This window comes from Cricetulus griseus, chromosome 2 (genome assembly GCF_003668045.3).
Source record: "Cricetulus griseus strain 17A/GY chromosome 2, alternate assembly CriGri-PICRH-1.0, whole genome shotgun sequence".
NCBI lineage: Eukaryota > Metazoa > Chordata > Mammalia > Rodentia > Cricetidae > Cricetulus > Cricetulus griseus.
This window is the reverse complement of record NC_048595.1, coordinates 294,574,592-294,718,770: the sequence shown is the minus strand read 5'-3', so window position 1 is coordinate 294,718,770 and position 144,179 is coordinate 294,574,592. Positions and strand designations below refer to the sequence as shown.

Here is a 144,179-nt window from a genome sequence, read left to right as displayed (position 1 = left end):
CTAAAATGCCATGAGAAACAGCATCAAGAAAAAAAAAAAAAAAAAAAAAAAAAGGCCAAGACTCAGGTAAATGTTAGAAAGGAAAAAATTTTTGTTGTTTTTGTTGTTGTTTTGTTTCTTTAGGATAGGCTCTCTTTATGGGCTACATAATTTGCCACACAAGTACTGGGATTATAAGCCTATGCCATCACAACTGGGTCCAGAAGGGTGAATTTTAAAAACTGAGTCCAGCAATCCTTTGCCATGATTTCACCTGCTCATACTCCATTATACTGACCAGCTACCAAAGCCATAACTAGAAATCCTTCTCATAGGTTTTGCAGATATTGTGAGCACACATACATTCTGATTATTTGCTTGTTACCCTTTAGAGCAACTCTAGAGGACAATTAGAATTCTGGCAGCTGAGAGAGAATATGACTATGGTAATTTGAACAGAATTGGCCCCCATGAGCTCATAGGGAATGGCACTATTAGGAGGTGTGGCTTTGTTGGAGTGGGTATGGCCTTGTTAGAGAAATGTGTCACTCTGGGAGTAGGATTTAAGGTTTCTTATGCCCAGTGTCTCAGTAGATTTCCTGTAGCCTGAAAAGATGTAGTACTCTTAGCTATTACTCCAGCGTCACATTTGCCTGCATACTGCCATGCTTCCCACCATGATGGTAATGGACTGAACCTCTGAAACTGCAAGTGAGCCACCCCAATTAAACGTTTTTATTTACAGGGGTTGCCATGGTCATGGTGTCTCTTCACAGCAATAGAAACCCTAACTGAAACAATGACCAAAGTCAATTGCTACCTAAATAACCTTAATTGGAAATTACTGCCAGGAATTATTATTAAAGCCATTGTTACTAATAAAGTACAACTTCTTTCATGTCTCAGATCCTGGAAATAAAGCAATTAAAATTAAATTATTTGTTAGGTGTGTTCCAGCACTTCAGAGTCTAAATCGTGAGGAATGTCAGAAGTTCAAGGCCAGCCTGGCTTACTGTTAATCCCAAAGACGGAAGGAGAAAGACCACTGACCTAAATCACTATGGCCAAATTAATTAAAGCAAGCTTTTTTATTCGTGTACACCAGCTGCCTTCCCCTAAGGTAGGGTTTTAGAGTTCAACATTGGATGTGAAGAAGACAGGCTTTTATAGCTCAGCAGCAGGGGGTTTCCAAGTGGGGGATTTGGTGGGCAAGATAGGCGGAGTTACAAAAACAGAACATAAGCATAACAAGTTCCGTCTCAGCAACCTCCTGAAACAAAGACAAGATTGCAAGGTAGCAATAGCTAGTCATGACAAGGTAGCTGTAACAACATTTTTGAAAGAAAGGTAGGGTTGTAAGGTGGTTATTTACTTTTTGAAACAAGTATCAGATCCTTTCTTTCACAGGGAGCAAGTAGGAAGAATGTGAAAGTCCTTTCCAGGAAAGTTATGGTTCCTCCTCCCTCCAGCCAGTCCCACTCCTTAAGGGTCCTAAAGAAAGGAAAATCTGTTTCAAGTAGAAGCCCTCACCAATCATACATTCCTCACATTCTTCAGTGATGGACAGTTCCAGCTGTGACAGCTGAAGAGCACTTTAACAACTCAATAACAAGAGCCCAGATCTCTGACAAGCCCTTTCTGCTCCCAAGCCATATCATCTTTTGAACCAAGCTCTACTCCTACATTCAGGCGGATTTCTTTGTAAATGTCTTATTAGAACACACTATTTTCACTATGTTCATTATCAGTTTGGTTCTGGCACTAAATACTACCTGAAAGGATGAAATAAAAGAAAAAGGAGAACACTTAATATTTTATATATGTAATAATTTAAACACCGATTTTTTTCTGTATTTAATATAATTTATCAAGTTGGACTTAAAATATACTTGCAATTTTTCTAGTAATGGTGTAAGTACACTCCATCTGTATATTAAAATATACTCAATACTTTTCCTAATTTAAACTCTTAATGGGTATAATAGTCTCTTGGAATAAAAGGTATCTAATTTCCATTTCACATAGATTTCATGTACTTTAAAGACTGATTGTAGCAGAAAAAATGCAATGTGTGAATGCCTTTGGGACACATTTTCCCCTAGACTTATAAGATCTAAAAATATTCTGATTGTTCAAGTCTAATTAAAGTCTGCAATTGTATTCTGCAAATACAATTGAAACAGCTTCTAATTTTTCTCTTCTACTATTTTCCAATGAGCTGGATGGCTAAACAACACATCAAGTTTTTCTAATAGTAAAAGAACCCCAAACATATTTTCTCCCGATACTTCAAAAAAAATAGCCAATTTTCTCTTTATTCACATATTCCCTCATGAATAATGACTTTATTAGTTTAATATGCATCCACTGACTTGTTTCACCATGTACCTCTGTAGGAATATATTAGCAAGGCAGGATTTCCCTTGAAAATCAGAAAAGGAGAAGATTATAATACTAATAGAATTTTATTATTTATTTGCTTATTACTTTATTTTTTCTGCTGGGGAAATCAAACCTGGGGCCTCATGCATACTAGGCAAGTCCATTCCCACAAAGCTGCCCTCCACATGCCTTTCCTTTGCTCGTTATCTCTGTGACTAGAAGTTCCACATTTCACATTTACAATTTTCCAGAACTCCATACTTCAACCATAATAAAAGGTGACTCAAGAAAGCTGTTTCAGCTCCTTGTACAGTAAAAGGCAACGTAAATTTTTGCCATCTTAAATTTAAAGGAAGGTCTACCTTGCTCATTCAGCTTGAACAGTGAGCTAATAAAACAAAACTATTATAAACTTCAATAAGATGTAATAAAACATTTATTAAATCATGCTTCAAGTAGAATTTTATCCATTTACTAACAAATATTATATGCCTTACTAATCATATTATTAGAACTGCTACTATTTGGCATAGCATAATTTTTTAGCAGTAACAATTCTCAAACATTTTGAGTAAACAGCTGAATTTCTGAACCAGGCATCAATCTGAAAATGGTTCAAAGATCTTCAACAAAACAGACAAGCAAAGAAAAACAAGATAGGTAGCTAGAGAAACTGTTTAGAAGGTAAAGTGCTGGCTCTGTAAGTATGAGGACCTGAATTAAATCCCCACAATACACACACTTAAAAGGTTAAGCATGGTGTTGCCCACTGGTCACCACAGAGCTCCATAGGAAGACACACAGATGCCTAGAACTCACTAGCCAGCTAGATTATGTAGCCTAATTGTTAAATTCCTCAACAAGTATGAGAGCCTGTCTCAAAAAAAAAGAAAAGAAAAGAAAAAGAAAGTAGATGAAGAAAAATGAAGCAGTGAAGAAGCAGACAAACTTGTCTTCAACAGACTGGGACTTCTTTATTGGAACAGTGAGGGGCTCCACAGGATAAAGACTGAGCCCATTTACAGGGGCTGGGGGATACATAGGGAGCTACCAGGAAGTGACAGCTACTTTTTTGTGGTTTGACTAGGAGCAAGGTGGGTTGTTTTCCATACCAGGGCACACTTTTTCTGCAGGTAGAACAGATGGGTCAGGCTGGGGCCAAGCATTTCTTCATGTCAAGGGGCCATTGCCCATTACAGCCTGAAATTCCTCATGACCTGAGGCTATTCCCCAACAGATGACACCTGAGGAGCAACATCTGAGTTTGACCTCTGGCCTCCACACACAGGTACGTACATGTGCAAGTGCACAAATATACAGACAACATATATATGAAAAGAAAAGCAAGAAAAACAAAAAGGCCTATCTTTTCTTTTTTATATGTATGCCACAAAGGCCAGAAAAGGGTATCAGATCCCCAGGAGGCAGGAGGCTGTGAGCCACCTGACATGGGTGCTGGGAACAGAAGTTGGGCCCTCTGGAGGAGCAAAAAATAATTTGAACTATTGATCCATCTCTCCAGCTCCTCGTGTTTTTTGATAATAGAAAAGAGGTCCACATTTATGAAAGGGAAATTGAAAAAATCAAAAATAAATAAGCTATGGCAATAAATAAACATGACATGGCATTTATAACAGGAGAACTGGATGCATTGTCTGGGTTTATTAAAATTGCAACTTCTGTCATCTTTAGATGGATATGCCTAAAATGGTATCAGTAAAAAGTTTCTTAATAATCACTAGAGAACCAATAAATGAATTTTACAGGAAAAAAATGACTCTTATTCTGTGTGTGTGTGTGTGTGTGTGTGTGTGTGTGTGTGTGTGTGTGTGTATTCTGAGTATCCAACTCAGGTCCTTATGCTTAGGAAGCAAACATCGATGTGAATGTGTTATCATCCTTATTCCTTTCTACTCCTATCTTCAATTTATTTGAGTTGGTTCAAGGGAGTGGGAGGAGTCAGAATGAGTTATGAGTGTAAGGACTGTATAACTTTAAGCAAGATAAAGAATTTTGTGGAAGAAAAACACAAGGCATATCCTTGTATTAATAGAACAGCCGAGGTCTAATAAAACATTTAAATATTTTAGTCTATGTGAATGAAACAGTGGCAGTGTTGAAGTTGATACTGTTATACAATATAATTGACTATAGCTAATTATAACCTGAAGGAAGTCTTAAAAATCCCTGAGAATAGATGAGTGTTCTCACTCCCTCCCAAAAAAAAAAAATCCCCTAAGCATCTCAGGTATATATTAATTTAGGCATTCTATGATGTGTACCTATTTCAAAGCACTGTGTTGTTGTGATAAATAGATGTAATTGTAATTTGTAAGAACATTTTTACATAATAGCAACAGAATTATAAAAGTTCACAACAGTTCTCATTACAAGTATTCAAGAAAATTTTTATTTTCTAACAAAAAGAGTTCTTAAACACGAAGTAATGATAAGATGGAAACATTAATTACCCTGATTTCATCAGTACATGTTGCATTCCTGTACTGAAATATCATGCTTTAATCCATAAATATGTACAAATATTCATGTTAACCAAAGATACTTGTTAGGGGAGAGATGGAAAGTCAACTATCCTGATTTAAACATTAAACACTGTATATGTGTATCAGGCTTTATGTCTCTTCCCCAGAGATTTGAACAACTAAAATAAATTCTCTATAATAGCTATCTTTTATTTTTTTAAAACCATAAGCTGTTTATTTTAGAAATATAACAGAGGTGATGGACACAGGGAGCAATTTATTGTAAAATACAAAGCAGCAATGACTTCCACAAGTGAGCTTCCACAAATGACTGGACATCTTCCTAAGCGCCAAGCTATGAACAAAAGGACAACCATGAAGACAGTGCCCATTAAAATCTCTCTTTCTCTTGATAATTTCTGGTTTCCAGCTGACTGGGTGAGTTTCTTCTGTAGAGGTCTCATCCTCTCTGTAAACTTTAATGGTTTTATCAGCTTCAGCTGTTAGTAACCGACTGATCGAAAGCACAAGCAAATATTCCTGATTCACTATCCAATGACCCAGGTTGCACAGCTGCATGTACTCGTTGAAAGTTGTAGCCAGTTCTCCAGTCCCAACGGTGCATAGTGCCATTGTCAGCTCCAGATAGAAGTACTCCATCAGCATTGACCGACAGCATGTTAATAATTGTATTATGACCAGAGAGATTTTGAATAAAGCCTCCATCAGGGAATTTCCACTGCTTTATGTTATCTGGAGACCCAGATGCAAATATGTAATGTTGTGGATGTAAGACCACAGCCCTGACTGACTTCTTATGATTCGTCAATGTCACTCTTGTCTTTCCAGCCACCAGATCCCATAATCATATTGTGGTATCATGACTTCCAGTAATAATCTGTGGTTCTGCAGCTTGGCATTCTACGGTAGCAACTGCATTTGTGTGTCCAGACAACGTGTGTATACTGGCTTTAGTTCTCACATCCCAGATCCGGGCAGTTGAATCTCGACTACAAGTCACCAGGACACCAATTGTTGGATGCAAATCCAGACCATACACTGCACTTAGATGGCCATGATAGTGCCGTATAACCTTGTTATACTCAAGATCCCAGCACTTCACTTGTTTGTCTTCTCCACCAGAGAACAAGTAAGGACTCCTCGTGCTTACGATCACACCCTGCACTGTGCTGATGCGGCCTGTCAATGACAGTTTTTAATTTTCCACTAGCCAAGTCCCAAATCTTAATAGTTCTGTCAGCAGATCCACTGATTTCGGGGTTCCACAGCAATTCATCGGACCCAGCCAAGATGCCCACTGATAACACTGTAGAGTTTCCATGCCCTGGGGTTTGGGCATCATAGGGGCTTTTTTAGCCATTAATGCAGAGTTCTTGGTATTGCCAGCCTCCATAATAATGCAATTCATCGCTGTGGGCTGGGAGTGGTCAGAAGCCCCTGGATGTGGTACTCACTTCCAGCAGGAGCAGTACGATTTGCATCAACTCTGGCTTGATTCGGCAACGACACAGCTAAGGACTGTGCAACTGATTCTGTTGGCATTCTTTGGATCCTAGCATCAGCAGTCAGGGCAACACCAGGTCCTGGTGGATACGGATGTGTACCTGTCACCAAGTATTCAACATCTTGTCCTTGATTGGTAGGATACTGTTTATGAGGATATGAATCTGAGGCGTTCTGAGGTCCCTTCTCCTTAAAGTTCTCTTTTGAAGTACGCATATGCAATACAGGACCATACTCATTACGAAGCTTGATTGCCATTTTCTGCTTGTGACTCTCTTCATCCAAAGGCACAGGTTTTCCATTATCAGATACAAACTTGTCATGGGTCCTCTTCAATGACCTGAACACCAGTGTGTGTACAGAATGCTTCTGTACCTCCTCCACCATGTCGCCCCGGGTTAGCTCACTCCTCCAGCAGGCAAGAAACTCAAATGATCGATGCAGAAATCGTCGCCACTATGTACAGCTCCTTCAGAGATTGGGGTCTGTCGGCAGACGTGATTGGCCACCCTCGAGGGGAGAAAGGAGAGGGACACGGTCTAGAGGTCAAGGGCGGTACTTGACGGAGTTGAACCAATAGCTGTCTTTTAAAAGTAAGTACTGCAGTGGGAGTGTGCATTCTTTGGGTATATGCCCAAAAGTGGTATTGCTGGGTCTTGCGGTAAGCTCACTAATAATTTTCTGAGAGACTGCCATACAAAGACATTTGCTCAACTATGTCTATAGCAGCATTATTCATAATAGCTAGAATCTGGAAACAACTTAGATGCCCCTCAACTGAAGAATGGATAAGAAAAATGTGGTACATTTATGCAAAGGAGTACTACTCAGCGGAGGGGGAAAAAAAAACTAATGACATGGACAGAACTAGGAAAAGCTATCCTGAGTGAGGTAACTCAGATCCAGAAAGACAAATATGTACTCACTCATTAGTGGATATTAGACATAAAGCAAAGGATGCCCAGCCTAAAGGCCCCAATCATAGAGAACCTAGGTAACTAAAAGGGCCCTAAGAGAGACATACATGGATCCTCCCAGCAAAGGGAAAAAGACAAGATCTCCTGAATAAATTGGGAGCATGGAGAGCGGGAGGGAGAATGGGAAGGGAGAGCAGAGGGGGGAAGGGGAGTGAGTAAAAATAATATAACCCAATAAAAAGAAATATAAAATTTTTTTAAAGTGTTGCTAGTAAAAATAGGCAAAATCTTAAGTTTTGTTGTTAAAATAGAAGATAAGACATGTAGCCTCAAAGTAGCACTTCATAATGAAATGTCTGTCTGCCTTTGGGGCATTAATTTAAAAAATTCCACCAAGAAACAAGACACCCTTGACCACAGAGGGAACTAAAGCTCAAAGTTCCAAAGTGGGACTGAAAACTATCACAGGACTAAGGAAAAGTTAAATGTGTGATTTAAATAAATGTATGATGGAGTAGTCCACATAACGATTGGCACCCAGTTTGCATTGACCAGTATTTGTGGAGAAGGGGGTTGTGATGGCCTGTGCCCGTGTTTATGTGCAGTCCAAAGGTAGTTAGCTGTGCAGAGGACCTAAGGACTAGGGTGCCCTGGAAAATGTCTTGTGTACTGGCCCCCTGGACTTCCTTTGAACTCTTTTTCATAGTTACTTTATGCAACAGCTTGTCTTTGCATTGGTAGAAGGGAAAGGAAAAACTCAGGAAACTAGCCTTTTGTTTCTCAATTAGAGCTCTGCTATGCTGATTGCTCAAGTGGCTTTTCAGAGGCAGAACAAGTGGGAACATGAAAATTTCTTGTTTCTATACACCACAAACTGGGCCCACCACCTTTTTTTTTTAATTCTCTGTAGTAAATAGAATAGGTTTCAGTTAGTGTATCTTACAGATAATAAATAAATGGTTCTCAGCCTGTGGGCCAAGACCCCTCTGGGTCAAATGACCATTTTGGAGGGGTCGCCTAAGACAATCAGAAAACTCAGGTATTTACATTATGATTCATAATGGTAGCAAAATTACAGTTATGAAGTAGCAACAAAAATAATTGTATGGTTGGGGGACCAACACAACACAAGGAACTGTATTAAAGGGTGGCAGCATTAGGAAGGTTGAGAACCACTGCCTGGAATGGACTCAGGGTTTGGTTTGGTTTGGTTTGTTGTTTTCCAGTTTCATTGGCATTTGGAGAAGATAGCAAAAGATGAAAGGCAAAAATACACGCAAAGGGTGCAATGAGGGGTCTGTTGTCAAAGGATTTCTGAACCTGGAGGAGTTGATTCCTCAACCTCCCACATTTTTCTTTTACAGGGAAGACAAGGTTCAGATGATAAACCCCTTGAAGTCCCGCCCTTTTTACACAGCCCTATACTGCCTCTACTGTTAGGTGCGGAAACTGCAGGTAAAGGATAGCGGAGAGAAGGCGATGGTCTGAGGAGGGGAAGGTCGTGGTTAACTGAGTACAGCTGCTTGAAATCTTGTTTTAACTAAAAAGAAAAAAAAAATCAGCACTCTTGCTCTAAAATGAACGAGCTAAATAGCTGCCGCTGAGTATATGTGAAGCTCAAGAACCACTCTCAAGAACATAGCTAGACATCCCCTCCCCGCATCTCACTCCACCGGAGGGAAGGGACTGCCGCCTCGAAACATTTCCCGAGCTAGTTCTTTTACAACACAGCGTTCTCACCTGGGTCTTAGGGGTTTCTTTCTACCCTTTCTCCCGTCGTGAGGCCAAGTCACACTGGCATCTCAGGTGGACGTGAACGCTAACACTTACGCTCGCACACGTCCAGGGGACCGTCCTTGCCACCCCCTTCATAGCTACACACAGCAGGAAGACCCTGGAGGAATAGTTGCGGGGACATGCCTTTGAGGGCGCTGGTGGACAGCTATAGAAGCGGAGCAGGAAATCGACAGGAGAGTGTCTGCTGCCCTTGTGGCGGCGCGAGTGCGAACATCGCGCACATCTGCCTCTGCCCTGGTCCTGGCGGGCGACAACTGGCAGGGTCCCCACCCAGCCGGTGATGCTGCGGGTGGGTAAAGGCAGCGCTGCCGGCCTGGAGGGCGGCGCAGAGGGCGGCGCTGGCGGCGTGAAAGGCGCCTTTGTGCAAGCCCGGGTGTAAGACCCAGGGAGAGGAGAGAGCTGACCGAGACTTGGAATCGGGGTCAGAGGCGTCCCGCACTCCCAGCCGTCGGGTCTCCAGCAGCACAGCCGAGTCGCGCGGTGCAGCGCGGACCGGCCCTGCAGAGATTGTCCGAGGTGGTGGCCGGGGCCAGGAGTGGGAAGAGAGCAGTTTCGAGGAAGTTGGGGAGAGGGACTTGTCTCCCCGCCCTCTCCCCCTAGGTGGCAGAGGCCCCGCTGGCTGGCAGGGTACAACCACTGCCCCGGAGCTCACTCCGGAACCGGCATCTGGAGAGCGGCCCCCGGGTGGAGCCGCCCGCCTACCGCCCACCTTGGGCAGAGTGGCGGGCGAGCGGGCGCGGCGAGGCCTCCCTTCGCCCCGGCCGCGTGGCTTGCGGCTTATTTTCCCAGCTGGCAAGCGTCGCGCTGCAGACAAGGGAATGCCTGTGGTGAGTTGTTTATTTTGTTGAAGTTTGCGGTGGACCGGGAGGACGTGGGGGGCGAGCGGCAGGCAGCGACCGGGGCTGTTTTGTTTAGGTCTCCGTCCACCTGTGTGGTATAAATCTGCCAGGCGCAGGGCGGTGGGGCCAGGGTGAGAAAGCCCTGGTGTTCCGAGGGCTCCTGGCCACGTTTAATTCCCAATGCCTGGAACCGACTAGAGTCTAACGAAGGCTGTTCCCCACCCCCAGCGCTTCCCAAGGGTCAGTCCTTGCCCATGACCTGGGGACAGCTGGCCACTCAAGTTTCCCCAGCCTCCCCTTCCCCATTCCTTGAGGGCAATGGAGCTGAGGGTTTGATGTGAACGGATCCCAAGAAGAAGAGAGGAAATTTGTCCTGGGTTGTTTTTTTGTTTGGTTGGTTGTTTGGTTGGTTGGTTTTGGGGGGTTTTTGGTGTGAAGTTCGTTCAGGGGTGTCGGATCGGCCTGCTTCTACAAACTGGGTTCCTGGGTTGGCCAATTTCCCAGATTAGACCAGTGAAAGGCTAGCGGCTGGCTCCTCGGGGAGCCCATAAGAACCCCTGGGGCTGATGTTAGTCACAGCCTCGGCTTCCTTTGCCTGGAAGAAAAGCCTAAATACATTAGTGAGAGGGTAAAGCTTTTAAGGCCTTCTTGGGAGTGAGTGGCTGGCTAATGAGAGGTTAATTTTGTTTCGAAGGGAAGGCAGCGCTGGTTTCCTGAGATAAATGGACAGGAAGCGCATTACCTCCAAGCACTGGCAAGCGGTTCCCAAATGCTTTTTGCACCTGCTGCTTCTAGCCTTGCGAGCCAGAGGCGAGCCGCACTGGAGTCTGTAGGGATCAAGGGGCCCGACTATAAGCGCGGGTTATGAACCCCCTGCGCTCTCCGCGGTCTCTCTCTCCTGGGGCTCAGCGCTCACACCGAACCCTGGGGCTCTTCTCTTGCACCTAGGTCCTGCGTGTTCCGGAGCTCGGGGGCATCCTGATCCCGCTGAGCCCCTTCCAGGTGCGGAAGGGTTAAAAATGATGTAAGTACAAGCCAGGAGCTACACGCCTCTGGGCTCCTGGACTCTGGGCTTTCCAGCCCCTGATTTTCAAACACTGCGAAGCAACGAGCGGCAAGGGAGCCCTTACTCCAGAATGGGTTGCACAAATCTCTTACTGCAGGCTTCTCCGGTCCTGGGTGAGCTGTTAAGCAGAGATCCTCATGTTAGGTTTCTGGATATGGAGATACAGTGCCTGGGGAACACTTAAGATACTATGTGAGGGTTCAGGAAATGAAGCTGCATCATGTTTCTGGCATCCGTTTTAATTTTACCCATTTGCATGTCCATGGATGGCATGGTATGCTCTGCTGGGTCTTCTGGATGTACTGTTCTGGTCTCCATCATTCCTTCTTGAAAACAAAGAGAAAGAATGCAAGTGGCAAGATACGGTGGATTTTTGGGTTGCTCAAGTTGCCAATCACCTCATTTTTCCCCTAATTAAAATGTAAAACTTTTATAATCACCAATTTTGTTCTAGCTTCCTCCCTGGGTTTTTCTTTGTTCAGTCCCGAATTCTGCTTAAACTTGCTGCACACGAGCTTAGAAAGTGGCTGCCTTGTAAACGATCATTCAACATACCCTTGATTTCCAAGCTGATTTCAAATCTTGCTAACAGTCCAGATTCACCCCACAGTGTATCAAGGGACCTAATGTCATAAAAATAGTAACCACCTTGTGGTTTAATTGTTTAAAAAAATAGCATTTTCCTCCAGCAGCTGAACACTTACGCAGTAATAAAAAGTGAATTGTTAGTAGTCATACATGTCTTAGGCTTGTCAAATTTTACAACAGAGGAGCAATAAAACACCTTAGAGATGAATTTGTTCCCCCCTGTGAGCAGTTTTTTTTTTTTTTTTTTTTTTGACATCAGGATTCTCAGCAACTCGAGGGTGCCCTCTACTGATAAGAATATCTAAAGCCCCGTGTATTTAAAAAAAAAAAAAAAGGATAGTGCAGAGAGAGGAAAGTCAGCAGCAGGAAAACCCAAACCAAATCGAATGTACTGATCTTTAACTTTTTGGTTATACCAAGTGTGATAATAACGTAAGTTACCTTTGTGGGATATAATTAAATATTGAAGCAAGAAAACTCTACATTTCAACGTTAGTCAGCTAGGTAAAAGCACTTAAAAATCTTTGTGTAAGAACGTTTAGCCTGCATGTATGTCTCTGTTCACCATGTGTATGTCTGATGCCTCTGAAGGTGAAGGGAATTCAGATCCCCTGGCACTGAAGTTACAGACTGTTGTGAGCTGCGAGTGGGCACTAGGAAGTATATGCAGGTGCTCTGGAAGAGCTGCCAGGGCTCTTAACTACTGAACCATCTCTCCAACCCCAAGCTAAAAGGACTTTAACAATAGGGCACTTTTAATATCACTCATTAAAAGATATTTATTAGTATTTTCTGAACTGTATTTCATGGATTACATGCAGTAACTGCAAGATGGTAATTTTTTTTTTTTTTTTTTGCTCTGGTAGCATTTTGTTATACACCACTATGTAAAATTGTCAGATAAATTCCAGGCCTCACCCCCCCCCCATGAAAAGTCATTTCTCCAGGCAACTCTAAAGCTATTATTAAGCACATTAAAGATAGACGTAAGGCTTGGATTGTATCTTGGGTAGCAAAAGGTGTGTTTACTACTTGAGTCATCACGGCATGTAATAAGTAATGAAAAATTACAGTAAGAAACAGATAGCTCTCCTTCATTAGGGACCTAGTGGTTTGAAGAATTCACAATGTATCTAATGAGTGAGATGGTGAGACCTAAGGCTTGCCCCCCAATTATCCTGGCCCATTGATTAGCACATTGTAACGTGGAATATTAATGTGCCTGTGGTTGATAGGAGATTCCTAATTAGAGATTCTGAGTAATGTAGCAGGTAAAGTTGCAAACTGTAATTTGGATTGCAGTCAGTGCATTTTAAATGGCAATCCTCAACAGTTTGGGGAACGGCAGAGGCAGGGGGGGGAGTAAAAAGTGGCTAGCACTGACGCTGTACCACCTCACACTAGCTGATAACAAATTGGAGCCTACCCTCAACTCCACAAGTGCTTTACTAACCACTTGGCGATTGTTTGTGGGGTTCTATCCATGGTTTGGGAGGACAGCTCAAACAGAGCTACCATTTGATTAAATTTTTGTTTGTTTTTCGAGACGGTTTCTCTGTGGCTTTGGAGGCTGTCCTGGAACTAGCTCTTGTAGACCAGGCTGGTCTCGAACTCACAGAGATCCACCTGCCTCTGCCTCCCGAGTGCTGGGATTGGAGGCTGTCCTGGAACTAGCTCTTGTAGACCAGGCTGGTCTCGAACTCACAGAGATCCACCTGCCTCTGCCTCCCGAGTGCTGGGATTAAAGGCGTGCGCCACCGCCGCCGCCCGGCTCCATTGGATTAATAGAGTGGATATTTGTGGAAAGGGCACTGAGCAACAAAAAATCGTGGCAGTAATTGCACTGCATAAAAACTCACCACTCTCATTAATCTAATTACCTTGTAACCGAACACGTTGAAGTTCGCCCAATCTCTAACCCCCGCTCTCAGCTTTGAAGCAGGGAAAATGTCAAAGGAACCCAAACACCCGCGCCTCTCGCAGCTGCCAGCGAATTCCGCCGGGAGCTCGCAAAAGTACCCTCTCATTCCATCCATCTGCTACGGACCTCGGGCATTTGAGTATCTAGGGCGGCTCAGCTGGACTCTGGTTTTACCCAGAGACCCCGACAAGTTTACTGAGAGGTCCAGCAGATGTGATTGGCTGGGGGGTGGGGGGAGAACCTGCTCAGGGAAAGTGCTGGCTTCCTGCAAGCCGGGACGAGGAGGAGGGGTGGGTGGAGGTCATTTAAAAAAACCAACAACGAACAAAAAAAATAAATAAATAAATAAAAGGAAGCAGAACCTGAGCTCATTAATTCAAGGAGAGGTTAAAGGCCAGCTCTCCTGGAACGCGGGCCAAGCGAAAGTCGCTTTCGCCCTTTTCTATTGGGTACCAGAAAAGCGGCGATCGCAGAAAGGGGTGGAGGAGGGGGGGTTAAAAAAGCACAAGGAAGCCGGCAGGAGGCTGGGCCCTTAGAAGTGAGGCTGCCCCACCCGCAGGCGGCGGACGCGGAACTCGAGTGAGACGCAGAAGGGAGGCCCGAGGGCGGGGAGGCGCGCTTGCAGCCAATGGGAAGGGGAGGAGGAGCGCGGTCTGGGGGAGGAGCCTCCGCGGATTGGTGGGAGCCCCGGGGGCGGGGCGAGAGTGCGGGACTGAGATTGATTGACCGCGCAGGCCACGGGTGCGGAGCTCTCCGGCCCGCTGCGAGCCACTGCTGGGGAGGTCCACGCGTGCCGAGCCCACTCCAGCTGTGGGTACCCGCTCGCTCGCCCCGCTCGCCCGCCCGCGGCTGCTTGCTCTCGGCGCTCGCCCGCTCGCTCGCTCACGGTCTTTGTATCTCTTCCTCCTCCCGCCCCTCCTCTGCCCGCCGCCTCCGGCCGCCGCGATGTCTCTGCGCCCCGCCGCCACCTCCCTCCGCCCGCGACGCCCCGGTCACTGCGGCGGTGGCGGCCGCACTCGGACGCTGGCCTGAAAGGAAGAAGAGGAGGAAGCGAGGCGCGCCCCCCGGCCCATGCCGCAGCCAGAGGCCCGGCCCAGCCGCCGCGCCCGCGCCCTCGCCGGAGCGCACGAGACCTGCATGGACGGGCATGGGCGTGAGAGCAGCACCTTCCTGCGCCGCCGCCCCCGCCGCCGGGGCTGAGCAGGGCCGCCGCCCCTGGCTCTGGCCGCCGTCGCCCCCGCCGCCGCTGCTGCTGCTGCTGTTGCTCAGCCTGGGGCTGCTCCACGCAGGTAGGCGCAGGCCGGGTGGGGAGCGGGCCGCGCGGGCTTTGTTCTGGGTCCCGGGCGGGCGAGCGGTCGGGCAGGCGAGCACGGTGCTCCCTGTCGCGGGTTCACGGCTCTGCCTGGCGCCCCGCCGCCCCTCCGGGTCTCGTCTGCCGCCGCGTGCGGGACAAACGCTCCTGGACTTTATTGCTCTCCGCAGGGGTATTGACTGGAGCCCGCTACGGATCGGGTTTCCGCCGCCTGCGAGCCGAGACTGGAGCCCTGTGCTGCTGCTCCTCTACAGCTGGGGGTGGCGGTCAGGCCGGGAATCGCACCCGGTGCAAAAAGAAAAAAAAAAAAACTCAGGCTTTTTTTTCCCTCTCCCGAGTTTGGGTCGAATTCCTAAGGAACTTAAGTTAATCGGGATTTCTTCCGGTTTTGTCCAAGCTGCTTTCTTTGGGCTCAGAGTTTGGCCGGTTGAAGACGTGCTTTGAGGCTAGCCTCGTGTTGTCGGTTCCTAGCGGGGCTTGACAGATACGGAGATCGGGGCAGCGCTGAGGAGCGAGTGTGCCTTCGGATAATAAACCCTGGGCCCTAAACCTGGTGGCATGAAATGCCTATGTTTGTTTTCTTTACAAATCAGTGCCGTTTCTTTTTTAAGACTTTGCCTGGACCTTGAGTTTCCCTCTAATACAAAAATCAAAAGAATCATTGTCTCTCTGCTTGAAGAACAGAGCATTTAATAGATTTCCCTGGAGACCTTTTTCCTTCCCCCCTGTGTTTATGATGACACTCACAACATCTGGAGAATTCTAGTTTAATGTCACTCAGCTGTGCTGAGAACTTTTTACTTGTTAAGGCATACCAACCGTGCTAAAATAGCCAGGAGGTCTTTTAAGGAATGGAGTAAAATGACATTGAAGAGACAACTCTTGGAGGTGGTATAACGGCTGCATTTTAACACTGTCGCTTGGGGAAATAGACTGGTCGTACTAAAAGTGTAATAGCCAGTTGTGGAATAATTAAGGCTTTAAATTAGTAGCTTTAGAACCTTAGGAAAAAAATGTCTGCATGTGGTTGTGGTTTCATGGAAACTTTTTGTTAATGTGCCAGTATTCAGGAGTGTTGGGGTGAAAAATATGTATCCATTGTGTCAAACGGCATCTCATGAAAGGGAAGTTGAAATGGTAGGTTGAGCCCTTTGCAGCTTGGATAGTGGTTGCTCTAGGGTCCTGACAGGATTGGAGAGTAGTTCCTGAAGATTTTCCTCCTGCCTTATGAAAGGCATAAGAAACTGGATTAAAGGTTTCCAAAATTAAGATGCTTTCATTAAAGAATTTGGAACACGAGGTTCCTTTCAGAAACTCAATGTATGCTCACACTTAGGTTGCGCCCAAAGGGCTTGTTGGAGTTCCTTTTGAGAGATCTCTTTGAAGACTGGTGCTGTTGAAATGCAGGGGTTCTTTTCCAGACCAGGGAACCTAGCAAGTGCTACTTGCAGATGGACTACCATATGTTTTATGTCTGGGTCCATATCGTTTGCCTCAGTGCCCCATATGGCTCTATAGTTCACTCAATTCAGCTTCATATCTCATTTCCTTTATTATAAACGGGTGACTGTGCTGCAGATTCACAGCCCTGACATGAAGGAAGCTGTGTTGCTTGGTGAGTCTTCTATGTCCAATTCATTAAAACATGAAAGATTCAGACCAGGAATCCTTTGGCCCTTATAGTAAGTGGCATGAAAATACACATCATGCCAATTGTGGATGATCTGACCCCCAAAATAGAAATTTTTTCTATGTGAGTGCATCTTTTGAATTCTGCCCTTTGGAAATGGCATTTGTTAGTTCTCATGTGTGTTTTATTTTGTCTTATTTTAAGACCTTTGCAGTTCCTGAGTGGATATCAAATATGGGAGTTTCTTGCTTACTCATACACTTCATGGCCTCCTTGGCCACATCCTGGAGTGTGTTTCTCTTCAGCATTGTCTTGGCATTTTGACAGGAGGCTTACTTTACCGCTTCTAACAGGCAAAGTGTGCATTGTCATTATAAATTCATGAAGCCTGGATATTTCTGGGTGTATGCTGCAAATTAGTCATTATACAGGAGCCTGCAATGGAGCTGAAAGTGCTAACCTCAAAGCATTTTCTCTTCGGTTAGGCCCCCTTTCCACCCCCCATCATATCTACAGCCAAGGGTTGTTAGAGCCCTTCTCTAAAGCCAAAGAGTTGCTTTGTATGGCACTTCTCAGGGCAGTCAGAACCTACTTACCATAAAGAAGGGAGCCCTCAAGAGTGGGGGGCTGGGGGATGAAAGAGCCCATTGGGAAGAAGTGCTGTATCTTCACACACACACACACACACACACACACACACACACACACACACACACACAAACACTTGCATTCTGCATCTCCACGCTTTTCTTACTTTTGATATTTTATGACTATTTGAAATAATTATAAGTAACTGTATGCGCAGATAGATTTTATAGACCATAAAAAAGAACAAATAGGTCCCACAAGTTTAGCGGAAAGTTCTAGTGCTGTTGTTATTTGTAGTCCAAGAGCTCTTTATTAATGAGTGATCTTGGCCTTGCTTTTACTTCTTGCTTTCTGCTTGCTGTGTATCTGATTTTTAAAAGAATAGTAGTGTAATTGTCACCCCACTATTTGTTTGCTTGTTTTCAGCTATCAGTGAGTGACCTTAACACTATAGTCAGTTGTGTACAATCCCCCCAGAACAAGGCAAAGCCTTGAGTAAGTCTTTCCCTTGATAAATGGCTTGAAGGATTCTGGGAGAGTGAATTTGTTGTGTTGTTTTGTTTTGTCTTGTTGTTCAGCAAATGTAGTTGAAAGTAAATAAATCTGTTTGGAAAAAGGGGATCCTGTAAATTGAATTTCCCTGGTCAGTGTTGCACTGAACAAACTTTAAAGATGATTTCTTTGATTTTTTTTTTCTAAGTGGTCTGGTGGTTGCTATAAGTTCAATAGCTCCAAAATAGTAAAATTTTAATCTCCTTTATTCTGTTAAAAGTGAAAATGAAGGCCCAGCCGACTCTTCTCCTTCTCCAGGACTTTGAAATTTCGCAATGATTATAGATTGCTATCTCCCACGCTTCTTTCCGACTGCAGCCAAAAAGTTTACCATTTCATTAAAGATTTAAAATACTCATTCTAAATACCTTTTAAATCAATATAGGGATTACTTCATGATGTCTTTTATCAGATGATGTTTTAAGTGTCAATATCCTGAAGTTTACTGTATCCACATATTGAAATAATTACATATTTAAAAATAACCCACTGATTTTAATTAGGGATGGTGGCATACACCTGTACTCCAACATTCTGGAAGCTGTTGCAGAAGGATTAGAAATTCAAGGTCAGCCTGGGCTACAATTCAATGAACCTGCCTTGTCTTGGGGGGGGGGTGCAGGCAGGGAGTAGGGGCTGGAGAGATGGCTCATCAGTTAAGAGCACTGGTTGCTCTTCCAGAGGATCCAATCCAGTTTGATTCCCAGCAGCCATGATGGCTCAGTCATCTGTAACTCTAGTTCCAGGAGATCCAGCACCATCATGTGACCTCTGAGGGCCCCAGGTGTACCTGTGCACAGACATGCATGCAAGCAAAACACTCATACACATAATAGATATACACACACACACACCATAAGCATTGAATGATCCAGGGATGTGGATTTCTTTCCGCCCCTAGATTACAAAATGTGAGATATTTTATGCCTGGAAAAGACCACAAAATTGTTGTAACAACTTCCTTATTTTTTTTTAAGATTTTATTTATTATGTATACAAAATATCTGCCCACCAGAAGAGGGCACCAGATCTCATAACGGATGGTTGTGAGCCACCATGTGGTTGCTGGGAATTGGACTCAGGACCTCTGGAAGAGCAGCCAGTGCTCTTAACCTCTCAGCCATCTCTCCAGCCCACAACTTCCTTATTTTTCAGAAGAGGAAGCTGCTAAAATGGAGAGAATCAGTAAGATTTCTTCCATGGGTTACACACCTATAAGGAATTTCAGGTAACAAATACATGCCATGGCTCATTTTATACAACTTGAGATACATGAGCAGTGCTTCTTCCAGTAAACCTGACCTCACTCTTTGAAACAATATAAAATCAATTGGTGCACATGGCTGACCTTGTCTTTGTTTTTTTGTTTGTTTTGTCCTTTTCTCTTGTGCTTTGAGAAGTTTCATGAATGTATGAGAGACAAATGACAAAGATAATTTGGAACTTTCTTTAATTCAAGACATTCATCCTCGGGTTTTCATTTTACCTTTTTCTTCAAACTGTTAGTTAACTAGTTGTTAATGAAGAGGGAAAGTGAAGTGTTCACACACACACTAGGAATTCTTGGCTTTACAGTTCTCTGATTCATGTTTTGAAATAAAATTTTGATGTTGCATACTTTCTTAGGTTTGTGTGTGTGCGCGCGCATGCGCGCGCGCGATCTGTGTGTCAGACATGTTAAAAGAAGTAAAATTGGATCTTGGTCAAGTGAATCACTTTTTTTAGGAGAGTACCTGTGTTTTATAGACGCTAGGGCTTTGTGACTGTGGATATAGTTTGTTAGTAATATACCTCAGAGGAAAGATAGAATAGCTTACTACTTGGATTTTCATGCCGGTGGTTTTCATACCCTGTAGCCATACAAAAATCAGGTAAAGATACTTTAAGCATACTATAATTTAGAATTTTAGCTCTTCTTTGGGTGTGTAAGCTTTAATCATAGCTATGTGCATAGTACATCTCTGCCCAGTGCTTTCCAAAGCAAATTACTCATACAGCTTTAAAAATCAAAACAGTCCATGTCTTTGGCTTTGCTTTAGAGCAGAGTAGTCTTTGTCAAAATCTGTAAATAGCAAACAAGAAACAGTATTTCATTTGCAGTTTTAACCTGGAGACATTTCCTAGACTAGACTCACATTCAGTCACCAAAGCTTCAAAGTTTCAGGTAACTGTATCCAGTTTTTCTCCTAGTGGCTTAATTTGAGAGATGTGATAACTCAGTACAACCTCAAATAGGAGTGTGAGATACAATAGACAGTTACCAGGGAAGACTAGCATCTTCTCACAATGCCCAGAAGTGATGAAGCATTTACATGCTTGGCCCTGTCTTTCTCCTAGGTGACTGCCAACAGCCAGCTCAATGCCGAATCCAGAAATGTACCACAGATTTCGTGTCCCTCACTTCACATCTGAACTCTGCCACTGATGGCTTTGACTCTGACTTTTGCAAGGCACTCCGAGCCTATGCCGGCTGCACCCAGCGAACTTCAAAAGCCTGCCGTGGCAACCTGGTGTACCATTCTGCCGTGTTAGGTATCAGTGACCTCATGAGCCAGAGGAACTGCTCCAAGGATGGACCCACATCCTCTACCAACCCAGAAGTGACCCATGACCCTTGTAACTACCACAGCCACGGAGGAGTCAGAGAACACAGGGGAGGGGACCAGAGCCCTCCCAATTACCTTTTCTGCGGCTTGTTTGGAGACCCTCACCTTAGAACTTTCAAGGATCACTTCCAGACGTGCAAAGTGGAAGGGGCCTGGCCTCTGATAGACAATAATTATCTTTCGGTTCAAGTGACGAATGTGCCTGTGGTCCCTGGATCCAGTGCCACTGCTACTAACAAGGCAAGTATACCTTTTTGTCCCTCTTTCTACTCAAGACTTTCAGATGCTTGGTCCTTCAGACAGTTTCTGGAGTGTGTTATAAAGGGCCTCCTTTAGAGGGGCCATTTGTATATCTTCTTGGAAAGTTATTAACAGGGTTGGTAAACGTTTGAGATTGTTTAATAAAGGAGTTTTTGGTTGTTTTTTGTTTGTTTGTTTTTCTGGCATGCAAAATGTGGGTCTAAAGTTGAATAGGCAATGATATGAAGAATAAAATGTCAACAGTGAAATCAGGTTTTCCAGGGAGAAAAGGCAGCCTGTTTAATGAGAGAAGCGTGTGCCTTCTCTAGTTCGTGCTGTCTTGTGTGGCTCTTCTTGAGGAAATCCACGGTCAGATTTATCAAATGCGTAAAGGGGGTGTTCTGAATAAAGAAAGCTGTGAAGCCTGGGGCAGTGGCCCATCAGGAAACATACTTTAGTGGAGGTTTAGAAACTATAGTAAATGTAATGGCTGTAAGCCAGGCTTCCCAGCAGCAAACCCACAATGGTGCTTTAGTTAGCAACCTTTGGTAACCAAGGAAGTTAAAGATTGGCTATTGCAGAACAGTGCTGTATAACCTCCGTGTAATCTCACACCTGCATGTTAACAGTTTAAGCCAGAAGCTAAGAGGAAAATTGGCAAAAATTAAGTTACTCTTACCCTGGTCCAGTGTCTGAACTCCTATGTTTGTTTATTTCGAAGAAACTGATCATATATAGAGACCTTGACGCCAGCTGCAAGGCACTGGTGTCTTAGTACAAGGTAGGAGAGTGTCCAGTGAGTTTCCATTTACCAGTCAATGAGTGCCAGAGTTTCTCCTAGTGTCCCAACTAAACCACCCCCTTTCCTGTCTTCCCCAGCCACAAACCCCACAGATAGACTGTCTCATCTTGCTTTAATTTCCTGTATTTATTAATCTGTTCCTTAGTTGTCACAGACTAAATATAATTGACAAGGATCAAGTTTTTGAAATCTTGTGACTGTTTATTTGATTCCCTCCCTTGCCTCCAAATGTGGGGCATATTTTTAAGAGAGTTTAAATTATTTGACTTGGCATTTTGTGAAGGGAACTTTACAACACCTCAGGAGATATCTGGAGACACCCAGGAGTGTCACAAATCTAAAAATAGAAGTTATTGCTCTTGAACAAAGAAGACTGTTACACTGAAGCAGACATTTTGAGGGGATCTCCGAAATGTTTATACTTCCACCCAGTAAAACTTCACTCAGGCGCACCTTTTGCCTTGGCAAACTCTACATCTTGAAATACACTTTTCTTTCTCTGGCTATTATATGTTTATAAATACCTTTTCTTATGTGGATCTCAGGATGTGTATTTGGTAAAAGTTAGGTTATAAAGATACATATTATGGGACTAGTAGGATGGCTCAGCAGTTAAGAGCACCTACTGCTCTAGTAGAGGATCTGGGTTTGGTTCCCAGCACCAAATTGGCAGCTCACAACCACACACACACACACACACACACACACACACACACACACACACACACACACGAGTTTTATATATACAATATATTACATATATTATGTATATTAAGATAAATGATTATGAAGTTGTAAGGTAGACCATTGCCAAAAATTCAGGATTACAACAGTCATCAGACACCTCAAACGTTGGGAATGGTTACCAGATAACTGAAGGTTCCATGGAAATTTGATGAGGCTTTACTTTGGGAATGGGAAAGTTACCCATTGTTCAGATAGTTGAGGATTTGGAAGATTCTTGGTCAAATTAAAGTATTAATAGCATAGATAGATAGATAGATAGATAGTGTATGTAATTATATATATGGAACAACTTACAGTTCACTTAAGATTAGAAAATTAAAAAAAAAAAAAACCCACAGGTCTGTTTTCTCCATCTGGCATGAGCCAAAAGTTTTGTTCTTTCAAATGGAGAAAGTAGTGGTTCTCTGACAGGAATTCAAGAGGACCGCAGGAGTTTGTGGTTGCTCAGTTGCACATTAGTCTTTTGCTTCATCTGGTGGCCATGCCACTCAGCAAGTTACTCTAGGGTCCTGCATCTACAGTAGTTACTGTGCTCCTGTATTTTTTTGTTTGTATTCTCCCGGGTGCCTGGGACTCTGAAAAGCTGTTTTTGATGCCCTATCTTGAGACCTATAAGACATGTGTTGCTGAAATCGGCAAAGGCCTAACATTGTTACACCATCTTACCTTTAAGGACTTGAAGCATTAAAGAAAAGGTGCTAATAAACATAAAAACCTTTAATCCCAACACTCAGCAGTCGGAGGCAGGTTGATCTCTGTGAGTTCGAGGACAGTTAGGGCTGTTACACAGAGTAACCCTGTCTTGAAAAACCAGAAATAAAAACAGTGAGGCATACTGTCCTTACAAAATTCATTCTAAGTAAAATCTGAATCTTTTCTAATTCTGTTTTATGATTTTTTTATTTTGTTGTTGTTTTTTTTTTTTGGAAAGATTTTCTTGATGTGAATCTCACCCCATGTTAATCAGCTATCTCACCTTTATCTCTGGGACAAATACCTGAGGAGAAAAGGTTGAAAGGAGGAAAAGTTTATTTGGGTTTCAGTCCTAGCTTGACAGGATTCATTGCTTTGAGCCTCAGGCAAGACAGGATCCCAGGATGGTGGGAGCATATGAAAGAGGGTACTTAACCTCAGGTTGGCCAGAAAAGGCAAAGAAAAGGAAATGCAGGAAGGGAAACTAGAGACAAGGTGTAACTTTCTGGGGAGGTGACCTGCTCCCTCCAGTTAGGTTGCACCTGCTTTACACTCCTCCCAAATGCTGTCCTGTTATGAATCCATCAAGTCTTTTTTTGGGGGGGGGGGTGCGCTTCATTTTCTTACCAAGAATTTCTGGATATACCTAAACCTGTGTTGAGTAACTCAGCACCATACTTTGATGATATTGAACCTTGCTTGGTTGGTCAGGCATTTCAAAAGACCTGTGTGTGCTGTGCCACTGCACATAAACACTAACTGATATGCAAGGCCAGCTGTGATACAGAAACTCCCATGCGTTTCACGGCCTTCACTTCTGAAGAGAAATGCTAGATTCTTGAGTATTTTACTCAGTGTGGTCACTAAGACAACTGGGTTCTGGGAGCCTGGCTTCCTGAGCCAGCCTCCTGCAAGCTTAACTTATTGAGATCTCCCTTCCAAAAATAGTCCCCACCTGTCACCAAAGGATACCTAAACAGAATAAAATAGGATGAAGTCCCTGTACTCAAGGGGCATTTATTAACTAAACTTTTTTTTCCACATATGAACAGTGAGTAAGGACAAATAGACCTGGTAGTGTGATTTATCTCCTTATCCAGTGTTCGATCCACACACTGGTCCTTCCCTCCACATGGGAAAGGACTGGCTTTCCCACATGGTCACTGTGTGCACAAGTATGCCTTCTTGGGGCCCTCCACCTGCCTTTCTCTTCCTCTCTGGAAGAAAGAAACTGTACTAGTAGGCCAGCTTGCTGGGTAGATGTGTTTACTGAAGGGGAGAAGCCAGGGCAAGTTTTTCATCTCTCCACCCTGGGGCTGCAAGAGTTTCTGGCACACCTACACACTTCACCTCATCTCAGATACAATCTTCCCCACCTTTGGCTGTGAGAGGCAGATGCAGGCATGCAGACACAGAGAAAGTGAAATGCTGCAGGGACAGCATTAGAAGTGGCAGTGTTAGGGGGGAAACACAGAGGAAAGGCATGGTGGCAGTGGCCATCCTGTACTGCAAAGGAGCCAGGTTACCTGTCTGTGAGGATAGCTGGCTTAGTGCCTTTAGGTCCACATTTCCTTTGTCACTTTCAGACTCAACTCGTTCATTTTATGGGCTGTGTTTGTTTTTAAATAATGGACCTGAGAGGATATTTAAATGCATGATCACAAAAGGTAGATAAAGCGTAAAGTTCTTGTTCCTCTGATATGTTCCCAGTAGCAGGTATTAAAGTTTCTGAGACGGTAGGATAGATTAGATTCATGGTAGAGGGCTTGCCTAACGTGGGTAAAGTAACTCTTGAGTAACCTCCACAGACCTACAAAACAATGAAAATGAAAGCAAGCAGTTTTTAAATCTTCGATCTCCAGCTAGCTGGTAGAGCACCAGAAGCCAGGCCTTACCACCTGTGGGTGAGTTCCTGGAACTCATGTGGTAGGAGAGAATTGACTCCACAAACTGTGCTCTGACCCCCACAGAGCTCTCACACATACAAACACACAATACACAGATAAAATGTAATCTAAAAAAAAAAAAATTAAAAACCAGTCTCAAGTACGTTCTTAATAACTTTTCAAAATACTTTCAGCTTAAAAACTTGCATGTTACCTACCTAACAATGGCTGTGTTTTTAATCATTCTTTACAAGTATTCTTTTGCTCTATGTTCCCTTAAATTTTTACGGAAAAAAAAATCATATTTTTTTCTCACTACTTTGGCTTTCCCATACAATACTTGAGTCTCATGAAAACAAAACAGAAGTAGGGAAAATTGGGAAACCTACATCCCTGTCTCTCCTTGAGTGAGAAAAAGGATTTGCTGTAAAGCAACTTGCCTGAACCAGATGTCTTGTATGGCCTGGTGAGAGTGGCCACCAGCTCCTATTACCCTAAGGGCAGCACCTACAAGTGTAACAGGATACCCAGCCCATCGGGGTTGTTTGTGTATATCATTTTATATTCCATAGTATCACTACATTTCAAATTCAGTAACTGCTTTCTTGGAGTTTCTGAGAGGTTCCACCAGATCTGGAGACAGATTGGTTTTCTCTCTTTTTGGTTAATGTCTTCATTGAGCTGTGCATTCTGATAAAGTCTGCCAGTCCTTCCTGGTGAACACTAAAGCATGTTGTGGTCCCTTTTTTTTGATAGACCTTAGACACTTGCACAGCAGCCATGAACATGTAAGTCATTGTGGGTCATTATCTGTTGCTTACAGAGTTGGAGCTAGACATGTCTGCCTTGCAGAGACTTTCAGTTGTTATTTTAAGTGCATCTCTGGATTGCAGTTTGGAAACCTGTCCTCTCTTGACCTCATGCCTAGTACTTTTTTTTTTCTTGCAGCCAAGTTTTTACAGCGCTTTTTTTTTAGCAACTGTGGATACCTGTGAGCCACACAGTAGCAATCTTTTATTTTTATCAGTGGAGATATTTTTCCTCCCTTTGGTTGAACTGTGTTTAGATGTATGGACCCTGTTCCTGCATGTAGTGGTAGTCATGGTGGCAAGGGGTATATTTTTTCTACAGAAGCATCTGATCCTTAATCTGAGATTTGCTTTTGTTGGGAGTGTGTGTGTGTGTGTGTCATAGATAATTCCAGCCATTTCTTTGAGATGTGTTCCTTACGATCCATCTTAACTGCAGAGACATTACAAAGGTCTAAGGCTGGTCGGTATTGGGTCATACTGGGAACATATAGGAAAGAAGTCCATAGTTGTAGCTCCCTTGGTGTAATAATTTCTGATTAAATGTCATTATTTTGGTGCTGCTGCATTTAAAAAAAAAAAAAAAAAAAACTTACTACATGTCAGAGGTGGATGTAGCCTCTGCTTTCAGCTGGGCACATACCTGAAATGAACAGTGGGAGAGCATGGGATTTGTATGTGGACCCAACATCCTAAGAGCTTCTTGGTAGACTATATTGATTCCCAAAGACAGTGTTAGCTGGATGGCACAGGTGTCAGGAAGCAATACAGAGAGAACAGCTGCTGTGATAGCCTCCTGCCTTGCTTGCTCTTGGGATCGGGCTTCTCACCTCCCACAGTCAGTGTGCCCCTCACCTACATCTGTATTTCCACAGCCACCAGGCTTAATTTTTTCAGGGTCCCATCTCATTTTTAAAGCCCTCATTAAGTCATGTGTTAGACATTTTTTTGTCATTCATAAATTTATTTCAGAAATAGCACTGAAAAAAAATTTTTAAAGGGTTTTAGTGAATTCAGCTCTGCTCCTGGGTGGGACCGAGTGTGTTGTCTTTTTCAATTTCCTGTGAGGCTGTTTGTACTGGATTATGAAGTGTTAGGCCCAGGAACTGCTGTTTGGTATATCTTCAGTACATTGCCGGGAGGTAGAAAGATATCCAAGTGCTTGTTAGGGGAGAAAAGGGACTCTTCACTGGATGATTGATGTGTGCCGTAAAAGAGCATTTTGTAACATGGACAGGCTCCTTGGTTGTTCTTTATGCTGTGCTTTTCAAACACACTACCCCTTTGTCTTTTTCATGTGTGTTAAAACACTCTGGGTAAAAAATTCTTTACCACTTTCTAATCTTCCTGACACTGCCTACTCCCCAAATCCCAGCTGTCCTTGGAAGGAGACCTTCCAAAATCCCCCTTGGTAAATGAAATTAGCCAGGGGCTTGTCCAAGCCAGGCAGGATTCCTTGGGTGATGTAGGCCTCTGCTGCTTCATAACAAACCCACACTCCTCCGTAGTTTAAGGCAGTGAGCGGCAGGAAGCCAAGAGTCAGATACACAGCTGAGAGTCAGAACTTGTTTCTCTGTCACGTTTCCAAATATCTCCCTCTGCCCTGTTGGGTTTTCTTTTGAGGGAAAGGGGTGAAAAGAGAACGTTGGGTGGTGCTCTTCTTGTTGTTGTTGTTGGCTTCAATTAATGCTAGCCAAACACTTTTCTGCCTCTGTGGAATGTGGCCTGAGAGAGTCACCTACAGGGTGCAACAATGAAAAATGCTCCCTTTCCCATTTTGTCTTTGTTTGTTTTGACTGCAGTAAAACTTGCTCTTCCAGTGTTTGGATTTTGTGTTCTTGTGGGTGGAGTAATGTAACAAAGTGCTCAGCCTGTCTGTGAGTGGTAAGGAACAAGAGCTAACACACCAAGAGGGATTTTATTTTAGCTAGACAGCCTTGGAGTGAATCTGTGGTACTGTTGGATCCTAGATAGAACTCAGGTGAAAGCTGTTGGCTAAATGATGAGAGCCTTTCTGCTCCACTTAGCTGATTATTTCAGTACAGGGGACAGGAGGGTTTCGGCTAATTCTGGGAGGGTTTGTTCATGTTAGCACATAGTATCTGCACTGTGAACAGAATTGATACCACAGCATTTAAACATGAATTTTCCATCTCCTCTGCAAATGCTCCTGAAATGGATTCAGGGTTCAATCTGGACCTACAGACACTTAGCAGGTACACTGATGTCTTCACATTTTCCTGCCTAGGTAGAAGGATATTCTTGGCAGGTTACTGGCTTTTTAAAACATCTCGATCCTTTTCTTGTGTCTTTGGGGTCTTGAAATTGAACCTAGAGCTGGCAAGATCTGTGCGTACTGTGAAGAAGTTGAAGCTTTTTCTTTCCTTCCTAATGCTAAGAAATAACCAGAGAGGCTATGGGCAGTGGGGCCTGTACCATAGCCTTGAGCACTTGAAGGGTCTGTAGCCCTGCCCAATACTTTATCCTGAGGGGATGCCCCTGGGAATCAGGACTTGCTGTGGCAGATTCTGCCTAGCTCAGGGCCCCTGCCTCCAGCATAGCTCGCAGCTTCTGACATATTATCAGCCTCAGATCGGCAAAAAGGCAGCTTAAGTCTGTAACACTTTGGCATCTAACTTCTCATCTAAAAGCATGGTGATACTGGCCTCCCTCACAGTACAAAATCTGAACCCAAACTCAGAGTTTTTGAAGTTGCTGAGGTCTACAGGCCTGGAGGGCTTGCCTCCTCATGCTCAGCATGGAGTTACACTGGTGTGTAGAAGGAAGTTGGCTAACTTCCCCGTCTCTGTGCCTATTTATGCTTCCCGCCTTCCTTTTTTTTAATTATATAGAAACTGGTTTATGAAAGTTGGCATTTCTGTGCCTGTCCCTTTCGTGTGTTATCCCTGGGCCAGATTGCTTTCAGTCTGGGTGCTTTTTCCAGCCATTGGGCCTGGTACTTCTCTGGACCACCCTAGCAGCCTTCAACTGTGGGTGTCCTTCCCCTCTGGTTTGGCTTCTTAATTCTCTATCTGCTGCCAAATACCCCTTCAGCAGCCAAAACAGCCCCTGTTCTTGTTGTGCTCATTACCTAGAGCAACACTGAAGACAAAGTGTGAGGCTTTCCAGGTCTCTGCTTCCTGTAAGTGCTCTGAATGTAGAATTCTGTAGGAGACTTGAGGGTGGAGAAGCATACATATTTGATAACTGTTTTGAAGGCAGTGTATTTCTTAGTTTCGTCTAAACCCTAAAAGGAGTCTAGGGTAAGATTTTTAAATAAGCTGCTCACCTTGCAAATGTCTGTTAGTACATTGTCCTAGTCCATTAAAGGCATTTAACATCTTGTACTTCAGCAATTCTTACACTTTCTATGAGTGTAATATTTGATGTAAGCTGGATAGTGTTTGTGAAATTGCTGGTTTTTGAACTTAGTTTTCTAACAAAATTGTCAATGACAGCATGTATCCCCAGCCTAGCATGTAGTATGCTACATACAAAATCATACCTAGGTTTTGCATGAAATTGTTCAGACAGAAAGTTAATCTAAATGTGTGAATTTTCTGTTTCACAAAAGGGAGAGTGTTACCCTCATTTTTATGTAACTAAAGGTCAGTTCCCTCCTTGCTTGCCTAAAGGGGACCTGCCCCAGCTACAGTCCACACTCTGGTGGCCCTAGAGATGGAGTAAGGGTTGTTTTAGAGCTTCCTCGGCCAGCTTTTCAACATTTAGAAAAATTGGCCCTCCAAAATAGAATTTGGGTGTGTTAGGGATGGAGACAAAGCCAGTGTGGTGGAAATACATGCTGTTGGAATGATCTTGTTATTCTGTCCAGAGGACCCAGTATCCAGGCTGTATTCCACCTACATGTGCAGACATGAAAGGGGCTCTGAGCCCAGTCTTGGTGTCTACTGTGTTTTCATTAGCTCTACACCCAGACAATTTGACAGTGTGAACATACCAGCTAACTATATGAAGTAAATTTTATTTTAACTTCCTTGAACATGGACAGAATTTTAACCCAATACAAATCAATACAAATTGCCTTTTAAGTTGCCATTTCTTTGCTTCAGTTTCATTTCCAGTCCCATGATTAACCTTAAAAGTCCAATTCTCTTGTTGAGGATTCATTCCAGAAGGCTCTTTGCACTTGTAGTGCCAAGTGGTCTGACTGAACACTGGCAAATGCTTCTTCCACAATATGTATACAGAGGTACAGTGTATACGGATGGCTGACTGCACAGTCTTTGGGGAGTTGTGTTTTAAAACCTGTGTGAAGTGTTTTACAGACTGTTGTGCCTTGGGAAGATTTCTCTGTATCCTGGTGAGGCAGGGCCTGGAATTTCCTCGTGGACTTGTTCAATTTCATTTTGTATATTTCCTTTTCTTACTGTTGGGAAGGAAAGGCAGTCAGGTGTCGATTAATCTGTAGTCAGTCACGACCCCTTCAGTGGTTCGAAGGGGTTGGAAAACACAGATATTTACATTATGATTCGTAACAGTAGCAAAATTACAGTTAAGTAGCAACAAAACAATTTTGTTGTGGGGTCACCACAACATGAGGAACTGTAATTTACTAAAGGGTTGCAGCATTAGAAAGGTTGAGAACCAATGCTCTTAATTTTACAACAAACCTTAAGTTCTTGTTGCGTTCCATGTGTGCAAAGGTTGATTTGCTGTAACTGCTGTCTTTTCTCTTCCTCATAGACCTTGTGGGTGGTAAAGATCTCAGGAGGGGGATTAAAAATGAATGAGGAGAGCTAGAGTGGTTTGTCTAAGGTGGGATTGAGAGGGACTAGATGGGGGAGGTTTAACAAAAGACATTGATGTTTTAAATGCACAGAAATGCCACCCATCAATAATAAATGGGGTGGCATCGAACAGATGTGCCAAATTGAGTTATTCCTGCATGTCGATCAGTTACTGGAGGAAAAGCAAGCAGCATAACTAGTGTTTTACAGTTTTTAAGTGCAGAGTGAAAAACCTGTATACAAATTTGAATACCCATTTTAGATCCTTGATGGCTGCTAAGTGGAAATTTTTTAAGTTTTAAATTTGCAAAAGTTCCGGTGAAATCTTGTATGTTTTTGAAGTAAGAATTATTACTAATGAATGAGTTTGCTTTTCTGGAAACGTAGATGTGAAATGGATTTCATGCAGTTCTCGGCTGAGTGCTTGCTTGTTGAGAGCTTGTGTTGTAATTGTCCCAGGGAATGGCATTGCATTACAAAACTCAAGTCATGTGAAACTGTTACCCAGAGTTCTTTCTACATTGCAGTGATTACAAATCTGATACCTGCCCTCAGACTTTGGGACTGTCTCATCCCATCAGCATGTTGATTCAATAGATAGTTCTACACACATTCCCAAGTGAGAAATACAACTTTATCAAAGAGAAAGGCAACGTCAAGCAATATGCGCAAACAAATCCGAGAGGAAGAGAATATTTAATAGGCACAGATCCTAGAGAATGCTAGTTTTCCATGTGTTTTGCATAGCAGAAGATAAGTGTGTGTGAGGTGTTTAATGTGAGTCCTGAGGTGCAGAATTCGAATTGCTATGCCTAATGGGGGAAAAAAAAAAAAAAAAAAGACTCGGGTAAACGTGAAACTATTCTACTTATGTTAATATTGACCCCTCATGTGTGTCTCTTTTGGTAACTTGTTTGCATCTCTGCTTTCTTGCCCCAACAAAAGTGAAATTTCTCACTCTTCCTAATGTGAGCAAATGTTCACAGTTCTTGCATGCAATACCAAGTTGCTTTAAAAGTTTGTTAGACCAGAAACACACATTACTGAGTTGTCAAATCTTTTTTTGAATGCTTCAGTTGATAATAGGGATCGAGACTGCATAAAAAGGTATTACTGACTCTTTAGCCATTTGTATTGTTAACCTTCGGTGTTTTCTAACCTTCCTCCAGTGTTTTCAGGTGCAGAATTTATTTGAATTAATCTTTTCACCTCCTGGCAATCCCAGCATGTCTTAAAAGGGGACTTGTCAAACTGACTTTAGAGCCACCAAATAAATCTATTTTATAGTCTCCTTAGATACCCACCCCAGAACCCCTCACAGTGGAAGGCTCCGTGGTTGGAATCAGCAGTTCTCCTGAAGTCATCTCTCTGGTCACCTTCTCTGGGTTATTAAGAAGGTGTTGAAATGTGAGAAGGGCTAGTAGTGAAATCAAATTGTGGCTCTGGGTAATTAGGAGAGAAAGCCCAGGGTTTTCACAGCACATTGTCTGGCTTTCAGCTGCAGCTGCAAACAACGGATATGAACTTAACCAGTTGCTGCAGTGCAGCTGGCTCAGATCTGGCTTTGTAACTGGCTGAAGTAAAATGAAATGGCTGGAAAATTCCAGTCAAGTTAACACCAGTGGGAACGTGTGGAATTAAATAGTGTGAGCAAAGGCTGGCTGGGTTGGGGGGAAACTTCAGACACAAGCTTGAGGGTGGTAGTGAGGACTTGGTGGGCATTTCTAGCCTTTTTAACAAGGGTTCATTGTTTGGACAAGTTCTTTCAGGAGCTTGGAGGTTCTTGCCATCTGAGTGACTTAGAGAGTGTGTGGCTTGTCTGTCTGCCTTCTTGACTCAAATCACCCAATCCTTTATTCTGGTTTACTTTAAAAAATGAAACAAAAAAAAAAAAAAAACTGTTACTACATAACTGATAGATAATAAGCCAAATCTCAGGTGCTCCCAAAATGGTAATAGGAAGTGCTCCTACTTTGGGTGGCACACAGAGAACTCCTGCCCCTTCCTAGTTACCCTCGCTCATCACATGTTCACTGTGGCAAGGAAATGGTCTCAGAGAAGGAAGGTCGTGTATTATATCAATGGAGAGGTTTTTTTCTCCCTGAACTGTTTGCTTCATTTTGGAAGATTGAGAGTTGACTGGGGAAAGATGTGAGAAGTTGAAGGCCCCTGGTGCTGTTTGGGGAAAACATCTTCTATCACTAGGCTTGGGGTATGTTATCTCTGCCAGCGCTTGAGAGCTATGCTTGCCAAATAATTCCCTGTCACAGGGATTAACCAGTGATGCAAAGCATTTGATTAAGAGACTTGAAATCTCTCGAGAGGCACATGACTGGTAGTTGTTGCAGATGCCCCCCAAAAGCCTGTTTCCTCTCAGTATTTATATTACGTTTATAGTGATGAGTCATGGGAAATGGAGATAGTCCAATGAAGGATGTCTTTAGAGGCAAAACTCTGCTAGATATATCATTAAGTCCCTCAGAGCTTCTATATACCTTAAAAAGGAACTCCTACCCCCTACCCCAGCTATGCCATGCCTGGGCAATTTCTAATAGACTGTTTCCCAACAGTGGCGCTATGTCAAGAAAGCTAAGCAACAGCTTTTGCACGCATTTGGAGCCTCTGCTCCATCATAGTGGTAGGGAAAGTTGCCTACTACTGCAGTGTGACTGCTCAGCTCCCCTCCAGTTGTAGTAACCTGTGCATCTTCCATCCCACAGATCACTATTATCTTCAAAGCACACCATGAGTGTACAGATCAGAAAGTATACCAAGCTGTGACAGATGACCTGCCAGCTGCCTTTGTGGACGGCACCACCAGTGGGGGGGATGGTGATATTAAGAGCCTTCACATCGTGGAGAGGGAGAGTGGCCGCTACGTAGAGATGCATGCCCGCTACATAGGCACCACCGTGTTTGTGCGACAGCTGGGTCGCTACCTAACCCTCGCCATTCGAATGCCTGAAGACTTGGCCATGTCCTATGAGGAAAGCCAGGACCTGCAGCTGTGTGTGAATGGCTGCCCTTTGAGTGAATGCATCGATGATGGACAAGGCCAGGTGTCTGCTATCCTGGGGCACAGCCTGCCACACACTGCCTCGGTGCAGGCCTGGCCTGGCTACACACTGGAGACTGCCAGCACCCAATGCCATGAGAAGATGCCAGTGAAGGACATCTATTTCCAGTCTTGTGTCTTTGACCTGCTCACCACCGGTGATGCCAACTTTACCGCTGCAGCCCACAGTGCCTTGGAGGATGTGGAAGCACTGCACCCCAGGAAGGAGCGTTGGCATATCTTTCCCAGCAGCGGCCGTGCAGGACGCAGCGATTTGTCTGTTGGTCTTGGACTCACATGCTTGATCCTTACTGTGTTTTTGTAGGGTTTTTGTTGTTGTTGTTGTGTTTTTTTTTGTTTTTTTTTTGTCTATAACAAAATTTTAAATATATATTGTCATAATATATTGAGTGAAAGAGTATATATGTATATACCATGTATATAACAGATGTTTGTCCTGGAACACCAGATTGTACATTATGTGTTTGACTGTTCTCACATATGTTGGTTATAGTGTTTTTTTTTTGATTGTACCAATTTTGTTTTTGTGGTTTTGTGAAATGTTTTATAATGTCCCTTCCTAGGGACCTCTTAGAAAGCACTTTATTTTTTATATATTAAATATTTATGTGTGTACCTGGCTAATATGTACAGTGCATATTCACAGACACCACAGCCATCCATTTGAAGGTGACAGTTTGTAGCTACCCTGGGTGTTCTTCCTGCACTTCCCATTGCTACTGATTTGCCAAGGTACACAGTCTGTAATGGAGCTGTCTCCCTTCCTTTGAAGTGTCAATCTGAGAGGAAAGTTGTCCCCTCCCTTGTAAGTACTTTGATTCTACTTAAGAGCTCTGTTTCTAACAACTTACTTTTCAGAACATGGGGCAGAAGTGCTACAACTGCAGTTCTTGTTACTCAGTGACATTTGAGCACATGTGACCTGTGAGGTTGACCCTTCTGAAGCTGCCATGTGTTAAGAGTCTGGTGATGGTCATTTCAAGTTGATAACCAGGCATCTCCCTACACCTGAGCTAGTCCCCCTATCCCTTTTTAAGTTGTAGTTTCCCCCTCCTTTAACTCTTGAAGCAAAACAAAGTCATCAGCTTAGTACAGTTCATGCCTTGCTATCCCTCTTTGCAATTTGCAGAGATCACATTTGTAACTTTCTCCTCCTTGGCTGCTTGGAGTCCTAATGGTGCTCTCTGGTTCCACCCCAGCGTCTCCTTAACTTCACCTCAGGATTCCAAACTCTGGCTGTTAGTCTTCCTGTGATATTGAGGTCCAGGTATAGGGCCTTCAGAACAGAAAATCTTCCTTGGTGTGTATTAGTATACACTTGCCTGTGGATGCTGTCGTCCTGACATTCGTAACGAGGCATTGCGCTGTCCAAGTGGTATCTGTCTTCTCAGCTCTCTGCCATCTTAACACCTACAGTTGAATGTTAGGCAGTTGCTCCTGTCACTTAGTGAAATCCCCATAAGGTAAAGTCTCTCCTTGCCTCTCCCATCCCATTGTTGGTACCAACTATAAAAGAATTAACAAAAGGCTGTGAGAGTAGCAGAGTCAACTCCTGAATAGATAGGTTTGTATTGTTATATCTAAATGTGAGTGTTTGGTTCCAAGAAGTAATATAATTTGTGTTTCAATATTTAAGGTTTACAGTAATGCAAGCAAAAGATACGAACTTAAAATACTGTAGTTATTCTTTGCCATGTCCTGTTGGCCATTGGCACTAACAGAGTCAGGCTAGCAGCAGAAAAGGGTATCATTTTGTGAAGTGGTATCATCACAGGGTGAGATTGTGTGTTCTTTCTAGAGGTGGCAAACCCTTAGCTTGGGGAAAATTATGAAGGCACCCTAAATGAATTCCAGAGAGCTGGAATCTAACCCTGTAAAAGAGGGGTCCCTTTAGGAAAGCTGGACTAGGAAGGACTGACCAACCCTGAGCTCTGAAACATGGCCACTTTTGTTCATCTGTGGAGCCGTATGCCAAGTTCAGAAGCTTGTCACTAGCTAGTAACTTATGATTGAGTAGAACAAGGAAGGGAAGATGATGTCAGATACTTTTAACCACTATTTTTGTGCAAATAGTATAAAAGGTAAAGTAAAAATCGATAGAAGTTTCTACAGTGTCTGGCATTAGTGTGATTGATACACCTTTATCCTTTTGGGGAGAGAACAAAACCACCACCTCTACTGGCAGACTGGATAAGAAAGTTTGTTTAGCTGTAACGTTTAGCAGAAAAGGGTGCCCATGATATGTACTACACATCGGTAGTACCAGTAATACAGTGTGGCAGGTGGTTCTCCCTCATAATCAGTGTCTCTGTACGACCTTTACAGTCCCCAAGGATAATTTTTAGAAATAAAGTATTTCTGTAGAGAAGGGCCAGGTTTTCTTTGGGGTTTCTACGAACATACTGCTTGCACTTGTTTAGCCAGAATTTCAGACCATGCCAGCGTATGAGTAGGCTTTGGCTCTTCACAGGTCTCCTGGGAGAGCTTAAAACTTGGGCCAAAACACTGATTTCCACAGATCTACATGTGATTCTTTTAGAGAAGACTCAAAAACACTTTTTGCCCTCTTCACTGTGCTTGGAAACCCCCACATTGTGCCGAGTCTTTACAGAGAAACCTGTAGATGTGGTTTGTAGGTATATGAGTAAGTATCTGTGTAAAAACAGTGGGTATGCAGTATGTAAATACGTTTAAGTTATTATGCTAGAAAAATAAAGTTACAGACCACGCTGTTGAATGTTTGTTCCTTGATTTTAGTGACACCTGCTGGAAGAGCTGAGAACCCCTCTGCAGAAGGGAAGGAGTAAGGGTGTTAATAAGATCCTAATAGGTTTTCACAAGATGGACTCCCTGCCCCCTAGCTCATTTGACTGCTACTGTAGTTTTTCCTTTATAACCTTTACGCAAGTACAAATAAAGTAGTGTCTGTGAGACTGGCTGCTGGTCCTAAAGTCCTATCATTAATGAGGAGCACACTGCACTCTGGGGCTTGTGAAGACGTACTGGAACGCAGCAGCGTACCGTGATGGAGAGTTCTGGGGGGTAGTGTTGTTTGTTTCTTTGAAAGCTTGCAAACCCCTCACATCCTGGGTGCTTTAAAGAGGATGTCATGTGGTTATAAGTTATTTGTGTTAAAGAAATGGAGGGTGGAAGAGTTTGGAGAAGAAACAAAGGCTCCAGGAAGCCCCCGCTCTCTCCAGGTGGCTTCCTAAATGGAGAGAGCATGGGTGGAGGGCTCCCGTAATTATTGAGTAGAGAGCTTCCTGTGTGTGGAGCACGTGAACAGGAACTCTTATGTCAACTGGATCGGGTGAACTACAGAAACCAGGGATGAAATTCCTGGGTGCTGAGTAGATGCCGTCTGTATAACAAATGCTTTCACAAAAGTTCACATCTGACCACCACCCGGCTTTCCAAAGACCAAAACTAGAGATTCTTTTTTCTTGAGACAGGGTTTCTCTGTCTACTGGCTGTCCTGGAACTCACTTTGTAGACCAGGCTGGCCTCGAACTCACTGAAATCCACCTGCCTCTGCCTCCCAAGTGCAGGGATTAAAGGCGTGTGCCACCGCCACCACCTGTCAAGAAATTCTTGAAAACCCAGAGAGATTTCCATTTCAAAATCCAAGAATCCTGTCAGTTGCCTGATTTATTTCACTTTGAAAAAAAATATATGTATTGATGCTATTGTATTGCCTAGAGCAGGCAAGGGTAAGACAATCTCGGATGCCTACAGACGTACCATGTGTTCCTGTAAACAAATGTCTTGTTTCTGTGAGAATTGAGCAACACCTCACCACACCCAAGAAGGTATACAAAATGGAGAAGTTCAAAATATTATTTCTACTTCTATTTTCTGTATGTCTTCTAAAGGGAAATTAATTCAATAGTGTTTTTTTTTTAATTCACTGTTCTTCCCTTCCCCCTGCCCCACCCAGAGAATGTCTAACAAGATGTTTCAGACTGTCAACTAAATAATACAATGTCCCCCCACCTTTGAATGTGCTGTCACCATGTTTGTGTCTCCTCTTTTGTGAATGGCTTGCAGATTGACAGAGACTGGCAACTAAGGCCACCCAGCCAGATCTCACTCTTTTCATTAGAATGTCAAATTAACTGAGCAAACTGATTCTGTTAACCAGAACATACTAAGATAGGTCTATCAAACTGCCATCAGATGAAAACAAAATAGGCCAATATTTCCTAATTGAAGGGTCTTTTCTTTATGGTTGTGAACCTAGCCCTTTAATGGCTGAGCCATCTCTCCAACCCCTAACAGTTTGTTTTGTTGTTGTTGTTGTTGTTGTTTTGTTTTTTGTTTTTAATGGGAGATACATCTATGGTTCAAAAATGAAAACTCCACTTTAAAAAAAAGCATTCTGTAACCAGGTCAAATAGTTAAAACTAAACCACAAATGAATTGGCAAGTAAAAAAATGCACCTGCCATAAATAAACAATCTTTACAACTAGGGCTATTTCAAGGTCTGAAAAGATAGTCAAATGTGTGCCACTCGATCCTGAGGTTCAGATCCAGGTGCAGTGGCATATGCCAATGAGTCCAGTTCTGGGGAAGTAAGGCCAGGAGGGTCTCTGAACTGGCCAGCCAGCCTGGATGAATTGGTGAGCTTTATGTTTAATGAAAGATGCTGTCTCAAAAATTAAGATAATAAGCCATAGAGGGTAACCATTCACATTCTCTTGCTCTCTCTGCCTCTTGCTTATGGGTCAGAAGTAAGGTCTCAACTCAGCTACTGCTCCAGCACTATGTCTTTGCCTGTCTGTTGCCGTACCCCCTGCTATGATGGTCATGGACATAACCCTCTGGAACTGTAAGCAAGCCCCCAATAAACTCTTCTATAAGTTGTCTTTGGCATAGCGTCTCTTCACAGCAGTAGAAAAGTAACTGAGACAGAAGTCTAAGGACATTTCCATTAATGATATAGCACTACCAAGAGAAATGGTGCTGTTAAAGTACCATTGGTCACTGGACTGGCTGGCTTTGTGTGTCAACTTGACTCAAGCTAGTCATCAGAGAAGAAGGAGCCTTAGTTGATGAAATGCTTCCATGGGGTACAGCTGTAAGTCATTTTCTCAATTAGGGCTCAATGGGAGAGGGCCCAGCCCATTGTGGGTGGTGCCACCCCTGGGATGGTGATTCCTGGTTCTTTAAGAAGGCAGGCTGCCCACCCCACATCTGACAGAGGGCTCATCTCCAAAATATACAATGAACTCAAGAAGCTAATCACCAAAACACCAAACAACCCAATTAAAAAATGGGGTACAAATCTCAATAGTGAAATCTCAAATGGCAGAAAGGCACTTAAGGAATTGCTCAGCATCCTTAGCCATCAGGAAAATGCAAATCAAAACAACTCTGAGATACCATCTTACACCTGTCAGAATCGCTAGAACCAAAAACACCAACAACAGTTTATGCTGGGGAGAATGTGGAGAAAGGGGAACACTTCTCCACTGCTGGTGGGAGTGCCAACTTGTGCAGCCACTTTGGAAATCAGTATGGCAGTTTCTCAGGAAAATGGGAATCAGTCTACCACAAGATCCAGAATTCCGTTCTTAGGCATATACCCAAGGGATGCACATTCATATCACAAGGACATCTGTTCAACTATGTTCATAGCAGCATTATTTGTAACAGCCAGAACCTAGAAGCAACCTAGATGCCCTCCACCGAAGAATGGATAAAGAAAATGTGGTACATTTACACAATGGAGTACTACTCAGAAGAAACAATAGGATCTTGAAATTCACAGGCAAATGGATGGAACTAGAAGAAACCATCCTGAGTGAGGTCACCCAGACACAGAAAGAAAAACATGGTGTGTAGTCACTCATAAGTGGATATTAGACATAGAGCAAAGGATAACCAGCCTATAATCCACAACCCCAGAGAAGCTGGGAAACAAGTAGGACCCTACGAGAGACATGCATGGACCTCCGAGAAGGGGAAAGGGACAAGATCTCCTGAGTAAATTGGGAGCATGGTGGGGAGGGGAAAGAAGGTAGGAGAGAGAGGAGGGGAGAAGGGAAGGGGGAGGAGAACATGAGGGATCAGGAAGGTCCAGTTGGGGGAAGGACAGAGGAGAGCAAGGAAAGAGACACCTTCATAGAGGGAGCCATTATGGATTTAACGAGAAACCAGGCACTAGGGAAATTTCCAGGAATCCACAAGGATGACCCCAATTAAGAATCTAAGCAATAGTGGAGAGGCTACCTTAAATGCCCTTCCCCTATAATGAGGTTGATGACTACCTTAAATAGCACCCTAGAGCCTTCATCTGCAGAAGCAGAGATTCACAGGTAAGTACTCAGCTGAACTCCTGGAATCCAGTTGTAGAGAGGAAGGAAGAGTGATGAGCAAAGGAGTGAAGACCATGCCGGGAAACCCACAGAAACAGCTGACCTGAGTAAGTGGGAGCTCACAGACCCCAGTCTGACAGCTGAGGAACCAGCATAGGACTGAACCATGTCCCCTCAACATGAGTGTCAGGTGTGGGAGCCTGGGTCCTCTGGCAGTGGAACCAGTATTTATCTCTAGTGCACAAATGGGCTTTGTATCTCTCAGCCTAGATATGGGGGGAGGGCCTGGGTCCTGCTCCAAGTGATGTGACAAGCTTTGAGGATCCCCCATGGGAGGCCTCACCCTCCCTGAGTGGACAGGAGGGAGGGGAGCTGGAGGAGGGGGGAATGGGAGGAAGGAGGGAAGGGGAACTGTAATTGGTATGTAAAATAAGATTGTTTTTAATTTAAATAAAAATTAATTTTAAAAAATAAATCAGGCTGCACAAGCCAGGGAAAGGAAATCAGTATGCAACTCCTCTCCATGGCCTCTGCATCAGCTCCTGCCTGCCAGTTCCTGCCCTGCCAGTTCCTGCCCTGACTTCCTCCAATGATGAACTATGATCTGGAAGTGTAAGCCAAACAAACCCTTTCCTCCCCAACTTGCTTGGTGCTTTGTCTCAGCAATGGAAACCCTAACTAAGACAGTTTCCAGTATCTTGAAGAAGAGAGAGGTAAAACAAAGAAAGACCAAGCCTATGTCTCATGAATATTCCTTTCTTGGCAGGGGTGGGGAGAACATTAAGTACAAATACAAGATCATTTAGCTCCAATCAAATTGGACATTTAGATGACATTTGAGGTTCAGGAAAGAGGTTAAAGATCTCCTGAGGAGATGGAAGAGCAACAACAGATAGGAAGAGCTTGCAGATCAAAATTGCAGTTAGGGATGCTGTCTGGTTGCTTTGGGCTGCAGGGCCATTAAATGGTTCCCCCTATATATAGTTTACTCAAGAGACAGCATGCCATCATGGTCTGTGGGACTGCCAAGTGTTAAGTGTCAATCTACTTACCTTATTATGCTTCCTTGTGCATTCTAAACTATGTCTAGACTTTCATTTCCTCACTTTTAAAATAAGAATGCTAACATCACACCTCAAACATTCCTTGTGAAGAGTAAAATCTACTACTTTACCTAAACTTCTTAGCATAGTGCCAGACACCAGCGTGGACACTGCCCATACCTAAAATGGACCATTTGTGTGTTCACCTTAGGGAGCTGGCATAGAACTACATTTAGTTTTAAGTCCCCATGAAGATTCAAGAATTTAGCAGTGGGCCAAAGTTCTGAAGAAAGTTTGGACATCCAGGAAGGAAATAAACTTAGGTCACAGCTTCCAGGAAAGCAGCTGAGACCAAATCAAAAAGCAGGCACACCAGAACCTCCTGCCTCCTTCTTCACTGCAACTGTTCCCAGATGTCAGCGCAAATTTACTAAAACCCTACGACAGTAACACTGGCTTTTGAGCAACTGTTTGCCCTGGATTGGTCTTCAGGGACTGGGAATGGTCTGAACATAGGAAGAGCCTCAGTAAAATTATTGCTAAAGAGATAGTTGACCAGCACATCAGAACCCCAGTAGAGAAATGTGTAATGAATTGTGTAAGGACTTTCCTCAAGTGTTTTTCCTTAGATTGGGTGGCAATAGTTGTAGTTATTTGGTGTCTCACACTCAAAGCAAAAATAACTCTTAGATCTGGAACCTTCTAGTTGTACAAATATTTTCATCTTCTCAGAGTGGAAACAGAGAAGGCCACCTATTAGAAGGCTGGGAGATTTAGACTGGCTTCATCAAGCAAAAAGATGGTCAGCAGTTAGGAATGCTTCTTTCCTTCTTGCCCTTCCAGAGAACCCAGGTTCAGTCCCCAGCACCCACTAGCCAGGTAACAATTGCCTATAATTGTAGCTCCAGGGGACCTGACACCCTCTTCTGGCTTCCATGGGCACCCACACACACATGACATGTGGGATATTTGATTGCACTTTGAAACCCAAGACTCTGTTAATAAAATCCACCTTGAATCAGAGAGCAGAGCCAGCAACTAGTTGACAGGAATTAGTCATAGAAAATACAGAGGATCCAGGAAAATGGACAGACAGATGTGGTGATACCTTGCTTGTACAAATAAAGCCTGTCTGAGGGTCAGAGAATGGAGCTTGCCACTAGGCTAACCATAGAGGTCTGGAGGTCTGTACAGACAGACAGGAAGTGAACTAGCTGGGCAGAAACAGGATATAAGCAGGGAGAAACAGGAACTCACTCGCTTGTCTGCATAGATGCTAAAGAGGTAAGGTGTGGTGATGGCTTGCTCCTTCTCTCTGATCCGGCAGTCTTCTAGTCTGCTGGCCCTGCCCTATACTTCCTGCCTGGTACTGGCCCATCAGCATTTATTCATCAACCAATAAGAGAAACATTCACAGCATACAGAAGGACATCCCCCATTAGAGAGAGATACAAGAAGGAGTCAGGAGGGACTTGGAGTGTCTGTCTTTTTGGTTTGGGATGGCTGGAGAGAGGCTATTTTGCTGGGTCTCCAGCCAAAAGGGAAGGTCAGATGGTTGCTTCTCGGTCTCTCTGAGCTAGCAGGTCTCCACACCAACATCTTACTCCTAAGTCTTTATTAGTAAATAAAATGATAGAGACTTAATTTGAAACTACATTTGGTACTGGTGGGACCAGAAGTCCCACCGGCAGCAGCCTGAGGGGCAAGGGTGGGAGTGAGGGCATTGACTGCAAGAGGGTCAGACCAAGGGCCACAGACAGAGTAGTTAAAATATCAGTAGATTCAGGGGCAGCCTCTAAACCAACAGAAAAACAACATATCTTCACCCAAATAAACACATACACGTAAAAAAAAAAGTAAATCTTTAAAATATATTTTTCAGCTGGGCAGTGGTGGCACATGCCTTTAAACCCAGCACTCAGAAGTCAGAGGCAGGTGGATCTCTGAGTTCAAGGCCAGCCTGGTCTACAAAGTGAGTTCAGGGACAGCCAGGACTTACACAGAGAAAAAAAAAACAATTTTTTTTTCAAATGTGAGGTGTGATGGGGAGGAATTATAAGAAGTTGAACACACTTGTTCAATAAAAACACAACAAATGAGAAAATGAAAAATGATGAAATGACCAAAAAAACAAAAATCTCATAAAAGGGGGGAGAGTATATAGAAGATGGCTGGACAGAAGGGTAGTGGACACATAATTGATAAAACCTGTAAACAATTAATAAACATACTGAATAGAGATGCCAAAATGTAGGGACTGCTCAGGGTTTCTGAGATTAGAGTTGCAAAGGAACTGTCTGTTGCCTGTTAAATGTTTTCCTTTAAAAATGAGTATATATCTCCTTGGGCATTAGAGAGTCTAATAACTAGCCAAGATTCTTTGGTTTCAGTGAGTCCAGTATGAACTACTATCTCCAGCCTCGGGGTAGAGAGGAGAAACTAAGTGCACTGTTGTACCTTATACAACCTAAGGGCAAGAAGGAAAACCCGAAAGACAGGAAATCAAGCCTGGGAGCTGTCAGGGTGTCTCTGCTGCTAAGACTCGGCAAGCCCTTTCTTCTCCCATTCCACAGTTGATTTTCTGTCTTGTGGATGCTCTTTGTAGAATAAACCCACCTTCAGTTCACTGTGGGTCACATAAAATATCATAACGTGCAGAGGCATTCATTCCCCTGGTTCCATCCAGAATCTTTAAGAATCTTGTAAGAGTAAGCATTCTTCCTATGGCCTTCCTCACTAGAGATACTTTGATTACTATTTTTAACATGAACTTAAGGGCTGAGGATATAGCTCATATGACAGTACTTGCCTCTTGTGCACAAAGTTGTCCCAGCATGACATGAAGCAGGTGTGGGCTAAACCCTTAGGTGAGTATCAGGGTTACTAATCACTTAAAAAAATAAATGGGCTGGAATTTTTTCATCAGAACTGTGCTCTTCAGCAATCACAGGGGAAGATAATTAATCCAATTCATAAAATAGCTAACAATAGCCAAATAAGTATATCAGTGAATAAGAAAATAGGGTTGAGTATAACATGGGAGGGAACAGTCACTTAATTAACAAACACCTATTGAGTACAGCTGGATACTGGGCATTCAATGTTGAATACCCCCATTTCCTTACCTAGAGGAGCTTACAGTAAGAAAAACGAATATTATTTCAGTTCTCAGTGCTCAATTTTGAAATGTTTTTAACTGAGATATTTTTATATACCAAACGTAACTCATCTTTATATCCGGCAACAATTTAGTAAAGGAAACTGCTTACCTTCACATTCCCTGGATGGATCAGCTGGCTGCCTGTTCCAGGGGTGCATTCATGCAAAAGCAGGGTGTCAGTGATTGCGACCTCAGTTGAGCCAGACATCCAAGATGGTTCCTCCAAACTGCTCATAACCAGTGGAAGTTACCCTCTGAGAGACCAGCTGGGGTTGTGAAATCAAGTAGCCACTTGTATTGTTTAGGGTTTCTGTTTATGGTAAAACACCATGACCAAAAGCACCCCAGGTTGGAAAGGGTTCATTTCACCCCACAGCTACTAATCACATCCATCATGAGGGCAGTCAGATGGAGCAACTGGAGGCTGGAACTAAAGCAGAGGCCATGGAGGAACACTACTCATTCACTTGCTCTCTCTGATTTGCTCAGCCTGCTTTCTTAAACCATCCAGGACTATGGGTACTACCCCCAGTGGGCCAGATCCTCCAACATCAATCACTAATCAAGAAAATGTCCCACACTCTTGCCCATAGACCAAACTAGTCGGGGTATTTCCTCAACTAAAATTCCCCTTCCAAAATGACTTTAGCTTGTGTCAAGTTGACAAAAAAAAAAAATAACACTTTTCTGTGTGACTTTGGTTTTTCATAGCATGTTGGCTCTGGAGAGAGCATAGCAAAAGTAATCGTACAACAGAAACTGTTTCCTGATAACCAGGGAAGATGACAAACACAGTTAATGACCACCCCCAAGGACCAGCACATCTTAACTTCCACTATCTTCAGCTGGCCAAAGTACCTACGGGGCCATCCAAATTCAAAGACCCACACAGTAAACCTCACCTCTTGATAGAAAGGAGGACAGGTATCAATGTTACACTGCAGCAAGTAACATAGTATTACAGATATTTTGGGGTATCCTAAAAAAAAATGTCATTGTTTCATACCATGTCTCATCCCATATTATTTTAACCCAGTATTAAACTTTTAGATGTACTATATCATCGTAAGTCTAAGAAACAAAGTGATCCCTATCTATAATTTCTTATTGTAAATAAGGGAATATCTCAGGTGGAAAAAGACCTCTCACAAATGGTGAGATAAGTGTATATTCTGCTTGAACCTGTACCCAGCACACCCTCACATTCTCTGTATCACAGAAACAGATCATTGATATTCCAGACATGACATTAAGTACAAATGTCTAACACATCTCAGGACATTACTGTTGTTTTTCTTGTTTAATTATTGCTACCTTTTAAGCTACAGTTATCCCATTCAGCAACTGTCACTTCACAGCTACCAGCAGCGGTAGGGCTAGGCCGCAAGAGCCAAAGCCTGAGGGAATTCTGTTCCCTCAGACACTGACACTTTCAAAGCTACTAGGGAAACATTGAAATCTCTGTCCCACTAAACTCAAGATTCAAAGGTTGTGGTAGAATCCTGCTTCCCAGAGAGGCTAAAAAGCAAGCAGCTCACCTAGCTCACCTCCTCAGGTCTCCCAAGATGTCCTCATGATTTTCTCGCCTCCTCCTTATAAACCCTTCACCACCTGGCTCCTCCCTACAACTTCCTGTAAGCTAGTTGCTGGCCAGCCTCCTGACCACAGGTGAATTTTGTTTAATCAAACACATCTTTGCATCATTAAACAAATGTTCCAGAGAATAAACGAAAGTAACACACCTTAAAATAACATTCTACAACACATTGCATCCTTTCAATGCAACTTAACAAAAAACTAACCTCTGATGACCATTTGTCTGATACCATTTCAAGCTATTGGAAGAGCATCAGGCCTGCAATAGTGTCTTCCTGGAATTAACAACCACTAACAAAAGGCAGAAAAATATCTCTTCTTTGGGATTACTCTCAATGACAGTGGAGGTGTCTCTTTTTTTGTTTTGTTTTGTTTGTTTGTTTGTTTGTTTGTTGTTGTTTTTTGGTTTTTTGAGACAGGGTTTCTCTGTGTAGCTTTGGAGCCTATCCTGGCACTTGCTCTGGAGACCAGGCTGGCCTCGAACTCACAGAGATTCACCTGCCTCTGTCTCCGGAGTGCTGGGATTAAAGGTGTTCACCACCACCGCCTGACCAGAGCTTCCCCCCCTCTCTCTCTCTTTCTTTGGTTTTTCCATACAGGGTTTCTCTGTGTAGCTTTGGAGCCTATCCTGGCACTTGCTCTGGAGACCAGGCTGGCCTTGAACTCATAGAGATCCACCTTCCTCTGCCTCGAGAGTGCTGGGATTAAAGGCATGCACCACCAACGCCCAGCTGTGCAGGTATCTCTTATTGAATGGCTCCACACCTTCAAATAGCTACCTAAGTAAATCGCACATATACACAATTAGACTTAAGTAGGATAACTTTTTACCTTCATTCATTCAGAAACAGTTTTCAGCATTTCTTGTTTAGCATTCAACAGAGTGTAGGGAGTGAGTGTACCATGTATGGACAAGCATTCATGACATGAGCAGGGACATGTCAAGGACCCCAACACCTCAGACCTGTGGGAATGTCAAGGCTTTCTCTGGGTCAGTCTAAGGTAAATGGCAAGGGCTTCCCTTGGTTCACATATGGATGTTAACTGTATGCAGCAAGTATCAACCATAACTCCCTCCTCCCAGATGACTGCAACCTGAGACTGCCCACTTCAGAGACCCATCACCTCCTTAAACTATAGAGAACAAATACATTGATTTCCTGGGCTGCCAGTGTGTCTCTATCTGAGTGTGCTGTCCACTGATCCCAGCTTTTCTGACCACGTATCTGTCATTTCTTCTTTGCCTGTCACCCAAGTCAAGTCTTTCCCAAAGCTGCACAGGACTTCACTGATGGTAAATCTAACACTTGTCACAGGACATTACATCCTTTCCATGCAATTTAACAAAAGCTAATCTGTGAAGACCACTTGTTTGACAAGACAACACTTGTCTTAGGGTTTCCATCGGTGTAAAGAGACACCATGACCATGGCAACACTTACAAAGGAAAAACAATTATTTGATGTGGCTTGCTTACAGTTTCAGAGATTCAGTTCATTGTCATCATGGCTGGGCACGTGGCAGGGAGCATGGTGTCACGCAGGCAGACATGATGTTAAAAAAGTAGTTGAGAGTCCTACATCTTGCAGACAACAGGAAGTCAACTCAGACACTGGGTGATATCTTAACCATAGGAAACCTCAAAGCCCACCCCCCACAATGACACACTTCCTCCAACAAGATCATACCTACTCCAACAAAGCCACACCTCCTGATAATGCCATTCCCTATGAGTTTATGGAGGCCAATCACGTTCAGACTACCACAACACTACTTTCAAATTTTTACTATTTTATCTCCAGTGCTCCACATTCAAAACAGAAGTTAAGTATGAGGTGACTGGAGAGAGAGTTCAATGATTTAAAAACCTTTGTTGCCCTTAGAGAGGCGTTGGGTTCAGTCTCCAGCATCCCCATGGTGGCTCCCAATCATCTGGAACTACAGTTCTAGGGGATTCGATTCCCTCTTCTGCCTTCATAGGCACCAGGTGTGCACATGGTGCGCATACAGATGTTCAGGCAAACACTTGTATAAATGGAGTTCTTAATTAGTCTAGATAATAAAAAGCCAGAGGGAAATGCTGAGAGATCAGAGAGAAGGAGCAAGCCACAGCACATATTACGTCTCAGCAAAGGTAAGAGCAAGTTCCTGTTTCTCCCTGCTTATATTTGGTTTCTGCCCAGCTACCTCCCTTCTTGTTTGTCTATACAGACCTCCAGACCTCTATGGTTAGCTAGTGGCAAGCTCCATTCTCTGACATGGTTTAATTCAAGCAAGATATCACCACATACTTGTTTACATAAAATAGAAATAAATAATAAATATTTTCAAAAACAGGAGGATGAGTGGGAAACTGTTAGCCCACTAGGAGGGCTTGGAATATTAAAATATTTTCCCAATTCTTAAAAGCATCTCTGTGTATTTTAGTCTTGTTGAAGAAAGAAAAACCATTTAGTGAGGTAGGGACCTCAAACATCCCAGATGGTAGTCATAGGAGATCTACAAAGATGACGCCAGCTAACAATCTAAACAACGGAGGAGAGGCTACCTTAAATGCCCTCCCCCTGATTATGAGATTGATGACTGACTTATATGCCATTCTATAGCCTTCATCCAGCAGCTGGTAGAAGCAGACACCCACAACTAATCACCGAACTGAACTGGAACCCAGATGCTGAGAAGGACGAGTGAAGAGCACAGGGGTCCAGACCAGGCTGGTGAGACCCACAGAAACAGCTGGCCTGAACATCCGGGAACTCTTGCTCCCCAGACTGATAGCTGGAATACCAGAATGGGACTGATCCAGACCCCAGGAACATGGGTTTCTGTGAGGAAAACTCAGAAATCTATGGAACCTCCTATAGAAGTTCAGTACTTATCCCTTGCATAGGTGTGGACTTTGGGAGCCCATTCCATATAGAGGAATACTCCCTGAGCCAAGACACACGGGGGTGAGCCTAGGCCCTATCTCAAAGGATACGATAGACTCTGATGGCACCCTATGGAAGGCCTCACCATCCAGGCATGTTAGAAGCTCTCAGTTGCAAATTTTTCCTCATAAGAATTTCCTCCCGCTTTGCCTTTTGGTTTAGTGGAGAGAAGCATATCCCATAATTCTTATCACTTAAGCAAAGGTCCAACCCCTTCCCCTAGTTGTTGTCCCCATTGTGAGTCTTGCTAATTTTTGTCAATATGGGTGAGCTACTCCCAAGCTTTCATGAATAATAGGGCTACCAAAACTGTAACTGGAGACTACATCATTGGAGGACACAGGAATCAATTGTAAATGTACACTGTATATGGGCCAAGAGCTCCTATGGCTCAATGAAGATGGTTGTTTCTTTTGGGATGTTTCTGACCTCAATTTAAACAGCTTATTTATCATGAGGATTATGTTGTTTTGAAAGTAAATTGGAAAAGTCAATGAATAGTGCAGGAGTTGCCTACTTTGAAGCCTCCCCAGACCCACTATGATCTGGTTCACTTATACCTATGAGGGAAAATTAATAGGGACCAAAGCAATAGAAGTATGAAAAGAAAATTTAAAACCAAAGATAAACAAATTTGTTTCTCAGAAGAAAAGATAGGTCTGTGTTTCTGAACACTCCATGTTATCAATCAAGTTAGCAATGATGTATCAACAATCTGAGCTGCTAGCACACAATTGCCAATAAAATAGAATTTTTCTGCCAGGTGGTGGCAGCACATGCCTTTAATCCCAGCACTTGGGAGGTAGAGGAAGGCAGATCTCTGTGAGTTCGAGACCAGCCTGGTCTACAAGAGCTAGTTCCAGTACAGCCTCCAAAGCCACAGAGAAACCCTGTCTCAAAAAACAACAAAACAAAAAAAATATAATTTTTCCATTTTGATTCTGCCTCTATCTAATAGGTAGAGTGTGGACCAGTCTTTCTAAGTTTTAAAAGCACTGGGGATCAAACCCAGGGTACCATGCATACTGGGCAAATGTTCTCCCATTGAACTGAACCCCCCCAGCTCCTAAAAGTATGCTACTATATTTTGTGCTTTAGGATAACACCCTTTTTTTAACTGATTATGCATCTCTTCACTTGAGAATCATATTCTCCTTCTCAAGATTACTAAGCTATATCAACCCTAAACAACTACAATGGCTTCGGTTATCCTCACCCACACCTACTCTCAACTATACCCAGGTATTTAAAAATGTCTAGGTTAAACAATGAAATTACTAAATGAAAATTTGAGGTCATGTGCCAAGTTTCAGAGAAAAAGAAAGGAGAAAGTATTCTTTTTACTCCACCCATGGAATATGAAAATGATAAAAGAAACATTGCTGCTGAAGGCAAGGAATGTGGTGTTTCAGATAGGGATCTAGGACATTCTAGCCCTGGGTCTTCAACGCCTCCATCTCCTACCTCTGAATGACTCATTTCTACAATCTGGTTTAGCTGGCCTTCCTCATCTGCAGCTTTCACAGAGCTGGTCTATTATGTAAGACAAGATAAATTTCCCAGCAGTACTTCTGAAATCTCTTTCTCATGAGATATTGTGCAAGGAAGCTTTCCCTTTGACATATAACACAGCACAATATTTCGTAAAGTGTAGATTAATATTGCATCTATCTCAAGATCAATTATCTGACAAGTTTAGTTATCTAGGATGCATCTGGTAAGAAGTAGGAAAATGATAAGTTATTTGAACCACTAAAGAAATCTTTCATCTGTGTGTGTGTGTGTGTGTGTGTGTGTGTGTGTGTACCTGTATGCATTCGTGTGTGTGTGTGTGTGTGTGTGTGTGTGTGTGTGTACATACACCTGACATATAGAAGCCAGGGGACAACTTCAGATATTGTTCCTTTGGTGCCATGTAGTTTTCTTTCTTGTTGGTATGTGTTCATGAAGGTTTGTGTGCACATGTGCATACATGTATTTGTACATGTGCAAGTCAGAGACTAACACCTTCCTCAGTTGCTCTCCACCTTATATTTTTTGAGACAGAAACTCTCACTGAACCTGGAGCTCATCAATACATCTAGGCTGGCTGGCCAGTAAGGGCCAGGGTCTGCCTACTCCACCCCGGTGCTGGGGCTACACATGCTTACCAATGTGCCCAGCATTTTATGTAGATGCTGCTCACCTATTAAATCATCTGAATGTTTGCCCTGCGCTACACACTCCACTCTCATACTCGTTTAATTTCAGACAGCTGGGGCCTGAAACACAGGCTGTCTGCTTCTTCCTAATGGCATTCTCAAAGTTACTCAATCTACAGCAGGCAATAAAGACGCAAGATAACTGACCATAGTTCTCAGCCAACAGGTGCACCGTAGCCTCATTTTCTCTCAATGGGATGTTTACGATGTGATGGAAGAAGGTGAAGAGACACAGCCCAGTAAATCTCATTGCTTGTATCAATTAGGGTGGCTCCCTTATAGTTTCAGAGGTTCAGTTCATTATCATCATGGTCCTGGGGCTGAGAGTGCTACATCTTGCAGGCAACAGTAAGTTGTCTGACAGTCATACTAGGGGAAGCTTGAGCAAAAGAGACCTCAAAGCCCACCCCGACAGTGACACACTTCCTCCAACAAGGCCACACCTCCTAATAGTGCCACTTCCTTTGGGGGCCATTTTCTTTCAAACCACCACAGCAAGATCACATCAAAACTCCTTTGCAAAGCACATGTCTTTTGCCAAGTCCCACCCTGTACATAAGATGTGCAAACCTACCTCACTCCATTCCTACACCTGAGAGAATGGAAATGGAAAAATACTTACATAAAATATATTTCCTGGCCATGAAGTTGGAATCCAATCCTTAGAACAAATAAGGAACTCTTGTAAATTAAAAGTATTTAATATTGAAATTAAATGACTCACTGGAAAATTTAAAAACTAGTCCAAGAAATCTCCAGGATCAAAGAGGCAAAGTGATAGACAATGGGAGAGAAGTTTTTGTTCCTGTTTTTCGTCTATGGCAGCAAGTCTGTGATAAATGAAAACTAAGCTAAAATACCATAGGAGGCAGAGAGCTAAAGAATGTCAAATAAAGAAAAATTTGTTAATTTGCTGAAAATTTTGGACAGGAAAAGCAGTAGTGTACTATTTAATCCATTTTAAGATTATTCTTATTGTTATTTTAATTTATGTATTTGGGTGTTTTCTTGGAATGTATGTCTGTGTACCATATTCATGCCTGGTGTCTTCAATAAATAAATAAAAATACATTTTAAAAGTTTGTTTCATTAAACATAAGGGTAGGCTTGGCTGGGCAAAGAGAACGGTATCACACATAGGGGCACATGTTTCTGGGTGTCCTCCATTCCCTGCATTTTGCCATACAATGTTTAGAGAGACAGCGATGGGTATCAAATCACTATGATATGTAGATTCCTTTCACTATGTGGAAAAGATGTTATTTATAATGTCAACATTTATAACATATCAGAAATTGTGTTTTATTATAAAATAATTAAGCCTATTTTCAAAGTCGTATAAGTGAATGTAAACTCTTTTAGAGAATTTTAATTTTAGCATGTCTTAAATATTTTTTCAAAACACCATTCCAAGGTTCATTGCTGCCATTAATTTAATAGACCCACGCTGCCGCCTAGTGGTTAACATGGTCAGCAGCACATCTGGTGCACAGTATTGGGGGGAAATATTTTACTTCTTTTGTTGTTATACTAAATAAACAGAAAAATTTTATAAACTCCGGATACAGTGTTTGCAACTCAGTGGACCATGAGAACACGAATCTGCCCCTGTCCCGATCAACAAGACTTTTTTTTCTCTATTGGATCATTTCAACCGTAAAACACATCTTCAAATATTTGCTTCTTTTAAAAGTAAACTACCCACCCCCCAGCCGGGCGTTAGTGGCGCACACCTTTAATTCCAGCACTCGGGAGGCAGAGGCAGGCGGATCTTTCTGAGTTCGAGGCCAGCCTGGTCTCCAGAGCGAGTGCCAGGATAGGTTCCAAAGCTACACAGAGAAACCCTGTCTCAAAAAACAAACAAACAAACAAACTGCCCCCATCGAAAAGAAAAACAAACAAACAAAACCTGCCTTGAGCCACACGACAGCCCAGCATCCTGAGCAGCTGGGACCTCCACGCCAAGCCTCTGCACCCTTATAGCTGTAGCCCTGATTCTGTGGCCTGCGGTACTGACTTCCTGGAAAAGTTGATGTAACCACACTGTATTTTCTCACTGAATATGCACCTGGGTTCACTTACAATTTCTTTCCATTTCGCTGAAACTTTTCTGTTAGGGTCTACAGTTAGTTCTCTAAGAGAAAATTCAGTGAAACCTTCTCTGTCCTCATCTGAACACCTTGGTAGCTTTTTGGACAGTTTCTCTCTCTCTCTCTCTCTCTCTCTCTCTCTCTCTCTCTCTCTTCTCTCTCTCTCTCTCTCTCTCACTCACACACACACACACACACACACACACACACACACACACAAACTACAAACCATTCAAAGTAACTCCAGAATGAAAGGATCTTTAAAACAAAAGAAGAAGAAAAACTCGCATGCAATCTCACAAAATACAAGGGAAAGAAATATATAGCCAAGCCCTCAAGGTAACTCACTATGTATACCGGCCTGTCCCATCTGTGGCCCCTGCTTCTTTCTGCTCACGCCCATGCCCTTTTGGAGACGCCCAGTGTGTAATGACTAAGGCAAGGGATCCGTTCCCATGAGAAAACACCCGATCAACACAGCCTACCGTATCTGTCCTTTTTCTCTACTAGCTGTGCAGGTCCACTATGATGACAAAACACAGATAACTTATAAAAGAATGCTGCACTTGTCCTAAGAAAAATGAGTGGAACACTAGAGAATCAGAATTATTTTCTAACTCATGACAGCAGAGATCACCAGAGCAATGAATTCCGGAGTGACAAAACCCCTTAGAGGATCTGGAACACATGAACTGTATGCTCAAGGTTTGGCAGGAGGAGGGCGTAAGGCAGACAGGGACAATCAGTTACATCCTAGTGAATACTTACATGCTTGGTGCGAATAACAGCTATCCTGTATGCACACCAGCGCCGCAGGCAACTGTTCACAGGAAAGACAATGTATATTTGGGTACAACATACATTACCAGCTTGAGATGCTTCAGCATCCCCAATAGATTCCAGTACATCGTGATGCTCTTAACTGGTTATTTCTCCGAAGGGGGGAAAAAAAAATCAAGTGTTGTGAGATCATCAGTACAGTACAAGAAAAAGTGTGGCAAGGCCAGTGGGATCCCATGACTCTGAAGTCATCTAACAGCTGTAGATACTTTATAAACTAGTATATGAGGTTTTTGTCAGAAGGTTGTAGTGCTCGTCTTTAATCCCAGCACTCGGGAGGCAGAGGCAGGAGGACCTCTGAGTTTGAGGCCAGCCTGACCTTCAGATCAAATTCCAGGATAGCCAGGGTAACACAGAGGAAACCCTTTCTTGAAAAAAAAAAAAAAAACACAAAATAATAGTAGTATGATGGCTATTCTTGGTTGTCAACTTGACTACATCTGGAATTAACTAAAACCCACAAATAGAGGGCACACCTGTGAGGGATTTTTGCTTAATTTGAAATAGGAAGTCTACTTCTAAACTGCATCTATAAGGTAGAGAGACACACCTTAAATCCAGATCCAGAGTTGGGAAAACCCACCTCCATCCAATCTGGGCCACCCCTTCTGCTGGAAATCTATATAAGGACATGGAAAAAAGAAGCTTTTGCCCTTTGCCTGCTTGCTCTTGCCTCTGTAGCAAGTCCATTCCTTCACAGGCATTAAAGGCTACTTGTTCAGGGTTCTGGCATACACTGAAAGCCAGCTGAGACACCCAGGCTCATGGGCTGAGCAACCCCTGGGTTCTCAGGCTTTCTGTTCATAGCTAGTTATTGCTGGGTTAGCTGTGCCACAGCTTGTAAGTCATTCTAATAAAGAGAGATCCGTTCTACAAGTTCAGTTACTCAAGAGAACCCTAAGACAAATAACAAAATACATCTTTTAAAAATTACAGTAAGAGTATAAACAATCACCCCTATGGCTGATACTGTACACAGTGGTTAAAAAATGGAATTAATTCTACCTAGGGATAAGGCAGATATCTAATCTTAGGAACACTAGAAAGGTTACAAAGTACTTAATAAGTAAAAAATAAAAGGTGTTAAGATTGTGATGATACAAACAAACTTTTTTTTTTTTAATTTTAAGACAGGGTTATGGAAAACTTCAAAGAACCCAGAACAGTAATGGCACATGCCTTTAATCCTGGCACTTGGGAGGCAGAGTGAGACAGATTGACACATGAGTTCTGGAGCAAACCAGGGCTACATATTAAGACCTGTCCCCTCCCTAACTGCTCCAGTCCCCCCAAAAAAGAAAATGGAAAAAAAATGTGTAGCAAGGTCAGAGGTCGCATAGTCATTAAAACATGTTTTATGAAATCCTAAAATTTACAATTATGTACATCTACCAACACACACAAAAGATTTGTGTAGCACACCAATGAAAGACAATGTTAAATAATGGAGAACTATCCTATGTTCATGAGTTAGAAGTCTCAATACTTTTGAGGCTGTTCCCCAATGTGATCTCCACTAAAATCTCAACATGCTTTTGGTAGAAAATTTTAGTAAGCTGGTTATAAAATAAATGTGGAAGCAAAGAAATCCAAAGAATCCAATTCATTCTTTAAAAAAAAAAAAAAGTGCATAGGACTAACATTTGTAAATTTGGGAGCTTACTGCCAACAGTAGAAAAAAATAGTGTGCTCTTGGCATAAGAACATAAATATAAATGAACAGGGCAAAACAGAGAGCTCAACAAAAGATCAGAAAGAGTAAAATTGAAATTCAGTATGCAACAAACTTCGAAAAAAATTTAAGGTCACATTGTTAGTGTTATTTTTTTTTTTTTTGCAATGAATTCATGGAAAATCTAACGGCTAATTGGTTTTGTTCTGCGGGTGTAAAATAATATTCTAAAAGTTTGGTAGTTTGTGTTTTCCACTTATATGGACTATAATGCGCACAGAATGCCGTGTCTGCTAAAAATGATGTGTATTTTATAGTTCTGCATGATGCTGATTTTATTTTGTCTCATTGTATGTCAACTACAACAGAGATTTAACTAGAATGGATCACAGAATTTAAAGCATTTCATTTGGCAGTTTGCTTCCCCTTTTGGCTATAGTGAAAGATGGGCAGTGTCCTTTATGGACAAAGGATACAGCATGGGAAGTACCCGAGAGAATTTATATCAGTACTTAGGTTCAACTTTAAAAACAAGCACTATGTTTTTACAAAAGTTATTCATGGGAGAATATATCATTTCAATGGAAGTTGTTTTCTTTCAAATACCTATAAATGAACATTCTAAAACTTTTAGCTCAAAAGCTATCACCAGATATGTGCACTGCTGCCCTGTCCATTCATGCCCCTTTAACTCTTCACCTCCACAATCTTATATATGAAGCCACAGCAAACAAAAAAAGATGTCTCAAATTTTAATGTTTGATATACACACCTACTAATGTTATCAATTCAGAAACATCTAAAACTTGCTAAGTAATGAGCCAAATTGATTGCTAAGTAATGAACCTCTAAAATTTTTAACTGGGGGACTTCCATATTTACATGAAGCTGGTAAATCACAAAAACAACTTTCAACACAATGATTACTTTTTCCAAGCACCAACCCCCCTATGAAGTTGTTGTATATAAGAAGTTACTTATCACCCAAGGTAATTTCTTAGTGCAGATAAAATTGCCTAAACATAAACTCAACAATAGCTATGCCAAAGGGGATGGGAAAAGCCCACGAGGCTTCAACCACACATAAAGGATTATAGGCAACTAGGAATGCTGAGTGTAGGAGAAAACAGTCTTCTCCAGGGAAGACCACGAATTGGCTGTCCAGTACCCAAATGACCAGCTCTGAAAACATGCATACAGGTACCATTATACAGACTGAACAGGTTATATTTAGGAACACACACACACACACACACACACACACACACACACACACACACACACACACACACACACACACTCATATGACAACAATTAATGGAAAAAGGAGGCCCTGACATTGAAAGCAAGCAAGGTATATATTGGAGGGAAAGGAGAAATGATGTAATTATATTTTAATAACATGCCATTTTGGTGGGAAAGCTTTGTCAAGGATGGCCTGTGCTGCACACACAGTGAGTTCCAGGTGCAGAAAAACAGTTACAAAACAAAAACAAAAACCATAGAAGGCTGGCGAATGTTCTCGAATAATCTAACCACAAAGTCCACTCAACCCTTTCGCTGTAACAAAAATAGTAACTGAAACGATCACATGGTTGCAGGCTACACTGCACAAATCACAAAGGTTCTCATTTTTATGCCACTCTGGAACGGCTGAAGCTGTTCTGGTCTCCGGTCTGTAGACAACTATTTCGCCCTAAACAGAGGGTATTTTTTATAAGCAGACAAGCCATTGCTTTTAATAAGAATCTTTTATTGTTTATTATTAAAATGGAAGGTTAATTGGTACAATGCTATGCATAATCTCTCATCCTTAGAAAAATTAAACAAATGGATAAAAATAGAGCAAAGTGAGCATGTAAAAGACAAAAAAAATAAGCATTTTTATAGTGCCCCTGTTATATCTATGTACTGATGTTATCCATTGCATCTTAGTACTTTATGGCTTGCTCCTTTACTATGTAACTGCTGACTTTTTACAAATAGTTAACACTCAGTAAATGTTACATACAGTTACAGATTTTCATTCCACTTGACTAGTTAACTCAGTTACTCAAAAGTCAAACTTAAATTAAGAGCCCATTCTCCAAAAATGTATTAGTTTTTTACAAAATCTGTACAACAGGCTTTTAAGCAAATGACCTTGCCACAAAGACTTGTAGTGGCAACCCTGAGCTATTTGCTGTGTTATTATTATCAGGATTTATGGGAAATGTCCTTCAGGAATAAAATGATCATTTATATTAAATGTGGAGAAAGTGAAAACTTTAAAATTTGTGTGCCAGCACTGAGTTCTGTCATCATCTTTAATTATAACTAGATGTTGAGTTATTCCCCAACATATTGCCTCAAGTAAAGATAAAAACGCATCCTTTGCTTCAGGATACTTTTATGCCAAAGATATAGCTTTTTAAAAAGTTTGTTTTGTATAAATTTTAGAATTAGATATATAAAAGGAAAATATGAAAATACAAATCCACAGACTAACTTTAGAATGCCCAACAGCTAATCCATGGGGACATGTCCAGGAGTAAATGTTCTAATTGGTTACACAGCATACATCCAAAATTCCCACTGAATATAAGAAAAAAAAATGTGAATAAATAAGGCACCGTAGAACAACAGCTATAGGAAGCAGACTTCTATGACCTATTTTACTTCATAGAAAGATTCGGAGTCTTCAAAACAGAGAGTTGTAATACTATGTATTATCAATCTTCAATTGTTTACCAAGGTATCTTTTTTTTTCTGGCAGCTGTTACTTAACACAAAACAAAACAAAACAGATTAAATGCTTGGAGGGAGCAAGAATGGAGCAGAAAACTACAGGAGCCCACATATCCTTTTTCTTAAATTTAATTTGTCATATATAAGGTTTTTATGTACAATCAGTGTGCACTGTAACAGTTTATATTAAAAAGTTAATCAAATTCATCTAAAATGTTAACCTGGCTGCATAGCACATTTGACATTATTGCCCACATGAAAAGGGAAAACAAATGGATTTACAATAACTTTTGGCCATTTTGGATTCTGAAAGTGTTCATCCACCTACCCTTTTAAACCAAATGTGTCTGACAGAAGTTCCCAGAGCATGAAGTTTATAATTCACATATTACCCTCACCAGTTCTTTTGTAAAACTACAAACATAATATTGACTTCCAAAAGGAGGGATAAAACATGTATCTAATAAAAATATTCAATATAAAAAGAGGACTAAAAGAAAGAAGTGGCCCCTTTCCCCATTTTTACATTCTAAACAATGATTCCATCAAGACAAATCATTAAAAAGTGTTATTACACTGTTTGTTTGTTTTTTTTTTTTTTTTTTTTTAATAAGAAGGCCTGAGTTGGTAGGGAAAGGAACAGTCAAAAGAAGCCTGAGAAGGGCAAGGAAGGGAAGCTCATTTAATACATTTACAATAATTTACAGCCATCTTCTTCTGTAAAAAGGCATAATAATAATCACAAACAGGAAATTCCCGGCTATATTACAGACATAAGTACAGGATTTAAATATTCAAGCTTGTGACGGGAAGCGGCAAGGTGGTCGCAGTGTACGATGTAAACAAGGAGCTTTGGAAAGTGAACAAAGTTCTTGAGTGTCTTTTCTTCATTAAGAAAAGAGCTCTCTTTCATTCCTTCCTGAAACATGATCACAGGTCAGAGTAAAGTTCATATACAAACATAATTTAAATGGAGTCAGTCGAAAAATCACTGACATAAAAACAGTTTTATTCAGCCTATACGGGAGGGCAGTGTTGAGGTCCCTGTTATAGTAAACATTTCCATTTCTTTAAAAAAAGAAAAAAAAAAGTACTGCAGTATTAGCAGTACAGTGCAGCATAATCCTTAAATATAAAAATATTCTCTCTTCTGTTGGGATAATAGACCTTGCGTCCTGGAAAGAAGTAACAATACTGCTACTGATAGAAGAACTGTTTGCATCTTTCAAGTCATGTAAGGCAATTACTGTGTTGGTTTATGATCTATGGCTAAAACCAAAGTCCAGACAGACAAATAAATTATCAGCTTCTGTTATGTTTTCCGGCTACTCCAGGTGTGCTCAGGTGTACTTTTGTGTTCAACTGAGTGTTCAAACGGAGACCTGGAGCCATAAGGAGACCTCTGATCTAAAGGTGAGCGAGGGCCAGTGCTGGCAGCTCGGTGGTCCATTTGCCAGTCAGAAAGAAACCGATAATCCCTGGAAGATTTATGATGTGTGTATTCAGAACTTGATCGATGGTCTGAATGCAGTCGATGGTCCGAGTGAGACCGATGGTCAGAGTGGCACCTGTCCTTTAAGCTCCCTTCCAAACTTGACCTATGCTCTCGACTCCTGTGGTCATCCAGTTTTCTGTGTTTCTCTCTGTCACTATAGTACCTAATCAAAGAGAAATTTAGCCTTTTAGTCCAGTGAGTAAGTTAAAGCTCCCAAATAAAAACATACAATTATAAATACTTTAAAAATGTATTTTAATTTTGTACAAGTTCAGTGTTTAACCAAACTTCATAAAAGTAGCTTAGAATCACTTCTCCCCTGAACGACAGCACCACCTCATAAAGCAGAGCTTCAGAAATCCCTACCTAGAAACAAATCACTCACTAGAAATTCCCATGAAAAATGTTGGTTCACAAGGTCAGAGAAGCATACACAGCACCCCAGAAAGAAGCATTTTAACTTCACTTACAAATCACTTCTCTCAGTGTACCTTGGTGTCTTAAGGTAATGTCTGAAATAACCACAGCTAAGAAAACTGTCCTCAAACCTGAAGCCCTTTACAAACCTCTAGGAGGAAAAATTAAAATACTAAAGGAAACTTTTCATTAGCTTGTGATGTCTCATGCAACTAGTTATGTAATGCATTAACACATATATCAAGAAATTTACCCCATGACAAATCTCTAACATTTGCCTTTTCAGATAAAATGTTCCTGTTGAGCAAAGATTCTTGTGATAAACACTTCCTCCAGAGGTATGTGACAACACTGGCATTCTTCTTGTTATATGCCCCTAATGGAAAGCCTTTCTATAATTAACATGCTTATATAGTATATAGTTTATATATAAGGCTTTATGTAAGTTTATATAAGAGAGCTCAGAATAGGTGAGCTCTCTCCAGAGCCGCACATTCAGCCTCCCTCACTTCTTTCTGACTATAACATTTATTTTTCAGTTTTCTGAATTTGAATTTTAGCAATGATCACAAATCATCAAGGACACTCTTTAAATAAAAAATAGTGTATTTTGCAGTTATATTTTGTCTCACAGGATTTCAATATCCAATGAAGAATTCTTTCCATAGAAAGCCTGTACTTGTACCACTACTCTGCAAGTGCAACTATAACAAACTGCACTACTTAAAATTACAAAACTTTCAGATCTCATTAATATTCTGATGCCAACTTAATATTTCAAAAACCATTTTGTAAAGAAAGTCACAAATATTAACATGAAACATACTATCAATTTTATTATTTATAAGCAAGTAAGATTTGATATGCTCTCATGAAAATGGAATAGGTCTATCCCAAATACAGCAAATGTAATTAAAAGGAAAAGGATGGGTAGAAGAAAATTTCAAAAGCTGCTTTTCGGTTTACCTGCTGTCCTGCTTATAGTGATCCCACTCACGATGGTCCTTGCCATTGCTCAATGAAGAGTAGGGTCTTTTCCTGGAGTCACTTTTTTTATAGCAGTCTCCCTGGTGGCGGTCTTTATGATGGTCATGGTACTGAGATAAGTGTCTATCAGAAGAATAGCTGTCCCTGCTGCTATCGTCATGATTTGTATTCTCTTTTAACCTTTCCATATCTATTAGATAAATATGTGAAACTTTATTAATGGATTTTAAAATGACTTACAAATACTTAAAATTAAATAACAATAACTCCTGCCAAAACAAAATCAATTCTCAAATACAAGTGCCTAAAGAATTTTTAAAAAATGGTTTATAAACAAAGAACTAAAGTTTTAAAGGGTTTTGCAGTAAGTTAATAGCTATCATCCCTCATCAAATGGAGGGGATCACAGAAAACCCCAGCTGGACAATATGAAGCAATCAATGGATTGTGGCGAGCTCAGCCCCCATGGAGATACCTACAACACAAATCCTGCATTTACACTTGAGGGAACATGGCAGAAGAGGAGGGGGAAAAGCTGGAATACTGGGGGGGTCTGTGGTAACACAAGTCTGTCCTGAAATGACCACAGAAAATAGGTCCACAACAATGGACATTTTAATATGGAAGGACCCACCCCTAGACAAAGAACCAAGCAGCTAAAGATTGCTCAGAGGAGATGTTTTAGTCTCTCCCAGTGATGAGCCCCCTTATTGGTTGTCCAGTGCAGTGGTCAGCCCTGAATCCATATGCACACAAACAACAGAAACAAGACTCAGCAGGCTCTGTTCATATAGAACACACACACACATACATAAACAATCACACTACCCAAGAAAAAGACGCCATCGACCTGAGGATGGGAAAGCATGGGGCAGGTTCGAGGAAGGAAGGAGGGGAAGTGTAATTCTCTTTCAATTAAAAACATAGTTTAAAAAAATCACCACTGAAAAGTACTGAGGCACATATTTGTCTCAGACTATATTCTGTGACCCACAGAATAAGGATTCTTTTTAACAACTGCCCTACAATTACTAGAAACTGCCTTAAAGGCTTGTTTTTAGGAGGAATAACTAAAACACTGCTTAAAATGATTTAAATAATATAATGGATTAGAATTATAACACATAGCATTTTCTCAATATAAAAGCATAAATAAAACAATAATTTGGTTTAAAAAACAAAAGTAAGGGGGTGTGAGGAGCTAGACATCTTACAAATTAGAAGTGTCTGCTGCACAATTATGAGGCCCTTAGTTCAGATCTGAGCACCTACATAGCAAGCCTGACCAAGCTCCAAGGAAGCAAACAGAAGATTACTAATGTTTGGCAGGATTTCAGGCTGAAAATTGTGGGACCAGGTTCATAAACCCCCCCTCTCTAAGGAACAGGTAGAAAGTGACAGGCACACATAGGACATGCTTACACTCACACATACCATATACATTTAAAATAAAGAAAGGAAGAAAGAAAGAAAAAGGAAGGAAGGAAGGAAGGAAGAAGGAAGGAAGGAAGGAAGGAAGGAAGGACCAAACCATTTAAAAGGAAGGAAGGAAGGAAGGAAGGAAGGAAGGAAGGAAGGAAGGAAGGAAGAAAAAAAGAACAAAAAACCAAAACATCCATTCACACCAAAAAGGGGGGAAAAAAAAGCTTACCCGGATTTCTTATCACATGAGTAGTGATGCTGCTGTTCTGGTCACTGTTTTGCTAAAACAGAACACACACATATCAGATACATTCAAGTAGCCTACAATACTCTTACAGTATAGTGTGTGTAGTGATGGGTTTAGGTTGGGGATCTTTAGGAAGATCCTGATAAGGTTTTCACATCCTACACATGCACAGAATACATAAAATTTACAGTTCTCTTTAAGCAAAACAATTTCCTTCATGTTTTTAAAAAGAGACTTTGAAATAATTTTCCACTTGATACAGAAGCTGAAGAAGACATGACATGACAGTCTCATACGTACATCAAATACTAATTATATAATGTCAGTGACAAAGTCACAGATAGCATGTGCTTCTCTGTGTTGTAGAAGAGGTTTTCACATTGTTGTGTTGTGATGATTTAAGATAATGTCAGGCAGTTTCTCTATGTTCCTGTCATGATTACTATCTCATGAGGACAATTTAATATCCTGTTTCCTTGCCTATTAATTTTTGCCAATGCTATGGATATTGTTTGTACCAGGCATTTGTTTATTCATTACTTCTACATTTGTTAACTGAATTCTCCATTTGTTATTGGATAATAAAGAATATGTATGGTCTCAATGACACAATTTAAAGAATAAAATATTATACACCAATTACCTGAGATTCTTGTCGTTTTTTAATAGCGTGCTTATATAATTTATGCAATTTTCTTGCATCAAACTCAGTAAACTTAGATACAAAAATCCACAGGTTTCTAAAAGAAAAAAAAATGGCAAATTAATTTGGTAAAAAATACTCAGCTTTATCATAGAACCACTTACAACCCTCTTTATACACTAAACATAGCCATAGCCTTCTATGGAACAAAGTCTATACCAAAGAAATTAATTATCAGAAACCAGGAAGGTAGATCAGCAGATAAAGGTACAGCCTGCCAAGTCTGACACCCTGAGTTCAAACCCAGGGCCTCCATGGTGCAGAGAAGCAAGTTTCTCAAGTAGTTCTCTGACCTTCATGCATGTCTGAGCACACCACAGCACACACATGCAGAAAATAATGATAATAATAATAATTTTAAGTAATAATGAAATTAATCTTCATGTTTACTTTTTAAATTTTCTTGTACATCTAAGTTTCCAATCATATGAATAGTTTTATTTCTCTTCCCCCACCCTTGGAGGGTGGGGGGTTCGACAGGATTTCTCTGTGTAACAGCCCTGACAGTTCTGGAACTCACTCTGTAGGCCAGGCTGGCCTCAAACTCACAGAGATCCACCTGACTCTGCCTCCTGAGTGCTGGGATTAAAGGTATGGGCCACCACCATCACCCAGCCTTATTTCTCTTTCAAATCCCTTCATTTTACATTCGTTTCAATGAAATCTAGTGTTTTGATCCTAATTTGAAATGTACCAAATACATATAAAACTAAGCAAAGATTCACTCTGTGTAATATAGAATTTGTATGTAATATCAGATATGTTAATAGCTAAGTAAGAACAGTACCAGATAATAGACTAAGTTTACAGAGAATTGTTCTAATAACACATTACAATAATTTTCATTTTTTAAGGATAATGATTGCTGCAGAACATGCCTAGTCACTGGTTTTACAATTATGGCTCAAGTCTTTACCAATTTTGTTAAGGGCAGTCCATCACCTTCTCTCATTCTGTAAACTCTGTAACTATTTTTGAGGTGGTAAGAGGCCACCTCTTTTGTTTTATCACTTGCTTTAATTTTCTTTCTTGCATGACTTCTGTCTCAATAGTGTTAGCTATGAAATGCAGGACCTCATGTCCAATGATAGATCTTCATGTAAGCTATTCTTTTCTTCTGTATTTCATTATCTTATCAATATTTTTATTTATTTTGTCCTTGTCTATGTGCGTGAGTGTGGGCATATGTGGTGTTCTCTGCTTCCACCATGTGGATACCTCCTGAGGACTGAATTCAGTCATCAGGCTTGGCAGAAGGCACCTTTACCCACTGAGCTATCTTGTGAGGCTCAACTTTGGTTTTTAAAAAATAAAAACTTGTTTTCAAGAAAGCACTAAAATTAGAGCAAGAGTCTTCTCCTTTTCTAGGCTATGAGCCATGTGCGTGGGTCTATTTCCCCTTTTACCTTTAAGGGAATCTGTATAACCACACAGTGTTGGGAGGAACAAATAGTTTTTATAAACAAGGTATCCAAGAACTAAATAAGGGAGAGATTAAATGGGAGAAGAATAAGGGAGGAAATCTGGGGAGGGACAACTAACACTAAGGGCCACTTTAGAGGAGATTTCTAAAACACATTCATATATGAAAGGAATTACCATACATGGGAGAGACACTGCTATAACTAGACATCTTACACCACCAAGAAAAACCACCAGTACCAGAAATGAGTTACATCTAGTTGAGTCACTAGCCAAAGGGGCCCCATGGGACCCCCCCAAACACTTCAGGCTATTGCCAAACTATTGGTCATTCTCAACAGTCATTTTAAGGCCCTGTTGTTGAAGACAACACCTATATATGTCATCAATATGGAGAAGTCCAGCTCTTGCCAAGAGCATTCACCCTACTGACCAGTGTTCATGGTATTGGTGAGTACTCTGCATACTACCAGAGAAAGAAGGTAATCAATCAATCATCAACCCAGCCACAGACCTTGCAACAGGGCTCTGCCTATAAGACATGCTGGGGTAGTGGTACAAACACTGTGGCCGTAATCAACCACTCATGATTGGATTTAAGGCCCACTGCATTAGATGGGACCCGTGCCTGACATTGCTTGGGTAGCCAAGTCACAGGCTTAGAGGGAAACTAATTATTGTTGTTCTAGAGAGGAACACAGCAGTAAAATGACTCCTTTCTGCTGTGCCCATATATCAGTGCCTCACTCGGCCATCCAGAGGAGGTGGAAACATTGGGAGAGCCAGAAGTGATGGGCAATTCCAAGGAAGCAGTTTCTGATAATAGGACTGATGCTCGTGTGAACCCAGACTGTAGCAGCACACACAGGCAGGGCATGCACAGGTTCAAGCCAGATAGGATCCGAGTACTAAGGGGGAAGTAGACATGACATCCACCCTTAGGCAATGTGTAATCGACACCCTCTTGTCAAGGTGACAGCCTCTTGTCAAGGAAAGATCCATTTTCTCCAATGGATCCTCTCTGGGTATATTAACCACACTTAAAGTAGGGGCCATGCCTAGCTGTAGTTGGCCAACAGAAAATGAACTTAATGGTATTTTCATAGACTTCTGTCTCATATTGCTTTGTTTGAGCATTTTTTTTGTCCTATTGGGCTTTTGCTTGTATATTTTGGTTTCCATTTTTAATGTTGTTTGTTTCTGTTTATTTTTTAAAGAGGGAATGAAAAGGTGGGAGTGAAGTTGGGTCCTGGGAGAATATGGAAGAAGTTGAGAAAGGAATGATCAAAATATAGTGTATGGAAAAAAGAAAGTTTTCAAGTTAAAAAAAAGAACCAAATAGAGGGAAAACTAAAGGATGTTTTGCCTAAATGGGCAAAGAAAGAACCACATCAAAACATAACCTTTGGAAGGAAAATAACCCAAAATACTGAAAATCAACTTTCCCTGCTGCTAGCGACTCCTCCCCCAAAATCCATTACTTCTCTTTTCCTAGTAACAAAATCCAAAACATTTATATATACACTAGACACTAAGAAATTTCAGTAAGATGTTCTACTGTCTAGAAAGTAGGAAAGTAAAGGTTTATCCCTCTGTAAACCTGAAAATCTAAACAGTAATTACAAGGATTTAAAAACTGGCAACTAGTATATAACTAAATAGCCCTCAATAGTTTTCCCAAATGGAAATCTATTTTTGCCAAAAGGCTATTTACAAGTATTGCCAGACTGTCAAATCTGTACATGAAAAAAAAGAAAAAAGAAAGAAAAGAAAAATGTATGCAATTCTTTAAAATAGCTAAATTAGTAAGAGTAAGAATAAGTTACCATACTGTCTTTATTTTCCTAATTCTTATTGTGGGCAACAGTCTTTTTTTTTTTTTTTTTTTTTTTGTCTTTATTTACTTATGTATACAGTGGTCTGCCTGCATGTCAAAAGAGGGCATCAGATCTCATTACAGATGGTTGTGAGCCACCATGTGGTTGTTGGCAATTGAAGTCAGGACCTCTGGAAGAGCAACCAGTGCTCCTAGCCACTGAGCTATCTCTCCAGCCCGAGGGCAAGAGTCTTAAAACACATCTGGACACCACTGAGGGCAGAATAAGCTTTAGATCATGACCATAGCAAGATGGACAATTTGGTAAAATATCCTCACTAAAACCTAATATACATAATTCAGAACCACTGCTTTAGCAGTCCACAGTTCCATGCCTTTGGGATTACCATAAATTGGGGGGTGGGGGGACCTTAAGAGGGAATAATTCTATTTATACTAAAATAAAAAGTATTAAACTCTAGTATAGCAGTGCTTCCCAGAACCTATGGTTTTTCTTTCTGCACTTTTAGTTGCCAAGAGTCTGAAAATATTTAATTGGAAATTTCAGATATAAACCCCTGTTGGGAGCCAAATCTCAGGGCTTGGTATAAGATCCTAGGCCATGCTTGGCAGGCCACATAGTTAACCTTTACATAGCAGCTCCTTAGAACCTCAGCTCAAGAAAAGAAACAACCTGACCCAGTCCTCCACCCACAGGCTCAGTCACCTAGGCAACCCTTCCTGGACCTCTTACTCATGAACTCTTTACCTTGCCAAACATCCTCTTTGTGGCTTCCTAATATCCTGCCTATGCCAATACCTGATGCACAAACAACCCATTCTGCCCCTCCCCATATCCTGACTATATAAGCTATCCTGAGAAAAGTAAAGTTTGCCACTTGATCAGAATCCTGTCTTGTGGTCGTTCTTTCTGAGTCTCTTGTCCCCATTCCCTATCCCTGACTCTCTTGCCCCAGGTTGACATCCTGCAGGTTGGGACAAACCCCTACATTTTTAACTCAACATCACATCATCATTTGCATGAAGAAATCTGACTCCACAACCTCACCCAAAGATCACACTATCAATCTATCGAGAATGTCTGTCAGCACCTGTTCCAGCACACCCATACTGTGTGACTACCTGTGTAACAATCACTTTATAGCTGTCCTGAACATCAGATTGAATGCACCTTGTTTTAATAATCCCAAAAGCAGGAGTAGTAATGTTGACAATTTGGAAATGCCAAAGAGACAATGTTAAATCATTTCCTTTAAAGTAGAAGATGAAGTTTTCAATTTAATAAAGAAAAATTAAATCAAAGGATAAAATTGATAAGTTGCAGTGAGATGAATGTGTTTCTGTGGAATTATAAAGGAAATTTGTTGTCAATACCTCAAACTAAATTACAGCCAGTGTGTGGTAAGGGCTCTATTAAGGAAAAATAAATCGAGAAACACAGTTACAATTAAAATTATGAATTCAACATCTCCTCAAAGTTGTCTGTCTGTCCTACTTACTTTCTCCACTGCTTAATTTGCTCAGGGTTGGAATACTCCTTCAGACATTCTGTGATATGGTCTCCAATCTTGATTAAACACTGTCTAGTATGTTCCAGTTGTTCTCTTTCCGATAGGCCTTTCTCCGGCCTATCAAGTTGTTTCAAAGCTGCTTTCACTGGCCTCATTCTTTCTTTACACTTGAAAATAACAGAAATATATGTATTAAAAACCCAATTCAAGCCAGGCATTGGTGGCACACACTTTTAATCTCAGCACTTGGGAGGCAGAGGCAGACGGATCTCTGTGAGTTCGAAGGCAGCCTGGACTACAGAGTGAGTTCCAGAACAGCCTCCAAGGCCACAGAGAAACCCTGTCTCAAAAAACAAAAACCCAAATAAAACAAAACAACCCCCCAAAACAAAAACAATCAATTCAGATGGCTCAGTGGTTAAGAGCACTCATTGTTCTCCCAAAGGTTCAATTGCCAGCACCACATGGCAGTTCACAACTGTCTGATGCCTTCTTCTGGTGTGCAGATGTTCATGAAAAGTACCCATATACATAAATAAATCTTAAAAAAAAAAAAAAACAATTCAGGTAAACCCTATTGTTCATGATATTTACATGAATGAACACAGCATTGCCTAGCTCCACAATAAGTAATTATGTATCACCTCAAACATTCTCCACATGTGTATTTTCCTATTTGATTTTCTTCAGACAAAGAATGCTTTCCATTATCACATGACATCAGCCTTTGTGGAAGTAAAAGCTTTTGATTTTAATTTAATTAAAATTAGCTGTGGCTAATTTTAATGCTATAGCGTACCATTCTAAGTAGTCCTCAACATTAATGACCAAACATATAGCACCAGTACATTCCAGGCTGCATGCCTTATAATAGACAGAAAGTGTCAGAGAAGAGTTCCACATAATGAGCTCATAGCAAACTAGCAAACCAAAAATAAACAAACTAGCGGGACTGGAAAGATGGCTCAGAGGTTAAGAGCACTGGCTGCTCTTCCAGAGGTCCTGAGTTCAATTCCCAGCAACATGGTGGCTCACAACCATCCGTAATGACATCTGGCTCCCTCTTCTGGCCTGCAGGCATACATGCAGGCAAAACAATGTATACAAAATAAATAAATCTTCTTTAAAATAAATAAATAAGCAAAAATAAATAAGCTAGCAAAAAATATTAAGGTGAGTTAGGCATCTGGTATAAACCACCTACATGCAGTAAGGCTGAATTTAGTAAAACAACCTTTGCCCACTGTAAGTACTGGATCAGGAACTGAAAATTTTAAAATCCTTTAAAATATAAAAGTTGCCCCCTGTATTTAAGCCTTTATTGAAGACTGAACAGTACTAATTAGAAACCCTGGTACTTACAATACTAAATGTCTTCTGGTCCAGCTCTTCAGACTCCTCAGCTATGGGAACTGGCTCCCCACTTGCAGTGATATGAACTGGAGCATCTGACACAACTGACTTTTTGGACCGGTCTTTACTTTCAGGCTTGGATTCATTCAACTTGAAAGAGAACAAAACAAAAACACAACCATAAAGACAACAGGATTAGCTCTCTCAGAATAATGACTTGTTTTCTTCTACAAGTACTTATTTTCAGTGAATAGCCATCTATTTCAATTTGGAGATCTCTCTTAGCCCACTTTCACTATTGCTAGGTTTAACAAAATTTCCTTGCTAATTTGCTAAACAACAGAGAAAAAAAAACTACAAGCCCATATAAACTCCTGGAGAGTTCAGTTACTGAAACTAGTTTGGGCTAATGCTATTATCTTTCAAGATGTAAATACACAACTTTTTACTTTCTAAGTTTTATACTATGATTTGCCTACATTTTCTTTCTAACTTTTTCTTTCTACATAGCTTCTTTTGTTTTGTTTTTCTTTAAATTATTTCCCTATCTTTCTTAAGCTCTTTATCTTTTACCTTCCTTTTAACTAAATCTTTTTGCATGTATGTGAGTTCTGAAAAAATATAACTCAGAATCCCTTTACCAATGATACATGCAATGTTTACCTTCCTCTAAAGTAAGCCAGTTTCTTTCAAGTTCCTAATAAAGAGATGGCTCATTTAATTGCAAAGGTTTGATCTGTGTCTCATACATATATCTATCATAGTTATAATCTATAAATAAATCTACATTATAAACCACAAAAAAAAAAACCAGAAAAATTCCATTTCTAAAGTTCAACTTCCCAACCAGCTGCTGTTGCAAAAGTGTACCTACTTTATCATCATCTTCATCAGACTTTTCTGAAGGCAGGGGAGATGAGTCACTCTTTATTTCTTCTTTTATTTTTATGGACTTCGTTGTTTTATTCTTTTTAGTTCTTGTTTTTCTCCTCTTTGAACCTCCCTAAAAATAATTATTTGTATTTAATCCATGTGACTGATTTCCAGTTTTAAAAACAGAGGAAACATAATTTACTACATCAAATATATTTATACCAATACAATTATTCTTCAAAGTGAGAAATAGAAGTGATTTTTTTCACTCTACAACTAAATTTTATCACCTACAACTAAATTTAGGGGTACCAACATATGAAAGAAGGTTTTGATAACACACAGGTCGTTGACATCATGGTTACAAGCAAACTTTTAAAGGTTTGGAAAGATACAAGAGTAAGGACTTAATCACTCTTGGGCCTGTAGAGGTAGCTCAATGGTTAAGAGCATTTGCTACTCCTAAAAAGGACAGAACCCACATGGCATTATCTCCAGTTCCAGGGATCTGATGCTCTTCTGTGTACTCTATGTGCAACAGGCAACAACACACATGGTACACAGACAGGAAAAATTTTCATACACATACAATGAAAATAAATTTATAAAGTCTTTTTAAAAATCCTTTTTGAAGTGCCCCATAAAGTCTCTTGACACTGTCCATTAATCTTTACAATATTTTGAAATAATATATAGGCCTGGCCTCTCAAAAAGCATTCACTCTACTATCATAACAAAATAAAACTACTAAATTAAAGAACAACGCAGTCCTTACATCTAACATGGTCAAACAACTCTGGAAGTGTGAACTGATTTTAAACATCCACATTTTTAACTTACTGCACCAGAAAGCCTCTGCGCCTCTTTTTTGGCAAGATCTCTGCTGAGTAATTTGATGAGGTAGTCTGCACGTGTCTGTAACTGTTTTGCTTGTGGCTTTTTATCAGGATCATCTGGTAGAATCTGAAAGGGCAATGCATTTTTCAGGCTGTCTTTCATAAATAACATGAAAAATTTACTGGTGAAAAATAATGCATATTTTATCTATTTAATAAATATGCATAAAACACATATACTATAAAGGTTTTTAATATTTATAATATTGTTGAATAAATAGGTTATGCAGCAGACTACAAGAGGGCAGCAAGCTGGGTAGTAATAACAGTACTGATGCGGTGACAAAATACAGTTTTTACACCGGTATCATAAACAGATTTAATTTCCTTGAAAGCAAATTCATTCTTCTCTCACTCTCTCTGGCTGTTGTTTTTCCAAACAGGGTTTCTCTGTGTAGTCCTGGCTGCCCTGGAAATCGCTGGCCTCCAACTCAAGAGATCCTCCTGCCTCTGCCTCCCGAGTGCTAGGATTAAAGATGTGAGCCACCACCGCCCTGCCATTCTTCTCTTCGTCATAGATATTCAGTCTTATTATTTAGCCTTAGCTGGCCTCAAACTTGTGGCAATTCTCTTGTCTCTGAGCACTAGGATTATCAGTGTTCACTACCACGTCTGTCTCTTGGGAATAAATTCTATGTAAATATACCTAAAAAGAAATCTCTCAATTTAGCCTGTTTTAATGGCAAACACCTAAAATCCCAGCATTCAGGAGAAAGATGATCAGAAGCTCAAAACCAGCCTGGGTGAGCAGGCTAGTGAGACCTTGTGTCAAAACATACATGCACACACACATACACCCAGCCTCAAAACACACCAAAGCAAAAAAACCTCTCATGATACTAAAACAAAACAGTATGAGGTGTGACCCAACCACTGCAGAAGAAAACAGGAGGATGTCTGGGGCTAACTAGCCAGCCAGTGTAACCTAACCAGCAAACTTTTAGGACAATGAGAAAACCTGTTGTGAAGGAGACAGACTTCCTGAGGGTGACATCCAGGTTGTCCTCAGGTCTCTACAAACATGCTCCAACAAACACACAAACACATATTCACATAAGCCGGGAAAAAGACAGCACAAAGAAATGTTTCCAACATTTCCATTTTATGAAGAAAAGAAAAAAAGAAAACAAAAGGACATCATTGTACAACAAATAAATAAAATGCCCAAATTTCTAACATTAGTTACTTCTTTAAAATAAAAGATTTTCCAGGACACAATGATCCCAAAATTCAAGGAGTTATAACAGAAGAAATCAGAGTTCCAACACAGCGAGGCCATTACTTAAAATTATTAATTTTTAAGAAAGGCATTATAAGACTAAGATTTAAGATTCCTATTTTGTTTCCTTTAATAATGGAAAATTCTTTACCAAGTAATGTGAAGGAAAATGTACCTGTCTTAATAACAAAAACATAATTCAGAAATAAAAGCAAAATCTTAGAGATTTAAATTCAATTATTTCATTCGTACCAAGCTCTAATGTAGAAATCACATAATTAGAACCTTATTTCCTTATTCTCTATCAAACTTGTATTCAAAATAAATTTTAAAAAATTGGAATAACTGAAAGCCAATGTTAATCATCAAGAGTGAAGACACAACTTAAGTACCTTGTGTGTTAAACTGAGGTCAGGATCCATTTTAATCATCTCCCAGCTCCCATAGCCATACTCATAGATACCAATTAACAAATTGGAGTCGTCTTCTCTGCCCCAGTCGATGTCAAAGTGAGCTGCCTTTGTGTGGCATGGGATTGTATACCTGACATCAAAGGGAGAAATTATTGCAAGCTAATAACTGTCTAGAATATAAATTTTTATAATATTTAAGTAACTAAAACTTTTTATCATAAGTCAATGCTACAAAAGTTCAGCATATGTTCATAGCAAAAGCACCAAGTAACAGACTTTGATGAAGTGAGTAACTCACCGCTTCCGTTCTTCTGGATCAGAAGGAATGGATTTGTGCAAAGGTATCAATTCATCTTCATGAGCAATGACTAGTTTCGCATTCACTTGTACTCCTGATATTCGGAATGTTGGTCCCTTCACTTTTCCAAGTCTGCCACCTTGTTTATTTAAACAAGAATATAGAAAACATCTATATACATATAGCCATATGGAATTATGTAATTCTATAAAACAAAACAGCATATGCTATTACTTAATGTTAATATGTATTACTGTTTTTTCTTAAAAATAAAATTGTAATTTCACTATACATACTACTAACTAGACCAGAAGATAAGAATTCACAAAAAGTCCCTGGTGTAATTGTTCCAGTAAGTGCAGGTTAAGAGCAGCACCCTAGACAAAAATTTCACAATGATATCTCCAGTGCATCAGATTACTGAATCTTATGTAGACATTCTTCCTTAGACAGATGAATGAGAAAAAAAGCATGGTGAAGTAACTGTGCATACTCCAAACTAATGCCGCCTGTGGTTATTCATCCAGTCATGTATGCAAGAGCATAATAGCAATTCCTTAAATTACGACCCAAGCAGAACAAATTGGGGACACTAAAGAACAGACTCAATGTCTTCAAACTGCAGTTCTGTTCCCCACTCTGCACTTCTTATTACTTGGAACAGCTGGACATCCTTTGAGACGGATAGGCAGGTTAACTGAAAGGTTCACCTGTGCGATCTGTTCCTGAAGAACTGTCCTTTAAAGCTTTAACACAACCGTTATGCACCAACTCTCCTAGTCTTCTGAGGTCTGTTTCTGACTTGTCAACCAATTCAGCATCTCTAGCAATTGCATCTAATCTGTAATAAGATGATACAATTTTCAGGTAAAGATGTTAAATGAAATGATACAATTTTAAAAAACTAAATTTATTTTATTTCAAAACCCAAGTATCACTCTATTGTCTACCCTTTAAGTTCTAGTTTATATAACATGTACAGAAGACAGAAAGCTGGGACAACTTAGCAAAGGACCAACCATCACACATGAGAATAATGGTGATGAATTCATTAAGCAGAACAAATAGTAGATTCCTGAAGATAATATACACCAATCATGAAAAATCTCTTCAGATCTGATTGAAAGGGGAGTGATAAAATTTTGCGAAAATTTAGCCAGGCAGTGGTGACGCACACCTTTAATCCCAGCACTCGGGAGGCAGGCGGATCTCTGTGAGTTCGAGACCAGCGTGATCTACAAGAGCTAGTTCCAGGCAGCCTCCAAAGCCACAGAGAAGCCCCATCTCAAAAAACAAAACAAAACAACAACAAAAAAACAACAACAAAAAAAAAATGAAAATTTTAAATGAGAAGACCTTGAAATTTGTATTGCCATAGAGCCGATGAAGATTAACATTCAAAGCTATTTCCATCACCTAAAAAACATGCAAATACTGTTGCATTTTAAGCAATCCAGCTCAAAATGTAGCCCTATTTTGTAAATTTTTATAAGAAATGAATAAACTAATGTGAGTCTTTGATGCTCCATATTAAGTTTACTGCTACAAAGGACAAAAAAAAAAAAGTAGAGATTACGTTAGTAATTTAGTATCTCTATAGTAGATCTGTACTCTTTCTTAAGAAGTTAACGAAAAAGAAAATAAGATAAAGACTGTGAAAAATGTATTACATTTGCCAAAATGCAATTTAAGGTGCATTTTGTGGACATTTATTTAAAGACAAAATTCTGGAGACTCAAAATCATACAAACATATTTAATAATCAATCTGCAACTTAGTCTCTACCAATTTTTAAAAATCCTTATTAAAGTAAATTCATTCAAGTAGCTAAATTGAATGGTAACTAAATAAGTAAACAATGTATTACACATTTCATACCATATAAGAATGGCAAATGTATTTACCTTTCCAGAGGGCCACCAAATTTCTTATAGCTCTTGATAAACCTAACAGAAAATAAATGTTTGGTTCAAATGTGTTTTATAAGAATGTGTTTATATATATGTTTATATATGCACATAAACATATATATAAATATATAAAATATTTAAGTGGACCAGGGATGTAGCTCAGTGGTATAAATCTTGCAGAGAACACACAAAGGCCCTGAATTTGATTCCCAGCACTGTAAAAAACAAAGCAATAATCACACACACACACACACACACACACACACACACACACACACACACACACTCACACCCCTCTGTATTCATAATGCATATAAAAATAAGAAATATTTGTTGGAATCAGGCATGGTAGTGCACTTCTACAATGCTAGCATTTGGGAGGTGGAAGCAAGGGGATAATGAGTTCAAGGGAAGCCTGAGACCCTGTGTCAAAAGAAACACTTTTTGGTAAAAAACTTAAAGGACTGTTCCCTGATTTAAAAAAAAAAAAAAGGAAGAAGAAATTAAGCTATAAATTGTTAGGACATTAAGTTGTACCAAATAAAACACTGCAACACCCAAGAAGAAGCTAAGATAGCAATATAAATAAAACAATAGAAGCTAATTTTTATTTTAGAAATTACTTTATTATTTTCATAAGACATAAAAAAAAGGTTCAAAGCTACCACAAGACGTGGAGAGTCTCCAGCGTGACCACCAACCACTCACTACGCTTCATCACACTCCTAAAGCTGACCAGGGTTTATCAAAGGATTCATTCAGGTGATCGTTACACCAACAATGGAAAACAAAAATTATGTCACAACAAAGCAACTTAAGTGGTTGGTAGATGAGGGAAAATATCCAGAAAGTAGAAGATGAAATGCTTCTTCAACTAAAGACAGAAAGTCCAACAAATCAGATGGTCATAAAAGTTCCTTTAACGAAAACTAACAATGCATTTAGTTTTCTTGTAGGAACAATGAGGAAGAACTTTGCAAGGTCTATGATGTAAAAGAAAAGAGTTAAAAATAACTTGAAAGAAACAAACTTCTAAAACATAAAAATGAACAAGCTTTTATCAAACTTTACAGGTGAAGCTACTGCATGAGCTAAGCTGGGTTCACTCCCCTTGATGACATGTGCACACAAAGGTATATTCTCAACAGAGGCAGGTTTGTTTGTGGTGCTAAGGATGCAACCCAGGTTCTTAGACAGCAAAGCCTGAGCTCTGCTACTGAATTCCACCCCAGCCCCAGAAATGCATGGCTACTTTCAAAGAGCAATCACCTCAAAGTTAAAACAAGAAAAATACAGATAATAGTAAATGTAAAAATAGTAATGCTGGCAAACATAAATGTAGTAGGAACCATGCTAAAATGCAATTTTATTGCTCAAGGGATCATTCTGAACCACAGTAAGAGGAAACAATTTTAATATTCAAGTGGTGTAACAATAAATAACATGCAAACATTAGATGTTACACCTTTTGTTCAAAGTTATAATCAATATTTAAAAGCAGAACTCCCCAAATATCTAATTTTATCCTCTAAAACTCCTTAACCTAGTTTTTATATTTAGTTTCATGCTGTAAAAACACCAAGTTAACAAAATGGTCTTATGTCCTCTTACCGCCTAATTTCTGCATCACTAAATCCTTTAATATTCTCTCGAGGGATGGTACGTGGTCTCCCACGTTTCTTTGGTCGTTTCCTTTCCGAGATTGAGTCACTATCAGAGCCAGAGTACCGCCTGCTTCTACTCCGCCTCCCTTCATTCCCATTGAAACTTATCTGGAAAACAAAAACAAGTATATCCCCAAATACAGGGTTAAGATTTGTTTTTTATGGGCAAAGACAAACACAGCGAAGTATTGTAAAAACCTTAAAACATTAATCCACATATGGAAACTATTCCAAAGCCAAAAATGATTAGTAATCAAATAGAAAATGATATGACATGCAATGATGAAAGACTACTGGGTTAGTATATGAGGCATTCTTATAAAGTAGCTTTCTGTAAAAATATGATAATGGCTATTAACTGGCAATCAGTTAAATGGCATAAATACAAATCTCTATGAGATCAATTATACTTAAAAACAATGAAATGTTAATTTCTTTTTAAACGTATTCACTTGATAAACACTAAATAAGCATGGTCACCATCTGCAATGCTATAAAACTGGCAGCAACGGGTACAAGTCTTGTATGTCTGCTGTTTATTAAAACAACAGGATAATTTGGCAATATTCTATCATATACATCAGAAGTCATCATTCTATCTACACACATCACTTCTAGGCGTATATCTCCTCAGAAATGTGAAGGTAATTGTACCATTTCCCTGACAATAATCCAATCATTTAATAATTCTCAGATCTACATAATTTGGCTAAATAGGAGGAAACAATTTCCAACTCATAAGGCAAATTATCAGATATTAAGAGAAAGAAAATTATGATTCGTTACTGTTCATAAACCAAACAAAAAGAGCATTTCACTATAAGTATTATTCAATACTGATATTGTAACAATATTCTAAAATTACAAGGTCACCTGCTTTGCACAGTTTCTCATTCTTGGGAGCATATAAATTTCTTCAAGTTCCTTTTGTCTTTCTTCCTCTTCTAATCGTCTTCTTTGATCTTCTGGAATGATTTCCTCCCAGTTCTTTGAATTTCTTTCCGGTTCCAATTCAATGTCATCTTCATCCATATTTGAAAAGTTGGCAACCTGATAAATTCAGAATTTTAGCAGAGTAAGTATAACAGTATTTAACCCTAAGTCACATATTTATTCTTTTAAAGGGGAAGTAATAATATGCCAAACAGAAGTAAAACTGAAGTCTCAGCCACCACTTTTACTGGTGCTATCAACCCTAGCTGGTATCCCCAAATGAAGTACAAGAATCATTAATGCCAAGTGGTTGAGGCCAACTTGGAAACTCCTCTCCACTATCTCAACAACAAAACAAAACCTAAGTGTCTCAAGACAATGACTCTAAACTAGCACTGCTTTATCTAGTTATTACTTCATTAGAGCAAAGTAGACCTCTGATTCCTCCTTCCTGCACTGATTCTCTGTGCTGTTATTCAATATTATTAGTAATTAATAACAGAACTCAAGGCAAACAACAAACTAGTAGTTGACAAAATATCAAGAAAACAGTAATGTGCATTAGTAAGATGCTATATGTTCTGAAGGAATTCCTAGACTAGTCAATGAACTAATCAGTGCCAAAGAATGTCCCTTCCCTTTCATAAAAACAGAACACAAAGAGTAGCTGACAGATCCCTAAGACCTTAGGTGAATAACTAGGTTTCTAGACCTTTGTTTCCTTCCCGTTTCTAAAGGAATGGATAGAAATTTGTGAGGATAATTTAACACATTTAAAGTTCTAAGAAGATATTCAGCCAACACTCATCAAAGTTAATATATGAAAATTCAAAAATAACTGAATGAAGACAAGAAAACATATTCTTCTGTTTATGCCTACTGTTCATAAAGAGTTGGAAGGTATTTATTGTCTAATGTTAAAATGTGCTCAGGCATGCCATGCCAGTGCTCATCTGTAATCAAAGTACTGAAAAGGCTGTGCCTGGAAGATAAGTTCCAGGCAACCATGCACTTTATGAGCCCTAACCTCAAAGATGATAGATGAGAGATGATAGATACATACATACATACATACATACATACATACATACATACATACATACATAGAACAAATAGGCAGCCTTATAAATAGATAGCTAGCCATATAAGAGTACCAATTCACTGGTATATAAATAATCTGCACTTAATCTAGATGTTATTGGGTTGTGTTTTTTCTCTTTCTTTTCTTTCTTTCTTGCCTCTCCCCCACAAGAAGTTAATCAAAGGCAAACTGTGCAATGATATTACTGGAAAAACAATTTGCTAGATCAAGCCCAGAGTGAGTTTCGAAATCTATTTCATTTTGTCTTCCCCTTTGCTGCCCCATCCCCAGTCATCCTCCATCCTCCAGAGTATTGAATGGGCGACTGATTCTAAGTCCCTGGTATTGAGATATTACAGTTAGTATCTGTTGAACGAACAAATGCCGACTGATGCCTAAGAACTGAGACTGGTTAAGATGCAGAAGGGCCTGTTCCTGGTCTTTTTTTGGTTTTGATTTTGAGCCAAGGAATCTGTCTTTAAAAAAAAGAAAAAACCTGAACACTGCTCAACTCCCTCCCCAAAGTCAGGTGATTCATGTTGTGTCAGCCCTCGGCAAGCCAGGGACATTTACAAGTGGTACAAGAATGAGTTACTCTAATTTGCTGGAGTATTCTAATTTTTGATAATTTTTCAATTAATTTTTGTTGAAATCTGCTCCAATAAAAATCCAAGTTGTGAAGGAGACAGAATGAGGAGCACTCAGGGGAATTTGAGTTGCAGTAGCAGACAGACAGGATCAAAATAAAGTGTATAAATGCATAAAAATTGCAAGGAATTAAAAAAAATACTATCTAAAAAAAATGAGCTGAGAGTCTTCAGTCATGTATTATCCTGAATATGTGGGAGCATGCTATGTGCTAAGCATAATTCTCCCTATGAATTAGGAACCCATCTCACACAATGAATTTAATTATCCCTAAACAACTTGGTCTCATCAGACTTTTGTATTAACATAAAAACTATCTTGTTAGTTCTTCGAGCCCTTAGTGAATCTACAGTGATGGAAAAAGGAAAGGCCTACCTTAAACTGGGAAAGCAGCTCATCGCCTACTGTCAGAGGACCTGGCTCATTTTCGTGAGTTTCAGCTCTCTTCAAGATTTCATCTATATCCATTTCCTGTATTAAAAGGAAATTTTTATTTTGAATGTACTTGAGTCTTTCCCTTATCTAACAGACAACACATATTCTGATGTAACTGGTATCAACCTGGGGCTCTTGCTCTTCTCCTTCAGGCTCCTTAAAAAGCTCCTCAGCACCAAATTTTAAAATGGCTGATAACTCTTCTTTATTGAAGGGAGTAGAACTGAAAACAGGAAAAAACAAAAACTCAATCTTAACAGCAATATTTTCAGAACAAATTCAGTGTAGTACCTTTTGTAAGTGAGGAGGAAGTCATATGGGTAAAGTTTTAATCTACTTATTTAAAACTAAGAAACTTGAGACACAGAAAACTTGACACCCAGAGAATTCTTCTGGGTGATCAATCTGAAATGGTAAAACCAGGTTTTTGTATGATGTCTCTAACACAAATCAGGCTAACATCTTTAAAAGTGTAAAAATTAGCCACACTGAATACAGGACACTGTCATCTACTCACAGTGATACATTTTCTATAGTAAGAACCCACCTTGATGGGGCAGAGCCCGTGTGCAGCACAGTCTTCCCAGTGGTGTCCATTCTCTGAATCACAAGGTGATCTAAAACCATTTTCTTTTTGGCCCTTTCAAGAATATCCTCTTCAACGGACCCCTTTGTAACCAGACGGTATATATTCACCTGCAAAAGATGAGAAAGAAGCAAGATGCAGGGAAGAGGGTCTTTGCCAGCCTGAGTACCCAAATGTCAGCACACAGTTCTGTTCATCCTCTAGTTTTCAAATTCTCAAATGTAAAACAAAAATCTTAAATTTTGTAACAATGTATCATGTCTAAAGCTAAAGTTCTGCCATTTATAAAACTATTTGAGGGGCAAGAGAGATGACTCAGTGGTTAAGAGCACTGACTACTCTTGTGCTGGGCAGTGGTCACTCCTTTAATCCCAGCACTCGGGAGGCAGAAGCAGGCAGATCTCTGAGTTCAAGACCAGCCTGGTCTACAAGAGCTAGTTCCAGGACAGCCTCCAAAGCCGCAGAGAAACCCTGTCTCAGGGGATGGGGAGGGGTGGGGGGAAAGAGCACTGACTACTCTTTCAGAGGACCAGGATTCAATTCCCAGCACCCACATGGCTGCTCATAATTGTCTGTAACTCCAGTTTCAGGGGGCCTGACACCTTCACACAGACATACATGCAGGCAAAACACAGGTACACATGAGGTAAAAATAAATTATTAAAAAAAAAAAATATTTGAATGCATCCTTCCTTCATACATTTTCTTTTTTTGCCTTAGCTCTACTTTGTTGACCTAAGTGCGCACTTGAGATAGTTTTAAAAAACAAACCATGTACACAGTGGGAACTGGATCCTGGCTGGCACCACTTGACTCCATGCTAATCCCAAACGGAAGTATTTATACAAAAACGTCAGAGGAAAAAATGAGGCAGTGTGGTACTGAGCTGAGTGGTCTGTTTGGCAGGAGCAGTTCAGTGATGACCTCCTTCCAGCCAGCCACAATGCCATGGCTTGAGTCAGGCTGTTCCCATCTCCTAGCTCCCATGCAAGCATAGTCATGTGATCTGACCTTCCTGTGAACTGCTGTTGACACATCAAACTCCACCCCCAGCTGTAAACTGATCACTATGTTCTTGAAGGTGCTAAGTGTCTTTGTGTTGATACTCTGTTCTCGAGGGTCTTCTAGAAGAGCAGTCAGTGCTCTTTAACCATGGAGCCATTTCTCTACCTCCAGGAGTGATTTACTTTTAAATTATGATTTATCTAGTGGGAAAAAAAAAAAAAAAAAAAACCTGCAACACCATCTTTATACAGTTTCTCTGATCATCACTGTGTTGTTACAGATTTAAGTTCATCCTATGATACCATATAGATGATAAACCTGCATGAACCACTTCCTGGGAGAAGCTCTGTTATCAAGAAACTTTAACAAATTCAACAAAGGCTGATGCTTGGACAAATTCTTCCTGGTCAAATGGTCAGGACCACCTTGACCTGTTCAAACAACAGTGGATGGCTGCACACAATCTGTCTTGGCTGGGGCTGGCAATCGTGTATAGAGAAACTTGTGTGCCCTTGTAATACATAAGCCAACAAATGAAGTTTTATATTGAATACGTAACATTCATTCTAGTTACAATCTGAACAAAACGCAGAGCCTGACACAAAGCTCTCTCTCAGTTCTGTCAGACTCTGGGTTTCCTGCTGCTCATCAAAAACTGTGTGACTGGGTCTCAATGATCTCCCATTGCCTTAGTCAAACCTACACAGCAGTTTTGAAAAAGAAGAAAAATACTCAAAACAGTCAAATAACAAAATTAATATACCTGTTTCTTCTGCCCAATTCGATGAGCTCTTGCTTGAGCCTGAAGATCATTTTGTGGATTCCAATCAGAATCAAATATAACAACAGTGTCAGCAGAGGCTAGGTTAATGCCTAAACCCCCAGCTCTTGTAGAAAGCAAAAAGCAGAAATCCTACAAGGAATTTTAAATATATGAAATTTTAGATCCTAAAATCTGTTAGATCCTAATCTGTTACCAACAGACTCAACATAATTTACAACTGATTTTCTCAATTGAAAGTATTTTACTAATGACACCATTAAACTGAAAGGCAACATTAAAACAATTAACTAATGCTGTTTTGTGGCTCAAGTGGTAGAGCACATGCCTAGCAGCACAAGGCCCTGGTCTTGGTCTCCAACAACATAAATAATAACAATAATGAGGATCAGTCAACAGGATTTCAAAACATGTAGTACTAACAATTCAACATAGTGCTTATTACATCAGATGAAAACAGGAAAGGCTGAAATAGAGTAATTTTTTTCTTAAAAAAGTCACACAACAAATTCTAATGATAGAAGGTTAATTTATACTGAAGTAAATTAACTATGTTAAAATGATCAGATTTAACATATAATACAAACATAAAAGCTAGTGAAAGCAGACCAGCACCAACTCTTTAAAAACAAAGGACATATAATACTAAACAAAATAAAATAATTAAAACACAATGCATAACTTTGAGAACATTCGTACCTCTGATCCCTCAGCATTAAAATGATCTAGTGCTTGTTTCCTCAGCTCCCCTTTTATGGATCCATCTAATCTCTAGGATAAAACAAATTAAAACACTTCACAAACCACAGCCAAATGTTAAACAACTAAAATCACTAAGCCCAGTGTGGTTACTGGGTAACACACTAGAATCACCTGAGAACAAAAAGAAATGGTATTCACAGAGCCCAACCCAGATTTTCTGAGCCAGTACCATTTAGCTATTTCTGATGAACAGTTTGAAAGACAAGATGAATCTGGACAAGCAGCCTCCATGAGTAGTGATTCCATTATTTTCCTCTTACCTGTTTCTTTGGCAGTATAGTCAGTGAAAATAACAGCACAGCAGCCAATGAAGTGTTCACTAAACATTAGTCATTATTAAGCTTGGGGTGTGACTTCATAGCAGAGAGTATCTACCTAATTATATGTGAGGCTTGTGGTTCAACCCCTGGCATGTGGAGGGGGCTGTTAAACACTCATTGGTTGTACAATATAACTAACTTGCTACATGTATTGCCCATGAGCCATGCTTTTAAGTGACACATTAAGTAACTACCAATTTGGGAAGCAATATGCCAAGTTCTGCTTTGTTAGCATATACATTTTTAACAGCTGATAACATTTTTTTAAGATTTATTTGTTTATTAGGTATACAGTGTTTTGTCTGCATATATGCCTGCAGGCCAGAAGATGGCCCCAGATCTCATTAGAAGTGGCTGTACGTCACCATGTGACTGTTGGAAATTGAACTCAGGACATCTGGAAGAGCAGCCATCTCTCCAGCCCTAGCTGATAACATTTAGTAATTATTTTTGGTACTAATTCTCCATTGATAAAGGAGAATATAAAAAGAAAGCTTTTTAACAAGAAAAAAAATTAACATGCAGAAATTTACTCACAACCAGAGTTACAATCATTGTTGGACCATTCTAATTTTCAGTACTGTCAGAAAAAAAGTAGCTAAGGATTGGCAAAAATGTAAATCATTATTCTGAGATAATGACTACTTAAGAAATGGAAAGTTGGGGTTGGAGAATTAGCTCAGTGGTAGAGCAGGCTCTGGATTGGGCACTCAGCTGGGGCTGGGGGCTGAGGAGAGGGAAAGTCAAAAGCAACTCTACTTAAAATCAAGATGAATAACCAAGTATCAATGACACTTCCATAAATCAACAAGGAAAGCAACAACAAAAAAGTATGACACTATCTACAACAGTAAAGACAAAAATGCAGGTAGATATTATGATACAAAACATATACAAAAAGATTTGTTTCTGGGAGTGTGGCTCTGTGGCAGTGCACTTCCCTAGTATGAACAAGGCACCGACTTTCACCCCACAGGAGAAAATGTATTTTTGGTTGCTTGATAAGCTTTACTATTTTGGGTTTAACCTATTAAACAAAAACCAATCAAGCTGAAACCTAGGCTATGACTTAGTTGGGTTTCAAGTTTCAAATAGAGTAGAGGTAAAACAGGTTGCTTTTTCTGTTTGCCTGTTTGTTTTTGAGACAGGAACTCTGCATCCCTGGCTGGCCTTAAACTCAGAGATCTGATGGCCTCTGCCTCCCCAGTGTTGGAATTAAAGGCATGCAATAATATGCCCGACAAAATGGATCCTTTCAAAACATGTTTTTCAACTATCTCCTAGTTTAGATTTATGAAAGCCCTGCCTCCTCCTTCCATTCTTATAGTCTCTTCAGTATAGATTAGTGAATTTCTCACATATACCCTGACAGCTTACTGTCCATTCCCTTAAATCTGCTAAGTCTGTCACCACAAGCTACTGCACTCAGATTCTACCGTCCCACCTCTTGGCCCTGAGCCTCGCCATGCTCCCTTTCTGTTCCCAGACCTCGACGCTTTCCTGCTGTTAGATGACTTTTTTGGGGAAGTGAAGAGACAGTGTGTATTAAAGTTATCATTTTTTAAAGATTTTTTTTAAAGTTATGTGTGCATGTGTGGTTCTGTGTGTCCTTGAAGGCCAGCAGATGTCAAATCAGCGGGAGCTACAAGTAGTGAGGAATCAACCAGTGTTTGTGCTAGCAACCAACTCAGGTCCTCTAAGGGTAGCAAACGCTCTGAACTGTTGAGCACTCTCCAGCCCCCAGCACTGATTTTTAAAGACATCTGGGACTCCTGGGTCATCCTCAGAGGCTGAAGTGGGAGGATCTGGTTCAGGGCCAGTATGAGGGAGACCTTATTATCTACAAAAGTGGAAGGAAGGGTGGTGATGCAGCTAGTCTTTAGAGTATTTAGCTAGCATGCACAAGGCCCTGGGCTCACTCCACAGCACCACATAAAACAAGCCTGGATGCACATACAAAGTGCTTGAAGGACTAATAACCAGTGAAATCCATGATTACACAGTGAGTTCAAAGCCAGCCTGAGTTATAGAAGAAAAGAATTATGAGAATTTTACTAATGTCTTTATACTATAAATGTAGCTTTAACTCTAAAAAACTGTTTAAATTTTCATTTTTGACTGTTATATACATGCACACATGCATGCAAATTCCCCCAGAGGCCAGAAGAGGGTGTAGGATCCCACAGGCTGGAGATACAGCTGTTGTAAACAACCCAAAATGAGTACTAAGAACTAAACTTAGGTCCTCTGAAAGAGCAGGAGGCACCCTCATTTGCTTCTGTTTTCTACCTCTCCAGCCCCATGAAAATCATTTTCAGGAACTGATTATCAGTGGTTCTGAGAGAAGTGGTCCAAATCTTCCCCCAAATGAAGAGGTCTAAAACCTGAAAAAAGAATCATGTTTCTTTTCTGTTAAAATAAAAATTACAATTAGTAAAACCTAGAATGGTCATGTATCATTTATTTTGGTGTGGTTTAAATAAATATAAAAAACGTTTCCCTCTGAAAATCTAGGAATGAAAAGAGCTTTGGGCAGAGGACTGGAGCTTTTAGAAGCATTTTGTACATTTATCCCTTGATACAGTACAAAACTGCTATTTAGTTACAAATGGTGGTACTGTTCTGTTTCCCCTTAAATTACTGTTTGGAGGGTGGATGCAGGGGGAGGTTAGGGGGAGGGGAGGGAGAGGGAGAAGGGATTGACATGTGAAGCAAGCTTGTTCCTAATTTGAACTAATAAAAAATTAAATATAAAAAAATTACTATATTTGTTTGTTTTTTATGTACTATGTAACTGTGTTTCACGACAAAATGTATAGCATTTTTACTTGTAAACTACATGTGTAACATAACAAAATGAAAGCTTCCAGAGCAGAGACTCTGTAAACTAGTTCTAAGTGACTCTTCTGCCTATATTAAATAAATACCACTGAATGTCCGCTATGTTCCGGGTACTATTCCAAGGGGGACAGTAAGGTGACTTGATAGGTACAGGTGTTTGCAAAGCAAGCCTGGGGACCTGGGTCTAACCCCTGGAGCCCACATGAATGTAGGAGAATTGGCTCCACAAAATTGTCCTGACCTCCATGAGAGCACCCCTGAGCAAACACTCACACACAATTGATGAAAAAGAAATCAATCATTAGGTGTAAAGTACTGAGAATAGGGCCTGATTCTAGTATTAGAACACTCTCAGTGAAGGCTTTGCTTCCACTTAGTAAGTGTCAGCATGAATCTTAAGCAAGGACTGACAGGGTGCAAGGCTTCTTTGATCTGCTCCCATCTCTAATTTTATTCTGCAAACCATGAGCAAGGCTAACCACCAATACACAGACCATCAGAACCTGCACCATCCTGGCAGTGTGTCCAACGACAGCTTCTCCTTCCTCAGACTTCATCTGAATTCAAAAAGCTTCCCTCCAGTCCTATCTTAACCTAGAAACACTGCCTTAGTCCAGCTTTTAACGAAATGCAACATAGAAGACAGAATTAAAATTAAAATTAGTGAAAAAAATGAAACTCTTAGAGAGAACAGTGACAAATAGAATTCTCTAAGTAAGTCTGTATGTTTAAGAGAAATATAATTTATATGCAAAATAATCACAAACATAATTCTACAAAATAAGCTCAAGAACATGACAAAACTTAAAAGACAATGAAATGCTTACTTGAAAGGGGAATTGACGATACTTCAAATATTCTGCAAGTATATCTAACATCCGCACCATCTGAGAAAAAATGAGTACTCGGTTGCCTCTTTCTCTTAGGCGAATTAACAGCTTGTCTAGAAGAATTAATTTTCCGCTACTACGGATTAAGTGCTAAAGAAACAATAAATTAAAACTATTACAACATGTGATAAAGAAATAAATAGTAGTACAGTGTTCGACTTAATATTGCAGTTGCTCCAATTATTTCCAACTGAGATTTTAAGTTTTTCATAATGCCAAAGATAAACTCATTTTAGCTTTCAAGAATTTCTAGGACTTTCCCATTTTACTCTATTACATAAATTAAATCACCCTAGCCATGCACCATTACACTGGTAATTTTTGGCAGGAAAATGGTGCTGCATCATTCTGTTTGCTGGCACTTACACTATTTCTCCAAGTCTTAGCCAAACAAGCATACCCCCCCCCAAAAAAACAATACTACTTTAAAAGCAAGCATACTCTTTTTAATTCAGAGATTCTCACCCCCAATGCACTATTGTGAATCACAAATGTCTTCCAACAGTAACAAAGGGTAGGATCTGTGGAGCCAAGCCCTCCTTTAGACGACTATCTAAAGCCAGATTCAGCCACATCAGAATCAAGGGCACACAAATGGATTTTTGTCTGATAAATCAATACAATCCACTGGCTTGGAAGACTATGCTTATAAATTGTAATTTTAAAAGCTTTCATAAATATAAAAGAAACATAACTAAGACCATTATTTAAATGAAACATTAGCCAAAGAGAACTTCTTTGAATGAATATATTAAATCACTATGCCATTTTAAGCTAAAACTGAAATATATATTCTTAGAATTCTGCTTTACCAAAAGTAATAGTTAAAAATTCTTACTTGTAAGGCCTCCTGTTTATTATAGAATTCATTATTATCTGGTGGTTTAATGAGGTAGCAATGGTTACAACATTTCTTTAGCTCCATCATAATGTTCAAAAAGCCTGAGGTACTGCCCTTGGAACCTTTGCTGAGGGCTTTGTAATTCCTAGTTAAAATCCATCTTCAAAAACAAAAGTCACACAAAACAATGTTCAGCAGATCACCAAGACAAATCCTGGAAGCTTAAAAAACAACACTAATACCAAGTCAAAATTTCACCATTCTGAAGCTCATGATTAGAAACAGGATGGATTGAACCTCACGTGTTAAAACTTAAAACAAAACAAAAAACAAACAAAAAAGCCATATAACTTGATTGATCCATCAACTACACACAAAGGCTTTATGTAGTATAATAAATACATTAATCCTTAAGTTTTGTGGAATGATCGCCTACTGTATCAATCTTACAAATTTTATTCCATCTGACAAGTTTTTAGAACTACATTTTTCATAGTTTCATGAGAATCCCTGGCTTCAGTCATACTGCTCTCTCTAAATTGTAATTATGCAATGCATATGCACCTTAAAACACTCCCAAGACCTACTTTAGGTCTATTATTAACTTCCTTTCTTGCAAATTTAGCTTATGAAGATACTTAAAGCCCCCCAAATACCTAGATAGTCTTTTATCATCTTTCTTTTTTACTGGTTACTCAGCATTTGCCTGAACTTACTTAGAAGGCAAAGAGGAGTCCATGTGCAATGCTTGATTCTGTAAGAGGCCATAAAGGCTCAACACTTATTTTACTGTATTTAGAATTTGTTTCTGGAGATATTTGTGACACTCTTTCAAGGCTAATTTGGGCATCAGTTAGGACTATCTCTACCACCCCAGCAGGAGGCACATACAACATTTATAATCAAATTTTATTACCACAGTAACAAGAAAAGTGCCCAGAAGATATATAAGTTTATAGTAAACAATCAATACTGAGACAAGTATAGGGGTTATATCTTTCTCCTTTTAACTTCTCCAAATTCTTTTCATTTTTAAATTTTAACATTCTTCCAAATACAACAATCCCAAACAACACTTAATAAGAATATTACCCTTTTCCATTATAAATATCCCCTCCAGAAACAAAAACCCAAATCTAAACAATCACCTTGATCTACAGGAAATAAATAAAATAAATATTTTTAAACATTCCAGAAGTATATACTATGCTAAATCAACACTGTGCAAAAACTATTTCCCTTACTAAAGGAATTTTAAGGGAAAACAAACAAAGGGAGAACCTACAAATGCAGCACTAAATTGCCACAGGAAGATAACATTTCTGAAAGAAGCAAAATTTAAAGTAGGAAAATCTGATTGAACACTGACATCAAAAACCTTTAAAATGTTAGAGTTGGGTAATAATATTCTTAAAAAATTTTAGATACATGAAAAATATGGATAAAAAAACTACCTCTGACACATGTGAAAAGAATAGAGAAATAGAAGAAATCAGAGTGCTAATAATAACTAAGTCATAGGTACCTGGTAGTACTTTTTTCCATGTAGGTCTTGCCCGATACCCCAGGCTTGCCTGGGACTCATTAAGTGCCTAGATGGATTTGCAGTCTCAATCTCACTCTGATAAACTCCTGAGTCTAATCACAGTGTGCACCATAACACCTTCAATAAATCCACTTATAAGGGCATGGTATGTACGGATTCTCACCATAAAATTTAACTTTTAAAAGATTCCAATATAGTTGCAATACTTCCTTGTACAAGTAAGTATTTGAATAGATGTTAGGACATAATTTAGGTTTTATTCTTTGAAAAGTCACTAAATAAATTTGACCAGAAACTTAACTCAAAATATGGCTTGTTCATTTTCTTCAAAAAGAAAAATAAAAAAAAAAAGAAAAGAGGTTTAAAATTTTGTCTCAGGTTTCTTTAACTCTGTCAATTACCACAATTACTGAACATGTCAGGCTTGTGGAAAGGTAAAAATTATAAACATACGGGACCACAGGGTGACATGTTAAAAACATGGCTCGGTAGTTAAGAGCACTTGCCACCCTTGCAGAGGACCTGGGTTCAGCTCCCAGTAACCACACAACAGTTCACAAGTATCTGTAACTCAAGTTCCAGCAGACCCTATGCTCTACTCTGAGCTCTGCAGGCAGCAGGCATGTACATGATACCCATACATACATACAAAGTCTCATAAATCTTTTAAGACAATGATTTAATCTTGGATCCAGCATTAACACTACCTACTAATTAGCCACAGAAAAAACTTATTCTAAAATTGAAGGAGTTGCTACTACTCTAAGACCCTGGATGTGAGGAAGTGGGGCACCATGAGGACAAAGACAGTTAATTCTGAATTACATGTTCTGTGTTCAGCTTACTTGTAATATTGTTTCTGTAAAGCACTCATTTCCATTCTTAAAATCTGCTCAACCTTGGCAGGAAGAGATTTTTCTACATCTTTCTTAACTCTGCGTAACAGAAATGGCTCAAGCTCCTTGTGGAGGCTTGCATAACCATACTCTCTGCCTTTGCCATGCTCTTCTTCAAAATCTTCCCAGGAAGAAAACCTAAAAAATTTAAAAAACAGTTATTGAAAATAAGCAAATTGTATGTTAGACCTAAAATGCATCACCTCTAAAAGTCTTCCACCCAAGAAGTCTCCCTATACATACATACACATACAAATGTAAGTATGTGTGAGTGTATATGTATATATGTATCTATATGCATATATGAATAAGTATGTATGATCCAATCTAAGATACAGTGCCTTCAAGGCTAGCCTGAGCAACTGAGGGAGCCCCTACCTCAAAACAAAAAAGTAAAACAAGGGCTGGAGATACAGCTAATGTAAACGGCTTCCCTGGCACGTGTGATGTATTAGGCTCATCTTGTAGAACTGCACCATAAAGATGAAATGTATATTTTTTAAAATAAAGTTGTAACTTATATATTACAACTATATATACATATATAGTTTTATATACATATACATGAAATTGTAATTCATATATTCATATAGGTGAATAAAGTTGTTATGACTATTCTGAATTGAATTCTTCATAGACACAAATAGTTGTCACTAAAATATTTCTCAGGCATACCATGTAAAGTTCAAGACACTGAGAAAAAAATGTGATAATTATTTAACCTTTTCTAGTCTAATTTCCATTTAAGATTACTAGCACACTCTGTGGGTACTATAACTGATACTGTTAACTATAAAGAACAGTAGTATTCTAGTTTCCCAAGTAAGGTATATTTTGCACATATGCAAAATCAATTAAAATTTATTGTGCTAAAGAGATGACTCAGTGATTCAGAGAATCTGCTGGCTCTGCAGGGGAACTGGTTTCCATTCCCAGAGTCCACATGGCAGCTCACTACAGTTCTATGACTCTACTTCCAGGGAAACCAATGCCCTCTTCTGGCTTCCTTAGACACTGTATACACATGGTACACATACATATATGCAGGTAAAATACTCAAACACATAAAAAATTTTAATGTATACACTGCAAGTTATATCTAATCATTTAAAAATTCAAATTACAAATCCAAAAATTATTCTACCCCATTTTTTTCAATTTTAATGATCTGAGACCCAATATCATTTAAATCACTAGCTTGATTCCCTAAATTTTTCCCAACTGAATCTTAGCATATAAACTATATATGTCCCAGGTTGTCTTACTTTTCTGGCATAATGAAATGTAGCAATGACCAGAGCTCTTTCAGGGAGTTTTGTAGAGGAGTTCCAGTAATAAGGAGACGATGATTAGATTTAAAATCAATTAAAGTTTTATAAAGAAGGGAATCATCATTTTTTAATCGATGTGCTTCATCAACGCCTATAAATGCCCAATTTAGACCACCAAGGAATGCCTTAAAATGAACAAAAGAACAGTTATTACATTTAGAGAAATAAGAATTCAAATTTAACTTTCTTATTTGATCTGAACTTAATATTACTAAATGAGGCAAATTAAAATTAGAAACTAAACTGGGCACTGGGGAGGCACAGAAAGGAGAATCTCGGTTGAGTTCAAGACCAACCTGGTCTACAGAGTGAAATTCAGAACAGCCAGGGCTAAACAGAGAAACTCTGACTAAAAGAACATAGATAGATGGATGGATGGATGATTGATACATAGATAGATAGATAGATAGATAGATAGATAGATAGATAGATGTTTCAAGACTTAATTGTAATCCTCAAATCAAGCAACTTACCATACAAAATAAAATTTCTTCAGTGACTAATTTAACCAATAGAAAATGGAGAATATCAGCCTGTATTAGCTTAAACAATGATCAAAAAGGAACAAAGATGATACTACCACTTCAAAATTTTATACAAGATTTTTAGTCTAAGTCCAACAAAGGTCTCTATGAATGAGTATCAACTTCAGTGTCATGATCCAGTGCAAGCATTGCTAATCACATGATTTCCATAAACAGTAGGGTTTTAACACATAAATTTAGGTCTCTTGAGACTTGAAATAAAGACAGGCCTGATTCTGCCATTACTACCTATGTAACATTAGACAAACTCATGGTGCTCTCTGAGAACTGACTTTTCAATAAAGTAGAAATAGTCAATAGAAACATACAAGAAGTAAATGAAACAACAGTTACAAAGCATTTGATCTAAGACAATGTGCTAGTTACCATGATACAATCTAAAGTCATCTGAGAAATGAAACCTCAGTTGAAGAACTGTTTCGATCAGACTAGCCTATTGGCTTGTCTTGACTGCTAATTACTATAGGAGTGCTTGGGCCACCGTAGGTGGCACCATCCCTAGATAGCATTAATACACAGCACAGGATCACCTAAGTGTGAACCCGAGAGCAAGTCAGCAAGTAGCCTTTGCCACGCTTTCAACTAAGAGTCACTGCTTAAACTCTGCCCTGACTTCCTTCATGATGACTGTGACAACTGTAATGACATAAGGCAACTAAGCCCTCCCTCCACTACATTGCTGTGCACAGTAACAGAAATGAAACTACACTAACAAATAAATTCCACCTAAATAATAATTGGTAAGCTTTTTCTAAAACTAAGAGATGAGAAATACTTTAGACTTTGCAGACCAATGTGCTGTCATATTTCAGCTTCTTTAAAATTATAAAAAATTCATTCTCAACTCAGCCAGGTGTTGGTGGCGCACGCAGTGCAATTACTGCCACGATTTTTTTGTTGCTCAGTGCCCTTTCCACAAATATCCACTCTATTAATCCAATGGAGCCGGGCGGCAGCGGTGGCGCACGTCTTTAATCCCAGCACTAGGGGGGTGGGGGGGTGTCAGTGTGTTTGAGAGACCAGCCTGGTCTACAAGAGCTAGTTCCAGGACAGCCTCCAAAGCCACAGAGAAACCCTGTCTCGAAAAAAAACCAAAAAAAAAAAAAAATCATTCTCAACTCAAGGGCCATTTAAAAGTTAAGAGCCCCACCCCAAGGTTACAGTTTGCAGACCTATTCTATAACTTAAATATTCTTTCATTCTGACCCCAACACATGATACAGGAAAACTGACACTAAACAGAAAACACTAACACAAGTAATACATACCTTGTCCTTCAATAAAATTTCATAAGTTGTTAAAAGTATATTAAATTTTAATCGTTTGGTCTGGAGATGCATCCATTCATGAGTTCTTATCTATTATGAAATTTTAAGGACAAATAGAATCACCAAGTTAAATTACATTTCTACTTAAATATCTAAAATGAACTAAAAGTCATTTAAAGTACACACACAAAGATATAATAAAAGTCAGTAAATATAAAATCCAACATTAAGTATGCTGAACTTTTAAAAAAAAATGGAGCAAGCCTAATTTTATTACATTCCTCCCACTAAAGTTCTCACATTTGGTAAAACAAACAATTCACTTAATAACTGTTCTGAAATTATTATTTTAAGATGTTTTACATTTACTTATGCTGTGGAACACTTGTTTTTAATGATGCAAATATGTATCACATTCATTTATGTTGCATTTGTTTAACTCCATGAAGCTGTGTTAGCCAGTCTGAAACACCTGATTGGTCTACTAAAGAGCTGATAATAGTGAGGCAGGAGAAAGGACAGGCAGGGCTGGCAGGCAGAGAGAATAAATAGGAGGATAAATTTGGGAAGAAAATATAAAAGAGCAGGATGAGGAGGAGGACCTCCAGGGGCCAGCCACCCAGCTACACTGCAAGCCACAGAGTAAGAAGTATAGAAAAGTATACAGAAATAGAGAAAGATAAAAGCCCACAGGCAAAAGATAAACAGGCTAATTTAAGCTAAGAAAAGCTGACTAAAAACCAGCCAAGCTAAGGTCAGACATTTAGAAGTAAGAAAAAGTCTGTGTGTGAGATTTTTTGGGGAGCTGGGTGACACCCCCCCCAAAAGAGTCAAAGTGGCATCTAAGAAAGATCAAACAAAATGAGCAGGCAGTTAAAATGGTAAAACCTGAAAAGTGTAAATATGAATGTTCACTGCACTCTGCAAACTATTCATGAATATTTGAAGTTTTCCACAAAAAATGTAATTCATATATATTCATAATATGTTCATGTGCCCCACAACTTAATTTTTATTATAATCAATTAAACATGTGTTAGGCGCTGATTTGTGGCAAATTACATGCTAAAATTAAAACTACTGAGACAAAACAAAAAACACAAAGCACTTATACTCAAAGATAAATTTGTCTATCCTTCTAAATTTATGGAAAAACAACTTACCATGTTTCTGCTGTTAATGTCACCTAAATACACCACGGCATTCATCTGAGATGCCCATGTCTGAATCTCCCTTTGCCAGGAAGTGAGAGTGGAGAGTGGTACAACTAATAGAAAAGGTCCATACAACTGATGTTCATGAAACAAATAGTTCAAAAATGAGATCGTCTGTATTGTTTTTCCAAGGCCCATTTCATCAGCAAGTATACAACTGTTTCCTCTACAAAGTTAAAAACAAAAATCCATGTATGCAATAAATGTCTAAATTCACCAAGAAATGTTCTCATGCCATTTGCTCCCATTTTTTATACAAGGTTGTATAGACTGAAACTCTTAAGAGGTATTTCATGCAATACAGTACTTCTATCAGCAACATAAATAATATAAGTATCATTAACATTATAAGAAACAAAATGAATAACATATAATAATAAAATTTGCTTTAATTTGCTAAGTTAATATTATTCTTAGCTAACTACAAAGCTAATATTACAGTTCATCTAACAGTAAGTAGACTAGAGATATATTAGTAAGTAAAAAGTAACTAGGAAGGATAAAAGTGAAAAAGTATAGCTAAAATAAAACCTAAAAAGTTTTGACCTCACGAATAGGGACCACAGGAAGCAGGGAAAAAAGGAAAGGACTAAGTGGTTATTAGAAAAAAACTAGGAAATGGAGAAATATTCCAGGATAATGTGGGTGACAACATTTAAGGATTGTAATCATCAAATAAGTTAAACTCAAACTTTATTAAAAGAAAGCATCCCTAAATTATGTATCTATAAAATCTATTCTTACTCCTTCAGCTCCTCTGGTGTTAATCATTAATCCCATCCATGTCCTTCCTCATTACCTACTCTGTGGAAACACAGTGTGACAACAGGAATGGAACTGGCTCCCCCATACCTTTACCAACTGTGCCTTTCAGTGCCTTGTGAAGGAAGCATGATGATACTAAGCAGAAACCATCTATATCCTAGGCAAGCATGGTGGTGTACACCTACAATCCTAGCACCTGAGGTGAACACAGGAGAATCAGGAGTTCAAGGTCATCCTTGACTACAGAGTGGGTTTCTGTCAGCTGGACCATGAGACCCTGCCTCAAAAAGCACCAAACAGAAAAAGGCATCGAAAGCCCACCCTTGAAGGGATTGAGAAATAAAAGAGAAAGTAACTTATCAACTGGTTGAGATAAATCCTAAACTCTTACCTCTCTGACCAATTAATTTCTAGTGCACTGTCTATGCAGCCAGTCTAAGAGACTGGAATATACACCCAAGTCTGAGTGCCACTATCAAGAAACTATGGGTTGTGAATCTGAAGGATGTGAAAATATCATAAAAAGTCTGAAAACACTTTCCACTGAGAATTATGATTTTCATTGTGTTCACTGGCTCACTTAAAAGACTTAAATCTCACATGCCTTGATGAATGCATTAAAATGAAGTGAAATAATGTTTCTCTGATGCTTGCCACAGACCCCAAATCAAACCTGTGCTGCTCCCTGCACAGCAAACCCCAAGCAAGCACTGCTTTGCTACAGTGTTTTAGCTTGCGGAAATCTCTGACACCTCTGGGTGGTTATTAGAGGAAACTGACAACTGGTTTAACCTTTAAAGAAAGAACTTGGTTGGTAACCTGTGAGGAAATGGGGAAGTCTCATCCTCTCAATGTAAGTAGGTAACTACTAGAATATACTTACTTGCACCAAGAGTGAGCAAGCCAATTTAAACCATTCAGCTGATAGTCTCTCAATTCTAAACCCTCGTGTCCTCCAATATAGGATGGCTGCTTCTTCAGAGCTACAAATCTTGGTCTTTGTTTCAATACCTTTGATCAGAACAAATATTAATATGTAGAATTACTTAATATTTTTAAAAAAAATCATGCAAAAAGATGAATGTCCTTTAGCCTATCTTTCACCATAAACATTAACATTTCAAATCATTCATTTCAGAGATTCTATGACTCAAAATATCTGAGAAGCAAAGCCTGATGGTGTATATCCATAACACAGAATCAACAGATGAGACAAAAAGACTGTTTCTAAAAACATGAAGCATGAGAAACCTGAGCTCAAGGCTAGCACAGGCAAGAGAACAGAATCCTGGCTCAAAAATACAACAAACATGGCTGAACAGATGGCTCAGATGTTAACAGCACTGGCCACTCGTCCAGAAGTCCTGAGTTCAATTCCCTGCACCCACATGGTGGCTCACAACCATCTATAATGGGATCTGATGCCCTCTTCTGGCATGCACACATACATGCAGACAGAACACTGTACATAATAATTCATTAAAAAAAAAAAGTAACAGTCTCATCCGAATTTACTACTAACCAATTATACGTTCCACTATCTAATACTGTTTGTGTAGATCACTTCTAAATTCTTGCTGGCAATAATATTCTACATCTCCCAGAGAAGCCAGTACTCAAACAGGAAAAGAAAAAAAAAGAAGAAGTGTATCTGATGGTTCCTTTCTACATGGCTACTTTCTATGATTCATAAGGAAGGAAAGTCAAATTCATTCATAACCATTGTTCCAATGTAATAAAGTAGTACCTAGACTTTAAAACTAACACTAATATTTTTATGTAAACTATTTAAGTTTCAAAAGTTCTGGGGAAGATAGTCCTAGATAGTTTCTCTTGACTATGCCCTGACTCTGTTCTTACTTTCAGCAACATAGCTGCTGCTTTTAAACCCAGCATACATTTCCAACTTCGAGGGAAATAAACTCTTTCAGTTTCCCTACCCCATCATCATTACCACCAATTTCTCATGTTTTAAATAGTGCCACTAGAGGACTCTCAGTTTCTCTAAAAGGCATATCCAACTAAGTACTCTTTAAGCCTATATGACTTCAAGATTCAACTCTCCATATAGGCTTGAAACACAACACACACATTTGCATTCATTCAAAATGTTGGTACTCACTTTGCAATCTTTAAAAGGGGTGGTTTTTGACTGATTCCTGCTAAAATATTCATCGATGCATGACTGAAACTTTTTGGAAATGAGAGCTCCATCCTCCCAGCTGCACTCTGAGTAGGGAAGCCCCTGCCATTTGCAATAATAATCAGGAAGACCAGCTGCTGACTTTTGATTGGAATGAGCTGCGAGATGAATCAGGTATTCATTTTATTTATATTTAATTACACAAGAGGCATACTCAGTAAAAGCTACACAAGTGAAAAGTAGTCATCTACATTGCAATATTTTATTTTGGTAAAACCAAGCTACTATATTTCATGTGTAAACAGTAAATTTCTGATGTTTGCTGACATGACTTCAAGCACAGATGAAAGTCTGAAGGCAGGCTTGAAGTACACACTTGCAATCCTAGCGACTCAGGAAGCTGAGGCACGAGGATTCCGAGACTGAGAACGTCATCAGCAACGTAATGGAATCCATCTCAAAAGCATACCAAACAGATAACAGTTTATCACATTTATTACTACTAACCAATTATTCGCTCCACTATCTGATACTGTTTGTGTAGATCATCTGTAAGTTCTTGCTGACAATTATAATATTCCACATCTTCTGGAGATGCATTTTTCAGCCTGAAAAATTTTAAAGCAACAACAAACTTCAGATTTTCCTCTAAATAACTTTATCTCAATGATAGTTATCTCTTAAGACAAGCTCCCATTGTACCCTTTAATGGTATAAACCAATCTGAACAATGAAAAAACTGGAAACAGAGAGAAAAAATTATTAGTAATTTTTCTTTTTCTTTTGCAAGGCCAGAGACTGAACCCAGGGCCTTGCACGTTCTAGGTTAGCAGTCTCATACTAAGCTTATACCCTGACAACATCATTAATTTTTTAATTTACAAATTTCTGGGAGTATGAAACAGTCTGTATGATTCTTATAAAAGGCAAGTTCAGGGCTGGAGAGATGGCTCAGAGGTTAAGAGTACCGGCTGCTCTTCCAGAGGTCCTGAATTCAATTCCCAGCAACCACATGGTGGCTCACAACCATCCGTTATGAAATCTGGTGCCCTCTTCTGGTGTGCAGCTATACATGGAAGCAGAATGTTGTATATATAACAAATAAATAAATAAATAAATAATATTAAAAAAAAAAAAAGGCAAGTTCAGACCGGAACATTCTTAAGAGTTTCACCCTGAGATGAAATAATATAGACTATAAATATTTGAGGCTGTCATTTTATTCTCAGTTATGTTTCTTAATACTAATAAAGCTTAGTTAACTGTAATCTTATTTAAAAAAGAAAAAAGCATTTTTACCATCTTTTTGTTTCCTGATCTTTTTTCTTATAATTATCCAATTTTTTCATCCCTCTGACATTCTGCTGCTTGAGGGTTTCTTCTGTCTCCCAAGTGTTGTGGATGTGTGACCATCCTTTCCACTTAATTAAATACTGTATATCTCCTGGCTCTTTGTTTTTTTCAAATCCTGCATTTGGGTCACCATCTGCTTCAACAGCATAAATGGTTGTAGTAGCACCAGTAGCTAAAGACAAAAGAAAAATGCATGTAATTCTGTTACAGGGTTATTTCTTTCCAACATAAAGTTTCAAGAGTATGTATACAAAACCACTCATTAGATAGGCAAACTATTAAAATACAAAAAACTATGGGAAGTTATGTCACATATAAATAAAGAACACTGAACAATTTGAAGTGAAAAATAATCTAATAATAATCTCTGGAGCTTTAAAAACAGGGATAACAGGGACAGTGTGATGGCTCAGCAGGCAAAAGGACTTGCTATCAAGCTTGATAACTGGGGTTCTACTTCCAAGACTCACATGATTGAAGGAACCAACTCACACAAGTTGTCCTCAATATATTACACTAAGTAAAGGTAAATTTTTGTATTAAGTAAGTCAATTTTTCAAAACACAGTGGGGTACTCAACAACACACCCATTAGCATACAGTAACTAATAATTTGGAAATTGCTATTTTAATTATTTTACTTTCCAGTTACCTTAAGCAATAACAAAGCCCATATATTCGCGACATGGGGAAAAATTGTAAAAAAAATACAAAACAAAAATTCTTTAAGCTGAAAGTATATAAAGAGAAACAAATGGTTTGATTTAAAATATAAGGAAAATGCAAATCTATTAAGTTAGAAACCTTCCCACTACCTATAATATAAGGACTTTATAATAGTGGCATTTTCAGAGACACGCTGGCCAAGCAATCTACATTTTGACAGCAAATAAGCAAAACAGAAGAAAATTCACTTTCTTTGCTTTCAAAACTGGAAAATTTTTAAGAAATACTGTCCTTTACTCGGGTAAATAGGGGAATAAGCAAACCATACAATGCTTTTTGCAACCATACCTCCTCTCCTCCCAACTCTGCAATCCATAAACCTTTCTATTGTTTCGAATTCCTCCTCCTCCGGTTGAGGAACATCCTCTCCACAGACTTCCAGTAGATCATCTGAGTCCGTTTTCATATCTTCATCTTCCTTGTAGCTCACATTGACTGTAGCTTGGCGACGAGAGCTTCGTTTATCATTATCATAATCTTCATCATCCTCATCTTCAGATGAATCAATTTGCCTCTTTTTTTGTCCAAGAATTTTTTTCCCATTTTTTGACTTACATCTGGGGAAGGAAAAGAAGAAAAACAAGTGTTTACAGGAACACTAGCATAAAAAAATTTTGAGAAACTATAAAAAAATAAAAAATAAAAAAATAAAGCCCTTCTCTAAATGACTATTTTTGGCCTCAAAACACAGAATACTAACTATACTTACCTACTTTGAGGTTTTCTGCTTTTGACTTTGTTTTTTGGCTCATAGTCAGATTCTGTCTCATCACAGCTGCTTTTATCTCTCTCTTCTTCAGATTCAGAATCTGAACCAGACTGAGACGGAGATCCTGACCCCGACATTTGCCAATCTTCACTGCATATAGAATATTTTATTTAGATATTAATCATAAGTAAACTAATTATTAAAATACAAACATGATCAAAACAAAATTCTATTCCATTGACTATAAAGAAAACTATTGCTTGGAACCACACTGAAAATTAGTAAAGTCTCAGTAGAGTAACAATGAGAAGTTCTTTGTAAAGACCTCTTATAAAGACCACAGGGTTTTACTGATCATTTAATTAAACCTCAAATGAAAGAATACTATATGAACAGATAATTACAGGTTTGTAACTATACTATACTGTTTTTCTAGCCCTCTCATTTTAATTTTTTAGAAACTGTAATTTCTAAAAATATATCCTTTTGGTGCTGAAGCAGCCACTCAGCACGGCTGAGGTCCAGGTGACCCAGCCATGCTGGGCTGCATTCACCAAGTGCATCCTGCTCAATGGTGCTGTCACTTGCTATATTTTGTTTTGTCTACACATGGGGGAATTAGGACTTGGAGCAATCCAAGGGGAAGAATCCAGCCAAGTATGTAAATGACAAGTGAGCACTTGTGCATCTGGAGGACAGTTTCCTGCCAGTGAAAGACCCTCCTTTTCTCAAGGAGAGGAGTCTGCACTGTAGTGTACTGAAAACATAACAATTTATGGGATAGAGAAAGAAAAAGCCATATCCTTTTATGTTTATGAGTGTTTTGTCAGCATGTATGTCTGCACACCACCGGCATTCCTGGTGCGAACCACAGAGACTAGAATGGGTGTCAGATTCCCTGAGTCTGGAATTATAGACAATTGTCAGCCACCATGTAGGTGGGTATTGGGAGCCATTGTCCTCTGGAAAAGCAGACATTGCTTTTAATTGATGAGCCACCTTTCCAGTCCCTAAACTGATTATTAAATAATAGTACATGTTCTCTAAGAAAAAAAAAAAGCTGAATTATAGCAGGCAGTAGTGGCGCACACCTTTAATCCCAGCACTCAGAAGGCCGAGGCAGGCAGATCTCTGTGAGTCTGAGGCCAACCTGGTCTACAAAGTGAATAGAGGCTAGAACAGGTTTCAAAACTACACAAAGAAACCCTGTCTCAAAATATTAAACCAAAAGCAAAAAAAGGGCTTAATCATAGAAGTATGTAAAATAGACACTAAACCACTCCCAACATTATCAACTCAAAAAATATTCAATAAATAGTGACCTTTATCTTTCCTGTTTCTGGCTACTTAGCTTCTTTTCAATCAATATGTTAATATTTTGTAATTATTATATAAAGTTCAGATAAAACATACATATTAGGTTCTTACTTCCTAATGTCAAAATCTAAAAACCTTGAAACTTTTGAAAGTTTCAGATTTGAGATTTTGATAATTTGGAGTTTAGGTTATGGGTACCCAAGAGATAAAGAATATGTAAAATATTCCTTAAAAAGCTAAATTCTAAACCCTGCAATATTTTCAGCCAGAAGTATATGGTAACAATATACAACCTGTACTCTACCCTAACGCAGGTAATGTTCTTGTTTCACTGCTTGACATATGCTACATCAATTGTGACAATGATAAACACATCAAACACACGGAAAATCAGATTATGAGAAAACATGGTGGAAGCCAGTTATTTTTATCTTTGGGGCCTTTTTAGAGCATGAACACTGAAAGCAGCATTATACAGGACAAGTGGAAAAAAAATCTTCCAAATAAAATTTCCAATGTGACTTTTAATTTTTATACCCTTTAAGTGTTACACATCAGCCCAAATGACATGTTTTTTATTATTTGCTTGCGTCCATGTTTACTGAGAAATTAACAGCTCAACAGAAGATTTAAAGAGATGAGAAGTCATCATAGTTGAAATTACCATATAGTTCTCACTGAAAACTAGAATATAGAAATATAGAATATAGCACTCAATTGTCAGTGCTTTTCCGGCATGTGTGTAGCCTTACGTTTGATCATACAAATCTATAAAGCAGATCTGAAGAAATTAGACACAATTCCTCACATCAAAACAAAGACAAAACATAAGAAGATTTACAGAGTCAAACTACATTATCCAAAATACACCTCCTAACAGGTGGGCCTATGAGAGACAGAGGAGAAAGAAACAGAAGATATCCAAAGATACAAAAACTGAATTTCATAAACTAAAAAGTATGAATCTTAAGATTATAAACATTCAAAGCCTGTGAAAAAATTAAAAAAAATAATAAATCTAAACATACATAGAACAAAGTAAATATACAGAATACCCAAGACAAATAGAAAAATTGTCGGTCAAAACACCAGAATAAAAAAACCAAACCCATGATCATGATCTAAGGTGTGAAAATATTCTTACTGCTTTCTGGGTCAGATTTTGTGGCAGTTATAATGAATTTCTAAGTGAGTTCTGCAGAAGAAAGTGAACTTCATGTATAGATGAACTGTATGAGTAATTAATACAACAACCAAGTCCAATCATTCTATGATCCTACATGCTTTTCTCCCAAGTTATAAAAATATTTGGAGAGTAGTATTTTGATATCATTTAAAATTGATCTTTAATCTACAAATATATTGGTATGGATACGTTACAACAAATAAAAGAACTGGCATAAAATAGACCTCAGCTGGTGACAGAAAGACAAATGTTAAGGTAGTAGTTTAAATTAACCTCAAAAATAGCGTGAACTAAGAATTTCAAAAACTACCTTTGGAAAGGAAATTTACAAAAGAAGAAATACAAAACCATAGTATTTCCCTGGTATGAAAACTGTCAGCAGAATAAAATCACATACTCATTATGCTTTTTCCTCTTGACCTCACTGGAGGAGTCGTCCGAGTCTTCACTGCTGGAGGAGTCCTATGGAGAATGGAGGACAGTGGCAGTTACTCACAATTTGAGTCTAACCAAGTTGGAAAAGTCCCACTTGCTGTGCTAGTCAGCATTCATTTCCCTAACAATACCTGTAAAGCTTCCCTTTTTGTCCCATGTTGCTTTATGGTATTAGTTTAAAGTAATTAAAAGCATCCTCATTACAAATTTTTTTTTGGTTTTTTTTTTGTTTTTGTTTTTCGAGACAGGGTTTCTCTGTGTAGCTTTGGAGCCTATCCTGGCACTCGCTCTGGAGACCAGGCTAGCCTTGAACTCACAGAGATCCTCCTGCCTCTGCCTCAGGAGTGCTGGTATTAAAGGCATACACCACCAACACCCGGCCCTTATTACAAATTAAGACAGTGAAATTAAGTATGACAACATCAGCATTTTGTAAAATTTCTGACTTAGCATCCTAGAGACCATTAATTACTGCTGAAGATTACAGATTCAATAAAATCTCAAATTGATTTTTTTCTTAAATGTATTTGTAGAAACATCCAGGTGCTTTTGTCAACACATAGAAACATGTTTATTCTTAAGGTCCATTCTCTTAATATATTTCAATAATTTAGGGTTATTCAATAGCCAATATATGAAATATTTGTGTGTACACACAATGAAATACTATTCAACCATACAATATAAGGAAATTCTAGTCATGAGGTCTCAAAACTGGGCCACTCCCAGAGTTTGCTTCTCTGCTTCCGACTCATGGTTTAAGTTGTGAGAACCCCCAGTTTGCTGCTCCAAGTGCCATGCCTGTGTGATGTCATGCTTCCCCATTGCCATGGTGATGAACTCCTATCCCTCTGGGACTGTAAGCCCAAATAAGCCCTTCCTTCTATAAGGTCTTGGTGTTTTACCACAGCAACAGAAACTTAACTAAGACAGGTACACATACATAAAAACAAATCTTACCCAAAAGTGGCATGTATGGCAGTAATCTTATAATAAAAAAAATTCCTTAAGAAGTGTTTTAAAACTAGAATACACAAATATATACAAATATGTACAATACAGAGAGTAAAGAAATCCACAGTAGAATACATATATATATATAGTGTGTGTGTGTATATATATATATATATATATGGACTAAATATTAATAAATTCAAACACACACCAACTGGGAATACATCAAAATATCATGTGAATGAATACATAAGCACTGGGTTACTTTTTTTTTTTTTTTGCCAACTTAACACAAGCCAGAGTCATCTGGGAAGAGGGAACCTCAGTTGAGAAAATTCTTCCATCAGATTGTCTATAGGCAAGTCTGTGGGGCATCCTGAGTAATGATGGATGTGGTAGGGCCTCACAGACACATGTGGTGTCACCATGGGCAGGTCCTAGGAGTTATAAGAAAGGTCGCTCAACTGTAAGCCTGAAGACCAAGCCAGTAAGCAGCACTCTTCCTTTAGTTTCTGCCTCCAAGTTCCTGCCCCGACTTCCCTTCATGACAGACTGTAAAGTGTAAGACAAAATAAGCGCTTTCTTCCCCAAGCTGCTCTTAGTGTTTATGACAGCAATAGAAAGTAAACTAAGAAAATACACAAATATTCTAAGTAACAAATCCAGGCTCATATTTTGTAGAGAACTAGTATGTCTTCATCCATTGAAATATGTGTGCCTGTGCATACGGATACAAAATATTGGGGTTGGGATGCTGAGAAAAGGCCTCCAAGTCACAATCCTATCACCTCAGCTTCACAAGTTCTGTGACATACATTACCATGCCAATTCATCCTATTTACTATTTCTTGAAATTTCACCATGTGCTTCTCTAGTTTTTAAATTCAAACAGTGTCTTCCTAGTTATGGCAGGTCGGGTCTCAAGCTTATACGGCCAGTGCTGAGCTCTAATTAACAATCCACCTTGCTGCAGCCTCTTGAGATCCGGACAGCAGGGAGGCACCATCAAACCTAGCTATTTTATTTGTTTTGCTGTGATGAGGAAATGCACACAAAGGTCCCACTATTTTTTATTAGCCTCTGAAATTAGGAATATTGGTATAAAAGAAAAAGATGTCTGGCCAGGCAATTGTGGCACAGGAGGATCTCTGTGAGTTCGAGGCCAGCCTGGTCTACAGAGAGAGTACCAGGATAGGCTCCAAAGCTACACAGAGAAACCCTGTCTCGAAAAACCAAAAAGAGGGTTGGAGAGATGGCTCAGTGGTTAAGAGCACTGACTGCTCTTCTAGAGGACCCAGGTTCAATTCCCATCACCCACATGGCAGCTCACAACTATCTGAAACTCTACTTCCAGGGGATCTGATACTTTCACACCAGTGCACATAAAATGAAGTTAAATAATTTAAAAAAAGAAGAAGAAAGAAAAGAAAAAAGAAAAAGAGAAAGATGTCTGTATGCCAAGATTCTTGATACATGTGTCTAAATACAGGTACTGTTCCATCCAAAGGAATCGTACTTAGTGAGTAGGCATGTCACTTTTACACAGCAGCTCACAGTGAACTTACCTCTTCTGATCCACTGTTAGATGAAGCCGCGTGCACCTGCTGCGGCTGCTGTGGCTGCTTCTTAAGGATTGCAGATCGCTGAACAGCCAGAATACTGGGGTTAGATTTCCAAAACTGTACCAGAAACACAAATCAGGGAGAGCTGAAATATGGTAAAACTATAGTTCAAACACTTACACCCCTCAAAGTAAGTATTTTCCTCACTCATTATATAAAGGCTGTGTCCCTGAGATGAAAGGAATGCAGGCCTCAAGTGGACATGAGAACTGATGGCATAGTGGGTTTTGTGTAGAACCACCATGCTCTTAGTGCTTCAAAGGTGCTGGGTTACTCTTACTCACAGTGTGGTTGCCTATTTCCTCCTGTGTTAGGTAAAGGCGAAAAGCCAGAGTCAAAATATATGCCATGTCAGTGTTTGTTCATGCAACTTGACTTTTTTTGGGGGGTGATGGCAGTGGGGGGGCTCTCCGGGGGGGCTCTCCGTTAACAAACCTGAACATGATTTTCATTTTGGCACGAGCATCTTAGCTCTCTCGGAACTGGTACTCTGAGTAACACAGCACACACCGCATGCTTCCAATTTCATCCTACCCTACCAGTAACTTCCAAGAAAGGGTTCTGTCAAGTCCTCTGGCTGTTAGTGATAAAGCGCCCTTTCTGTAGACCTTGAAGGCAGATCATGTAAGCCTAACAAGATGACCTCAAGAAACCTTTACTTCTATCCAAAAAATTCAATTTCTGTCATTTGCTGTTTGTGGTGCTAGAAACTAAACCCAGGGTTTTATGCATGTTAGGCAAGGGCTGTACTACTGAACTACACTCCCAGCCCATGACTTCACCCAGTTAAAAAATTCAAATTCTGTCTTAAGTAGGCAGAAAAGAGTTCTCTTTTATATTTGGTATTATACAGCCATTAGCTTCTTTTAAGCCAGTTTGTTAAATACATGGCCAGTTTGATTCATGAAAAATAAATCTTTTTTCCTAAAAACTCTAGTACAAGTAATGTCAACTAATTTCCTCCAAAGCAATAAAACAAAACAAAACAAAAATCCTACTTTCCGCTGAATTACCTCGGCTCCATCAACTTTTGGTGGTTTTGCTTGAACTTTGTTCTCTCTGGATGTATCTGATTCAGACTCTGACTGACTTCCTGAGTCAGACCCAGAGTCAGAGTCACTGCTCCCAGACTGGCTGCTACTTCCACCACTGCTGCTGCCAGAACTTGAGCCAGATCCAGAGCCTGATGCCGACCCAGAATCATCTTCCGACTGGCTATAATTTAAAAATAAAGACTTGAAGCAAAATTCAACAAGAATCTAATTTTTCAGAAAGGTAGACAGTTTAATACTACAATTATCTGTGGCCAATACAAAGGGATATGTTCATTTATAGTAATGGACATACATATCTGTAAGATTATAATCTCCCTCTCCCTCAAATATAATGTTCCAGGCCTACCACGTCTGTACTTGGGCTAGATCTTGGGCTAGAAACTAGGAAGACAACATGTATATAAGTCATAGTACAAAAGCCCTTTAAGAGACTAGCTCTGGGGCTGGGCGTTGGTGGCACACGCCTTTAATCCCAGCACTCGGGAGGCAGAGGCAAGCGGATCTCTGTGAGTTCAAGGCCAGCCTGGTCTCCAGAGCTAATGCCAGGATAGGCTCTAAAGCTACACAGAGAAACCCTGTCTCGAAAAACCAAGAGAGAGAGAGAGAGAGAGAGAGAGAGAGAGAGAGAGAGAGAGAGAGAGCTTTAACAGTTTAAGTTAGGAATTGTATAAAGAAATGAATACACATTATTGGGAATTCTTACAAGGGGCAGAAAGTGAGACCACTTCCAGTTCCTAGCAACGCAAGCCTACTGTAATTCCAACTGTACAATAGGGTACTTGGGAGGCTGAGGTACAGGGTACTAGCTTCCTGCCTGCTGTAATTTTCAAAAATACCACCAGATGGCACTACTCATTGATAGTCTACTTAAAAGCTATTCTTTCTCCAGAATGACCTAACAGATTTGTAAGATAGGAAACGTTACCAGGAAGGACTTTTATTCTACAAATTAAATGTATGCATGCTAAAATTAACAAATGTATCTGTGTTTTGAAAATGTAGTGGAATTTTGTTTCATAGAAACACAAAGAAAAACTTTGTCTGGTGAGATCTTTGGTTTCAACAGTGTTCCCACCAATATTGTTCTTTTCTCTTCATCCCCTCAACCTTCCCACCATTATTCCCCTCCCCAAAACATAGAGTTCTGAGGCCCCCAGATATCATTAAGTGTCTTTTAATAAAAGGAAGAAATGTCCTATTGTACTTGAACCCTTGAGACAAACTTTAGCAATGCCATTAGAGAAGATTGTTTCCCCTGACTATTTTATTTCTCTATTAACTCACCAGGTAAGAAAAATCATTAATTCAAATAACTTTACTGAGAACCACTCACATATAAGGCCCAGAGAGACTGAAATGACACGCAGTTATTACCATCAAAACAAGTTCTACCTTGAGCAGCTATGTAAGCTGATGAGCAGCTTCCTGTGCTGTTTAGATGTTTACAACAGCTCATCTAGACATGACTAGGGTTGGTAAGGAGATGGAAGGTCTTAGATTGCTACTTTGTGGAGTATTTACTTTCTGTAAATCACATAGCATAAAATGTGCTTGTCTAATAAAGTGGGCACAGTGAAGCACACCTGTAAACACTAGGAGGGGAGGAGGCAAGAGGATCAAAAGTTCAGTAACATCCTTGGTTACAATTTGAGACCTAACGTAAAACTGTCTTCAAAATAAAAAGAAGCTGGATGATGGAATTTAGGGCGAGCCTCTGCCATAGATTCCTGCTCCTACACATTAACAGCGCGCACTTACTATTAGGAAGTGTTGAACTCAGGCATTAAAGTCCAAAGTAGCTTATTGAAATGGTTCTTTAGTGGAATGGGGAGGAAGTGGAAAGTGTTAGCAAAAATGAATTCTGGTGTCCAACTGTACAATAGGGTAACTACAGAACATAATAAAAATAATACACTTTAAAAAAAAAAGCTAGAAGAAAAAAATGTGTTTTGAATTATTCTACCTAAATGATAAATATTTCAATGTTATACCTTATTCTTAGAAAGTGAATACTAGGCTAAACGTGCAAGAGGCAAGATTCTTGCAACCTATTTTCAAATTATACAGAGACAGACAGACAGACAGACAGGCAGATAGACAGACAGCACAGCAAAGTCCCTAGAGCTAAGTGTAAACATAAGACAGCAGAAATGTTGGGCTGCTCTTCCCAGAAGACTGTCCAATGGTAGGTGACTCAGCTATAAGATGCTCACTGTTTGGGATTTTATGATATTCTTTCTAAGTTTGTAGTGAAGCCACTATGGAAATTAGAATAGAGGTTTGTCCAAAGATAAAAATAAAAATAGTAACAACTCAACTAAACCACTCCTAGGCTCTAGTCTGCAGGGACGCCTATGCATTCACAAAGGAATGGAAGGAGCCTAGATGTTAATGAACTCACAACTGGATGAGGAAATGTGGTGCATACACACAGACGGTATCTGCAGGAAAATGGTGCAACTGGAAATTATACTGTCACATAACCATGACTCAAAAAAGCAAATATCTCACATTTTAATTTTTATATGTGCAAATGTGTATGGGTAGGCATGGGAGTAGACTGTGAACTTACAAAGGGAATCACGAGAGGGAAGAAAAGGTCTTAAGGAAGAGAGGAGGGAGAAAAAACATGTAATAGTATACATGTGACATGAAAATAGAATGGGAATTATAGAGGTGGGGATGGACGCAAGGCGTGGTCAACAAGAAACGATGTATGAAAACATGATTTAAATGAACTATTAGGGGGGCTGGAGAGATGGCTCAGAGGTTAAGAGCACCTGCTGTTCTTCCAGAGGTCCTGAGTTCAATTCCCAGCAACCACATGGTGGCTCACAACCATCCATAATGATATCTGGTGCCCTCTTCTGGTGTGCAGATATACATGGAAGCAGAATGTTGTATACATAATAAATAAAATCTTTAAAAAAAAGAACTATTAATGTTAATTTAATTAAAAATAAATCTCATTATGTAAAAAGTAGTATGATTTTCCAGAAATAAAAGCCAAAGTAAATCTTAAATAAAATGCTGAAGTCTGTAGCCAAAGCAGAAAAGAGAAACATGTTCAACATTTCATACCTGCAGTAACTTAAAAACCAATTTCATTGTCTTCCAGCATGACCTAGGGTACTGAGACAGTCAGGGCTGTCAGCTGGAGTGCTTAGAAAAAGATTGTGTTAACAGAGACACTAAGATATTTTAATTTATATTAATGTTAATTTATCAACAAAATTCTGTGCAGCTAACTTAACTCCCGGGTTAAGTCCTCATGAATTTCATAACTAAAATGTCATGATTCTGTATCTATGAATTACCTCATAGAAATAGTTTTCAAATTCTAACCAGCATCAATCGAGATAGCCATTCCACCCCAGTCCTAAGCTGTGGGAGCCTGGGATCCATCTCATGCTCACTAAAAGCCTGTGGCAGAGCTGTAACCACACCTTTTGAGGAGGTTAAAAACTTATACCATTACTGCTTGACTAAAAAGCCCAAAATGTGAACTCTGATATTATCCCACTTAATCTAAAATCATTCTCTCTCTGCTTTGTGATTTAAAAACCTACTTTCCTTCAGTCCTAGAATTCACATGCCCTTCCCCTACCTCTCAGCCAGTCTTGGTGCAAGCATTCATTCACCCTTCCTCAACAGCTGCTAAACATCACCACTCAGCCTGTACTCCAAGGTGTGCTCTTCCATCCAGCACTTCACACACGACTAACATAAGCCAACACAACAGTACAACACTGGGTTAGCAAATACATCCCTACTTTCTACCATTCTACCTAACACACTCAGGATATCTTACTATATCCCCTTTCCTTCCTAGTCTACAGTAATATAAGTCTAAACCTCTGCATACATTCTCATTCTGTTTTCCTCTATATCGTTTTACTCTTCCCCAAAGTCATTTAATTAAAACTGTTTTTAAATGACCAAAAAAATCTTGATACACTGAGTCCACTTCCCATACGGCAGGCACACTGTCTACAGGTAAGTAACGCTGGGCTGTGATGATGCTGACACTCTACCACAGAATCAATTCACCAAACATCTAAGAACTGGAAAATGTCTTTGTGTTGTCTGGTTGGCCTGAGGGTCCTTCCTTTCTGAAACTTCTTTCCCAGTAAGAAAGCATTTAAGACATGACACTCCACAAACTTAAAAATGTTTTCATGCTGTGTTTTATTTTACCTCTACAAGAACATAAGAATTTCATGAAGGCACACACAAGTTTTCACAGACCTTTTTCTTAGCAAACAAGGCTTCCTGTTTCTTTAAGGAGAAAATTATTTTCTTTAATTCTTGCTACAGCCACATTCTCAGTTCTAAATCCAACTCTAGTCTTATTCTGAGGTTCTGTGACCCTCCAAATATCTACTGTACAGGCTGCTAGGTTTGCTCAGAGCACTGTCCTTACTGCTCTGGCTTTGCATTCTCATGTCTAAGTTCTTCCAAGTTCAGCTAAACAACTTTTCTTTCCCTTGATCTATTTTATTTTCACATATTTAAGGGAAGTACCCCAATCATCAAGTCCACACCAGTTCAGCCCACCATGAAAAAAGGTAGCTCTTTCTCTACACTTTCCATTCAAGTCAGTCCTTTGAAATTAAAAATAAATAAATAAATAAGATTAATCTTTAGCACATGAAAAAATGACAAATTAACTCTTTAAAAACAGCATTGACTGGTGGTGGCAGAGGCAAGCAGATCTCTGTGGTAAGTTCAAAGCCAGCTTGGTATATAGAGTGAGTTCAAGGACAGACAGCCAAAGCTAAACAGGGAACAGAAAAGGAAAAGGAAATCTTAAGGAAAAAGAGAAGGAATGGAAAAGGAAAATAGTAGTAGATTTAAGATGCCAAAAAGAACATCATAGTGAGTGTGAGAGTGACAAAGAGGTGTGAAAAATGTTCCTAACAGCAGCACCAAAGGGGAATAGCTACTTCTCATATTTACACACTGTATTATATTAGACCACCAGTCAAACCCTGACTCAATGGTTTCTATTTTAATGTTATTAAATAATATGTCATTTATTTACTGTCTCCCTTTGCACATTTATAAAGGCTTTCCTACAGCCAGGCTGTTTCAATATTCAGAGACTGCAGAGGAAGAACACAAAACCAGGTGACCCTGAATTGAAAAAGGAGATCCAGTCTCAAAAACATTTTTTTCTTATAGGCTTCTTTTCTTTCAAAAAAAAAAAAAAAAAAAAAAAAAGTAGTATTTAGGTTCACTACAAGAGGAGAGCATGCTGTTACACACATGATAGGGGGCAATCTTTCTACAGAATTACAGAAAGGATCATATGCCTGCTAAATAGCCATACTTGTACATGTCCAGAAACTGCCTACTAGTCCATAGAAATGATGGTGTGCTAAATTCTGACTCCTGATTCCAGCCTTCTAGTACTACTTAAATCTCAATGCCACGCAAAAGGAAAGGAGAGGAGTTCCCTTGTGTCTTTCAGTTAGCTGTGGCCATCTGAGCAGACTTCAGCATGTAGGACACGGGCAAAAAGAAGTGATGTATGTAACATCTGCGTCATCACCCTAATATGAAGCACTCATCATGTCTCCTCTTACCTACCACTTCCCACATCCCATTCCTGCTGGAAAGAAATGACCAGCACCCACCACTGGATAATTCAGAGAGCTGTCTCGCTAGCCAGAACAAATGTATGGGCAGGTATCCATGCTAAGAAAACCCATAACATCCAAGGGTAGCACACACCCACCTGACAGTGAGAAAAGATTTGCATTTGAGGCCCTGTGCTTGGGTGGTCTCTAATACACTGCACACCAACATTATTTTAAAGGTTTTGTACAATTTATAATTTGATTTCACTTTTTTACCTCAACTAACAATTACTGAGCAGGGGTTTCTACTAGGAACAAATCAGCTAAAAATTCCTGAGGGATGAACTAGGGGAATGGAGGGAGGAGGAGGTGGACAGGGGCAAACATAATAAAGAGCTCTCTGGGAGGCAGAGGCAGGCAGACCTCAGTGAATCTGAGACCAGCCTGGTGGCCTGCCTACATAGCAAGTTCCAAGACCCAGTCTCAAAAAGGGGGTGGAGCCCAGCATAGGTACCTAACTACATCTCTATACTTGTCCTTGTCTGAAAATGCTTCCTCTTCAAAGAACTGATAGACCCAGGACTATACAACAGTATCACATCTTCCCTGCAGCCATTCACACTGCCCCAGATACAGATGGCTGCTCTAGTTCAGGCTCCCACAGTATTTTGTGCATGTTAAGTCATAACACCTTTACATTAAAATAATGTTTAGACATGTATCTCTAGCATAGCTCCCTTTTCCCCCCATTCCTCCATTCAAACTAAACCACACGAAAACTTAAGCATAACAAGGTATAAATATCAGGGCAAAACTCTAAAACTAACAAGTCTAATATATTCTCTTTAGTAAAATAGCATATCTTTACTTGGAGGAAATGGAACTTTGTAAAAACCTTCATTTCTTCACTAAATGTAGTACTTATTCTTTCTTTCCAAACTGTATCAACTTTACCAATATTATAAAAAAAGTTCAGTAGAAATTTTCTATATAGCTCATTGCATCATTCTAGCAATTTACCAAATTCTCTTTTGTCACCTCTTCTTCGTGAGGTCCATGAATACCTGCCTAACTACAGTATATACAAACTAATCCACTGCTACCTCCAAATTATAATCTTTCTAAAGTTCATATATTATTTTAGAACATGCTACAATGCAGTAATGTATTATTTCTGATTTATTAAAGCTTGACAGAGGATTCAGAAAAGCAAAGTCAGACTCAAGCTAAAGAGATAAGGCAGTGGTGATGCACACACCTTTAATCCCAGCAGCCAGAAGCTAGGTGGTGTAGTACACACCTTTAATCCTAGGACTCAGGATTAAGATGTAGATGGATCTCTGTGAGTCCAAGGCCACCCAGATCTACACTAGTCTAAAAGAGCATTATAGCTCACACCTTTAATCCCAGCACTAGAGGGGTATGAAAGATAGAGGCAGGGACTTCAGTAGAGTATGAGGCATTCGGTCTCCAGCCACACTGAGGAGAGGCAGCAGTTTGAGACTTGAAGAGATCAGCCCTTTCAGCCTAGGCTTAAAGTGAGGAGAGCTGGTGGTGGCAGGATGATTTGCTTCCCTGATCTTCAGGTTGAACCCCAGTATTTGTCATTTATTAATTCATGTTACACTGCAACTCCATGTGAACAGCTTTATGTATGTATGAATTTTGATATGAATATGGTTATTTTGAAACCCTCACAGACTGAGGGTCCATCTTATTTTTTAATCGGGACCTCTCACTGTAACTTACCCGTCAGGCAAATCTCTGGGGTCCTTTATCACCCGCTCCCACTGCTGTGATTACAGCTGAGTGCCCCATGCCTGGCTTTTTGTGTGGGGTCTGGGATCCAAACTCACAACCACATGTTATGTAGCAAACAAGCATGTATCCACTGAATCAGCTCTCAGGCTTTAAAACAATGATTTTTAATCCTGTTATAGAAGCTGAAGTGATGGTTCTGTGGTTAAAAGGACCTAATGCTCTTGCATAGGACCCAAATTCAGTTCCTAGAACCCATGCTCTGTAGCTCACAACTGTCTGCAACTCCATCTCTGGGGGTCTGGAGACCTTAACACCCTAATTCCAGCCTCTTCAGTCATATATACAAATGTAACATACAAATACACACATAAATAAAATTTTAAATATTTTAATTGTTTATAATCCCTATTTTCCTACCCAAAAAGCAGGAATTCTAACACTGTAGATAGCAAAGGAGTTTTGTGGGAATGTGTTTTGTAATTTCCTGAGATGCACAGTGCCGTGTGTGTGTGTGTGTGTGTGTGTGTGTGTGTGTGTGTGTTAATATATGTGAATTTAACACATCATACACAAATCACTTAGGAACCTGGTAAAATATGAAGACTAGGACAAAACCCAACATTCCAACAGGCTACAGGCAAAAGAATCACAGCTGAGTTCTAACATTTCTTGTTCTGTACATTTTAAGTTTCCCATTAAAAAAAGCAAAAAAGTTACTTCCAGGCCTGGTTACACACTTTTACTCCCAGCACTCCCCCAAATCTCCACACTTGGGAGCTGGAGCTCCCAAAAGCTACAGACCATCCTCATTACACAGTAAGTTCAAAGCTAGCCTGGGCAACAAAACCTTGTCACATACATCAAAAAAATTTAAAAATTAAAGAAAAATTAATCTTTCAACCATCTCTTTCCAAAAGAAACTTATTTTTAATATAGAACTACAACAGAAAGCATCCAGTTAAGCACAGAAACAAAGAGGCTGGGACTTCATATCATCACTGCCTGTAATTATTATTACAATTAGAATACCGCACTCAAAAAAAAAAAAAAATCACACATATTCTCTTAAAACTCACCAGTTAAAAGCTGTAATGCTAATTATAGTAACCTATATTTACCAAAACCTCTACAGAAATTGTAACTTGGTTAATTGTACCCAAACAAAAAATATCCTATTGCTAAAATAAAGCTGCTAGTACAAAGTATATTGAGTTTTCCAAATAGGCATCCTAGCTTCAGAAGCCTGTATAAGATATGAGAAAAAAATGAAGACAAAGAAAGTCCAACTGAACAAAGATGTGGATTAAGAGAAATGAAATGTTAACAGTTACTTCTTCTGCGGGGGCATTGGTGGCGCACGCCTTTAATCCCAGTACTCGAAGGCAGAAGCAGGCGGATCTCTGTGAGTTCGAGGCCAGCCTGGTCTCCAGAGCAGTGCCAGGATAGGCTCCAAAGCTACACAGAGAAACCCTGTCTCGAAAAACCAAAAAAAAAAAAAAAAAAAAAAAAAAAAGAAAGAAAGAAAGAAAGAAAGAAAGAAAGAAAGAAAGAAAGAAGGAAGGAAAGAGTTACTTCTTCTTGCAACTAATGACATCACAAGAAATTGGCACAGCCAGTTTTCTTAACTGGTGATTTCTAGTCATTCCAGCTTTATCATTTCCCAGTCTCCTGTGTTCCTGAAAGTGCTTCTCGTGTGTGTGTGTGTGTGTGTGTGTGTGTGTGTGTGTGTGTGTGTGTGTGTGTATGTGTGTGTATGTGTGTGTATGTGTGTGTATGTGTGTGTGTGTGTGTGTGTCCTCTGGAAGAGCAGCCAGTGCTCTTAAGGACCACTGAGACATCTCTCCACTCTTACTTCACAATTAGCATTACTTTACAGTTAGCATCAATTCACAAACCTGAATTAACTTTTTAAAAAGTGACTAAAATAAAGACCAAGAAACACCAAACAAACTTAACCAAAAGTTGAACCTAATAAGCAACTATCAATTATCCAAAAAATAAGCAAAACATGATCAAGTTTCAAATGTTTGCCCTTAAATTGAACTAAATCATTCTTCAAAATAACCTTAGGAATAAAACCTGTGGGATTCAGACGTGGCTGGAGGTGGGATTAGAGCATTCTAACTCGTGAGGCCACAGACTCCATGTCCACCACTGCAAAAGTAATAGTGAATGCAATCTTTGACAATGTTTAAGCAGGGCTTGCAGAACCTGGTCACAACCCAAGTCCATACAGGTAAAACTGGTGGCTTGAAACTTCTCAGCATTACATTCAGAGAGCATGGCTTCAGTTACATGAAACTATTATACAGGTGCATCCTGGCCTGCATTTAACAAAATAAAAGATTTGCTCTAGAAACACAAACACATGATGCTTTTATTTATTTCTTTCTTTAACTCTGGCTGGCCTGGATCTCACTGTATAGACTAAGCTGACCTGGAATACAGAGATCTGCCTCTGCCTCCTGGAGTGCTGGGATCATAAGGCATGTGCCATGAAAAATATCATCTTCGTAGAATCTCTTCTGACACAGCTTACCCCCTTCTCTCCTCCCAGATTCTCACCACCTACCCAGTTCTAAAGAAAGATACATACAAAAAGAGACTAACAAAAAGACAAATCAGAAACAATAATATACAAACAAAAGATCAATAAGGGGGAAAAAATGTCCAAAGCAAACGAAATAGCCAGGCAGTGGTGGTGCAGCCTTTAATCCCAGCACTCAGGAGGCAGAGGCAGGCGATCTATGAGTTCGAGGCCAGCCTTCAAAGAGAGTTCCAGGACAGTCTCCAAAACTACAGAGAAACCCTGTCTCAGGAAAGAAAAAGAAAGAAAGAAAGAAAGAGAGAGAGAGAGAGAGAGAGAGAGAGAGAGAGAGAAAGAAAGAAAGAAAGAAAACCAAAGCAAAATGAAATAAAAAGTCTACAAACTACCTCTGAGTTAATCTTGTATTGGCAACTACTCCTGGGTATGAGGCCTACCCAAAAATACAGTTAGTAATCCAAGTGACATTCCACTGGTAAAAACTAATTTTTCCTCTGCCATCAGGTAGAGCTTCTTGGTTAGGGACAGGAGCCTGTGTTCACTTCCCCCCTCAGCCATAACCCACACATTTCTAAGCAAGAAAGTTTCAAAACTATCAGTTATAACATAGCCAAAGAAACTACTTCTCAAGAATTCTTTCTTCCATCAAGAGTTAAAGAAGACTGCTCTATACAGAAGGAATCAGCAACCCCTTTGCCTCCACACTTCTTTTTCTGCAAAAGTTAAATCCAACCCAAAACACCAAATGGCAACCTCATTTCAGAGACTTCCACAAATAAAAATGAAATTCTGTAGCAAAACACATTTTACACTTCTTAACCAACACAAATTTGCTTCCTGTTTTACAATGTATACTAACTTCAAAGGTGGACCCAAGTTAATACTTCCATGGTGAAATCCTATCTGTAGAGCTCACCTCCTTGGCTAATGATGCACAGCCCCTTTTCTTTGCACTGCCTGACAATGAAAAGTATTTGGGAGAAAGAGTAGGAAGCATCAATGACAAAGGGCACAGAGAAAATAAAAGACAAAATAGCAAGAGGAAAGCAAGGTAAAAGAAAAGCTAACCCTATTTCTAATAAATTCCAAAGCACTTGTAAAGTCAGATACCTCAATAGTAAGCAATGCTCCTCAGAGGCACCGGAAGTATGCATGGCAAAATTACTCAGAATAATATAGGCCTTGCAATCACTTAAAATGTGTATGAATTATGAAAGGATATAACCAGGTACTCCAGATCCTCCTGCCTCCAACTCCCTTCCTTATGCCCTAATGCCCAGTTGGAAAGGAAACTGCTAAATAATTTCAAAGGGTTTTTTGTTTGTTTGCCTGTTTGTTTTTCACCTCTATTATCAAACTGGCATTATTGCTGCTCCTAGCTTTAGATAGGGTAACACTGGAATAATTTAAGTGTTGAGAATGTTCCAGCAGGTGATCCCCTGGCTAAGCAGATAAGCTTCAAGAGTCTGACTTCCTAATAGGTAGGTAGCCTGGTTCCTACGTGTACTCGGCAAATAGCTACTTATTAACCATTGCTTTGCTCCTAATGAATGAGAGACCTTAAACAATGTAACTCTTCTATTCACTTACTACAATGGATCTACAGAAATCTGACTCAAAAGTTAGGTATAGCACTAGAGAGGCCAAAGACCACAGTAAATTCACAGCTAGGCAGGTCTACATAATGAGAATCAGGTGAACTAGGGCTACACACTGAAACTCCAAATCTCAATCTCCCTCCCTCCCTCCCCCTCTCTCTCTCTCCCTCTCTCTCTCTCTCTCTCTCTCTCTCTCTCTCTCTCTCTCTCTCACACACACACACACACACACACACACACAAATCCTCTAACCTAACTTCAACTCCATTGAATCTATAAACTCTACCATGTGTATCTTTACTCCAACCTTTTTCCCACTGACTTTTTAAAGCAGGGTCTGTGTAGTCCTGACTGTCCCTGAACTCCTATATAGATCAGGACGGCCTCGAACTCAAGAGAGCCACCTGCTTCTGTCTCCAGAATACTGGGATTAAAGGTGTGTGCCATGACACTGGTCCCTACTTTTATAGAATTATTTCAATCCTAATGTTGTATTTGGAAATATTCTAAAACAACTATTTCATGCAAGATTCAGGATTTGTTGGTTTGGCTTTCTGGTTTTTTTGCTTGTTTTAAATGTTTATCTAATTATGTATGGGCATCAAGTTTTTTTTTGTTTCTTTTAAATGTTTTAAATGTTGATGTAAGGGCATCAGAGAGCCATGGTATGCCTGTGAAGAGGACAACCTGAGAGAACTAATTCTCTCTTCCCAGGGTCTCAGGGATCAAATTCAAGTCAACAAGCTTGGCAGCAAGTGTCTTCTTCACACAGTCATCTTACCCACCCTCAACCCAGTTTTTTTGTCTTTTGGGTCTTTTTTGTTTTGGTTTGGTTTTGGTTTTTCAAGACAGGGTTTCTCTGTGTCCTGGAAATCACTCTTTAGACAAGGCTGGCCTTGAACTCACAAAGATCTGCCTGTCTCTGCCTCCTGAGTGATGGAATTAAAGGCTCATGCCACAGCTGCCCGGTTCAACCAGGGTTTTAACTTCTAGATCCATACTTGGTTGAACTAAAGTGTTTCTTCCATAACTGTTTATTTTATTCTCTATTTTCTTTTTATTACTGTTTTCATAAACTATCCCATCACTTCACTTTTCCTGTTTCTTGTCCCTCCCATTTCTCCACCACTACTTCAGTTAAGTGTCCTACATGACACTAAACATAATGCTAACTAATAATAAGCAAATACTCAATGCCCATTGTATCAGAAACCATGATAAGCTGACAGACGGTATCTCGTATAAGCCCTAATTTTTAGTAAATAATCGTGTAATTCCCATTTTACAAGAGCAAAAATCAGAACAGAATGATTTATCTCAATTCACATTGAGTAACTGACAGAGTTGGGATTAAGTGTACAGTCAGATTCCAACATCTACTGTGCTGACTTTTAAATATAAGTATATGAATATCTGGGTTATAGTATATAGTATATATGAATATATGGGTTGTAGCAGTAATGTGGAGACTACTAGAAATGTAGAGGGACCAAAAGAATATAATGGTGTTTGACCAGGCAGCAATATATGCCTGTAATCTTTTCAATTAAGACTGGGAAATCTTTTTGAGGCCAGCATGAGCCTAAGACCCTGCCTTTAAAAAGATTGTCTTGCACATAAAAATGACTTAACACTTAATTTCCATTAACTTTAGTTCTGAGAAATAATATGGTCCAAGTTAAAAACTCTAAAACTCCAATATGCAAATAAAATAGACTTAAGTTCACATCAATTTTGTCTAAAGTTTTCTTCGGTGGAGAAATATGTTTCCTATTAGTGCTGTCCAATATAGTGGACACACATCATATGTCATTTACTTACCATGTGAAATGTCTGGTGTGACTAACAGAATTTTGAACATTTTGTAATATAAATAGTTGCATGTAGCTGGTAGCTACTGCTATCACACTGGAAAAAAGCAGGTGTAAAACATAAAATTCCAGAAAAAGAGGAGTGTGGAAGTGCTTCATGCATTTATTTGGACAGTTGATTAACAGTCAAACCAAGTAATATTTCTTTACTGTTTCAGCTTCAATTAACTCAATATAAATCGCCAATACATTTAAATTGATCAGTTGTTCTCTGATATCTTCCCACTCATGCTCACGGACAGACAGACACAGACACAGACACAGACACACACACACACACACACACACACCTGTAACAGCTACAAAACTGCTATTAGGAGGATCTTTTTAACTTTGGCCTAGTAAAACGGTTTTATAAAAACACTCAAGCACACTTTCAATTCTCAAGTGGTCAGCTGATGTAAAGTGCCTGCTTACCTCGATTCCCCACTGCCATTTCTAACACTTTCTTCATCACTGTGTCCATTCATTGTAAATTTCAAGGAAAACACAAATCTTCCCACTTTAATAAAAGATGAATATAAATGGCAACTTCCTCGAATATCGAAATTTCAAAGACGAATTTTCTTCAACATTCACAGGGTTTCTTGGGGATCCTCTCTTGATTCACCTGGGGGAAATATATTAGCAGTTAAAAACATATCCTGTAGGAAAAGAAGTAAGTCCGACTTAGAACTCACAGAAATGTACCTAGGCCCTTAGACTAGAGGTGGCAAGGAAGATGGGGAAGCCTTTGACTTAGAATAACTAGGCATCTATTAAATACATTCTTAATTACTTACTAGAATCTTGCCTGCCACTGCTAGTGCTGTTTCGACAGAAGGAATTTAAAGATTTGTAGGGCAACAAACTTTTCAAGGCTAATTGCTACTGTGTAGCACTACTTATATATACATCACTAAAACAAAGTGGCACCATGTAACATAAATTTTTTTTGGTAAAGGTTACATTAGTGACGCTTTAATTCCTATTACCATGAACTTCATATTCCAGCTAAGGAAAGGTTTTAAATGCCCATATGGAAAAGGGTGTGATAAAAAGGTATCATGATTTTGACAAAAATGCAAACGTCAAAATAGAGGTTTTTATCAAGTAGAGTGAAAGGGAGGGAAAGGAAAAAAGAAACATTTATCTGATGTGGTACTTAGGACGCCTTGAAAAGCATTAAAAGGTTGATACAAAGAATATACACTGTATCTTCTTTTCCCGGCCGGCGATTGCCGGGAGGTGGGTACCAAGACAAACAGTATTTCCACCTCTCAAGATTTCGCCGGAGCACTAGAGTCACCTACAAGCCAACCACGAATAAACAAAGGAGATCTCTGGCAGGGGAGGGAGAGGAAGAAGCGGGGGAAGGAGACGTCAGATCCTTCCCCAGCCAGAAAGTACCAAGACACACACACACACACACACACACACACCGACAGGCAAGAGTTATCCTCTGACTCCAGCAGCGACTTAACTCTGATTCTTTCCACGCCGCAGAACAGAGGGTCACCCCGGGCTTCTGCCCACCTCGGCCGAGGCCGACTCCCTGCACCTGGTGGGTGGATCAGGATTTCGAACGTGCAGAGCTCAACCTTCCTACCTCTGCCAGGACAGGTTATCTAAAACCCACAGCACTCGACAGTAATTCCTGACGTTAACTATTAATTCCAGCCTGGGTGAAAGAACTCTAACTATTAAGCCGTGTCCGAGTCCTCCTCCACCTCCTCCTTCTCTCCGGAAAGTCTGCGCCGAGAAAAGTTCACTCGCCCGGGCGCTCTTTCCCTTTCACCTTCCTCTCGCCCCTCAAGATGGCTTTCCCCGTCCGCTGGACTTCCTTTCCAGCCTCACCTCCTTTCTCCGCCTCGGCGCCTTGCCCTCAAGTCCTGCTCCAGGCGCCCGGGACTCCGGACGCTCCCGCGCCTCAACAATGAGAGTCCCCCCGAAGTCGCCCAGGCTCTGCAAGCCTCCCTCCCTACCTCCCTCCCTCCCCGGCCTGGCAGTTGCCGGGCTCCGGCTAAGTTTGCCGGGCGGCGCCGCGCGGGGCAGCCGCCGGCACCTTCTCTCCCCGCAGCCGGGCGCCGAGGCCTCCTTCCCGCCTCCCGCTCCCGCAGCCCGCCGCCCGCCGCGCGCCCTCCCGGGCTCGCCCGGCCGCGCCGCCCTCCCCCTCGGGCTCCCACGTGCTGGTCCCCGCCGCGCGCCGGGCGCGCCAGGCCGCCAGGACACCTCACCGTGGCCTTGCCGGCTGCCGGCCTCCCCGCCTCGCCGACCCGTCCTTACCGGCGGGCGCGGGGGCGCAGGGTGGCGCGGGCCGGCGCCTCTCGGGTGGAGGATGCCCCCGCGCGCGGGCCCGCGATCCTGGACGCCCAGGCCGCGGGACCGCGCCGCGGACGGCGGAGGGGGAGGGGAGGCCGCGGGCGGAGACGCGCGGGGCTGCGGCGGAGCGGGTCCCGCGATCAGTTCATCTCCGGGCGCCGAGGCCGAGCGGGAAGTACCGAGGGCGCCTCCTCCGTCCGCGCTCCCGCCCCGCCGCTTATCGGCCGCCGGCAGCCGCCATGACGCTGAGACCGCGAGCGAGCGCAACCGTCTCCGCCGCGCGGCGCCGCCGAGGTCGCCGTCGTCGCCTCCGCCTCCCGCGCGACGTCACCGCCTGGGCTCACTCCCCTTCCCGGCGCGCGGCGGAGGCGGCGGCGCGCACGCCCGGCCTTTCCGCCGACGCGCGAGCGCGGGGCGGGGCGGAGCGGGGAGGAGCGGAGAGGCGGCGCGCGCCCATTCTCCAACCCGCGCTCCCCTCGGCGACCGCCCGGTGCCGGACTCCTGGAGACCGGCGCTCCTGACGCCGCACCGGTGCGCAGGGACCCGGGGCCAGCGACGGCCTACCGTGGGTGTGGGCTGAGCGCGCCCTGTGCCCCGAGTCCAGCCTGAGCTGCTGCGTCACCCGGGCAGCCTGGGAACCCAGCGATTGGGCAACCTTGTCGCCTCTCGCCGTGTTACTCTCCTGGGCGACCTGCGGCTAAGTCTCCTCCCGGGCGGGGCCCTAGTGAAAGAGAAGAAAATAGAGTTCTGGCTGTTGACATCCCGTGACGCCACTTGATTCCTGAGTGGGTGGCCCATGCCTAGTTCGTAAAAGAACTTTTACAACAGTGCCTGGCTAGGTCCCTCCCCGGAGGGCGGGGAGAAGGGTGTCGTGCGGAGTTGGAACGAGAAAGGCTATACTGGTAACTGTCTGGGGCTAAGGTGCTGCAACTTGGTTGACATTTTCTGTCACCACTGTATCCGGTGGCCTCAGTCTGTCGGAAGCAGAGTCTCTTCAAGCATGGTGATGTAGCAATCTGTGTGTGGTTTTTAATTTTGTTTTTATTATGCTTTTTTCTTGTTATGTAGCCCAGGGTGGCCTCGGGATAATCCTATCGCCTTGGAAGTGTTGTGGTTACAGGCATGTGCCACCACACCAAGGCTGACTGTTTTTGCAAGTGTTTGACAAGGCTGACTGTTTTTTTGCAAGTGTTTGGATTTTTCTGTTTTGTTTGCTGACTTATTTTTAAATAAGAATTATTTCTGACTTCATTTTTCCAGTCTGCAAATTTTAAAATACTTTGTTTTTAGTTTTTAAGGACAGTATACAATCTCGGGGCCGGTGGTGATGCACGCCTTTAATCCCAACACTTGGGAGGCAGAGGCAAGCGGATCTCTGTGAGTTTGAGGCCAGCCTAAGTCTACAAATACAACCCAGGCTGTTCTTGCTGTTGGTGGAATTACAGTTGTATTCACCATGTGGGGCTAATTTTGAAACTTCCTAGTTTGTTGTTTGAAATTAGATTTGTTGTAAAAGCAATATTCTCCAAATAATTCTTAAGATATTTGGGAAATTTCTAATAAAATTTTTAACTTTAAAGCTTTATGTTTTTAATAAAATAACAATATACTTCATTAGAATGTCTTAAGAATATAGAAAATACAGGCCGGGCGTTGGTGGCACACGCCTTTAATCCCAGCACTCAGGAGGCAGAGGCAGGCAGATCTCTGTGAATTGGAGACCAGCCTGGTTGGTCTACAAGAGCTAGTTCCAGGACAGCCTCTAAAGCCACAGACAAACCCTGTCTCGAAAAACCAAAAAAAAAAAAAAAAAAAAAAGAATATACAGAAATACAATGTATAAAAAATTTCAACAGTCTTGTCTGTTTTGGTCTTAAAGGTCAGGTGTAATGCAAAAATGTGTTTTGGATATGTTAGCTGCATGCTAAAGTCCCAGGTTTGTTTTTTTGTTTTTGTTTGTTTGTTTTGAGACTAGGTCTCTCTGTGGCTTTGGAAGTTGTCCTGCAACTAGCTCTTGTAGACCAATCAGGCTGGTCTCTAACTCACACAGAGTCCTGGTACTAAAGGTGTGTGCCACCACTCCCGGCTTCCCAGGTTTTTGTTTTTTTGTGTTTGTTTTGACAATCTCTTTGCATTTTATTTCTTGTTAGTGTTTGCCTGTGTACCACAGCAAACTTATGGAGGTTAGAGAAAACTTAGAGGAGTTGGTTCTCAGCTTCTGCCATGTGAATCCAAGGGATGTAACTCAGATTCTTAAAGCTTGGAACTCACAGAGATCCTCCTGCCTCTCCCTCCCAAGTGCTGGGATCAAAGACGTGCATCACCACTGCCCCACTTGTATCTCTTGTTAGTACATCAAACAGCAGAGTGATTGTGTAAACATGTAAATAGCAGAAATTCCAGAAAATTAGCATCAGCAGTGAGGGGTTTCAGTTGGTTTGTTTTGCTACTGTTCAATTTCCATTTGGAACACTTCATAGTCTTTGGGAGAGTATGACATTTCATTCTGACGTGTTACTTTGTGAAACCTTATTTCTGATACATCCTACTAATTAATAATACATCCTACGAATAATAAAAACCCAGAGATAGATATTGGGGTTCAAGATGAACATCAAAAAAGCAAAGCAGCCAAGACACTAAAGAGTTAAGACTTACTTCTACCAAGCGTCAATCCGAAGAGAGGTGATCCTGTGTGACTTCAAGGCTGCAAACTGCAGTACTCTCCACCAAAACTCAACTCTGAGACTACACTGAGCTCCTGCCTTATATTCCTTTCTAGTGCTGGGATTAAAGGTGTGTCCTGGGATCAAAGGCATGAGCTCTCTCTTTTAGACTGATTAAATCTCATGAATCCCAGGGTGGCCTTGAACTCACCGAGGTCCATGGCCTCTGTCTCCTGAGTACTGAAATTAAAGGTGTGTCCACCACTGCCTAGCCTCTATGGCTAACTAGTGGCTTAGGTGTGTGGCTAACTAGTAGCTTATCTCTTTTTTTGTTTTGTTTTGTTTTGTTTTGGGGGGTTTTTGGGGGGTGGGGAGGTTCAAGACAGGGTTTCTCTGGCTTTGGAGGCTGTCATGGAATTCGGTCTATAGACCAGGCTGGCCTGGAACTCATGGAGATCTGCCTGCCTCTACCTCCCAAGTGCTAGGATTAAAGGCGTGCAACACCAACAGCCCGTAGCTTAGCCACTAGATGTGTGGCTAACTAGTGGCTTAGTGTGTAAGTGTAGCTAACTAGTTAAGAGCTAACTCTTAACTAGGTATGTGGTTAACTAGTAGCTAAGCTCTTAATGAGGTGTGTGGCTAACTAGTGGTTTAGTGTTGGGGGGCTAACTAGTGACTAACTAGTTAAAAGCTAACTCTTAACTAGGTGTGTGGCTAACTATTGGCTAACTAGTTAAGGGCTAACTCTTAACTAGATGTGTGGTTAACTAGTGGCTTAGCTCTGTATTCTTTATGCTTTATTAGATCATAAACAAAATATCACCACAGTGAAGATTGCTAATGGATGTCTGTGACTGTTAATCATGGTTAATCATTACTGTCAACGTGATTGGATTGAGAAATATCTAAAAGATGTAAAATATAGACCTGGATGTGTCTATGAGGTCACTTCCAAAGAAAATTGAAGATTGAAGCACCTACCTCATCCTTGCATGAATTCAAATTTCCAATGGACTGTTGGAATGTTGTGGAGCTGTGGTGGGTAGGGCCTCAGTGGAAAAGTGATCCACCAGTGGGCCTGAGAAGACTATTTGGGCTCTGACCTCAAAATAATGAACTGAAATATACCTTTCTTCCTATAAGTTGGTTTTCTTAGGGATCTGATTGTAGTGACATGAAAATGACCCCTCCCCACCCCCAGACACAGTATTGTTAAATGGATTATACTGAGAAACACTTCCAGAGTGGTAAAATATGTCCCAGATAGAAAATGGTAGCTCTTTCTCTTCTAACTTTGTGTTTGTCAATATAGGAGTAAATATATTCTTTCACCTACTTAATATTAAAATAGAGTCTGACTTAAGATTGTTCCAGTTAGGTTTTTTTTGGTTTTATGGCCATGTGGAACTGACAACACATTCTTTAGGAACAACTTTTGAATCTTGCTCTTTCACTGAGCTAAAGGTATGCCCTACAAGACACAGTACTTACTCACAGGTCCTCATCAGACTTGGTGATAATAAGGTAGACAATACAAACTCAAGTATCAACATTACTGAGTTATTGTATTGTGTAGGTCACATGGGTTAGATGCACTTTCAACTAAGGGTGTTTTCAATTTTAGCCTATGACATCAACCCGAGTGCCTTGCCAAAACAGGATGGATTTTCCAAATATGTGTAAATTTATAAAGTTCTTTGATAGGCTTGTGAATTTAAGACCTAGTAAATGTGACACATTTTCTACTTTTCTAATCATAATTTTATAAGAGTTACTGTTTCCAGAAGTGGGCAGAATGCTTTCCTCAGGATAGTTGTCTGGCACTACATTCCACCCTGTCCCCTGTGGGTGATTTCCAACCTATGTAGTGTCTGGAAGAACTCCCTATTACATTCTGATATCCATCTAAGTTCAGACATCTTGGTTATTATATTTGAAGATGTAGCACAATTTTTTTGTTTTGCAAGACAGGGTTTCTCTGTAGCTTTGGAGCCTTTCCTGGAATTTCTTCCGTAGACCAGGCTGGCCTGGAATTCACAGAGATCCGCCTGCCTCTGCCTTCTGAGTGCTGGGATTAAAAGTATGTGCCACCACTGCCTGGCCTCTATGGCTAAATAATGACTTAGCTCTGCACTCTGATCTTCAGGCAAGCTTTATCTGTTATAGCAAAATATCACCACATGGGGATTCTGACTGATATATTATTTTCTTTTGAAAAGCATTTTCTTACATTTATTTTGTGTGTGTGCGTGCATGTGCATGCACATGCCAGATTATACACCTATGTGTAGGTTAGAAGACAACTTTAAGGGATTAGCTCCATTCTTTCTTCATTTGGATCCTGGGGATCAAATTCAGGTCATCAAACTGGGCAACAAGTGCCCTTACTAGCTGAGCCATCTTGCTAACTGATAAACCCTTTTCTTTTTCAGATGTGTGCCACCGCCCTAGCAACCATGCCAATACTTACAAAGGAAAACACTTCATTGGGACTGCCTTATAACACAGAAGTTTAGCCAGACGGTGGTGGTGCACGCCTTTAGTCCCAGCACTTGGGAGGCAGAGGCAGGCAGATCTCTGTGAGTTCGAGACCAGCCTGGTCTACAAGAGCTAGTTCCAGGACAGCCTCCAAAGCCACAGAAAAACCCTGTCTCGAAAAACCACAGAGGTTTAGTTCATTATTCTCATGGTAGGAAGCAAGGCATCATGCAAGCAGTCAGACATGGTGCTGGAGAGGTAGCTGAGAGTTCTACATCCAGACTGGCAGGCAGCAGGAAGAAAGTGACAACACTGAGCCTGGCTTAGGCTTCTAAAAGCTCAAAGCCCACCTCCCAGTAACACACATCCTCCAACAAGGCCACACCTACTCCAACAAGGCTAGACCTCCCAAACAGTGCCTCTCCCTATAAGCTTGTAGGGGCATTTTTATTCAGACAAGCACACTTTGCTTCTGTTAAATATTGTGAGACCCTTGAGTATGGACACTGTCCACACTGCATTATATTAAGTCATTCTGTAAACTTTTTTCATCTCAGACATTCGGCTAAGGGATCGGGAATTGTCATAGAGCAAAACCAGACATGTTCAGGGCATAACCACACCGAATTCAAAACTGAGAAATATAAGAAGATACATAATCCATAATGAATACATCTTCAAATGCATTCATTACTTTTCTGCTGCTGTAGTGGTTTAAATGATAATGACCTCCATAGGCTCATATATTTGAATGCTTGGTCACCAAGGACTGGAGCTGTTTAAAAGGATTGCAAGGATTAGGATGTGTGGTCTTGGTGGAAGAGGTGTATCACTGGGGATGAAACTAAGGTTTAAAAAAGCCCATGCCACACCCAGTTTCTCTATCTGTCTCTCTGTCTCTCTCTGTCCCCCTCCCCACCTCCCTCTTCCTCTCCCTCTCCCTCCCAATCCCCTCCTCTCTCTCTGCCTGCAGATTAGGATGTAACTCTCATCTAGTGCTCCAGCACCATGAGTGTCATGCTCCAGCCATATCACCCCTGTGGCAATAATGGACTAAACCTCTGAAACTATAAGCAAGCCCCTAATTAAATGTTCTTTTATTAGAGTTGCCTTGGTCATGGTGTCTCTTCACAGCAATAGAGTAGTGACTAAGACAGTTGCTATGACAGATTACCTAACATAATTTCAAGAAGCAAAGGTTTATTCTGGCTTACAGTTTGCATGCATTTAGTGGCAGATATATGAGGCAGTTGGTTGAATGGTTTCTACAGAAAGGAAAGCAAGATGAATGCTGTTGCTTAGCTTCCTTTCCTGTTTTTGCTTAGTCCTGGAATAATGCTGCCCACATTCAGAGTCAAGTCTTCCTTCCCAAGTTAAACCTTTCTAAATGTATTATAGACACAAGCAAAAGTGTGTTTTCCTGGTGACTCTAAATTTAGTCAAATGGATAGTGAAGATTAGCCATCACAGTAAAGGAATACATAGTACTGAGAGAGCAAACTGTGACCGAGTGAGGGGGTCTACAAAGGCAAGAATATTCAGTGACTAAGTAGATTGTACAGGAAAATAGGAAACCATCAAAGGGATTTTAGCTTGATGGTGGCTTACTAGTATTGGTAAATTGAAAATTGTACTCAAGATAAAAATCCCAAACAAAGATTAGGATGTATCAAAGTAGATAAAATACTCCCAAATTCATTAGAGGTTTTGCAGATAAAACAAATGAAAAATGACATATTGGACCAGGGTAGTGTAATAGAGATAGAGAAAGTGAGTTGGAGGAACAGTAGAATATACTTCCTGGAGTTGGACTGAGCATTGGGGGAAAAGAGGTTACCTGTGTATTTGCAGCTGAATGGTGGTAGCGTTCATTCACTTGAGTGTTGATGTATGTGGAGTAGATAGGGAGGTTGGGAGATCACTTGGCTTAGTACTTGCTGAATTTCTGATTCTTTGAGTCATCTAAGCCACTTCCCACAGACCTGGGAACAAGCACCTTTGGGCAGAAAGGATTTATATTAGCTCCATTCCAGGTGACAGTCTATTACTAATGGGAAGTCACAGCAGCAGGAGCTTGAGAGAGCTGGTCACATCACTTCCCAAACCGAAAACCAGTAAGTACATGGTAAAAGATTCAACTCTTGGGTATAGACAAAACTGACTGTGGAATAGCTTAGGTCCTAGGTAGAGAAAGAGGAGCTAGAAGAGCTGGAGTTCCCAGGAGGTGTTATGCTTGATAAGACAAAGGACTTAAGTGCTTCAAGGAAGGAGCAGTAAATAAACCATGTCAAATGCCATTGTGAAGTCATGTGAAAGGAGGCCTGGAAAATGTCCATTGGATTTAGTGACGTGATGGTCACCAGTTATCACAGCAAGAACTGTTTTGTTGAGCAATATGGCCATAAGATAGATTGAAATGAATGTTGGTGGTGTAGTGGTGAGCAAAGCTGCCTTCCAAGATAGACTGAAATGAAATGTGGTAAATGACAGATAGATAGAATGAATCTAAACTTCTCACAGGATTTCACTTTTTATTGGGAGGGAAGACGTCCTTTTTGTTATTTTAGCTATGTATATGGGTCTGCACTTGGGCATGTGCACATGAATGCAGGCACTCAGGAGCTGCAGTTGTGAGCCTTGGAACTGCAGTACAGGGAGCTGCAAACCACTTGACATGGGTGCTGGGAACGGAACCTGTATCTCTGAAAGCAGTAATGTAAGTAAATGCTCTTAACCACTGAGCCACCCCTTCAACCTGGAAAGTATCTTGTTTGTCTTTGAGGGTTTTGACTTACTTGCTTTGATAAAAGACTTTACGTGTTCCAAAAACAGAAACACACACAGCACACACACATGGGGGGGGGGAGCAGGAGCATAAAACAAGGCCTTACAGTGAAGCCTTAGCTTGATAGCATCAAACAGGCAGTCCTTCTGCTTCTACATCCCTAGTACTGAGATAACTGGTATAGCTGGCACATAACTCTCTCCCATTCCCTCCTTCCCTCCCTCCCTGTGATGGTTAATTTCAACTGTTAACTTGAGACAACCCACAAAAGAGTCTCAATGAGTGATTGTCTACATTGGGTTGGCCTACAGTCATGGGGTAGGAGACAAGGCTGTCTTAAGTTAGTTGACATGGGATGACTTAGCCCATTGTGGGTGGCACCGTTCCCAATCAGGAAGTCCTGAATGTGTAAGAGTGGAGAAATCCAGCTGAGCAAAAGCAAGAAGGCAAATGAGCATGCATGCAGCATGTGCATGCATGCATTCATTCTCTCTCTACACTTGACCATTCATACGATGTGACTCTCTCAAATTCCTGCAACGTCAACTTTCCAGCAGTAATGTTGTAATTTGGAATTATGACATAAAATAAAAATGCTTTCTCCCCTAAGTTGCTTGTCAGGATGTTACCACAACAGAAATGAGGTATGATACTCCCTTTCTCTCTTGCTTCCTTTAAAATATTTTTTTTTATTTTTAACTATGTCGTGTGTGTGTGTGTGTGTGTGTGTGTGTGTGTGTGTGTGTGTGTGTGTGTGTGTGTACACATGAATATGCATGTGAGTATAGGTGTTCATGAAGACCTGGAAGCAAAAACACCAGACCTGTAGCTTGGGTTACAGGCAGTTATGAGACACAAGACATGGATGCTGAGAAACAGACTCAGGTTCTTTTGAAGAACAAGTACTAACCAATGAGCTCTCTCTCCAGTCCTCTTTCCTGCCTTCCTTTTTTTTTTTTTTTTTTTTGTGTGTGTGTGTGTATGTGTGTGTGTTTGCTTGCATGTATGACAGTGTCATATCCACTGGAACTGGAGTTATCAACAATTGTGAGCGGCCATATGGGTGCTGGGAATTAACCTTGGATCTTCTGGAACAACAGCCAGTGTCCTTAACCATTGAGCCATCTCCTCAGCACCCCACCCTTTCTCCCTTTTAATAACTCCCAGGCTGGCCTCAAGATCATTATCTCCTGCCTGAGCCCATATATATGAATATATATATACATTCATTCCTACTTCTGGCAGGCAATCCTTTGAGATGAGGTTGAATATATGAGAGAAGAGTTGGATATAAGAATTAGCTGCAGCCGGGCGTTGGTGGTGCATGCCTTTAATCCCAGCCCTCGGGAGGCAGGAAACCAGCCTGGTCTAGTTCCAGGACAGCCTCCAAAGCCACAGAGAAACCCTGTCTCGGAAAAAAAAAAAAAGAAGAAGAATTAGCTTCAAAGCCTAAAACATATTAATCACTAGAGAAAGTAAATATATGGATTTGGATTTTAAGTCTAATTTAGGCAAATAATGTTTCCTGTATTTTTAGAATAAAGAACTGAAAACTAACATTGTTTATGGTTATAGGATATGGGTGGCATGGTGATCTGAAAGTCTCAGGCATTTGAATACTCTGTCCCCAGTTGGTGGCTTTGGGGAAACATAAGAGGAGGTATGCCACTGTAGGAGGTATGACATTGTGTCCCTGGGGGTGGACTGCTAAGTTTCAAAACCCATGCCATTCCCAGTTCTCTTCCTGCCTCCTGACTCTCAATGGTGGCTCCAGCCAACCACTGCCATTCCTTTTGCTATGCCATCACAGACTCCAACCATCAGAGACAAACACTTTATAAGTTGCCTTGGTGTTTGGTCACAGTAATAGAAAAGTAACTAATACTTTAGTCCCCTACTAAAGCATTTACTTCCAGAAAGACTAATATGTTTAGAAGATGTTTGCTAATTGGGCCAAAATTAGAGCAACCTGAAAGGCTTTGTAATAAGTAGCTCAAGCCCTACATCAGAAGAGTCTGTCCCACTGCTGAGGTAGAGTCCCACACGTGTATTCTTTTAAAGCTTCTCAGAATGAGTGTAAGCACCACTAGTCTTGAGAAACACTGGTGTAGCCCTCATAACAACTGCTTACAAGCTGTGGTATGGCTAGTTCAACAGTGGCTGTCTCCTGATGGAAATGTCCAAGAATGCAGTACTTAGTCCAAGAGGCCTAATGCCTCAACTGTCCTTCAGTGTATACCAGAGCCCTGAAGAAGTAGGCTCTAATACCAATGAAGGAATGAACTTGCCAGGAACAATCTGGGCAAGCACGCAAAAAGCAAAAACTTCCTTCTTCCTTGTCCTGTATATAGACTGCCACCAGAAGATGTGGCCCAGATTTAGGGTAAGTTTTCCCACCTCAAATGATTAAAAAAAAAAAAAATCCCTTACAGGTTGCCCCACTGCTTGGGCATTAGTTGATTCCACCTGTAGTCAAGTTGACAACCAAGTATAGTCATCACTCGGGGCAGTATTGACTCATGTCTTTAATCCCCACACTTGGGAGGCAGAGGCAAGTGATTCTCAGTGAGTTCCAGGACAGCTAGAGCTACCCAGAGAAACCCTGTCTCAAAACAGAAAAGAAAAGAAAAGAAAAGAAAAGAAAAGAAAAGAAAAGAATAGCCATGACATACAGCAAGTTGCCAAATTTGCTCCAAATTTGACAACTATCAACTCTCTTTTGTGCTCAACACCTATGACCTGTGGTATGAGAATGTAAGGTCAGACAAGAAATAAGAATGGACAGCCAGGCGTTGGTGTCACACGCCTTTAATCCCAGCACTCAGGAGACAGAGGCAGGCAGATCTCTACAAGTTTGAAGCCAACCTGATCTACAGAGCAAGTACGAGGATAGGCTCCAAAGCTACACAGAGAAACCCTGTCTCGAAAAAGAAAAAAAAGAATGGGCATGCTGAATTGTAACAGAAGTTTTTGCCACACTATTTCTATTGTTGCCCTTGACAAATCAGTGTGTAAGGTAGAAGAAACAGTCTCCAAGGTACAGCTGATGTAAGGCACCCCAGTTCCTCAGGCCCCTCCGAAGCATCCTATAGTGCCCCTTCTAGAGTCGGCCTCACAGAAATATGGTGATTCCTTCACTACCAGTAGACACCAGACCCAGAATGCACCCCTGTGTATAAAGATATCACTAAAGGTCAAGCTGCTGGGCCCACTTATTCTCTTTGACTTGAGGCTGAAACAACAATGTGGAAGGAAGGATAGGGGCCCAGCTGTTGCTAAGAAACAAAAGTCCCATGAACTGACAACTCTAGTGAAACCTGATCCACTATGGTCGTAAGCACTAGTTAAACACAAAAGGAATCTTCCTGAGAGAAAACTGACAGGCAGCCCCCACAATGGAATACATGTGTGCCATAAGAGCCCAAAGTCAGCAGACCCTCATGCAGATCCCATCTGTGCCCCAATACGGAAGATTCTTCACCAGATAGAAGTAAGTACCTTTCCCCAGATGAGGATCTGCAATGTCTGTTCTCAGGAGTGACCCTGAAAGACCCTAGAAAAGGGAATCCAAATCAAGCTATGTTAGTTACCGGTCTGTTGATGTGGTAAGACACTATGACCAAGGCAACTAATGGAAGAAAAAGCTTACTGGGACTCTGCTCCACAGGATTAGAATGGCCACTGTAGCAGGGAACAGGGCAGCAGGTAGGCAGGCAAGGTACTGGAGCAGGAACCGAGAGAGCTTACACCTTATGCAGAAGAATAAGGCAGAAAAAGAGCTAACTGGAAATGACAAGGGCTTTTGAAACCTCAATGCCCACCCCAATGACACACCTTCTCCTATAAGGCCACACCTCCTAATCCTTTCCAGACAGTTCCACCATCTGGAGACCAAGCATTTAAACATATGATCCTATCTGGGTTGTTCTCATTGAAACCACCATGCAGATGTAACCAGATTTGTTTTTTTGTTTTGTTTTGTTTTGCTTTTCAAGACAGGGTTTCTCTGTGGCTTTGGAGGCTGTCCTGGAACTAGGACAGCCTCCTAGTTGGTCTTGACCTAGTTGTAGACCTAGTTGGTCTTGAACTCACAGAGATCTGTCTGCCTCAGCCTCCCAAGCCGCCCGGCATGACCAGATTTTCTAATAAGTGGTTAGAAGTGGTTCCGTGAGCTCATGCCTTAGAAGATTCCATCACCTCATTTGCACACGACCCCATTCTGTTGATACAGTGTGTGTTCTTGTTGGGGTAGTTTTTTGTTTGTTTGTTTGTTTTAGGTGTTTTTGCTTTGCTTTCCTTTGTTTTGTTTAAACAGTCCTGGCTGTCCTGAAACTTCTTTGTAGACCAGGCTGGCCTCGAACTCACTGAGATCCACCAGCCTCTGCCTCCCAAGTGCTGGGATCAAAGGTGTGCACCACCATCGCCTGACTGGGGTAGTTTTAAAAACAACAACCACCACAAATGATGAACCTTCTGACTGGCAGACATTGTGCTGATTGTCAAAGAAGAAATAAATAGATTAATTAATTAATTAAAACAACACACACAACAAGTTGTCTTTTGGCTTTTTAAGACAAGGTCTTTTGTAACCCAAAGTGCTCTTTAATTTTTCTATGTAGCCAAATCTGGCCTTATATTACTGATTCTCTAGCTCTTACATCTCAAATAATGGCTTTTAAGATGTGCACTGTAGCTGGGCGTTGGTGGCACACCCCTTTAATCCCAACACTCGGGAGGCAGAGGCAGGTGGATCTCTCTGAGTTCGAGACCAGCCTGGTCTACAAGAGCTAGTTCCAGGACAGCCTCCAAAGCCACAGAGAAACCCTGTCTCGAAAAACAAACAAACAAACAAAAAAAAAAAACAAAAAAAAAGATGTGCACTGTTGTGGAATATTAGTTAAAGATATGTTACATTCATTAATGCTGTGGAACATTTGTTTAACTATGCAAACATATGCTGCATTCTTTTATTTTGCATTTGTTTAACTCTTTAAAGCTGTGTTACTTTGCCTACCTAAAACACCTGATTGGTTTAATAAAGAGCTGAGCAGTCAATAGCTAAGCAAGGGATAGGCAGGGCTTCCAGGCAGAGAAAATAAATAGGAGGGAAAAATCTAGGCTTAAAAAAAGGAGACTGAGGGGCAAGAAAAGGAGGAGAGGATGCCAGGGGCCAGCCACACATCTAGTCACAGAGTAAAAAGGAAAGATATAGTAAATAAAGAAAGATAAAAAGCCCAGAGGCAAACATAGTTAAAGAAAGAGAAATGGGATAATATAAGTTAGAAAAACTGTCTAGAAACTAAGCCAAGCTAAGGCCAGACATTCATAAGTAAAAAAAAAAAAAAAAAAAAAAAGCAAACCAACTACAGTGCACCACTGTACCCAGCTGAGTCAGTTAAATTTTATAGTTAATCAGCATAGCATAGTATTTATTCACTTCCTGGATGCCCTGTATATACACATATTCAGACTAGATACTAGGAAAATAAAATTCAGATAAAATGGTTTTTCTCACTTGGAAATGACATTCTCTTTTGAGGGAGGAGGAGGAAGAGTAAAAAGGTAAGTAAGGAAATATGATTAGAAATTGGGACAGTTGCCGGGCGTTGGTGGCGCACACCTTTAATCCCAGCATTTGGGAGGCAGAGGCAGATGGATCTCTGTGAATTCAAGACCAGCCAGGTCTACAAGAGCTAATTCCAGGTCAGCCTCCAAAGCCACAGAGAAACCCTGTCTTGAAAAACCCAAAAAGAAAAAGAAAAAAGAAAAAAAAGAAAAAGAAATTGGGAGTTTGCAGGGCAGTGGTGGTGCACGCCTTTAGTCCCAGCACTCAGGAGGCAAAGGCAGGCAGAGCTCTGTGAGTTCGAGACAAGAGCTATTTCCAGGACAGCCTCCAAAGCCACAGAGAAACCCTGTCTCAAAAAAAAAAAAAAAAAAAAAAGAAAGAAAAGAAAAGAAAAGACAAGAAAAGAAAAGAAAAGAAATTGGGACAGTTTTAATAAGAAAAACACAAGAGTGATCTCAGAACAAAGATAAACATTTTCAAAAGGGAAGTGCCAGTGGATAGTCAGAGAGCTTCTCTGGACTGGACTGGGATGGAGTAGAACCCCCTGGGAGACTAGAGGAAAAGCACGAAGGGGTACAATTGCAAAGGTGCAAGACCAGGAGAGGGCTTGTTCCTGTGAGGAACCAGAGTAGCAAGTGACAGGCTGATGAGAGTTTGAGAACCCACCTACTAATTATTATTATAAACTTTTACTGTTGTTGATTGTGGTGTGTGTGTATGTGTGTGTGTGTGTGTGTGTGTGTCTGGTTTGGGGTTTTGTGGGGGTTTGGGTTGTTTCTTTGTAAGACAGGGTTTTTCTGTGTAGCCCTGGCTGTCCTGAACTCATGCTGTAGACCAGGCTGGTTTTGAACTCACATGGATCCGACTGCCTCTGCCTCCTGAGTGCTGAGATTAAAGGTATGTGCTACCACACTGGGCTTTGATTTGTTTTTAAGGCATGGTCCTGCTGGGTGGTGGTGGAGCATGCATGCCTTTAATCCCAGCACTCAGGAAGCAGAGGCTGGCAGATCTCAGTGAGTTTGAGGTCAGCTTGGTCTACAAATTGAGTTCCAGGACAGTCGGGACTCTGACACAGAGAAACTCTGTCTCGAAAAACAAAAAGAAACAAACAAAAAGACAGGATCTTTCTATTATGTAGCCCTGCCCAGCGGCTCGGAAATTGCTATTCTAGAAATAGCTACATAGGCATACCTGACCTTGAACTCACAGATCTACCTGTCTCTGTCTCCTGAATGCTGGGATTAACTGTGGGTGAGTGATCCCATACTGGTTTACTTATTTGTTCATTTGGAAGCCAGGTCTAGTCCTAGCACTTGGGAGGCTGAGGCTAAAGGATAGTTGACTTGGCTAGAGGCTACTCTTGGTATTTTTAGTAGTTTGTAGATCTTAAGTTTTTGAATACCTGAAATGTTTAGATTTCATATAATAGTTAAGATGCAAAAATTATTTTCAAATTTTAAATCAATTTGATTTTATGTTTTCCTTATATTTTTCTGAAGTTAATATCATTTAATTACAGCAACATAAAGAAAAATTGTGCAAAATTATTCATATATGCTAGTAACCAAATTTCCAAAATTCCAAGTTATTCACACACACACACACACACACACACACACATATTTGAAATATATAAATATATTTGGAGGGAATGAGGGAAAGTACAATTACTTTGTCCAAGTTTGATCATGTATGACCTTCATAGGCAAATCAACATCTAATTTAAAATTTTAAAAATTGGTGCGCATGCGCGTGTGTGTGTGTGTGTGTGTGTGTGTGTGTGTGTGTGTGTGTGTGTGTGATAATAATTAAAGAAAAGAAAGCCATGAATTTGAGAGAGTCTGAGAGACACTGGCACTTGGAAGGAGAAGAGGGGGAAACTGAGGTACATATATATATGAAAATTGTAAAGTAAATAAAATCTTAAAGAAAAATAAAAACTGTCACTATAAGATAATGTAGTCCAAAAAGAGTTTACTGCATGATTCACTGTGTTACACTACAGCTTCCAGGACAAGATTTTTCCTTTTTTTTTTTTCTTTTTTCTCAAATTTTATTCTATTTTGGGGGGAGTTGCAAGAGTAGAGAACAGACAGGAAGGGCAGGGAAATGAATGGGACTGAGGTGCATGATTTGAAAGACACAAAGAATACAATGAATAAATAAAAATAAAGTTTTTTTTAAAAAAGAGAGTGTAGTCCAATAGCAAAAATGGTATATAGAAGAGCATGCCCATTGTTTTTGTTTTTGTTTGTTTGTTTGTTTGTTTCAAGACAGGCTTTGGAGGCTGTCCTGGAACTAGCTCTTGTTCCAGGTCAAGAACTCAGAAATCCACCTGCCTCTGCCTCCCGAGTGCTGGGATTAAAGGCATGTGCCACCACCACCCGGCTTCCTGCCTGCTTTTTAGATTTCCACTTGTCCTGCTTCTTTCCCCATCCCCCTGTCCTCCTATAAGCCAGGGGTGTTTAAAGACACCAAGCTATTCCTATCACTTCACTGCCTAGCACCCTCAGAATACTTTTATCTCCTTTGCATTGGGTCTTACAGGAGCTTGTATGATCTCAACTCCATCTCACTCCAAAGTCCTCCCCCCTATATTTTGCCTCTACTCATTATATTCCAGCCAGTTGGCTCTCTTCTGCCCACACTCCTGTTTCTTGTTTCCCCCGCTGGCTTTGGCTCTGGTTCTGTCTGTGCTTAGAATGCTTTTCTCAGATCTTTGCATGTGGGTCTTTTGTGTTTCTTCAGGTGTTGGGCCAGATATCCCTTCCTTAGAGATCTTTTCCTCCATTACTTTCCCTAGCTAACCCATTTATTTTCTTTATATTGGTGATGATGATTTACAGTTACCATCTTTTATTTGTCTTATTTGTTTATGCCCTCATGCATGAGTAAGCTCCATGAGAAACTGGTACTGTGAAACATTTACAGAAAAAGTCAAGGTTATCTTTAAAGACAGTTGTGCTTCTCTGGATGTTCTAGCATGTGAGGCAACTACTTGTATATCCCTGACCAAAGATAGGTCTGTTTGGGGTAGGCCTTCCTCTTCAACCTAGCACTGAGTTCCAGGCCAGCCAGGGGATATACTGTTAGACCCAGTTTCAAGAAAAATGTCAGTTTTGCAACATTAGAAGAAAGGAAGGAAGAAAGAAAGAAAGAAAGAAAGAAAGGAGGGAGGGAGGGAGGGAGGGAGGGAGGGAGGAGGGAGGGAGGGAGGGAGGGAAGGAAGGGAAGGAAGGAAGGAAGGAAGGAAGGAAGGAAGGAAGGAAGGAAGAAAGGAAGGAAGAAGAATCAAAGCTAAAAGTGAAGCATAAAATTTTATAGACAGGACAAAATGATAATGCCCTCTTATTGTTTTTTTCATGATCATCATACTGTAAGCACGTCATTTATTTATGACATTTTCATCTTTATAAGATAAATCATATAGTCTAGTGGCAGAAATGGCATATGGTAGAATGTGTGGGATGGAAGTAGCTGTGGGCTACGATACAAGCTGATGTTGTTAATCCAACATCTACCCTTCTTCCCTATATAGCATTGGGGTCATATAGGCCAGATTTAGAGGTTAGAATGATTGACTGTAGGTGACAGTTAATGGATGGACTCATAACCCACTTTGGAGTTATTAACTATGAGAGATCTATTTAGAAATTCAGAAAAAGCAATCAGAGGGCAGGGCTAATTGTGGCGGCTCAGGTCTGTAGTCTAGTACTCAGTAGGTAAAAGAGGGTCAGGAGTTTAATGTCACTGGCCATTGAGGCCAACTTGGACTATGTCCCAAATTAAGAGAGTTGGGTGTGGTGGCGCACACCTTTGATGTACTTGGGAGGCAGGGACAGGAAAATATCCTCAATTTTTGAGGCTAGCTACTTCTAGTCCAGCCAGGTCTGCACAGTGAGATCCTGTTTCTAAATAAATTAATTCATAGACAATAAAGTAAGAGGCTGGAGAGCTCAGTTAAGTCCACTTGCCTCTCTGGCAGAGAACCCAGGTTCAGTTCCTAGCACCCACATTAAGAGCTCCAGTTCCAGGGGATCCAACACCCTCTTCTGGCCTCTGTAGTAGCTGTGTGCATATATATACAATCATACAAATCAATCATACACATAACATAAAAATAAATGAAAATCTTTAAAATAAAATATTAAAAATAAAGAAAAAAGAGCGGTGGTTGTGCACAACTTTCTTGCAGAATAAACAGCTTTAAAAATGTTTTCAAGATCTCTGTCTCTTTCTGTCTCTCTGTGTCTGTCTCTCTCCTCTCTTCCCTCTCTCCCTTCCCTTCTCCCCACTCCCTTCCCTTCCCCCAATAAAATTTCCTTCCCAAATTAAAAAAAAAAATATGGCCAGGCAGTGGTGGTACATGCCTTTAGTCCCAGCACTCAGGAGGCAGAGGCAGGTAGATCTCTGTGAGTTCCAGGCCAGCCTGGGCTACAGGAGCTAGTTCCAGGACAGACTCCAAAGCCACAGAGAAACCCTGTCTCGAAAAACAAAAACAAAAGAAAAAATGTGTTTGCATCTGGGGAATGGGAAGAGAAGAGAGAGGCACAGGCTGTTGTCTTTAATTGTAAATGTTTCAAAACAGTCTGATCCCTTAAATTTTTTTTTAACTGTTAAAATTGTTTTAAGGCTTGATGATGCCTGGAATTTTAGCTGCATCCATTTTAAAACGCATGTCTTAGGTTATTGGATTAATACTGTCAATTTAAAAGCAAAGATATTGTGTTTGGCATTCAAGATGTAGAGAATTAGTAAATTAGGGAACATGAAGCAGACAGAAGGAAACACAAAGTTTAAGGGACAAGAAGCTTGAGGTGGCTGTTTGAGTGAGGTGTCTAAGGGGTGATGCTTTAATGTGTGTCTACACTGTAAAGTACGGCAAAAGTACTGACAAGTTCAAAGGACACTGAAGAATTGCTGGTAAAGATATTTATTTTAAACTGGGTGTTGGTGGTGCATGCCTTTAATCCCAGCACTTGGGAGGCAGAGGCAGGCGGATCTCTGTGAGTTCAAGGCCAGTCTGGTCTCCAGAGTGAGTACCAGGATAGGCTCCAAAGCTACACAGAAAAACCCTGTCTCGAAAAACCAAAAAAAAAAAAAAAATTATCTTTTAAAAGTCTGTACATTTTATGTATGATATGGTAATCGTAGCCCATTTCCAGGCATTAAGGTTTTCCTTGCCTCAGATAGGTATTGGTAATATGCTTTCCCCTAAATAATATTCTAGTCCCATATTTCTGTTATAAAATATTTTATTATTTATGTGTATATCTCTGTCTCCGAGATATACACATAATACACATATACACGTGTGTGTGTGTGTGTGTGTGTGTGTGTGTGTGTGTGTGTGTGTGTGTGGGAGTGTGACCATGCACACAGGTGCCCACAGAAGCCAGGAAACAAGTCACAATTCATCCCAAGTTTCTATATTATAGTGGAGAGCAAGGAAAGAGAAATAAAGCTGTAGAAGATCAAATATCTGCTGAGGGTGGTCACTGAAATCTCAGAGATGGGGCCTCGAGGGCCTCATAACAAGTATGGCTACTGTTAGCCAGTTTGCACAGCGGTGTCCGTCTGCACGGTGTTTCCACTCACCCATCTTGTCTTTTTACCCATTTGAAGAATGCTTAATACGTTCTAGGGTCTTCCCTAGAAAGAAGGAAACACTCATGGCAGATTAAGTAAAGAAGTCAGATGATTGAAGAAGCATGATGCTTTGGTATGAAAAGCAGATTGGCAGGGGTTGGAGAGGCAGCTCAGTGGAGAAGAGCACTTGCCTTTCTCCCAGAGGACCCGAATCTTCATCTCAGCTCAGACCATTCATCTGTGCTAACAGGATGCATGTGGCATGAGAGGCAAGATGAGTACTATGTAGGGAAGGGAGTGTAACCAACAATCTAGAACACAGGGACAAAGGACAGTGTAGGAGGATGAAAAATAGAACAAAGTATAAGGATAGGTGTGGTATGTACAAAAATGTCACAATGAAACCCAGTCTGTGTGCTGTATCAGTTACTTTTCTGATGGCTCTGATAAAACACCGTGATCAAGGCAAACAGGAGAAAGGAAGAGTTTGTTTGGGGCTTAACATTCCAGAGGGCTGAGAGTTATCACCATTACAAAGGGAAGTGTGGCAGAAAGTAGGCGTCGGCACAGCACTTGAAACAGCAAGCTGAGAGCTCACATCTAAAACCACAAGCAGGTATCAGAGATCAAACTGGGAATGGGAGACCTGGAAGCTGGCTGCTCATAACACACTTCCTCCAGCAATGCCACCAGTTGGGAATCAAGTATTCAAATACTTGGGATTGTGGGGGATATCTCATTCAAACTACTGTATAACCTAGCTTTTAAAATATTTTTTAAAATTAAAAAGAAATATTCTTTATAATGAATAATAAAGTTGCCTGTATTTGGTGAGCCAGTCTATCAAATGGTAGAATTCATTGTTCTCCAAAGAGACAAAAATCAGTAAGATATGCTTCCACATCTAGGAAACAAAATCTATTAGGGACGGACTCATCGATAATTAGATAAGGAAAGCTAAGCAGTCCCAGAAGGCTATCAGCAGGTGGGGAACTGGGAGTGCTGGTAATGTTGTCCAGTCCGAGCCTAAACACCTCAGAAACAGTGAAGCTAGTGATAGAAGGCTGAGAAAGTAGATATTGTTGGCATGAGCCCAGGAGTCTTAGGCTAGAAAATATAAACTTCTGGTGTCTGAGTCAGGAATATTCACAATTTGGAAGGTGGGGAACAGCTAGTCTTCCACATTTGATCTCCCTAGGCCCTAGTTCCGACCAGCTGGACAATACCCGCCCATATCAAGTATGGTCTTTTTCACCTAGTCTAGTCAGACATGTTTCCTGGGGAAACAACCTCACATATGCACCAACAGTAATGCCTTTCCACATCTCTAGGCATCTCTTAATCCATTCAAAACCCCATTTAAAATTGATCATTACACCTAGTTTGTTATGAGTCAGAAAAGTCAGTGACACCGTACTACATCAAGCCCTCCCCCTGAGGTATCTAACAGTACTCAAGGCGGGTACTGTCAGACTTGAATTTAATGGTAGGTTACTCTGTAATGCACACTAGAGAATTGCTTGATATGGGGAAAATTCTCCACACATCTGGCCATAGAAGTCGTCTGTTTTAAGTGTAAGAGGGTTGGGGGGGCAGTCTGTCTTTTTTGCAAGGCTACAATAACAAAATATAGTAGCCTATGTACATTTCCTCTGTCTCTGGTGGGAAAGTCTAAGACAGTGGCAAATCAATGTCTGATGAAGGTACTCTGTCCTTGTAAGTGGTATCTTCCTGCTGTGTCCTCCTAGGGCACAAGGAAGAAGCTAGCTCTAGTCTCTTTATATAAGAGCACTATCCCAATCACGGGTAATTATCTCACAAAGACTCCCACCTCCTAAAACAATGACCTTGGAAGTTAGCATTTTGACATTCAATTTTAAGAGAGACCAAGCTTTTAGGCCACAGCTCTTATGATCTATTCTCTCAGCCTATTCTTTATACCAACAGTGTCTCTTGCCCTGTTCCAGTGGTGAAAGATGAAGTCAAGTTGGGAGTATAAGTCTACTGATAGAGTAACAAAATGATTTGCAATAAAGTGGAAAGCATTAATCAAGAAAAATAAAGAAGTCTGCTGAAAAAGTAAGAGGAAACAAAACACTATTGAAAAGGCAAGACCCACATACAGTGGTACAGATCGGACAAAATCTCAAACAACTGGATGTGGAACTCCAGAAGAAAATACTGTCTTTGGGGGAAAATCTTACACTGGGGGAAGAAAAATGGACAGATCCTGCTTCCACTGCCCTTCTCTGTCATTGATTGACAGCTGCCAAGAAAAAGATTGGTTCCGCTGGAATGATGTGCTTTGCCTTCAAGTGGATGTATGTAGCTAGCTCAATGGCACCCGGTGGAGCCGGATGGCAAGCTCCTTTAAAACGTAAATTGTGTTATTTATTATAAGTGTGTGTATGTGTACAGCTTTATGGACTTGCTTCTCTCCTCCTTCTGTGGGTTCCAGGGATCGGACTCAGTGTTCAGGAAAGCAAAGAGAGAGCTTCCTACTCACTGAGCTGTCTGGCTGGTCCCTGAATGGCAAGTTCAATTTAAAAGGAGATAAAAGTAGCGTGTATCCATGACTTTCCTCTAGTGTGAGGAGGTACACAGGGTCCTACAACTAGAAACAAAGCACTTGTCTAAATAAAGCATGCTGTCGCTTGAAAGTGGCTAAAGCAGCAACTAGAAAGCTGTCTTCCCCATCCGATTATCACTAAAAAAGACAACTGCAAACCAAGATTTGTATGTATGAACTATTTGCTTTCATCTATGCCCCCCCCTTTTTTTTTGAAATGTTCCTTACAGCAGGGAAGCTGTAAAAATGGAT

General features: G+C 40.4%; 2 protein-coding genes, 1 long non-coding RNA gene and 1 pseudogene across 3 annotated transcripts; 1 reads left to right on the top strand and 3 right to left on the bottom strand.

Annotated features, from left to right (window-relative positions):
- Positions 1-5,078: 5,078 nt before the first annotated feature.
- On the bottom strand, positions 5,079-7,003 carry LOC100753344 (annotated as a pseudogene).
- Positions 7,004-14,205: 7,202 nt separating this feature from the next.
- Positions 14,206-36,121, top strand: Rgmb (repulsive guidance molecule BMP co-receptor b). Its single transcript, XM_035440457.1, has 3 exons — positions 14,206-14,785; positions 19,916-20,424; positions 32,830-36,121. Exons 1-3 carry the CDS (start codon positions 14,644-14,646, stop codon positions 33,487-33,489), a joined length of 1,311 nt encoding a protein of 436 aa, XP_035296348.1. The 5' UTR covers positions 14,206-14,643; the 3' UTR covers positions 33,490-36,121.
- LOC118238380 lies at positions 29,324-44,204 on the bottom strand. Its single transcript, XR_004768492.1, has 2 exons — positions 43,816-44,204; positions 29,324-29,748 (listed from the first exon to the last, which is right to left on the bottom strand). It is a non-coding gene; the product is annotated as an uncharacterized LOC118238380 (long non-coding RNA).
- A 13,671-nt stretch (positions 44,205-57,875) lies between these two features.
- Positions 57,876-120,577, bottom strand: Chd1 (chromodomain helicase DNA binding protein 1). Its single transcript, XM_027401200.2, has 35 exons — positions 120,391-120,577; positions 106,575-106,776; positions 105,505-105,618; positions 102,948-103,012; positions 100,048-100,197; positions 99,627-99,895; positions 98,560-98,785; positions 97,768-97,868; positions 97,240-97,418; positions 96,001-96,128; positions 94,302-94,518; positions 93,139-93,228; positions 91,260-91,450; positions 89,944-90,132; positions 87,550-87,712; positions 86,649-86,801; positions 82,598-82,669; positions 81,881-82,030; positions 80,074-80,222; positions 79,653-79,749; positions 79,467-79,562; positions 77,303-77,479; positions 76,377-76,537; positions 74,760-74,801; positions 73,566-73,696; positions 72,856-72,994; positions 72,537-72,687; positions 70,870-70,992; positions 70,031-70,159; positions 69,166-69,306; positions 67,792-67,970; positions 62,974-63,070; positions 62,313-62,364; positions 60,641-60,851; positions 57,876-59,420 (listed from the first exon to the last, which is right to left on the bottom strand). Exons 1-35 carry the CDS (start codon positions 120,441-120,443, stop codon positions 59,075-59,077), a joined length of 5,133 nt encoding a protein of 1,710 aa, XP_027257001.1. The 5' UTR covers positions 120,444-120,577; the 3' UTR covers positions 57,876-59,074.
- Positions 120,578-144,179: the final 23,602 nt, after the last annotated feature.

Coding starts and splice junctions, on each gene's coding strand:
- Rgmb (XM_035440457.1), top strand. CDS start 14,644: ATGGGCGTGAGAGCAGCACCTTCCTGCGCCGCCGCCCCCGCCGCCGGG. Junction 14,786..19,915: donor CCTGGGGCTGCTCCACGCAG/GTAGGCGCAGGC, acceptor TCTTTCTCCTAG/GTGACTGCCAACAGCCAGCT. Junction 20,425..32,829: donor GTGCCACTGCTACTAACAAG/GCAAGTATACCT, acceptor TCCATCCCACAG/ATCACTATTATCTTCAAAGC.
- Chd1 (XM_027401200.2), bottom strand. CDS start 120,443: ATGAATGGACACAGTGATGAAGAAAGTGTTAGAAATGGCAGTGGGGAA. Junction 103,013..105,504: donor CTAACAGTGGATCAGAAGAG/GTAAGTTCACTG, acceptor CATTCTCCATAG/GACTCCTCCAGCAGTGAAGA. Junction 76,538..77,302: donor TGAGAAACTGTGCAAAGCAG/GTGACCTTGTAA, acceptor TTTGTTTTCCAG/ATAAGTTTCAATGGGAATGA.